General features: G+C 33.4%; 1 protein-coding gene across 1 annotated transcript; it reads left to right on the forward strand.

Annotated features, from left to right (window-relative positions):
• Positions 1-94,851: 94,851 nt before the first annotated feature.
• On the forward strand, positions 94,852-97,293 carry LOC149528126 (uncharacterized). Its single transcript, XM_089809315.1, has 6 exons — positions 94,852-95,363; positions 95,677-95,753; positions 95,876-95,912; positions 96,045-96,138; positions 96,450-96,768; positions 96,973-97,293. Exons 1-6 carry the CDS (start codon positions 95,237-95,239, stop codon positions 97,165-97,167), a joined length of 849 nt encoding a protein of 282 aa, XP_089665441.1. The 5' UTR covers positions 94,852-95,236; the 3' UTR covers positions 97,168-97,293.
• Positions 97,294-144,179: the final 46,886 nt, after the last annotated feature.

A 144,179-nucleotide genomic window follows, 5' to 3' on the forward strand; every position in this document is an offset into this window, starting at 1 on the left:
TAACATCTATACAAAGAAATCTAAGATTAGATCAGCTCTGAAAGGAAAAGATAAATCTAATGATAAGATTGAATCTAGTCAATCTTCTAATAAACATAGAGAAGTTGGACAAGACAAGGAAGTTGAAATTTTGCATGAACCAAAGCAAGTGGAATCTCTTAAGAAAACTAGATATGAATTTGGAGGTAAGTTGTTTTCATGTCATGAAATAGAGAATATGAAAAGAGATTGTACAAATAAGTCATTTAATCATGTTAAGGATTTAAATTGTCATTTTTTGTCATGGTATGGGTTATAAACTAGTTGATTTTAGGAAACCTAAATATGATAATGATGGAAGGAATATTAGAATGTCTAGAAATACTAACCGTATAGATAGAAAAAGATCTAATGAAAGGAAATGAAGAGAAGGAAGACCTTATGAAGATAAAAGAAAGATCATGTGTTATAAGTGTAACAAATTTGAACACATATCTCAAAATTGTCATGCACCTGATGATTAGCAACATCTTAGAATCAAAACACCAATATGTCAATTATGCAACAACTTTGAACATACAAAGTGTTGCAGAACGGGTAGAAACTTTAGAGACAGAAAGAATAATGGAAGAAACTTTGGAAATAGAAGGAATATATGATGGAAGAAACATTAAAAATGACAAGTAGGAACCATGAGAGGAACTCTAGAACTAAAAAAGTCAATGAGGAACAAAGAAATGTATTCAATGAACTTTGAGAAGAACTCAATGAGGCATTTTTAAAAGGATTTGACATCTCAAAAGAAAAGCTAGAAGATGATGAGATAGGAAGCTCAAAGTTAGTTATTGAGTTTGATTCAATTAAGTTGAATTAAGCATGTTTACATCACTATAATTTGAAAAATTTATTCAAATATTGAATTAGAACTAGTGAAGTTTTGAAAAGGTGTATTGAGATAAGTTTAGATGGTATCTAAGCTCACTTCTAATTTGAAGCTTATCTAAACTAGTTATAAAGGAATTAAGAGTTACTAGTATTACAAAAAAAGTTAAATCTATAGTAGAAGATGAAAACTATCTTTTTGCAGATAATTTTGTGGAGTGAAGTTTTGTTGAACATTATCATGATGAAAGGAGGCTATGGTAAACCTTGGGTGGAATCTAAAGATTACACAGATGATCTTGGGTAGTTATTTGATTTCAAATGTAATTGATAGCTTTTTTGTGTTTGCAAAGTATGCAATTTCAAGTTGATGAAATAAATTGAGTATAGACTTGATTACCACTTCATTGCAATTACAAGTGACTTGTCAAGGAAATTTTGAAGCAAACCCTATTTTTCAAAAGAGGTATTTTATCATTTTTTTGCATAATTATTTGATAAAGGTCATGTTTGTTAGAAGCATGGATATGTATATAGTTCATAATTTTGAGAATGAGGACAAACCTAAGTTGAAGATTGTTTCCATGAAACCCATAGAGGGAAACCCTAACTCAACATTATCTATTACTCTGAATAATGTAGTATATTTGGAAGATATAGGAAGTTATCTTGCTAGTAAGTTTGAATATATTGGTAATGAATATATGAACAAGGATATGGAATTATTTTTTGATGACAATATGACTATGAAGCCTGGATTTGAACAGTTGAAGGAACTAGACTTATTCAAATATCATTTCTACCATGAATTGGACACAGATGAGTGGAGATAGATCATACTAAGTAGCATACATGATGGGAAACTATGGATGGAAGATAGTGTAGTTGATATTTCAACTGATCTTATTCATAAGGTAAGTAGTCTTAGTAAACAAAGTAGTGTACCTATAAGTGAGAAAATGGTTAAGAAGAAAGTTGAGAGCTACACTAGAGTAGTATAATATGGAAAGGCCATGATGATTAGCACCATTAAGCAAGATGATGTAAGATTCCTTAGTAGAATCATTACTTGCTCTATATGTGCAAGTTCAACGAGTGATGAATTGTCAACTAGATTCATCTATGCAGCAAAAAAGGAACAAGTTAACCTCAATGAAATTCTAAGAATGTAACTACTTGATAACCTAGAAAAGATAAAAAGGACTAAGAATGGTGTGTTTAGATTTTAGTCATTGATCAATTACATATTTTTTCATGTGCTTAAAAAATTTCCATATTTTTTAGTCAATTTCCATATTTGTTAGTCTTAGAGATTATAAGCAATGATAGATGTACAATAGGGAAGATCATAGAAGTATGCAGAAGACATCCAATAGATAAGATATTGGATAGTGGGAATTTGATAGTGAAGACATTTCAAAGTGAAATGAGATAGAGATTCAGAATTGCACCTACAATTGTAGATAGATTTAAAGATGATATTTGTATTATCGTTGATATAGATTTTACTTATATTCAAATAGTAGAACCTTGGGATACATTTCTTGATCCCTTAGGTTATGAATTGAGTGATGAAATAGTAGTTGAATCTATTGACTTACTATTGAAATTAGAGAAGTAAAAAGTTGAATACATATTTGGAACTTATGATGAGATTACCCAATCAACTCATCAGGCATCCTTGGAGAAGGCATCTCACAAGAAGATTGAAGAAATAATGAAGAAAGCTTTATAAAAGGCCGGTATGAGTGAGAGTGAGCCACAAGAAGTAAGGAAAACCATGAAGCAAGGTATACTGAATGTGAAACCTTTGTCAGTATCTATTGTAGAGACATCTTCATAATAAAGCATTCCCTATGCAATAGTATTAGATGTGAAAACAAGTGAGTTGAAGGGAAAATCTAAGAGATTAATGGAAGCTATGACCACAAAGACTAAAAGGGTCAAGCAATAAGCCACTGGACCAGGTAAGAGACAAAAAAATATTGTTGAAAATTGTTGAGTCTAGTGAAGAAGAACAAGAACAAGAAGCCAAATAGACAGAGAAGGTGACAACATCAAAATAGTTAGCAAGAAAAGCTTGGCAACCCTATAAGCCAAAGATAGAGAAGATAAACTTAGCTATTTCTAATGAAGGAAACTTTATTCAAATGAAAATTTTTGATGATTTTTATAATAACTTTGAGAAAGATCAGATTGATATCTCTACTGTGAGATACATTATTGCCAACAATCTCAGACTGAAGGATATTGAAGGCACACTGAACTAGAAGTTCTATGACAGACTCATAGAAAAGAAGTCCCTAGCTAGAGAAGAAGATTTAGAACTTTGGAATTTTATGCTAAGAAGAATATGCAAGACTTATGACAAAGAAAAATCAACAGATTGTTGAATAATCTAGCACCTTACTTGAGAAATAAGGTAAGACCATTCTTTTTTATGGTGGGTGAGAAAGAAAAGTTAAGAAGTGAAGCTATAGCAATAATAAGTTAGATGTTAATAGTGTCCAATGCAACATCTTCATCTACAACCAAAACCTTGGAAGTATTAGTGAGTGGTGACACAATGCAGATAGATCAAACCAATGTTACCATTAACATTGATGATACAAATCCATTTGAAGGTTCTAAACAAAATGAACCTCATACTAAGGATATTGAAGATAAATTGAGACAAATTGAAGAGGAGAAGAGGTTATTAGAAGAAGAGAAAAGGAAAATAGAAGAGGCCAAGTAGAAATTTCTTGAGGATGAGATGAAAAGAAAAGAAAGAGGAAGAAGAAAGAAGAGTCAAAGAGGAAAATGAGAAGAAACAAAGGGAGGATGACACTAAACCTTCTAATTCCTCTACTTTTCTTTCTCTTGCAAGTTTGGCAATAGATGAAGATGATCAAATGAACTTGATCTCATCTTTGTCAAAAGTCATTCAAAAGAATAGAACAGTGAAGAGCTTCTAGAAAACCTTGATGGAGGTTACTGATAGACTACATCATACTCTAGTAGTGTAGCACATAGAGGTAGATCCAAAACAAAGGGCACATGTAGTGTTAAAGTCATTTGATGAAGAATTCACTAATTTGTTGAGTGTTGCAAAAAAAAAGGCATAGATATCACATAATGCTAACTTGTTTAGCACCATTTGTCAAAATATTAAGAATGATTTGATAAGTCTTGATACTTGTACCAAGGAAATTTGGAAGTGTCAACAAGATGGAAAGATATTATACATTAAGCATACCCTATCATATAAAGTTACTAAGATATTGACAGTTAGATTGGACGAAAGATGAGTGAGCTAGAGGCTACATCCAACTAGTAAGATTGATGATTTTGAAGGACAAGTGGCTAGTATTCACAATGATATCAAGAAAATAGAGCTAAAAAAGGAGAAGGTTTTGAAGAGAGTATTGGATTTCAAAGAGTCTATTTCTCTAAAAGTATCTATTATTGAGAAATAGTTGAATGAATGTGTCAAGGCCAAGGACACTTATTCTAACTTTTTGTATTCAGAGTTTAATGCAGTCAAGATTGCATCATATGTCTTATGTGCAATTCTCACATATGCTAAATCTACCAAGGATATATGGACAAAAGGTATGGGCAGTCTAAAAGAAATTTTTTATGATTGCATGAATATACTATCATCTTAAGTCAAAAGGACAACTTTTTTACAATAGTTTTTTAATATTTTTTTTGACATCTTAAGCTTTGCCACTGATGTCAAAGGGGGAGAAAATCATGAAAAAATTGTAAACCAAGTAAAGAAAATATAGTATTATAAAGTATGAAATCATATTGTAAGGGGGAGCATATGTAAAATGAACAAGTTGTAATAGATATAATGTTATTGTATTATTTTTGTTAATTTTTTTGTCACTTAGCTAATTTTCCCTATTTTGTTGCCATCAACACCAAAGGGGGAGATTCTTGACAATTGGATAATGAAGATATATAATTTTTTTTCAGTTATGGTGAAAAATGGTGTCCATGCTTACAAGAAACCTCATAAATAAAGATACTTAGCCTTTTGGCACTCTGAAAATTGTCCAAGTATGAATTTGGTATATAGCAATGTATTGTTTTGATTGTAACTTGTTGCTAATGTCATATTATGACTATCAAAGTTAGATGGAGATAGTATACATGATGATGATAATGTGTATAACCTCAAAAGTCAGTACAAACTATACAAAAAAAGATATTTGTGTTTTAATGAAACATGACAATGGAATTGAAGGAAAGGAATTATTATGTTAACAAAATAATTACTTGTCCAATTAGGGCTGACATCCTAGATAGTTACTCTAAGTTGGAAAAGTGTATTGTGGTCTAGGCTGACCTAGCAAAAATTTGTGTAAAAAGGAATGGTATTTATGGAAAGGACATATTATGAATTCAAGTGTGCTATGTCAGAGAAATTGTGTTGAGCAATTATATGTGAACTTTTGTGAAAGCAATATATGCAGATTTTTGTAAAAGCTATTTTGTGATTCGAGATTAATTTGAAAATTAGAGATTAGTCAAGGAAGAATTTACAGTACTTACATTCTAGAAGCTTGATTACTTTTTTTGGTAGTGAGCTTTTTTTGTAATTGGAAGTGCAAGTTTGGGCAGTGGGCTCATCTTGCATCTACTGTACCACAACTCCTAATAGGGTTGGAATCTCCTAATAGCGATTCAAAGTCTCCTAACAAGGACTCTTTATATTGAATTTTCTCATTGACTCCTAACATGGTCCATCCTCTAAAAAGGAACTTATATATTAGTATATTGTCTAGTTGGTATCATCCCCACCAAGGTTTTCACTTGACAAGGGTTTCCCTAGTTAACAAAATATGGTGTTATAAGTTATCTGTGTGCATGGTTAATGTTATAGTTCAACATTACTTTATTACTTTGTTATGTATGGTTTAAAGTAACAAATAATATCCAGTTGGTGACTAATGTTTGTAAATTACTAATTCACACCCCCCCCCTTCACCTCCCAATAATTCTTATTTCTAACACTTTCAAGTATGCTTCATCTGATGAAGATTTTTAGGAAAGAATTTAAGATTGAAGAGGTTTTATTGAAACTCGATGACAATTTTGTAGAAACTCGAATGGATATTAGTAATTATTGACAAATACTGAGGCATAAATATGAGGCTTTATATTTTTTACAAGCTTCCCAAGTGATGGAGATTATGAAATTCAAGAGAAAACATCTAGACATTTCTCTAGTTAAAGGGGAAGAAAACCCAGAAGCTAGAAATTCAGTTTTGACCCTTGGGAAAATTTTGGATTTTTTGAGTTACTTCAATGGTGCACTACTCCAAAAGTGCGCTAGAAATTCTGAAAAAGTTAGAGGTGCACTAATAGTTAACTACCAGTTCCAAATTTAGAGCTTTCCATGCACCAAAAATGCATTCTAACAGTAGTTTAACTTCTATAAACATTTAGAGAAGGCCAAACATCTATTTTTAGAGCTTCTAGTGACTCCCAGATCATCTTTCAACTTCCTTGTTCTTATCTACTACTTATTTCTTTTTTTTAAGACATGTAAAGGCTTTTGCACCCATTAATTGATATCAACTAGGTTGGAGTCCTATTTTAGCACCATACATAATTAGATTTGTTTTATTAGTTTTAAGAATATATTTTCATGAAGAGATCTCTCACTCTCAACACAAATTGAGGAGATGATTTCTTATAAATTTAGGAATGTAACATGTATTCTAGGCTATTATTTTGATGCAATAATATATTCTATTGGTGCTCTCATTCTAAGTGTGGTTTTTGATTAGATAAATAGGTTTTACAGGGATCCTGAAACCCAAGAGTTAAAACAAAATAGGTTGAAAATAAGCATTAGAAGCCTAGCCACAAAAGTAACAAGTCTAAAGGCTGATAATATGCACTAGGCCCAGCCAAATAAACAAAGGCCAAAGAAAAGGCCAAATAGAAAAGACAAGACAACCAAAATAGTCAAAAGCCAGAATGAAAAGCCAGCCAAAAAGGAGAAAGACATGAACTAATTCTCAATCTTTCTTTCTAGCTCTTGCATGACCTGGGTAGCCTCCTAGGCCATTTGGTTCTCCTCGGCCTCCTGCTAGTGAGTCCTACATTCTTCTTGGTCTAGAGTAGAAAAATTGATAGCAGTGGTATTATCTTCATTAGATCTAGCTTTACCCCTATCTTTTCCATCAACATCCCCCTTCATGCCTCTATCTTTAAGCCAATCAGTTAAAGATAGAATGTTGTTATTGATCGAGTTGAGTAGTGAGATCATCTGGCTTGACAAATTGTGATTATAATTTTCCAGATTGTGGACCCTCCTTTTCGCTAGGCTATGCCTATCATCATAATCTGTCCCTTTCTCCAGGCCCTTAAGATTCTTGACTCCTTCCATTTGAACCACCTTCTCCTTAACCTCCTCTTGCTCATGAAAAATCCACTTGATTGACCTATAATTGTCAATCATGCTATTGTAGGTGTTGTTCGAGAGGTTCATCCCAAATTCCCTGGCATTATCAGAGATAGCCACAATTGCAGGGCTAATGAGCTCTTCAAGATGCATTTCCTCCTGATTGTCCACTAGGATCTGGGGGTTTGTCACTTCTTTGAAAATACCCATTTTCAAAATCTTCACATTAAAATTTCTCTAGGCTTTCCTCCTATCTTTGGCCAGCACCTCCCCACTCTCAGCTCCAAAACTATCCTTTATCTACTCCTCTAGGTTGTCATTCTAAGTGTAGTTATTCTTGCTAGAGTGTGGTATTTTTTGTGAATTCTTGTTCATGATAATAATGGAGCCAATCATTTTTTTTGTGTTGATTTGATTGTGCGATCTTTTAGTTATGGTGTTTGTTGCATGTTGACAAATTCTATTGATGTACTAAGTTGGATAAAAGATCACCATGCTATTGTTCCTACATAGATTCTTGTCTCACATGAGTGTACTTTTCATGGCCTTGTGATTCAATGAGAAGTTAAACATATTTTGGATTTTACTAAGTTTTTTATTGATGATTATATTAGTAGAATTGAGGAAGCACTGCTCCTATTTTCATCAGTTTCCTACCTAATCTTTTTGATGATTTAACTTGCAGATGTGTTGTTACCATGTTTCATGTCCATTAGGAATTTCTCTTTCATGTTATTTTATTTCATCTCTCTTTACCTTATCTTCATTATGTCCTTTGCTAACCCTTGGTTAAATTAGGAATTCATATAGTTGCATTATTAGATTGTATTTTTATCATAAAAAAGAAAAAATATCAAAAACATATCTCTTTTGTGATTAATTTTGAAACAACAAGAAAATTTATCATCTTATCTAAAATTGGTTTGAACTAGCAAAGGCCTCTTTGTGAACAAACACATTTATCTTCAACTAAGTAGATTCTAGTAGGTTGCAAGATCACCTAGAAATTGGAGTTGATCCTACATCATCTTTTCAAGAGAGAATTTTGATAGGATTCCTACTATTAAGCATCACAAAAAAATGACATCTCAACAAGAAATATGTGCTCTTTCAGCATGACTAGAAGGAGTCAAAACTCTTCTTGCATATTCAGCCTACAAAAAATTTAAGGTATATTTGATGGATGTCAAATCAGAATTTTTGAATGGTATACTTGAGGAAGAAGTACTTGTACATAAAACAACATAAAGGATTTGTGGATCTAGATAAGAATAGTATATTATGTAAACTACACAAAGCTTTATATGGTTTAAAGCAAGCTCCTAGAGCATGGTATGAAAGATTTCATATTTATTTGGTGAAGAGTGGTTTTGAAAGGACAAATAATAATAGTAATCTATATTTGAAGAATGGTAATAATAATGGGGTACTATTATCTAAAATATTTATTGATGACATCATATTTGGAGGAAAATAAGCATTATGCAAAATACTTGTTGATGAAATGAAGAAGCAATTTGAAATGGAAATGTTTGGTGAAATCAAATTCTTTGTTGGTTTGTAAGTATATCAAATAAAGTTTGGTAATTTAATTACCTAGTCTAAATATAACAAGGAGATTGAACACTTCTAGAATGGAAGAATCAATAATAGTGAGCATACCCATGTCTACCGAACATAAGTTATCTAAAAATTATGAATCTTATGATGTGAACCAAACACAATACAATTCAATGATTGGTAAATTGCAATATGTTGTTCATAGTAGACCTGATAGTGCATTAGTTGTTGGGATAGTTGCTATATTTTTAGAAAATCCTAAGGAAAACCATATGATGGCAATGAAAAGGATGTTGAGGTATCTCAAAGGGATAGAAGACTATGGATTGTACTACAAGAAGAGCTATAGATTTGAACTGAAGGTATTTACTAGCTTGATTGGGTATACATATTGATGACAAAAAAGGACTAGTGGAGGTGCATTCTTTCTATGAAAGAGATTGATTTCATGGAAAAGGAAGAAACAAAACTATATTTTCCAATCAATAGCTAAGGATGAGTATGTCGAAGCTATAGTGAACTATTCAAATATCATGTGGATCAAGCAATTATTGACAAGAATAAAGGAAGAAATTATATATCTAGTGGTTATCTATTATGATAAAACAAGTTCTATCAAAATATAAAAGAATCTTGTGGTGTACACAAAAACACATTTAAATTAAGTACCATTACTTGATATTGAGAACTAGCTCAAGACAAAGGAGCGAAGTTAGAATATGTGCACACAAAAGAATGAATTGCTAAAATATTTAGTAATGCCTTACCTAAAGATGCTCATTAATATTTTTAAGGTAAATTGGTGGCGATTCCCCTAAGCAAAGAAGCTTAAGGAAATATGGTGCTATGCATCAAATCTATTGATCAAAATGTCTTACACATTGATGCAAACAATTCTATTTTGGGAGGTTCTTAAGGTACCAAATGGAAGAATAGAATAATAGATCAATCATATGTAGATGACATATGAAGAATTCAGCCCTAACATGTAATTATCTACATAATCAAGATGTATGAAGAAAAGAGATTGTATCTTTGATATTATTTTCAAAGAGGGAGAGAAATAAATATCCAAATAGAGATACAGAAGGAAAAAAAGGCATAGAGAAATGTTGGAAAATATATATAGCTAAAACTTTCAGAAAGGCATAGAAATATATATAGAGGGAGAGAAAGGCATATAAATATCAATTTCATTAAGTCACACCTAATTCATCATTAAAACTATAATTATGAAACATAAAATTCATCACATCAATAACAATTCAACACACAACACAACAATTTGGTTAGCCAGAAACATTTCAAGATGAAGATAAAATTGGGGCAGGGATAAAACCCAAAAATCTTCACTATTGCAACAATAAAATTAACTTGTTAAGGTTAAAAAAATTTATCATAAGATATGATCTACCTTGTGAGAAGTATGTCATGTTAAAGACTAAAATATTATTAGGTCTTTCCTTGTTAGAGGGCTTGACACTTACATTAAAGTAAGGACTCTGTTAGGAGGTCTACGTAGGCCTATTAGGACCACTCTATTAAGAGATTTTCCTATCCCAATTTAAAAATAATTGATTTAGTACCTGACCCTTGGTATGCTTTGCAAGATGATCTTGGGTCTCCTCTTTCCCTTATGTCTAATTTGATTCTCCTAATCTGATAAATACGTTTATTCCTTTATAGCTTTGATTGCTCTCTCTCTCTTGGTTTGTAACTCTTTCATATACATGTATCCTCTCCACATTTTGTTCATCTAACACACATATTTATTCTAGGGTTAGAATCCTCCTTAAATATATTTCATGTGAATCTTCTAGATCTTGATCAATAGTTTAAACTCTATCATGTTTTTTTTATTTATGTCCCTTTTTCTAATTGGTTAAAGTGTTTGCCTAGGGATCATAATCTTATGATAATGACACATAATCAAAATCTGATCTATCTTTATGTATATTAAATCTCATAGAAATGTTGGCCAAAATGATTCTCATATGAGCTGATGGCATTAAAAACTCACATATCAAAACTATACTACTCGACACCTAAATTCTCTGATGCTCGATCATGTATGTTGTTTCTCAACTTCATAAGTCTATGTGTTTGACACTTGGTAACTTCTCAATATTCTTAGTTTTCATTATATTAATTGGCTTATACTATATTCCTTATCTCATATATCTTCTCGCTCTCTATTGAATGCTTGACACTTGTTGTTCTACTCAGTTTAAGTGTTACTTACTTGGCCTTTACTAGATAACTTAGTCATAGTGATAACATTGCAATCTTGCCTAGTAAATGACTTACAAATGACAAAATTTTTGGTCACTAATCAACAATATAGGCTTAGAGATCAACAAGAATGACAGAAAGGAAGAGAAATATAAAAGAGAGAGTATACATGATGTAAGAGGGATAATTTATAGATAAAGGTTGACATAATATCTATGATAGAGGGAGTCAAAACTTAGATGGAGTTTCTAAAATGAGATGATGAGAATTAGAATGAAACTAAGGATATTGGCTACTCATAGAAATTAAATTTCTAGATTGTATGGAAATAAAAAGGGAGATTATTGAAAAATGTTTAAGGTGTTGCCATTAATGCCAAAAAGGGAGATTGTTGGAAACTACAATTAGAACAATTATTATGTTGTCATTGATGTCAAATCTACTAATGAGAAATATTTCTATCTAATCTAAATGTCATATCTATTTGATTGATGGAGAGAATTTGAGAAGTTTCTCATAGAAAAAGCACCTAGAGGAAAGGTTGAGTTATGAAAAGGAAGTTACAATGGACATTGGATTAGTTAGACTTTGACAAGAAAATTTGATTGTTTACATTATGAAGGCATGAGAAGAGATTGAAAAAGTGTATAGGCTTGTCCAATGAATAAAGTAGAAGATTAAGGAACTTAAATTTTATGCTAAGGGATGCTAGTGTCAACCAAGCACTAGAACAGAGCAAGTTGAGTGCTAGTACAAGCCAAGTGAAACCTAGTGTTGACTAAACATTAGTATTGACCAAGTTAGCTATATAAGTGTCGAGCAAGAAGTTTAGTGATGACTAAGTGATCCAGTGATGACCAAGTGTCAAAACCAAGTGTTGATCGAGTGATATTATTTTGAATGTTTGTGAGAAATCATGATTTCTAGTTGACTCAGTTGATTTCTTAGGATATGGAAACCATGTTGAAGATAAGGATTGACGTGTTGGATCATTTAATTTTAAGAGAGGATTAAGTAAATGACCTAATGGATAGATTCCATGAGAAGTTTCTAGAAGATAAGAAGATGAACATATATAATGAATCTATTAGACTAGATCACAAACCATAAGATCTATGGTGATTGAGAGAAATGACAAAGGACAAAAATTACCTATTTAAGGAGGTAAATATACAAACTTTGAACAAAAGTATATGTGGGTAAAATTATGTGTGCATGAAGATGTGAAGAGATACAATAAAAACATAGAAGATATTTGCAAAGGATGATCAAGAGGTGATCAAGGGTATCCAAGTGCAAAGACTATATGCACATTAGAAAGATTTCTAGTGAGTTGGAATAATGTTTTTGAGGTTGATAAAAAAATCTAAGAAGAAGGCTTAAGTTTTTTGTGAAGAGAAAGGTGATTTCTTGAAGGGTTCCCAAGTGAATCAAGGATAGAAATGGGAATAAAGGCTTATAACAGATTCAACACATGAGTATAATAGAGATCTGAAACTACAAAAGTGAGTTGTATTCATATAGATCAAATCCCACGGTTTCTTTCTAATAATTGTAAATAGTATATATTAAAATAATTTAATCAAGATTTACCTAATTGTCATAAGGACATAACAATCTATGTAAATCCTTTAAAATTGGGTGACATTCTCATGGAATGTTGTAAAGTTTTTTGACAAAGCCACTCCTAACATAATCCTTTAATTAGGTCACATTTAACAATGTGTATTGTAACCTTTAATAGGGTTGGCTCCTAATAGGGCTCACTTCACAAGAGTGAAAAAAGTGGTGATATGTTTTAGATGGTTTTTCCCAAATTGGGTTTCCACATTAAATCCTAGTGTCAAACTTGTGTTGAAAGTGGTTATGGTGTTTTACATTTTAATGTTTATATTCTACAAATTTTTTATATTAGAACATTGAACTACTAGTGAATATTATTATTTAGATTATAGTAGACACAAAGCTACATGATAAGAAAATCATAGAAGTGTTTAAGTGTTTGATTGTTCAATTGGTATATATGGACCTTGAATAACTAATTCACTCTCCCTCCCCCTCTTATTTATTCTAAACATTCTAATGTTGTACATCTAGGTTTTTCTCAAAATGATTAAAAATATGAATAATATCATTAAACTCTCTCTGTGTCTATGTCTGTGTGTGTGTGTGTGTGTGTGTGTGTGTGTGTGTGTGTGTGAGAGAGAGAGAGAGAGAGAGAGAGAGAGATAAGTAAGAGGTCGAGGCCAAGATTAATTATTATTATATGTTATGATTTAATTATTTTGATTGTTAGTTAAGTTTGAGTAGATTTGAACCCAAGACCTCCCAATTAAGAGGCTCACAATTTATTGTTGTGTTGTAGGCTCTTGCATATATTAAGATTTTTCATATTTAATCTTTTATTAAAAATTAAATTTTGTTTTGTTAATAGTATTATTATACTTTTAATACATATATATATCGATCAATATGATTAAATTTTTATCTTTTTTTATAAATTTTAAATTAATTAATTACCAAAATTTAAAATTATTACTAAAAAGGAAAATTGCATAATATCCACACAAAAAAAAGTATTAGCTTGATAGAATATTAATTACATCTATTAAACAAATCAATATAGATATTTATATATAAAACACTCTTTTAACTTGGATGGTTTTTTTAATTATTAAAATTTTATTTAATTATTAAAATTTCAAACTGATACATTTAAACATATATCATAACTAAATATAACATAAAATAAAATAAAACATTATTAGATACTTTGATTCACTTCTATAGATAGATAGAGAGAGAGAGAGGGGCTAAAGTCCTTGATTAAATAAATGGAAATTACAACTAAGCTTGTTCAAATAGAGTAATAATTTCAGTTCATTTGGTTAGATATTATTTTTGTCTTATAGCATTTATATATTTAGATTCATAAGATAGTTATTTTAATCGAGATTCTTATTATGAGCTATCCAACCTTTCGGTTCAAGTTAGATTCTATCCACTCTATACTCATTGATCATATTGCATGATAAGTCCTCCAAAACTAAATAAACCTAGACCAAATCCTTGTTAGTGACAAAAATTGAGTCCATATCCAATCGTTAGAAGTTATAAAATGCCATTTATTATTCGAGATAGATAATTTGGAAATACCTCATATTTGTTAAAAACAAGTACCTTCTTATATCTTCCTGATTAATTTATCATACATCTTCCTTGTGCTTAGTTTAGTAGATTGCATAATGTGCTTTGATGTTTGTTTTGTAGTTTTTCAACTTTTTTTGTCTATTTAGAATACACTACTAAAGGTCTATCATTAATCATTATAGATTCATTATTTTATTTTCTAAGTTTATTGAGGATTAAATTATATTTTCTAAGTTTTTTAACGATTAAATTATATTTTCTAAGTTTTGAATAAGTCATTATCCTTTGACTCTAGTTATTTTCCACTTTGAAGTTAGTTGTTGGTTTATATAGTTAATCAAGAATAGCTATAGATGGACTCAAACACTCTAAAAAAAATATGGAAATCTATTCCAAACATTTTGATAGTCACCAAATATTCAAATGATTAAATTAGGACTAAAAATGTCTCTATATTTCTCTTATATTGATTTTTCTAATCTGCCAAATGTGTTGTATTTTAGCCATTATTTCAGTTAGTAATTATCAATTTTTATTTACCATTTAGATCTACTTATTATGGATAAATTAATCCTAAAATTCATAGTTCATTGCTTTGAAATCTCATCCTATATCATTTTTAGTTTCCTTGATTGTACATAAGTTCTCATTCAACTAAGAAGCCCTTTTCCATGCTTAGTATTTGTAGGGTTATGTTGTGCATTGTTTTTAAAGTTACACCTATTGTTTATTTGGAAAGCATCCCTAAATTACTCATTATTCTTTGAATCTAGTCATTATCCTTTGAATAAAAAATTCTTTATAAATTATTGAAATTGATCATTTATTGAAAAATTAGAATGATTATACATAAATCATATTATAATTTCTAAATAAATATATCATATAGATTCAAAATAATTTTACCCACAACATAAACTTGAATCAAAGTAATACATGTTGAATTCATATTTATTTTAATTAAAATAAAAAATCCTCTTTCCATCTATATGATGATGGGTCAGTTCCATAGATGTCAACTAAATTTTAAAACATGAGGTACAATTTACATGGAATAACAATTAGATGGTAAATGTAATAGTTACCAATTAAATGGGTCCCACACCACATAGTGCACTTGAAGTCAATGCTTTGATTGTGTCGATTAAGCTTGAACCTAAATTTTAAGGTAGATAGAGACATAAATGATAAGGAAGATTTTAAATGTAAAATTACAAAATCTAGAAAAAGAATTAGATTAAAAACCATTCATTGTTTGAAAGTTATAAACTTATTTTAAGTTCTCAAAAACTTGTCAAAAAATCATTGAGACAAATTTGAAGCATTAAATGGTCTCATACAAACCCAAAAATAGGGGGTCAATCATAGGATATCCATAGCCTTGTAAGTAACTCAACAAGCTTTCCAACAACAAAATGGGTTCATCAACAAGATTTGCTAATCAAAAGTTATGTCTTCTAGAAGTTGGAACAATTTTTGAGAACTACCCATTTTTGCACATGGTTCAAAGTTGAATTACAATTCATTGTTTTGGCACCCAGCTTTAGAATTAACATATATAAATTACTTTTTGGGTTCTAACTCTAAAAATGGGTTATTTAAGGGTCATCTTCAGGGTGGGAAGTTTATTGTCTAAGAAGGAAGATATTGTAGGAAAAGGAATTTCTAGAACCTTATAATATTGTAGGCTATTAGGTATGTGTGTTATTTGTTGAATGTGATGTTTATGTTATAAGATTCTTTATTCAGATAATATAAAGTCACTTTCTTTTTGTGTCATATTCTTTTGTGTTGTGCCTTCATCAAATTACTTTACAAGTCAAAGTTAAACCTTCAAATATACTTCTTTTCTTCTAGACATTTAATTTGAAGGATAAAAATATCTCAAAGAGAATAAATATATCCATTAATAAAAAATTGATGACCACATCTAGGATTAAAAATAATTAGACTGAATTAAATGCATTCTATTATGAAATAGATAAAATCTTTAAAAAATGATTGAATATAAAAATTAACAAATTCAATATAACATGCCCTTAGAAGGGATGCTCCCTACCTATCGTTAAGGATCTAAGATGATATGATGACATCACTTGGACTATGAACTATTGTTCATGAATGTGAGAGAAGTCATGTTTCCTCTTCTCTCCCTCTTTCTTATGTAGACAAAGAGTAGTTCATATTTGGGATTGGGACCCTTCTTTCTAGTTAATTTCTTGTTTTAATAATTAAAATTTTATTGTTTATATCTCCCTTCAACTCTTATAATATTTTATATTTTGTATTTCAATGACATGTCACTTATAGATTTGTCTCTTTTATTTATTTATATAAAAAATTTAAATCCTAGTATAATTTAATCAATTAGAATAATTAAATATAATAATATGATTGAATATAAACTAATAATTAGATCATAACCAGGAACATAAACCTAACAAGAGCTGAGTATAGTTGGACTCCCTGCCTAAGGTGGTAAGAGATAGGAATAAACATATGGAGTAAATCTAAGATACAAGTACACATACAATTAACTAGTCTTACATGCATAAGACACATTTTTTATGCCAATTTAGTAACTTAGAACAAGATCAATTACAATACTGATATGATTAATTGGAGTTACAATTCTCAAAATTATAATGATAAATATTCACTCAAGCATAGAAATTTGCATATCTTAATGTATAACTTATGGAACCTTCTAGCGATCCAAAACCTTATTTTTTAATTTTTTTTTATTATCTTAACCTAGCTACAAGTTGCATAAGTTACTAGAAAATGGACGATCCTTAGTGTGAGGTTTCAGTCTAAAAATTATTTCAAGTCAAAAATTCTTTCTTATCAAGATACAATTTAACATCCTTCAAATTAGATATTTGTGCAATTAAAAAAGTTGTCATCACTAAATTTTTCTTTCTAAATCCTCAAGGTATCCCTATTCAATTGAAGAAATAAATTGGCATTTTAGTTTTTTCTAAGTGGAAAGAATTTCTATTCATTTATGTCACCACCATACTTATGTATAAATATCATATGAAAATTGTCCATCAATGTAGACACATATTTCTAGAATTATCTATAACAAATTCTATAAGTCTTTTGTTCAAAGTTTCCATCCAATTGAAGATGACTAAGGACTCTTAGACCCTCCCATCAGGATCAGCAAAGAATGGAGTTTGAAAAAAAAAAATTTCAAGTCTCTTATCAAATTCTTCAAATTCAATTGCAAACATTAAAAGGAGCAACACAATCTCCATAGGAAACACCCATCTTGAACTATAATTGAAAAGAACTATAATTTTCCTTTGCTATGAAGAGTATGCTGAGAATTGATAGAAAGAAATTGAAAATTTCTAAGGATTGGGGGAGAAATTGCTAGTGCATAAAACTAGGGAGATAATCTTCCAGCCATGCAGTCGAGCCACAAATGGGTTCCTAGCATACAAATTCATTAAAAATAAAATGAACTGCTTCTTTACTACAATTTGAGTAAGTAGTAAAGTGGAAGATACCAATGCCACCATGAGGTCGAATGCCTTCAATCTTGTAGCATTAAGGGAGTCTTGTATTGTGGATAATTACTACTGAACTTCTTCTTACCACCTTTGGCCTCCATTAAAACATTCACACTCTTTGTATAAGATAATATAAAAAGATGTACATGAGTGCCACGAACAATCCACCCCACTAGAATAAAAACATAGTCTCAACTTGAATGCAATCTCGATCCAAATAATTTTGAATCCTCTATAAAATTCCTCACAACAAAACACTAAAACAACAATCCTCATGAAAATTGAGCAAAAGGAATAAATTTACCTTCTACTTGTTAAATACAAACATTAGATCTATGATATTATTTTAATATATAATCTCAAGTACACCTTTAATTATGGAGAAAATTGAAGGAAAGAAACCCTACTAAACTAATTTGAAACTATGAAATAGAATATAGGGTCACTAACTTGAAATGGTTGGTATGTTTGTACTAATTTCATTTATTACTAATTTTTATTGTTAATTGATTACTTTAAAATACTTCTTAGATATCAAACAAGATGAAATTTGAATCAAGTATTATTCAATCTTTCTTTTCTATGATTACAAACTATGTCATACTATAGTTTGATGACTTATTATAGATACAATTATTATATAAATGATAGACATTTATTGAAGATAACGGTGCTTATCATGTAGAGCTCATGGGCATAGAAAAATATAGCTCAAACATATCAAAATCTCATGTCAAGTACTTGAAATTACCTATGTCATAAATAAGAAGAGATGTTTTAGTTTGAAGATCCTTCCTATGAATGATGATCATCCCTCACATCATGCTACCCACAATCAAAAAGTTGTGTACCAAGTGTACAATATCATAAGGTGTAGATTCCAGTAGAAAGAACATTACATTTTAAATCAATCAATAACATGGGAATATTACTTAAATTCCATTATCAAAATTTTTAATATAATTATTAGAACATGATAAACCTTATTAAAAAAAAAATGATTTCTATAATTCAAAAAAAATTAGTGATTTTCAAAGGGCTCTAGATCCTTTACAATGTACAAGAACAATAAGGACTAGAAAGAACTATAGCAAAGAAAAGTGCCAAACAAACTATAAAATTAAAAGATTGCACACAAAGTAAATGATGACATTCCCACATTTCTGAAATTGATTGTTTTCTCACAATCAAAATCAACAACTATCTAACACCCACAAACTAGCAATCTAAAACAAAGATTGCTTGAAGCTAGCAATGTTCCAACATTTTTTCTTAACCACAAAAAAATCCACTTTTCTTAAATCTCTTTTTCTATAATAGTAAAATATATCACTATCTGATACATAATCAAAAGCTACTTCAACAAGAGCTTACACATTAAATTATTTCTTTGATAGATCATCCATGAAAATATCCTTAAAATCAACATCCATTTAGGCCTTTTTAATCTACTTAAATTGATTTCCTTATTTAATTATTTGCACAACTATTTGTAAAAATAACCAAATTAATTTTTCTCATTATTTGGACTATTTTTGAGCAATGATCACAAATTATCATAGTAGTGTTCAAGCTCTCAAAGAGTTTTGAAGATAATCAAAACTAGCAGAGATGTCCTTAGTAATGAATCTAAGATAGTCAAATTCATAATGAATTAATTACTAAACAAATTAGTAATAAGCATAAGAAACTCCTTCATCTAAGTATTCCAAAGGCAAGCATAAACAAATTGATCAAATCATGGAACATAGTTATGTTCTTCATAAGATGGAATCCTAGGGGCCATTTTTTAATTATAGGAAAAGGTCAATTATTTCCCAAAAACAATGAACATCTAAAAAAGCTCAAGAACAATAAATTTAATTGGAAAAATAAAGTAAGAAAAAGCTATATAACAAAGAGATTACCTAAATTCATTGCACAACTTTCATTTTTCTTAGACCGTTATTTTTCCTATTCATCTTCACCATAACTACATCGATGATCGCCTTATTCTTCATCTGAGTCCTCTCAACCAGCAATCCCTTTAATCTTTCCTGCATTAAGTTTTTGAATAAATTTCAAATTCTTGTTCTATAAATCTAAAATATTTTTGGATATAGTGATTAGTATTACCGCAAAAACAATCCTATTATGTCAAAAGAAAAGAACAACCACAAAATATAGTGGCATGTACAACTATAATTCATATTGATCATATAGAAAAAGAGACATTACAAATCTATCTACTAATATTCTATCACTAAGGGTTTCATCTTGGTTCTATAGTTGGTTCCCCACTAGCCTAAGGATTTTTCTTCTATGCATCCCTTCTACTTTCCTCATTATACGAACCCAAGCAAATGAACTCATCATGGTACCAAACCCCTTACTTTGAGACAGGGATCTTACCTTAGCTATTCTGTTGCAGCACACCTCATGCTGCTACTATGTAGTCATTGTTCCAAAATTTACTTTCCCTTTAACATCTCTACTATTCTCCTATTACATATCTTATCTGCAATGACCTTTTATTCAAATAGAGAAAGAAAAGACTACTACAATTTAGGGTTAAATAATGATGTTTATCTTATATCTCTATTATTGTTAAACCCCATTAAATTAAAAGAGAAGGAATTTTGAGTTTTTTCTATAGTGTCATTTTGTACATGAAAATTAGCCTCTTAATCCAAAAAAGATATGGTAAAGAGGCCAATGACAAATGTTGTAGGAATTTTATTTTCACCACTTTAAAATGCATTTGCTTTCATTTTCGATTGCCTCTTCGACAACTCAATTTTGTTCAAATTTTGCAATTCAAGTTCATTCCCTGTGATTCTTTATTTTATACAAATGTCTACCAGAGCAACTATAAACAATAGTGTTGAGCCAAACACCTCCCTTAGTGATTACCGACACATTGATCAAAAATCATATAATGCAAATGGAATTTGGATACAGTCCTATAGAAAGTTATGAAATAAAAACCAAAAAGGGGAGAAGAGGCTTTTATTCCTTTCCAACCTACCCAAAAAAGAAAGTCACTTAGTAACAAAATAAATCATTCGGTCATACTGTATAGTTGTTCCTTGCTAAAATAATAAAATTCTATCTTTGCTAAAATTGATTAGAGTGCCCAGAGGTTTTATTCATCCCTCTCAACAATAGGAAAGTCTTTTATAGACCATTTCCTAGATTTTACATCGGAGTTGAGTGCATAGGATTATCCACAACAGTGTGGGGACTATGGTGTGTGTATTGATGGGGAGTGCAACTGCTAAAAAGGAGTGAATGGTGAATATGCTTTTGTTCTAGTCTAACTATTAGATAGCCTTAGTAAAGATAGGCATTTTCTTTAAATAAATCAAGTTTCCTATTCCATATATAACCGGGAAAATGACACTACTCTAATTTGGGCACAAGAGAATCTTGTGAAACCTTGTGTCTAAAAAAATTACATTTTTTAGGCATGGGGATTTTGGCAATGTCAATTTACTCTCTTGAAATGAACAAGAATCCAATAAATGATTTCGATAGTTCTATTTCTTACCTCAACATTCAGGTGACATCCAAGGAAAAAAATTAATGCCCAATTGTAATCATCAGTTCTTTGGTTGTAGGTCTAGTGTAATCCTTCTCCTCGCATGGCCATGTACTAGAGAAAATCAAAATGAAGAAGACTCTCTCAAGAGTGCTTCAATTGTGAGATATTCAGTAAAATATTCACAAATTACTATGGACAAACTTAAAACAAAACTGGGAATGAAGGATTCAATTCTATGCTTCATAAAATGAGAAGCTATGCCCAACACGTTGGTAGCTATGTGGCAACCTAGCATCTTCCATAGCAGAGAAATAGACAACAAAGACACCCATCTGTCAAAGCATAGCCTAGACCAGTTGGATGTTTGAGAATGTTTTTTCTAGTATTTGGATGGAAAAGGAAAGAAACTACTAGGAAAAATGCTAATAGTCAATAGGAAAAAAGGGAAAAAAAAAAAAAAATTAACATAAAAAAGACTATAGAATTTGGCAAGACTTTTGTATGTGGCATGATTTTTGAGGAACAAACTAATGCTTAGAAAACTATCAAAAACTATAGTCTCCTTACAATAGGAACTAACAACTTTTAATTATCATTTTCTATCCATCATACATCTCTCAAAAAGGATACTTTCAAATGAGTTCAATAATACAAAATTTCCTTTTCAATTTAACTAAGAGATTAAGAGATGGACATCATAGATAAAACTCAAGTACAAACTTGTAAATTTGTAATGAGACACGTCATATAAGAAAATGAAATACAACGTGGAATTTGTCAATTTGCATTACAAGTCAAAGATTACGAAAACAAAAATCACACACTACTCCAACCACTCACGAGTGTTAATTCCACACATCATGTGCAACATCCAATTCATGAATTTGGTAGCAAGCCACTTTCATCTTTGTCTTTTCATATCTCTTCCTTTGCTTCCTAAACTTTTACTCCCTATTTAGTCTTTGCATTAGCTAACTTTGAGTGTGTTTCCACGAAATTCTTCAAATTCCACTTTTGTCAAGATTCATTTAAATATTAGAGTATGACAAGTATGAGGAGCCTTCCAAGATTTAGGGTATCTTTAAATTCTCAAGTCGTATTATATGGTTTGCATTAATGGATTTTTAAAATAATTTTCTAGGGTTTCAAGTTTTTACACAATACGTCATCCACGCAACATAGCATAGAAGTAATAAGCATTTCAGTATTTTTATTATTGTTTTATAAATTTGATTCGGTGTACGATGAAGAGTTGCTATTTGTTTTTAGTATTATATAATATTGCTCACCTAATATAAGAAATAACAATGGTGAAGATAAAGTCTATTTAAATATTATAGATTTAATTTTCCAAATAGTTTATAGCAATATTATATGTGATCCCCTCAAGAAAAATAAGGCAAATAGTGGTTCTACTTTATTGGTCAGTACCGTTTAAGAGAAGCCAATAGGAGATGCCACCCCTGGTACACTAAATCTCTATCAAATCATACATTCCTTTCAAAGCAAAATCCAAAAGAAATATCCAAGAGAAGAATTTATGAAAATATTAAACGACAAAATGAATTACTTTTCAGTACAAAAAAAACCTAAAGTTGAAAGTGTTTGAGATCGATTTGTGTTAAATGTCTTTCCACTTGTCCACGTGAATGTTTGTTAGACAAATGTGTAGGACAAAAATAAGAAAACTGTTTGAAAGATACACCATTTGACTTGAAGGCCTTTTTGTAAAGTAATTTCTCTTTTGAAGATTTTGATTCTCTATGTTATTTCTTAATGAGAGTGATAGAATATCTGTTCACTTAATTAAAATATTTAATTATACAATTAGTCCGCATATATTATTACTGATTACAATTTATTAGTTCTTGCCGTAAGATAGGAGACTAAAGTTTTCATGTGTCTTTTCTCAATTAATATTTCTTGGAAAACTGTGCTAGAAACCTTTAAGCTATAGTTTTACTCATTATATTATATTTGTCATTTTCTCACTCTATTATTTCGATTTTTTCATTGGTTGATACTATTTTTCCTAGTAGTTCTTTTCTAATAAATTGACAAAATTAATAAAAATTGCATGTGGTCTCCAGCTGTCATTTATAAAATGATTCACCTACATTGTCTATAATTCCACATTTTTCTTACATATAGAAACACATGTGGTAGATGATGGATTGATTTGGAGATAACCACGTCCATTTGGGGATAGCCGGGTAATTGCTTGAAAAAAACATTTGGTTCTTTTTATTCTTTCCTTATGAACATCCACTGCTCTGCAGTAAATTTATTAGAGAATTTAGGGTTTGGAGCATGTGAACTCTACGTTGCTATGTTTGAGGTAATTTAAATTTGCTTAGGCTTAAATTTAATATATTTATATTTTCATAATTGAGAATTTGGAGTTGAAGTGAAAGATGAGGGTTTGTAGCTATGTTTTCTTTTCTTAAAAGATATGTATGTCTTTGTTTCAGATGCACATTTTTCTATTAATGCAATGAGCCTTATGATGGATTTACAATTTACCTCTCCATTTATGAGAAATACAAATAATATTTGTTGCTTTCTGAAAATCTTTTTATAGCTATGCAGAGCCCTTTATGCTAGTAACAAGAGAAAATTTGTGCCAAAACATTGTCAATTACACCTCAAGAACAATCAAACCCTTGATAATTTTTCCATGTCTCTCTGTGTTCTATTGACCTCTCCCTTTTCCATTGACATGTAAAAGTTTTCATTTGTATAAAAGCCTCTTTGAATAGAAACCTTGAGTCAGATTAAAAAATAGATGAAGTTGTAGCATAAATATAATGGTCATGGTGTAGGTTAACAATAACTAATGGTGTTTTTGAAAACATTTTTTGTGGCTGATGGGAAACCCATATTATTTTTGTACATATACTTTCTAAAGCTATAAGTGATGGGGAATTTTCATAGTTATTTTGTGATTCAAGGTCAAAGTCCTCCAACCCAACAATGAGAGGTCAGAACTCCCTGAGCTCTAGAATTTATGTTAAGATATGCGAGTGCTTTCACACTATGTTTCTAGTGTTTAATTTTTCCATGCTTTAGCAGAAGTGGGGTCGAACACATGACCTCCATTTTCAGAGGTCTTATATGCTTGGAGTTATTTCCCACATGAGATGTATGTACATATCTAATTCACAGGATTCGGTGAATCCCAAGCATGAGATTCAGATTTTTTTGAATATTAATTTTTTCTAAAATATTTGATGAAAATCAGCAGTGTTCGCCCACAAAAATTGGAATTTTTTTTTACTTCTGTAAACATTTAGAAACTATTATTCATTTGGCAACATTGTTAGAATTTTTCAAACCATTTTTTCTCTACTATTTGTGGCCCATAAATGTAGACCTACAGAGATAGAGTACCTATGTGTTTGCCTGTGTTTTGTATTTATTTAGCTTAGTGTAAGTTTCTTAATTTATTTTTAAAAATTCAATAGAGTTGCATAGGCAAAATTTCAACTCCCGCAAACTCTCGTCTGCAATTTTTCGCTTTTTTCCTTTGTCATCTCCAACATCTTTCATCAAATGTCTTTGTTAAGTTTATTTCATTATAATGTCTTTGTTAAAATTATTTAACCTAATAATGTATTTATTAGGTTTATTTTATTGTAATATATAAATGAATTATTTGTCTTATTAAATTTATTGAGTACAAATAAAATAATGTTCTTAAGCTTAGGATTATTTCATTGTAATATAGTAATGCATATATTATATTTATTCATTTTAAATGAAGTTTTTGTTTTATTAAATTTATGAAGTATAAATTAAAAGTTTTAGAAGTATTAATATATTATTTTTTAAGTAATTGATTTTTTAGATTTTAAAACTAATCATTCATTTGATATATATTTAATTAATCTATTTAACTTATAGAGCTCTAATGAAAATGAAATTTTATTTTATGGGATATATTACATATATTTAAAAATAATTAATATTATATGAGACAAATTTAATTCAATTTTTTTTTTGAATTTTTATCCTTGCTAAACTTCATTGGAATTTTACTATCGTTAAACTGGAATTCAAATTCAAACCTTGTGACTTAGGTATAGATCATTATGGCTACATCTGTCTCTAGCTTCTTCGTAGAGTGTTTTATTGTTACGAGTTCATAGGAACTTGTCCTACACTAGCAAAACCTGATAATTTTTGTGAACACTTTTGTAGTGCATTTCACAATTCTCCATCTCTTAGGACTTATCTCCATTTCTCTGCCTTTTTCCATCAGTGGCTATGAAATTATTAGATAAATTTGGGATTTTTAGGGATAGGGGCACTGGCCACTCCTTTTCTACCTATAGTCAACACTCAACTATCAGGGACTATCGAGCACATAAATGAGCAGTCAAGCTTTCTGGCATAAATGACCTTGACCCCCACTATGTAAATGTTAACTGTACATGCATAGACTGCATTAATGACCTAGATGGATATAGCGGACCTCTACTATATTTGTTTTTATTTGTTTAGTTTAAGGCAATAGACTTGTTGCACATAGTTTAGTAACATGAGTCTTTGTCAAAATAGAGAATCATAGTCTGGATATTTGAAACAGTTTTTGGCTACAACAATATATATTATCTTTTATCGATACCAAAGTGTTGCATTTGTAATCTATATTTTTGGCCTATATATATATTTGATAAGTAATGTTTAATCAAAATATGAAACCTTGATGGGCATAATATTCTGATTATTAGTGAATGTTTACAATTTATGTTTGTACAATCATATAAAATAGCTTTTCAAATAATAATGATTTAATTTGGTTTTGAATTATTGATGTTTCGCTCTTTTGTGTTTGAAAATTTGATTACTAATTAGTTATTGAACATAAAAGAAAATATGGTTGTGAGTCTTTGACCAAGCAAGGTCTCAACTATCTCCATTTCCAAAGCTAATTTTATGTTTTCCAAAATTCAAATCTCGAGAAGGGATGAATTTTGGCAGCTAGTTTTAAGGCACAACTTATTTGAAAATGATCATTGAAAAAATATAAGCAACAATATATGATAGAGATTTTTTTTTTGATATATACATAACAAAAACTCTTTCTTTGTGTACAAATGTTAGCACCCACGTGTTGCACTCTATGATTTATTTATTTATTTTTGTGATACATGCATATTCCAACACAACTTTTACATTGCCTCTAATACGTTAATTAAGCTTCCTATAAAGAAAAGTTATATATCATTTGACCCTCATATGCATTTAAAAGCAGCTTTGTTGTTGATATAGTATACTTATATTGTAAGTTCTCTTGAAAAATATAATTACCATAAGTCGATTTAGTTGATTGAATTCAGCTTATATGTCATCTATTCTTAAAATCGTTCTCATGACAAAATTTTTATACATGTAGGTCAAAGGTGCACAATTAGCTGGTTGTAAGCCATAGAGAACACATCTTCTTAACAATTTTTTGGTAGTGTTTACAAGGTTGGTTTATGATGTCATACTCATTGAATGATTTTTGATTTTAAATCTTCAAACAACTTATTAAGAAACTCATAATTTTATCTTACTACACAAGTTTATATCATATATGATCTAAGCACTTTAGACTATTATTCAATTACAAGAGAAACACCAAGTGTAAGCACTTAAAAATAATTGTTTACTATTATCATCAATCAAAATTACTTCAAACAAACACAAACACACTACTAACTCATATTCACAAACTATAGGGTACATAGGCAACTAATAATCTTCAAAAGAATTTTGGAATACTTGGACATTAAACATCAAGGTAAAATTAGCATACCATAAAAATAACAACAAATCAATTAGTTGTACATTTCCATTCTTCAATTCTATAGATTATTTGATTATACCCTTCACATTACATTACTTTCTACCTCTAACTAACACCTTCCTACTATGCAGGCAAACCGTGTATAAGAGAAGCTATCAATTCTACCATTTTGAACAATGTTTTTTGTAATTTTTAGAGGACTTCCAACACATTATACAAACTCAAAGCATATGGATTTTTCTTTTGAAAAAGGAACCTACCAAATATGTGGACTGTTAAAATATGCTCCTTGTTTCAAATCTGACTTCTAAATGAGCTTTTCTTTTCACAAAGTAGCATACAAAACATATGACTTGTGTATATATTTTCTACATGTTGATATAGCACAATATAATTTAAATTTGATATCATTACTGTTGGTGTAAATAGGTATTTACTATTTAGACTTAAGTTAACTTAGGTTAGTGCATTATTTTATTATTTTGCATTATTTTATTATTTCTCTTTATGAGACACTTAGGAGTTTATGCATCTTCTACAATTGTCATGTAGACAACATAGAAGTATGCACCTCTATTTATGCACATGGTTTCTACACCACAGGAGTTTGCATCATTCACTGAGTTTTCATGTAGACAACACAGTTTTTCACACTCCTAATTTAGCACATGTTGTCTATAACACTGATATGCATGTTTCACCTTTGTAGGCCTATCCTCTCATCACTACACTTACTTCTGTGCATAATGGAGGATAACCCATATCTGGTGGACATGTGCCTGGTTGTTGGATTTATCATGGTACTGATTCTGAGGCATTCTAGATGCATCTCAGAGGCCTTTATATTGAGGCACTCCTAGTGTACTTGTACAATAGAATTGAACACTATACAGTTATTCTGATCATACTCTAGTCTAATTTGTGCTTGTGTTTTGAGTTCCTTGGTCTTGGGGAAATTTTACCCTAATGTAGATTGTTACAATTACAAGAGTCATAGACTTCTAAAAACTATTCACTTCCTAATTTTTTAAAATAACAAGTTTTTGTATGCTAAATATGCTTCATGTAAATTTCTCTATGTAATTTTTTGTTGTTTACTAGTGGTTGTATTGAAGACTCGACAACTAATCATGAATAGATTTCAAGTTGCAATCCTCTGCAATCTGAAAAACAAAACACCCTTATCTCAATTCAAAAGGTAGGGACTATAGCTCACATAGAGCTCTTCTTTCTTTATGTTTTAGACTTTGAATTCTTGAAATTTTCAAAAAAAAAATTGGTTGTGCCATCATCTTTTGTGTAACAAAAAAATGAGTACTTTAAAGTTCACTAATAATAAAAGTTGGACTAAATTTTCACATATTTCTATAACTTTGGCAGAAGTTTTTTTTTTTTAATATAGATTTGATATTAATTATTTTATATAAAATATTAAAGATAATGTATATTTATAAAAGTGTTTCCATGAAAATTTATAAAAGTGTTTCCATGAAATTTATAAAATTAGACTATTATTAAAATATATGTTTATTATTTATTTAATTATTTAATTATCTTTTTCTTTTCAAAATTTGAGTAAATTATGTTTCTTTAATTAATTCATTTACGTTAGCTTATTTTTCTCTTTATTAAATAAACACTTTTGTTTATTTTATAAATTCATAAAACAAAAATAATACTTTTGTCAATCTTCTTTAATTGCATGGATCAACTCTTAAATTTTATCCTTGTGCCACTTGATTATGTCTTGTCATTTAATTGTACCACTTACCAATGTCTAGCTTCAATGTACCTTGAAATGTTAACACTCTTCTACTTAACCTTTAATCATGGCCATTCATTTTCTAATACCTCTTAACCTTATCCACTCTTTTCAAATCCCTAGCTAACCTTGCATCTGGTACAATCTTCTAGAACCCCTTGGTCTCAACCATTGGTTTTCATGAGGGTTCTATAAAAGACACTTCTCCTCATTTTGACAATTTCCTAGACTATTTTGAGCAATCTTAAGAAACCTTGTGATCTTGAGCTATCTTGCATATTTGTGCACTAGTTATCTTTTAGAGTGCATTATCATCCATTATCGTTTCCATACTTGCATCATCTTAATTATCCATCAATCATCTCTATCTCTATTTTCCATAGCATTTTGCACTTTGTTCTATGAAATTAAGACTAGTATAGATATCTTAAATAAATCTATCTAAAGAAATGTCGATAGATATCCACTATAAAATAATTATAATTTAATTTACTATATTTAGAATTATTTATATTTCATTTATCTCCATTTATTTAGTTTTTTACTAATTTCGGACTTTTATTTTTATTTCTCAAAAAATGGATGACTTATATCTCCAAATGTTATAGTTTAAATGGTATTTATTAAATTATTTTAAAAAGTATATTTTATTTATAATATGATTTAAACTTTTGACATGTAGATGGTTGTCAAATTTAACCTAGAAGAATAAAAGTTAACATTAATATGCTCACACCATCCCACTCCACCCATTCTGCCATTGTAGAATTCCTATAGCCATTAATTAAGTCAATATTTCCATTCAAACAAGATCTTAACACATCAGAGGATAGTAGAATCAAGTCTTTCATGAAGGCATTTGATTTCATTTGATGTTAATCCAACATGGCTTTTGTTTTTTCCTAAAGCAATGTAATGATTAAATGTAGTATGGTTTTCTTGTTATAGTTCAGCTTGAGGAGAACTCATAGATTTGCATATCATTCTCAATCATCATCATTTTGACATGTCCAGTGGGACCCTTGTCCCTTTTCTAATTATTTTTTTCTTGGTAGATTTTATTTTTTGTATTTACAGATCTAAAATCACCAGAGCTCACAAACTTGCATTTGTGTTGTCTATGCCTATGTTTTTAAGACCAAAACTTAAGATTTTTCTAATCTTCAATTTGTAGACCAAATTATGATATTTTGATAATCATATGTTTCTAATTAGTAAGCCTATGTTTTTGTTTCATAGAGTGGCATTTTTTTCTCTGATACTACACTAAATTTGTAATTATGCAAAACTTCATTTTATATTAGCCTGCCTACGCTTTTTATCAACATATCTACATTTTTCATCACAAAGTTGTATTTTTCACTCTTGGCATCCTCTAATCAATCTAAAACTACATAACTAGGTTCTTGCACTACTTACATACACTTTTTCTTTGTATTTTTTTAAAAGATTCGCTGCAGTGTTACAAGCTAGAGTTGTTGTTGCATCGAAAGATCAACCTATTATTGGATATAATTATCTAATTGTGTGTTGTCTTTGATGTTACAAAAATGTCATATCGGCTGTCAGGTAGTGTCTACTAAGCTCACTCAAGCGTCAAAGGAAGAAAGCAGTGTTAACCAAAGTTTCCATGGTTAACAAAGGAACGATTGTCAAAGTTAGTATTAACCAAGTTCATTCGGTTACCAAAGGATTTGTGCAAGTTTACAATGTTAATCGAGCCTTTATTGGTTAACATAGGAAATTGTTTCAGGACCATTGTTTATCGAGCTAGGTTGGCTACCAAAGGAATTTGTTGATCATGGATGTGAAGGTTAATTATTTCAAATATTGGTTTCAGCCGACTATGGCAATGATTATTGATCATTGTAATTTGTATTGAGCTGACTTGACAACCTAAATGATATAAATATTGTTGGAGTTGATGAACGCCAACTCCAAAGATGCTCAAGATCACCTACATGCAAGAACCTGTCAAAGAGAAGCCAAGGAGAGGAAGAGCATGGAGCAAGGGAAAAACCCTAAACGAACATGAGAGAGAAAATATGCAAACACAATAAAATATATATTTACAGTGAGAAGTGATATGTGTTATTGTGAAAATACAATGAGAGAGAGGTGGCTTATAAAGACCTCAAGGAAGCTTGTAGAACAAGCTAGAAGGTGGTAGAAGATAAGGTTGACAACCAAGCACACATCCACAAAAGGTGGAACATGCTAGAAGGGAACAAACTCCCCTGTTTTCAACAACTAACCACTACAAATATTAAATACTAAATATTAAATAAATGCATTAACCTAAGTAAGCTTAAGTAATAGAATAAATAATTAATAATTTACTCTAACACCCCCCCTTAAGTGCAACTTAGGGAAATGCCTTAAGCTCACAAAACTAAGAAATGCAGAATGGGTCCCGGCAATAAGGCCATGTTAGGTACCCAAGTACAATGCAAAAGATGCAACCTCTATAAGTGGGGAAAGAGAGAAAACCATGTGGCAAAAACCTTGCCCCAAAAAGAGGTAACCTAGTGAAGAATTGAAGAAGCCTCCAACTATGGAAAATTGTCTCCTAAAATAGGAACAAGGAATGATCATGAAGAAGCATCACTAAAGCATGAAGAAGCCACAAATCTACCAAACTATTGATCCGAAGAACCTACATGGAAGAAGAAGACACGAACCGAGCATGTCTATATGTTAGATGATCCATCTCACTGAAATGCATAGGTAGCTAGCCACTGTAATCGCCTTGTACATAGGATCAACCACTGAATACATAGTTCACACTATCGAACCATCGAACCACGGATGCATTAAAACAACAACATAACCCCCCCTTAATGTAGATAGGGTGAGATGACAGGCAACTGAGAAGGTGGCCCAAAGTCTCCTACAAAGGAACCAAGAACAACGAAAGAGGGAAAGAGGTACATACACCTATAAAGACATGGTCAAACTGACTCTACATGGGCTAATGTCGTGGAAGGGACACTCACTTGATAAAGGGAGAATGCCTAAACAACAAACAACTATCCCCCCCATGGTGCTTTATGAAAATAGTGCATGTACAACTGACTCAAAACAATGTCCATGACTCCTGGAATGAAAGAGTGGCACTTTATCTTAGTGTGATACATAAAAGTGCTTTAAAATGATAGCTACAATGACCAGAACTGAAAACAAGCTGATACAAAAGAAAGTACAGCTCAAAATAGGAGAAACCATGCCAAGAAAATGATCCTCAGGCTTAAAATACTCAAGATATCTACCAAATAGAAAAAATGCCAAAACTATGATAGAAAGAGCATGGGCCAAAAATTCAAGAAAAGGACCACATTTTTGTAAAGGCGACAGAATCAGCTTTCCATAAATATAAAGTTTTCAAAAAATTGACATGGGACAAAAGATATGCATGCCGGAGTGAAAAATAGGACTTTGGACTTCAACTAAAACAAAGTTATAAAAAAGAATCAAAATGTAAAAATATCTACACAAAAATCTCCGTCTCGAAACTAGCTTTCTAGCACTTCTTTTAGATCAAAAAAAATGTCTGTATGCTCAAGTTATGGTCAAAAAAACCACAAGTAGGTCCAAAATGACCCTAGGAGATGTGCAAGCAAGGGGCTGATGCAGTGCTGATTTCATGCTGACATCAGCATTTCACTGGTTTAAATTTGACGGCCATCTGGCCATCGTCGTAAAAAAATGCCACGTGGCAGTACCATGTGGATGCCACATGGCAGTACAGATGATGTAGCAGGGACCACGTGGCAATGTACCATGTGGCAGGGACCACGTGGCAATGTACCATGTGGCAGACCTACCACGTGTCACGCGGTGAGTGGTAGTGACTGGGTCGTCATACCTGCTGGTGCTAAGTTGGCAGACGGTGCTGATGGAGTAGGGTGGTGGTGGGCCGAGTAGAGCGTGGAGGCAGACGTGACCGCAGTGGCGGCTCTACCGACGGAGCGACGCTGGGGTGTCCCACAAGCAGTAGTCAGGCCGTGACGCTGCTGCGGTGGTGCTACCAGCTACGGTTGCTATGAGCGGCAAGGGTGGTAGCTGTTGGGTGGCATGGCGGTGGCCGCCTGACGACCCTATAATTTTTTTTTAAAATCACAATAAATGCCAAGATCATCCATACGGCAGCATCCAGGGGGCCTAAAAAATTCTCCAAAATGCCCTGTGTCCAAAATTGATGAGCTTTATATGAATCTTGACTACAAATGGCCTTCCAGATCCAATGGTGATGTCTATTTGGCCCCAATGTGCTCCAAAAATTCACTGATTCCCTAATTTGAAGAAAAAATGCACAAACAAACTAGGGTTTGTGACTTCAAATCATGGCTTCAAAAATCTTCAACTAAGCAGCAGTAGGAAGTCTCTAATACCATGTTGGAGTTGATGACAGCCAACTCCGAAGATGCCCAAGATCACCTGCATGTGAAAACTTGTGAAAGAGAAGCCAAAGAGAGGAAGAGCATGGAGCAAGGGAAAAACCCTAAATGGACATGAGAGAGAAAATATGCAAACACAATAAGAAATGTATTTACAATGAGAAGTGATATGTGTTGTTGTGAAAATACAATGAGAGAGAGGTCGCTTATAAAGACCTCAAGAAAGCTTGTAGAACAAGCTAGAAAGTGGTAAAAGATAAGGTTGACAACCAAGCACACATCCACAAAAGGTGGAACATGCTAGAAGGGAACAAACTCCCGTGTTGTCAACAACTAACCACTACAAATATTAAATACTAAATATTAAATAAATGCATTAACCTAAGTAAGCTTAAGTAATAGAATAAATAATAAATAATTAATTAATTATTTACTCTAACAAATATAAGGTCAACTTGTGATTTTTAATTGTATGCAAAATGGATTGATTGAATTAAGAAGGAAAATGTATGAGTGAACTTGAAGGACGAGTAGATATCCTTGTGGAGTAGCAAAGTAATATTCAATTAGAAAGGATGAAGTTTTTATGAGCACAATAGAGATGTGGATTTAGAAATTCAGTTGCATCTCAATAAGGTCATTTCATTGTTACTTTTTAACCATTGTATCAGTGATCTAAAATCCCTTAATAGAGTTGGTTTAATAGCCAGTTGTAAATCCTCTAACAGGGTGACAATTCTATTGAATTGTTTTAAAGACCTCTCATAAGGCCAATCCTAATAGAGTGATTAAATCCTCTAACAAGATCACACCTAACAGTGTGTTTTGTAACCTTTAACCGGGTTGGCTCCTAACAGAGCTCACTTCAGAAAAGTGAAAAACAGTAACTAGTTACATTGGTGGTTTTTCCCATATTGGGTTTCCACATTAAATTTGGTGTCTCTTGTGTACATTTGTTTTCTCTCATGTTTGCAAGGTATTTCTATTGATTTTAAATCTATCAAAGTAAGACATACTTTGCATTAACTAAGTTACAACATTTTCTATATGTTTACCAAGTAACAGTAGTAACTAGTTTTATCAAAAATCTAAGGGATCTATGGATTTACTTTTGTGGTAACTGATTCACCACCCCCCTCTCAGTTACTCCATTTATATTTCCAACAATTGGTGTCAAAGCTTTTGGTGCTTGCAAGAAGATTTCAAGGACCTAAGCTAAAGATCAGGATGTCTTATAAGAGAGAAATCCCAAGGCTTAACATAGATAACTTTTCAGTATGGTAGGGATTCATGAAGCTTCATCTGACTACCATCAGTGATTCAGGATGCAAATACCTTGATGCAGAATACAAAAATCCTACTAGTACATTATCTATTAAAGATCTTGCTAAGAAAAAGAATCATAACATCATGATGATTGATATTGCATCTGCTTTTAGCTATGAAGAATTTGATGAGGTCAAAGATTGTAAAACTGCTTTTGCAATGTGGAACAAACTCAAGGACATATATGGAGGCGATGACAATGTAAGGAGATCCAAAGCAGAACATCTTAGAGGACAATTTGATTAGATGAGAATGAGAGAAGATGAAAAGGTTTCCAAATATGTAGAGAGAGTTAAAGCTAGTGTCAGTGCAATTAGAGTATCTTCTATTCAAGAAGTAAAATGTGATTCAAGTAACAAGATAGGTTTGGATGCCCTAGTAGGAAGACTAACAACTTTTGAGCTAGACAATTTTGACAATTTTGTTCCAACTTCCAAAAATGTTGAGTTTGCTTTTGAGCCCAAACTTTCACTCAAAGAAAAAGGAAAGAAGATAAAGGAAAATTAGTCAAATAGTGAAGAGGAAACTAAGGAAATCTTTGATAGTCATCTTGAAGTCATTGAAGATCTACTTGCAAAAAAATATTCTAGAAGTAGAGGAAAATACAAAGGTAAAATTCCCTTAATCTATTTTTCATGCAAAGAAGTTAGTCATATTGCTACTAGATGCCCAAACAAAGATAGCAAGGATGAAAAGAAGAGTCACAAATACAAAGGCAAAAAGGATTTCAAAGGTCATAAATCACACAACGACAAAGGTAAGAAATTTTTTTTTATGACTAAGGATTTTGATAATAGTGAAGTTGAAATAGTATACATTGTTGTGAAAGATGAATCTGATGATGAAGGAGATAAGATGGCACTTATCTCTCATGTTATAAAAAATGATACATGGATCATAGATAGTGGATGTTCACATCATATGACTAGAGACAAAACAAAATTTGAACATTTTGAACATTATGATGGAGTTAGTGTAAGATTTGGAAATAATGAACCTTTTTGCATCAAAGGAAAGGGTCGTATCTTATTAACCAATGAACTTTTATGTAATAACACTTATTGGGTTGAAGAACTAAAGCATAATCTACTAAGTGTAGCATAGCTTATCAACATTGTATTTAAGGTAGAATTCATGCATGGCAAGGAAAGACTACTGGATGACAAAGGAAAATGGGTTGGATTAGGGAAACAAACAAAAGGTAACCTATTTTATCTTGATCTTGGTGATTGCTCATGTTGAAGAAATTTGGTTGTGGCACAGAAGGTTATGTCATGCAAATTTTGATAACATGGTGAAAATAAGAAAATTTAAGAAAGTAAGAGGTATTCCTAGTTTGAAGAAACCAGATATTCATTTATCTAAGAATTGTCAAATTGGCAAAATGGGAAAAACTAGTTTTAAAAGCATAAACTATCAATCTGAAGATATCTTGGAAATTGTGCATACTGATTTGTGTGGAACCATTGGAGTAGAAAGCTATAGTGGAGAAAAATTCTTTATTATTTTTGTTGATGACTACTCTAGAATGATGACTATTACATATCTAAGAGAGGAGTCAGAAGCATTTGAGAAATTTGAATGGTATTTAGAAAGAGTAGAAAAAGAAATTGGGAAAAGATTAAAATGCTTAAGATTAGACAGAGGTGGTGAATTCATTTCCAATGAATTGAACAATTTTTGCATTGAGAGAGGAATCAAAAGACAAGTATCAACCCTTAGTACTCCTGAGCAGAATGGAATAGCTGAAAGGAGGAATAGATCCATCATGGATTGTGCAAGGACTTTGATGATTTAAAAGAGTGTTTCCATCAAATACTGGAGGGGGAAGATATCAACACTACAATCCATACTTTGAACCAAGTTTAGTTAAAAAAGGATTTAGACAAGACTACCTATGAACTGTGGTATGGCTACAAACTTAATGTAAGTTACCTAAAAGTATTTGGAAGTAAATGTTATATCTTGAAAGATTCTAGAAAAGGAAAGTTTGATGTAAAAGATGATGAAGGTATATTTCTAGGATACTCCAGAAAAAGCAAGGCATATCCATGTTTGAATTTGTCTACTCATAAAATCATAGAAAGTGCACATGTGAGAATTGATGAGTTTGTAGAAAATATTGAAGAAGAAAGCAAGAAAGAACCAGAAGACTACAGAAGATTTGTCTACTATGAATTTGACACTTTTCCAAGTATATTTGATAATAAGGAGACTTCATCTACTAAGCCTAGTATAGTTACCAAGTTGCAAATAGTTCATACCAAGTCACAGGGACCCGAGTTATAATCAGAAGTTACCAAGATAATGCCTATCGAGTCTGAAGCACCCGAGCCACAGATAGAACAACCTAAGTCTCAAGTTGAAAATCAAGAGGAAGACAATGCAATTCATTCAAAAGGCAAGGAACTTATATTAGCCAAATATGTTAGAAGACATCATACACCTGATCAGATTATTGGAGATAAATCAAAAGGTACTATGACAAGAAGGAAGCTAAAAGGTACTTGTTTACTTGTTGAATTTGAACCTAAAAGTGTTAAAGATGTATTGGAAAATGAAAGTTGGATTGAGGCTATGAATGAAGAAATAGAACAAATAGAGAAGAATAAACCCTAGACTCTTGTACCTAGGCCCAAAGGTAAAAATGTGATTGGAACTAAATGGGTATTAAGAAATAAGTTGAATGAAGATGGAAAGGTATCAAGAAACAAAGTTAGATTGGTATGTAAAGGCTACTCTCAAGAAGAAAACATTGATTATGGTGAAGCTTTTTCTCTTGTTGCAAGATTGGAAGGTGCCAAGACCTTACTTGCATATGCAACACATAAAAGATTTAAGGTATATCAGATGGATGTTAAATCTGCATTTATCAATGGTATTCTTGATGAAGAAGTCTACATTGAACAACCAGAAGGTTTTGTTGATCTAGATAAAAGGGACATGGTTTGCAAATTGCACAAAACTTTGTATGGTCTAAAACAAGCTCCTAGAGCATATTATGAAAAATTACACAACTACCTTATACATATTGGTTTTTAGAGAACTAATGATAATAATAGTTTGTTCATCAAAGAAGGACCAGATAACAAGATTATATTGGCAGAAATATTTTTGGATGATACTTTATTTATAGGGAATGATGGTCTATGCAAAGAATTTTTAGAGAAACAAACAAAGAGTTTGAAATGTCTATGTTTGGTGAGATTAAATTCTTTGTTAAATTGTAGATACAAAAAAGAAAGAATGGTATCTACATCACTCAATCTAAGTACATCAAAGAGATACTCAAGAAGTTTGGTATGGAAGATTCAAAACCAGTTGGAACCCCCATGTGTACTGGATTAAATCTTACCAATGATGATGACTCAAAAGAGGTAGGTTAGACCTTGTATAGATCAATGATTGAAAAATTACAGTATGTAATTCATACAAGACCCGATATTGCCCTTGCAGTTAGTATAGTGGCAAGATTCTTGGAAAAACCTAGAGAAAATCATATGATGGCAATCAAAAGAATCTTGAGATATTTTAAAGGCACTGAAGACTATGTTTTATGGTATAAACTTGGAGGAAATCTAGACCTAAAAGTGTTTACTGATGCTGATTGGGTAGGAAATATTGATGACAGAAAAAGCAGAAGTGGTGGAGCATTCTTTCTTGGTAAAAGGTTGGTATCTTGGACAAGCAAGAAGCAAAATTGCACATCCCAATCACAACTAAAACAGAATATGGTGCAACAGTAGTGAATTGTTCTAATATTGTTTGGTTTAAACAATTGTTCCAAGGTATGAAGGTTGAAATCAAGGAACCAGTTATCATGTTTTTTGATAATACAAGTGCAATTAACATATCAAAGAATCCGACGATGCACTCCAAAACCAAACATATTGCTATAAAATATCATTTTGTCAGAGAACTAGTGCATGACATAGAAATCAGATTGCAATATATCCATACAAAAGAATATATTGCAAACATATTTACCAAGTCATTACCTAAGGATATATTCTTGCATCTAAGAGGTAAGTTAGGGGTCATTCCCCTATTTGAAGCTTACTAAGTGAAGTTTTAGTGATGCATCAATAGGAAACTAGTTGAAGATCAATTAGTTGATGTTGCATAGTCAAGAGAACATTGCATATGAATCAGTACTTAAGGTACATTGATACTAATTTGGTATGTGTTGTCTTTAGCATGTGTTGTCAAAGAGGGAGATTTTACTATCATATCTTTCTAAAAAAAAAAATTGTCACTTCATAAGGAAGAAGCTATGTAATTCTTTCACAGAGGGAGATTACTGCATAAAAGAAAAGCTTATGGTATAAAATCTAAGAGGGAGAAACTTTTTGTCAATGAAAGTCTTGTTCTCAAATTTCATTTTTCTATGACATGTTGTGTTTTCATCAATGCCAAAGAGGGAGATTGTTGGATACAATTATCTAATTGTGTGTTGTCTTTGATGTCACACAAATGTCATATCAGTTGTTAGGAAGTGTCTACTGAGCTCACTTAGGCATCAAAGGAAGAAAGCAGTGTTTACCAAAGTTTCCATGGTTAACAAAGGAAAGATTGTCAGAGTTAGTATTAACTAATTTCATTCATTTATCAAAGGATTTGTGCAAGTTCACAGTGTTAACTGAGCCTCTATTTGTTAACATAGGAAATTATCTCAAGACCAATGTTTATAAAGCTGGGTCAGCTACCAAAAGATTTTTTTGATTAGGGATATGAAGCTTAATTATTTCAAATATTGGTTCTAGCCAACTATGACAATAATTATTGGTCATTATAATTTTTATTGAGCTGACTTACCAACCTAAATGATATAAATATAAGGTCAAGTTGTGATTTTCAATGGTATGCAAAATCTATTGATTGAATTAAGAAGGAAAGTGTGTGAGTGAACTTGAAGAATGAGTAGATATCCTTGTGGAGCAGCAAAGTAATGTTCAATCAGGAAGGTCCAAGTTTTTGTGAGTAGAATAGAGATCTAGTTCAACAATTTAGTTGCATCTCAATCAAGTCATTTCATTGTTACTTTCTAACCATTGTAGTAGTGATCTAAAATCTTTTAATAGAGTTGGTTTAATAGCCAGTTGTAAATCCTCTAACAAGGTGATAGTTCCATTGAATTGTTTTAAAGACCTCTCACAAGGCCACTCCTAACAAGGTGATCAAATCATCTAACAAGGTCACACTTAATAGTGTGTTTTGTAACCTTTAACTAGGTAGGCTCCTAACAGAGCTCACTTCAAAAGAGTGAAAAATAGTAACTAGTTACATTGGTAATTTTTCCCATATTGGATTTCCACATTAAATCTAATGTCTCTTGTGTACATTTGTTTTCTCTCATGTTTGCAAGGTATTGCTATTGATGTTAAATTTATCAAAGTAATACATACTCTGCATTAACCAAGTTACAACATTTTCTATATGTTTATTGAGTAACAATATAACTAGTTTTATTAGACATCTAAGGGATCTATGGATTTATTTTTGTGGTAACTGATTCACCCCCCCTCCCCCCCCCCCCTCTCTCACTTACTCCATCTATATTTCCAACACCAATTAATGACCAATACAACCAATAGATTTATAGAACACATGAGGTGGTTAAACTGTGTCATGAATCCTGAAGGGGAATGTTGATGGTTAGTCCAACAATTTCCCCCTAGCTTTACCAAAGGAGATTCAAGCTTGTGACTAAGCTTTGATACCACTTGTTACAAGCTAGAGTTGTCATTGTACCAAAAGATTGACCTATTAATTCCCAATACAACCACTAGACTTATAGAACATAGGAGGTGGTTAAACCATGTCACGAATCTTGAAGGGGAAGGATGGTAGTTAGTCCAAGATATAGTGGCATTTTTTGTTTGTGTTCTTGGTTTTTTTTCAAAGGAAGATCTTAAAACTTGATCATAATCTACTCTTTGAGCTTTTACATTTATATTTTAACTTGAGGTGTCCATCCCATTAGTTATCTTAGACCATATCGATTCTAGTAAGCCTTGCATGTTGTATTTACCCTTCACTAGTCAACTATGCCTTTATCATATCCTCTTTCTTGTCATTAGTCTTAAGTATATCCATCATACAAGTAGTATACCTTGCAAATTTTCTATCATCTTTAGACTTAGAGTTACACTTTCTATAACACCCTGCTAGCTAACCCAAAAGAAATTAGGTCTCTAAAAATATCTGGAGAAAGTTACTCTACAACCACTGCCATTAGGTCTCTAAAAAGATCTGGATAAAATATGGTTTAGGCATGGATTCAAATATAATGAAACCTAATATTTGTTGAAACAGGGCCTTGACAGGAATGGCACCATTAAACAATTCTGACCAAGTAGATGGATAAACTAGGGTGGTGGAGTTTTCTCCTTTATTCACTAAGTTTAGCATTCATTCAAGAGTGGTTGGCATTGATCACAACGATTAGATCACACAAGAAAATTTGATCTCCTTCATTTCTAGCTTAGTAGTCAGCAAAAAATAGCAATCAATAGAACTCTGCCACTAGGATGAGCCACGTGGGCCAATAGTCTTTTATTTTTTTTCCATCTCGCAAGGTCTTCCCAAGTTTGACCACATCTTTATAATTGACTACGCCACCTCCTTAGAACCCTAACTGTGGTGGTCTCCCAATTGTCAGCCTTTAACTGTTAATGCCTTAGCCATACCTGCAAGGACACATGTCATTGAATCACTATCTCGCTATACATAAAAAGTGAGTACCTTTCCATAGCGAGATAGCGACCATCGTAGATTCTCATTGATTGTGTGGAAGAAATTGATACATTACTTAAGAGAAATATGGTGGGTCCCTTGTCACTATGTCACTATTTGTAACCCTTGTGCAACTTGCCATAGTGAGATAGTGATGATCATAGATTCGAGATTGATCTAACAATCAAAATATTTGATATGTTTTATGGAAGGGGCGTGGGTCTAGGTACCGCTATCACTGAGCTAGCTTAACATGTTGGCAATTTCCAATGACGTCATTTTTTCTTGACCCTACCGTGTTTGTCATTTTTAGGCATGTCACTATCTCACTATTGGAAAAAATTATAAACTTCTCGATAGCAATTTAGCGAGCTCTGGCGGGTCATCAAAAATTGGTGCCAAACCTCATCTTTAGTACTACAACAAAATTCCAATGGTTGCTATCTTGCTATGGGAAACAACCTCGCAACTTTTCATAGCAAGTATGCGACATCTATGGATCTTAACAAGATCCAATGGCAGGGAAAGTGATGGGGACACAACCCAAGCACAAAATGGACACAATAGGAAAGGGAAAATTTTATTTACTATGTGAATATGCTAATACATTCAGTACAGAGAAAATAGACTTCCTCACATGCCTTATGGGCTTACAATAGCATAAATTTGGAGATAATTTCTCCTTTTAGTACCTCCTCTCAAACTCCACTTTGAACTGCCTTTTACAATGCTAGAAATGTCCTTAAATAGACCCCAAAGGGTTAAGGATTAGGAATACATTCTAGAAAGTTCTAGTTGGCATCTACCGACCAAATATAAGGCTCCAGAAGTCATGTTAGAAGTTGGCACAGAACTTGAAGAATCCAAAAATGGTAACCAAACTTTTGGGAGGCATAACTTCTGAATCGTAGCTCTGATTGACGAACCGTTTACATTTTTGGAAAGCTCTCGAAGCGCTCTATAGCCCTATGGACTAGCTTCACTCATTTTCCATTTTTCAGCCCTGTATAAGGTCATTTAATGTCCTAAACTTGACTTTGAAGCATTCTTAGGAGGTCTCCAAAAATTTAAAAACTGTAATAACTTTCAAACCGTGGAAACTTTTGACCTGATTCATTTTCTAGAATGCTCTAAATTATAATTACAATCATCTAACCAATTTACACCTTCTAGTTAACCAAAATGATGGCTCAATTACATACTCCTATTTTTTGGCATTTTCACATATCCCAAGGGGCTCAAATACTCTAACCTAGAACATTGATTATGGAACTATGAAGGTTGGAACCTTTATTTGACCCAAATGGGTATCCAGAAATGAAAACACTTGAAACAAAAACTAAGTCTAATTACATTGCTTTTTTTGGTGACACGGGATTGCCCTTATACCTCTGGATGCTCCTACATCAATCACCTAGGGTAGATTGAAAAGTGACCCTGTCACTTTATGGATGGTAGAGGAAATTCCAAACGGGAAACCTCAGCTGCTAATATCCAAGTTGAGTCCTTGATTGGTCGGCCTTTCCACTTAACCAAATACTCTTCATACTGCCTATTTCTGGTACTCCTGGCCACACGATGATCTAGAATGTTTTCTATCTCTTCCTTAGAAGCAGGTTTTGGACATGGCTCTAACATCAGTTCCTCATCTGCACCATCATCATGATACTTTGTTAAGTCTGCAATGTTGAAAATAGGAGAAATATGAATTCCATCTAGTAACTCCACCTCATATGCATTTCCTAAGTCATGTTTCTTCTGAATTTTGCAAGGGCCAAATTTCTTCATCTTCAGCTTGTTGTAAGTACCTACTAGAAATCTATCCTTTCGTAATTGTACCATGACTAGATCCCCTACTTGGAACTCCTTATGTCTTCTCCTTTGATCAGCCTTAGCTTTATACTCTTGATTCATCTTGGTAATGTGTGCCTAGACCTCCTCATGTAGGTGCTTGATATGTTCATCAAACTCTTCTACTTTAGCACTTGTCCTTTCCCCTTGCTCCATCTTCCTCAATTCTAGTGCAGTCCTTGGGCTATTTCCATATACAATTTGGAATGGTGATTTTCTAGTACTCCTATTTATAGAGTTATTGTAAGAAAATTCTACTTGTGGTAGAGTCAAATCCCATCCCTTGGGCTTATCCCCAACTAAACATCTTAGTAAATTTCCCAGACTTCTATTTACCACTTCTGTTTGACTGTCAGTCTGTGAGTGATGTGTGGAACTAAATTTCAAGTCTATTTTCAACTTCTTCCACAATGTCCTCCAGAAATACCTCACAAATTTAGTATCTCTATCAGAAACTATGCTCCTTGGGAGACCATGTAGTCTCACTACCTCTCTAAAAAACAAGTCTACAATATGGACAACATCATGAGTTTTTTGGCATGGAATGAAATGTGCCATTTTGGAGAACCTATCAACCACCACAAATACTAAGTCATTACCCCTTTGTCTCCTTGGTAATCCAAGAACAAAATCCATACTTATGTCCTCTTATGGCTTTGATGGAATAGGCAATGGCTGATATAGTCCAGTATTGTGACTAAATTCCTTGGCCACTTGACAAAATTGACAACTTTGTACAAATTTCTTCACATCATGTGATATCTGAGGCCAAAAATAATGTTCTCTAAGAATGATAATGGTCTTGTCTTGACCAAAATGTCCTGCCATCCCTCCACTGTGCTTCTTCTTAATCAGATTTTCCCTCATGGAACTCCTTTGAATGCATAATTGACTACCCTTGAGCAGCATACCATCTTGAATCAAATATTCTAGCCACTTGGTTCTGTCTACAACAATAGGCTTTTTACAAGCTTTCCATGCTTTAGCAAAATCGGGATCCTCAGGGTACAAATTCTTGAGTTCATCAAACCCAACTACTTCAACCTGCATTATTGTAAGCAACAACTACTGTTGAGATAATGGGTGTTGCACAGATTGCATAATATTGTTATTTTATTATTTTATTTTATTATGTAATGTTGTGCCGAGATGGACGTGCAACATGTAAAGATTCCCATGGAATATTATTGATGAGTTGTATTATAACATTGTGATAATATTTCATGTAATTATTTAATATTGGGGGAAAATAATTAAATGCCGAATATTAAATGTGGGGTCAGTGGGTTAGGTAGCACATGGTTTATGTAATACCACTTGGTGGTTTTGTGGGACTTGCTAATATATAAGCAGCCACAAGGGTAGTTGTTGTAGAGAGTGACAAGGAGAAGACAAAATTCAAGAGTCAAGTGGGACAAGGCTTGACAGGTTAGCCAAGGGAGCATTTGTGAAGGTTGAAAGCATGGCATGGGATGTGTGGATTCATGCTTGTTCACATAGTTTTCTCTGTTGTGGCTATGGCCATGATGGCTTCCATGGTTATATGGCAATCGTATTTTTTGCTAAATAATACATGGTGATGGATGCTTTTGGAGGCTGGGTTTTTCCCTCAATGAGGGTTTCCCAGGGTATATCTTGTGTCACATTTTGTGGGTATGTTGTCTATTCTCTTGCATGTGGATTTTAATTATGTGTTTATTTCAGATCTATTATGGGTTATGTGGAAATGGTTATATTCTTTGTTGCCAAGTTTTCTTACAACTACCTCCTACTTAATGCATCTACAACCCTGTTAGATTTTCCACTTCTATGCTTTAACACAAATGTATAGCTCTGCAAGAACTCTACCCACTTCATATGCCTCTGATTCAATTTACCTTGGCTATTTAGGTACTGTAATTCTTGGTGATCAGTATATAAAACAAATTCCTTTGGCAATAAATAATGTCTCCATTTCTTTAAGGCCTGAACTATTGCATAGAACTCTTGATCATAAACAGAATACTTCTTCTTCACATCATTTAATTTTTTACTAAAATATGCAATAGGCTTACCTTCTTGGCTCAATACAACTCCAATAGCATTGCCACTAGCATTACAATCCACCTGGATTACCTTTATGGAATCTAGAAGTGCCAGCATAGGTTGTTCTTTCACCTTTTTCTTCATCAATTCAAAACTTCTCACAGCTGCTGCAGTCCATTTGAACTCTTTTCTATCCCCTCTTATTGTGTCAGTGAGGGGTGCACATATGCCACTGAAATTCTTAATGAATTTCCTATAGAAACTAACCAGACCATGAAATGATCTTACCTCAGTAGCACACCTTGGAGTAGGCAATTCCAAGATGGATTTTACCTTCTCTGGATCCATTTTAAGACCTTCAGGTGATATAACAAACTCCAAGTAGACTAACTCCCTTTTTGCAAAGATATACTTCTTTAGATTAATTAACAGTTTCTCTTCCCTCAACCTTTCAAGGACACTATGAATATGCAATCAATGTTCTTCCAAAGTCTTGCTGAAGATTAAAATATCATCCAAATAGACAATAACAATTTTTTCCAAAAACTTCTTAAGTACCTCATTCATAAGCCATATAAAGGTGCTTGGTGCATTTGTCAATCCAAAGGGCATGACTAACCACTCATAAAGACCCTCTTTGGTCTTGAAGGTAATTTTCCACTGATCTCCTTCTCGTATCCGTATCTGGTGATAGCCACTTTTGAGATCTATCTTTGTGAAGTGCTGAGCTCCACTCAAACAATCCATAAGATCATCCATCCTTGGAAAAGGAAACTGATACTTGATGGTTATCATGTTTATAGCTCGAGAGTCTATACACATTCTCCACTCTCCATCCTTCTTTGGTGCCAGTACTGTAGGTACTGCACATGGACTTAGGCTCTCCTAAATCAAACCCTTCCTCAATAGCTCCTAAGCCTAACTATTTAGCTCCTCAGTTTTGGTAGCAGTCATCTTGTGAGCAGCCTGTTAGGCAAACTAGCTCTTGGGGTTAAATCTATTTGATGACTAATTTGTCTTACTGGTGGCAATCCTTTTAGAATATTATTAGAGATGACATCTCCAAACTCACCTAATAAATTTGAAAGTTCAAGTGGTATTTCACTACTACCTTCCTTATCTTTTCTAGGAATCAAAGCATAGCACATATGTTGATGTTTCATGCCATCTAAAAACTTCCTTCCATCAACAAGACAAATCCTAGCACTGCTACATACCTTTTTGCCTTCCCTTTTCATGGGCTTTAGTTTGTGGTGAACTCCATCCTTTGTTAGAGAGTATGTGTTTGCTTGACCATCATGTACTACATGCCTATCAAATTGCCACGGTATACCCAACAATAGATGGAAAACATCCATTGGAATAACATCATAGAGAACTTCATCATGGTAAGTTCCAATTTTAAACTTAGCTAAACATTGTTCATTTACTAGGACATTATGATCATCCTTCACCCAAGCGATCCAATAGGGCTGGGGGTGTTTCTCCCTCTTGAGCTTCAACTTAGAGACCATCTCCTCTGATACCAAGTTATCAGTGCTACCACCATCAATGATCACATCGCAACATTTATCTTCACACTTGCACCTAGTATGGAATAGACTCCTCCTTTGTCCTAGTTCAATCTCACCACTTAGTAGGACCCTTTCATTTACTAAATTCTCTCCTCTTTCTACATCCTTTGAATGTGATGACTGTGCATCCTCATCCACATGAGCAACACTAGCTTGTCCTTCACCTCTCCTATCTGTCCTTCTTTGATGTTGAGGGCATTCAAAGGCATGATGACCTTCATTGAAATGAAAACACATACCATAGAAGCCTCCTCTTCCTTGTCCACATCATCTACCTCTTCCTCTCTGATTTTCAAAGTCTTGATCATGGGAGTGGTTGAAACCCTCATTCCTCTGGTTCCTGCTGGTACCCACATCTTCATTTTTCTTTTGGGTCTCATTTTGACATCTAGATGACCTACCACTACCCCTTCCTCCTTGACCATGCCCTCTTTTTCTTCCTTCAAACCTTTTATTTAGTTTCTTTTCAACTCGTAGGGCAAATTAGTATGCTTCTTCAACGCTGATCATTCTTACCAAACTGAATTCCTCCTGGATGCTAGGTCACAACCCACTAACATAACAAGAAACCTTCTCCTTATTTGCTTTTGCATGCCCTGCTCTAATCAAAAGTCAATAAAACTCTTCCATATATTCCTGGACTAATTTTCCTGCTTGTTTTGACCCATGCATCTTCTTAAACAAATCAAGCTCATAGTCAATAGGAATGAACTGTTTCTTTAGTTTGTCCACCATGCAATCCCACCTTGTGATCTTATCCTTTCCTCTTCTATTTCTTTCCAATTGAACCTCTTGCCACTAGATCTTGGCATGGCCTTTTAGTTTGGCCATTGCAAACTTAACCCTATCTAGATCCCTGATATCCTCATATTCAAAGTACTCTTCCAGTTCATTGATCCAGTCGATCAACTCATCTGGTTTCAAATTTCTTTAAAATACACCCACATCAATTGTAGGTCTTTTTCCAATCTTAGTAATGGACCTAACAATCCTTTCCTCTTCCTGATTCAGAACTTCCCCGTCAACTTCCCCTTCTAGTCCAAATTCTTCTTCATTGTCATCCTCACTTTCATCACCTGCAACAACATTTGCTCCCCTACAGAGCTCCTCTTGAAATGCTTGGACTTGCCTTTGGAGGGCTCTAACCTCCTCAAGATTAATAGCTCTGGCCCTTCCACCATGCTCTCTTCGTGGAGGCATCTTCTTAACTCAAACCCACAACTACACAGTCCTAGTGCAAACTGCCTCACAGTCAGTGCTTTATCTATACACTTAGGAAAACCTGCTCTGATACCACTTGATGGGGACACAACCCAAGCATAGAATGAACACAATAGTAAAGGGATAATTTTATTTACTATGTGAATATTCTAATACATTTAGTATAGAGAAAATATACTTCCTCACATGCCCTATGGGCTTACAATAGCATAAATTTAGAGATAATTTCTCCTTTCAGTACCTCCTCTCAAACTCCACTTTGAACTGCCTTTTACAATGCCAGAAATGTCCTTAAATAGACCCCAAAGGGTTAAGGATTAGGAATACATTCTAGAAAGTGCTAGTTGGCATCCACCGACCAAATAGAAGTCTCCAGAAGCCGTGTTAGAAGTTGGCGCAAAACTAGAAGAATCCAAAAATGGTAACCGAACTTCTGGGAGGCATAACTTCTGAACCATACCTCCAATTGATGAACTGTTTACATTTTTGAAAAGCTCTCAAAGCACTCTATAGCCTATGGACTAGCTTCACTCATCCCCCATTTTTGGCCCTGTATGAGGTCATTTAATGCCCTAAACCTAACTTTGAAGCATTCTTAGGAGGTCTCCTGAAATTGAAAAATTGCAATAACTTTCAAACCGTGGAGACTTTTGACCTAATTCTTTTTTTGGAATGCTCTAAGTTACAATTACAATCATCTGATCAATTTACACCTTCTAGTTCACCAAAATGATGGCTCAATTACATACTCCTATTTTTTTGGCATTTTCACGTATCCCAAGAAGCTCAAATACTCTAACCTAGAACATTGATAGTGGAACTGTGACGGTTGGAACCTTTATTTGACCCAAATGGGTATCCAAAAATGAAAACACATGAAACAAAAACTAAGTCTATGTAACTTTTTTTTTTTGGTGACACAGGATTGCCCTTATACCTTTGGATGCTCCTACATCAGAAAGTTGCAGGCCGACAGAAACAAAATAGGAGAGAAAAGAAATACAATAAAGTTTTAATTGTTTTATTTTTTGTATTTCTTGGGCATTAAAATAATATTAAAGATGCAAAGTGGTCATTGGGTGGGTCAAGTATTTGAATTCAAATTTTGGCATGGGGCAAAAATAGGTAATAGTTACTACAGTAGTCTTTTAATACTCTAGACCCCCTAGTGACTTTTTGTGGTACCAATATCTTATTAATTTATTTTAAACCCATTTACTAAAATGTTATCGCTTATTAAAATAAGCTATAATGGGTTACCTGCCAACCTCTTTAGGGCCTTGGCCTCCATTGCAAGCCACTTCCCAACATGACAAATAGATAAACTACCCTAAGCTCAATAAAAAAAAAAGATATCATATGACTATAAACCACACATCAGTTCTTAAACAAGCAATTGAAAATCACTATAATAATACTATTCATAATCATAGATTCCACCAATATGATCGTCCTAACATGACTGATCCAAAATTATGTATACATAAATCAAATCCATGTCATAGCATGACATCACCAAACAAACAAATCATTAATCACCTCAGTCCTATACAAGCAACTGGGAAGTAATCAAGGATAATTGATCAAAGACTCAAAGGTTATATCAGGAAAGACACATCATCCACCTTAGTTCTACACAAGAATTGCAAAGCACATCAAAATATTTGATCAAACTCATCATAGCACACACATGACACATCATCATGGTTGGGTATAAAAGATCATAATCAAAACATCATCATGACATTACAGAACAAAACTTCCAAGCCTTTGGTAACATTCTAACTAGTCAAAGCTAAGTCAACCCCAAAATCCAACATCAGTAAAATCACACAATAGTAAATTTTCATAATACATTAGGTTTTTTGAAAACACACATATTTAATTTTCACTATAGGTTTCCAAGTTTTCATTTCCAAATATTATAGTTCATAACGTTTTCGATCTCAATCAAGGTTTTAATTTCTATTTCTTTAGTTGCTAGATTCACTATGGTTTCCAAGTTCACTAGAATTGTAGACGATTCAACAATTCATATAAAGTTGTTTAAACATTGTTTCATAGTTCAATTTGTTATCAAAACATAAGAGTTTAGTGAACATACACATCACAATTTTTGTCTTTTTAGAGTATGTTAATTACTAAGGTTTTCGAATAAGAAAATTTTCCTAGCAATATAAATCATTTTCATATAAAATTGAATCATCAAGCACAACCCAAGTTTACTAAAGATAACCATTAATTCTCCCAATTACTTTCTTTGATTTTTAATTTACTTTAGAATTTTATTTAAATAATAAAGTAATAAATCAATTTTTAAATAATTAAATTAAAAAATTTAACAATACTTCTTAAAACTATTAATAATTATTATTATCAATTATTACCATAATAATTTTAAATTTCTTAAACTTTGGAAAAACTTTCCCAAAAAGAAAACCTACTAAAAATAGAAACTTTCTCGAAATGGAAACTTGCTAAAAATGAAAAATTTTGTGAAATGGAAACTTTTCAAAAATGAAAACTTACTAAAAATGAAAACTTTCCAAAAATAGAAACTTCTTAAAATGAAAGCTTTCCAAAAATAAGAACTTGCTAAAAATAGAATCTTTCCAAAAAAAGAAACTTAGTAAAAATGTGTTGGTGTAAATAAGTATTTACTATTTACACTTACTTAAGTTTACTTAGGTTAATGCATATACTTTATTATTTATTAGTCACCTAGGAGTATTAGGAGGTGGGATCTCATTTGGAGTTGGAGGTACCATAACAGGAGTGACCAAAGATATAATGTCTTCTAGAAATGGAGGAATATTTGGATCTCCATATGCTTCCCAAAGAGCCATCCAAACATCATGAGAAAAACTTTCTATAAGAAGAGGAGCAAAGGATTCTATACTCATACTATTATACATAAAGCCAAGAAGTTTAGAAAGATATTTGAACGAAGGTGGTATCTTTGAGCAAAGAGAAGGAATCACTTCCTAATGTTCTCTTAGTTGATCAAGCATCAAAGCACTCCATTTCTGATAGTTCCTCAGTGTCAACTTTAGTCTTATACCAGACTGACATATGTGACAAGCCTCCATGAGATCAATAAATATATGTGCCCCCCAAAATATAGAAATAATCAAACAACCCCCCCAATGTATGATTTGGCACTTAGTGCAATAACCACATGCCAATTTAGAGCCTATTTTTTAAAGTAGTATTTTTGTCCAAAAAACCTATAATCTGATTACAAATCTAGAAAGTAGACAAAAAAATGCACTTTCAAAAAAAATAGAACCTGATTTAGAGTCCAAATATGCTCATTCCAAGCATTTGAAGTGGCAAAATTTGGGATTTGTGACTTGCAGAAAAATTTCGGAATAGAGATCTCAAACCACCTGCACCAATTTGTAGATCACAAAATTCTACCCCAAAACAAAAAAAAAAATTGCTCAAAAATAGGAATCCATATGAGGAAGATATCACTATTTGAAAATCGCTACTATTATTATTTTTCCTAAATTGTTGTTGTGCCTCCAAAAATCAAAAGGCTCTAGATTTTGCCTTAGATGCTCGATTAGGATGAAACAAAATCTAATTTGCGAGTTTTTTGACCTTCAGAATATGATGCAAATATTTAATTTGCACCAACAAGCTTCAATCTTCACCTACAAATATCTCTCCTACAGGCCTAATGGCCAATTTTTTTGGAAAAAATAATGCAAATCTAGAAAAAAATTGTAGAGAGGCAGATGAAAAAAATGTATATCTAAAAATTAAATGTATAGATCTGAAATGATCATAACAATTTTGTAAATTGGGTTTTTGGGTTGCCAGTTTGCAAAAACAAAATTGTCTCAATTTTGACTATTGCCCAATATTAGCAAATTTATAGTCAATTCACTAAATCGACATTTTGGATGCAATGGTGAGGTTTGCTTTGGCTCTAGATGCTCCCAATTTCTGCAGATTCTCCGGATTTGGGTCGAGGTGTTGAAGCAACTATAGTCTCAAATAGCTAGTGACAAGAATCTCCCTAAGCTCTGATACCATGTAGAAATTTTTCTTAGAGCAAAATTTATCCAAGATCAAGGAGCACAATCACAAGCACACAGTAGACCAAAGAGTATGATCAGCATGCTTACATGCTTTTGATAATAGAAAGCATTTTCATATTGATCATACTCTTTAGTCTAATGTGTGCTTGTGATTGTGCTCCTTGATCTTGGGTAAATTTTTCTCTAAGGAAAATTCTTACAAAATGGAATCTTTCCAAAAAAGGAAACTTACTAAAAATGGAAACTTTGTAAAAATAGAAATTCACTAAAAATGGAAACTTACTAAAAATGAAAACTTCAAATTAACAACAAGGGTTTCAATTTCTCAAAGCATATAAAAAATATTTCTTGATCAAGGAACAATAACTCGCATACAAGAGTTTTCAAATTCAATTTAATACTAAAAATAGATTTGCAAACACAGAGAAGATAGAAGTTTGAAGAATGAAAACTACTATACAAATAAAACCATGAGATACTACCTAGATCTAATGCTAAAATGACAGACACACAAAGCACACAACAATTCCCCTTTTTCTGAAAAACCTTCCTCTCCAATTGCTCCTTCAAAACCTAATTCTCACAAAATGAGCTCTAGATTTGGGGCTCTAATTCTGCGGTCATGAGAGGGAACTTGTTGATCAATTTCTTTTAATATTTAATTAACTTTTACATTTTCGTGCACAAACTTTTAGATATTTAATTATAAAATATATCTTTATTTAAATAATTAGCTTTCTCTCTTTAATTAATTTACTATATTTTAATTTCATGAATAAGATTTATGTAATTTAATTAAAATAAACTTTATTAAATTTATGTTTTCTCTCTATAGTTAATTACGAAACATTTTAATAATGTATTTATTAATTCAACTAATAATATTATTTAGAGTTTATTATTAAAATAAAAATCCTAAATAATAATTATTAAATTAAATAAATATAAATATGCCTAAATTAAAACTTTAATAAAATCTTTTAAATTTAATTATTTAATTTAATCAATTTTTCAATTAATTAAATATAATTAAATATCAAATTTCTTTATAAAATTTCTATTAAATTAAATCATTAAATTATCTTTTAATTTGATTTCATTAAAATAGATAATCACAATATACCTACAAAACCAAATATGAAAATTCATCATAAAGTATAGAATACCAAAACAAACGCTAGGGTCAAAATCACGAATTCACATACTTTGACAAATTCAGAAAGGTGAAACTAACTCAGACACTTATCCTATTTTCTATGACAATTGATTTAAGTTAGGATTTGGACTCAAGAGTTATCTCCCCACTTATACAATTGAAATATTGTGATAGGGTACGCTCATCTTGGCAATTCAGGAAAGTCAATTCCTGGTATCTGCAATCTACATAAAATCCATGCATGTACAAACACGTATATTCTAAACTAAATAGGCAATTGTGGGAAGTGGTACATCATGTAGATATTGACTAGTAGGTGATTACAACTCCCTCCCTCAACCACATCAGGAACATCAAACATAAAGAAAACATACATGTACACCATATACATGCAAGTATGGGATGCATAACCACAGAACTGCATATAAATCATTCCTCTATCTAACATCATGAAATAACTAAAATCATTGTATGGACATGCATATATCATCACCAAAATAATCATGAACACATGAAATAACTGAAATAACTAACTCATCACATACATCAACTGAGTATGAACTAACATCTAATCTAATATGGTAACCAAGTACCAATAATCATAAACATAAACATAAAATAGGCCTAAACGAATCCAACAATACAATCAAAAAAGTCAAGTAGGGGTAGGCATTACACTGTTGAGCTTCTAATTGGTCCATTATCATAGCAATTATACTAAAAACTATATGCATTTTTAGTTCAAATCACCAAGGTCATAAATTTTCACTTTGTGCTCAAAATTATGAACTTCTTACACTACTGATAAGGTCTCAATGAGCTCTAGTTTTAGTCCCTTAATAGTTCTATTTAACAACATTATTAAGCGACTAGCCAAAGTTTTATAGCCCAATTTTACTCCTAAGACCCCCAATATTGGATTTTACTATCTAATCTAGAAAAATACCCAAATAAAATATAGATTGTATACATCCAACATTTAGATCTACTCAATTTGATCTCACTTGGAGATTACCTTGGCTTCATATCATCTCTTAGATTCATCATATCCCCTCATGGTTTTCACACCTTATCATCATACCATCCTTTTGTTAGATAACTAAGAGGGGGACATGTGGTGGTGAATCAATTGTGTTCAATTATCCTACAACCCCTTCAAAACAATTAGTAGCAAACAAACTTCATAATCATCATGAGCATTCACTTAGTGTACTCATTCAACTTCACAATTAACTCACTCAATTACTTAGCTCCAAAGCGTTCATTCATTGTTCTATTATAACCAACTAAGAGTAATAAAACTTAATTATTACTAACCATTAACTTAGTTGTTATCGAGTTACAGTAAAATGAAAATAATATGTAAACAACTTGCAACATAACAACATTCACACATTTGACACCAAGATTTTTAATGTGAAAATTCTATAAAGGGAAAAACCACCTGGGACTACCAACCCAAAATTTTCACTCTTCTAAAGTGATCTCTAAGAGGAATCAACCTTGTTAAAAATTTATATACACATTGTTAATGTGACCTCGTTAGAGGGTTTACTTCAAAATATCATCTAGACCTTATTAATCCTTGATCTCATCTAAAGAATGGCCTTCTCTAAAGGACTTATAAACACCAATAACTGATCTTAATATATAGGATTTAAAATACTTTCTATTACCACTTAATTAAGATATTTTTCTACTACAACGATTAGAAAGTAACAATATAAATGATCTACTAGGTCTAGGACTACCTTGCTCATTTAGATCTCCTTTCTTCTTCGGCTCTTTATAATCTATATCCTTTGATCTCTTTAATATGTTATGATCTTGACTAGCTAATTCACTCCTCTCTTTGTTCCTTGAACCCTGCTTTGTTCACCTAGCTCAATTTTTTTTCACAACAACTCCACACTTTGATCTTCTTTCTCCAACAATTCCACCAATGATCAACAACATGAGTAGTGACCTTATCAACAATATCAACAACCAAAAAAATCTTTATCTACTCCTTAAATAGTCATCTTTTTTCTTCTTGATTCTTCCAATTAAAATACCTCTTATTCATAATTGTCAATCTTAGATTCATACCAAACAAAATTAAGCTAGAACTTAGAAAATATAACTTTCATAAAACTTTTTGTCCATTCTTATCCTTTTTCAATCTCCATAATTAGATCTTTCTCTTATTTTCCATGTTATTGGTCTTGTAACAAACTTTGATACACACCTTTGAACTTCTTGAACATTCTTGAATTTCATCAAAAGTTGGCCTTAGATTCCATCTTTTCAAATTTGTTCTTCTTACTATTACTATGTAAACTTAAAATTTCACTTGAGTAATAGAGAAATCAGTCAATAAAAAAAGTTACTCAAGCAATATTGAGCTTCCAACTTTACTTTTCTAACTACTTGGTGAACATTATAGTCACTCAACTAATACTAGCTTCCTTCTTTAACCTTGTCACTTGGTTTAGCTTGTATAGGACAATATATTACAATATTCCATGATTGTAGAATAATAAAACCAATATTACATTATCATTATCCAACTCATTTAAATATACATTGAATAACATACTTATCAACTCTGTCTTCAACAAACTTTCTTCAAATCCTCTTCATCAGTAAAATTGATATGGCACTTTACTAAGTTAGCATAATATCTAGCCAACAAGGACTTTGACATTAATGACAAAATAATGACTGATATGACTCTTTTACATACATTCAGAGCATCATCAATTACATTATCAATTGGGGCTAACAATCTCCCTCATTAGTATTGATGGAAACACATAACATATGATTACAAATTTTTAGCTTTTTGTCTTCATTTGAAAGTTCTTTATAATTCAATTTGTATCTATAGTAGAAAAAATATTCATCAACATTTCTCTCCCTTAGGATATGACCTATATCTCAGTTCAACTTCACTTTGATACTTCCATAATTGCTCCCCCTTTGCATAGCATTCTCTTATTCTCACTTATCTCATGTCTCCCTTTGGGTCATCTTCTCCCTCTTTGATATTAGTCTCCCTCTTTGACAATCTTCTCCCCCTTTGAAAATAATGTCAAAGGTCATTATAAATTTCAATATGAAGCTTATAAATCCTTGTAGTTATCCTTGTACCTTACATGTACATTATACATCAGTTTCATCATAGTCTTCTTCACAACTTCATAAATGTTCCTAAAGTGTTGATTCTTGCATCAACTCCACAAAGATATTTATGTTCATCCCTAAATTGATGCAACATGCATCTTCACCTAGTAGATTTGGATAGGGGCAAGACTCCCAATTAACCTCTTTGATACTCAAAAGCATCCTTAGGCAATGGACTAGTAAATATGTCTTCAATTTTCTCTTTGTATTTCACGTCCAAGCCTCACTTATTTCTCTCATACTCGTTCCATTAAATAATGATAATTTGTTGGTATGTGCTTTGTTTTTGCATGCATTGCTAGATTTTTTTGATATATTTATTGCTCTAGTGGGTAAGTGAACAAAGTTGTGGTAGCAAAAGGTGGGTATAAGATGTTGACTTTTTTATGAAATTAGTGATTTTTGAACTTCAACAAGAATTTGAAGATAGTTACACTAAAAATTTCAATATATGACTAAAATAAAGTTGTAGTCCTCCAAATCTAGTTTCTAAACTACTACTTTTTAATGGTGTTGCCTTTTTAGTAAAAATATAACATAGTGTGAAGTGTGGTCTCCCTAAGATCTTAATTTTTTTTTTGGAAATACTTTAGTCACTTTGGTCATAAGTTTGCTAACATCATTTAGTTTATGCCTTATTTTTTGGGTAATGTTTTAATGTATTATTTTTTACAAATTTTTTAATTGAGGACATCCCAAAAATGTGAAATATCTATGTGCTTCTCCTAAAAATCATTGATGTTAGAGAAAAAGGTTAATTTAATTTAATTTATTAAATTACCTTTTCTCCCTTCTTAGGATTTCGCTTTATGCACTTTTGCATTCTCATTTAATAATTATTTAGTAATTATTAAATAACATTTACCTTTTTGGTTCCCCTTTTTGGGTTTCAATCTCCTACAATATGGATAGATCATTTGTAAGTATCTTGTATCTTTTCTTTTTCTAACAATACAATTTGCAGATTTTCAGAGCAATTGCTTGCCTTCTCTTGTCTTTTTCTCCTTTGTGATAGGTTTTGTACATGTAGGTATTTGAGGGCTTCATGGATTTGTGATGTAGGAGCATCCTAGATGTAAAAGCAATCTTGCATCACCCAAAAACATTTTATTTTTAGTCTTTTCTACTTTAATAAGGACTTGTAGACAGGGTGGTTACTATTTATGAGAACTTTCTACTTTTAATAAGTTTTTCATATAAGCTTGGAATGTTCTAATTTTTAACAAGAAGGTTCATTTTAGGGTTATAAGCCTACCATAAAAATTTCATTGCTCTAGCTTAGGTATCAAAGGAGTTAATGTGGATTTTTGATGAAAAAAATTGCAGAAAAATATTCAGGTTCATTGTTGGAGGCCTTAGAGTGCTCGGATGAGGTCCAAAAACTCGATAGAAGGCCACTTGCATGATTCTGAGCCTATAGCTCAAGAGCTATCATTTTTGAAAAGTGGTTATAATGGTCAATTAGAGCAATGGTTTGAGAGTTATGGCCTTTCAAAGTTGAGCTACCAAAATTTCTAAAATAATTCATTAAAGATGTATTTAGCTGACTCTATATATATTGTTAGAGTTTGTTGGCACTAGGAATTAAGATTGAGCATCTAGAACCTTCTCTAGTGGCATTAAACTACCTATTTAAGAAAGGCTCAAACATTGTCTAGGACAACTCTGGGTGATAGTTCACAACATGTCTTAAAAATTATTGTAATGAAGGTGCCCATGTGGGTTAGCATATTGTACTTATGACTTCTATAACTCCACATTTGTGGTAGGAATAAGAAGTCCATATTTTTTCTCGCATTTTTTTATTGTTTCTTTGTTTCTTTGTTTTGACTTTATGGTTTTAAGGGGAGAATCCTTCATCAAGTTGTATCGAAGCTAGAGTTCTTGAGTGTGTGGATAGATTCCCAACTATAAGGCAATTCACACTAGGATTGTGGTTTGGGTTGAGTGTGTAGATAGATTGTCAATTGTGGGGTAGTTTGCACTAGGATTTTAGCGAAAGTGCAAAAATGTTTCCATGAAGAGAGCTTGGAGGAAGACATGTAAGTGTTATACCTAAGGGTTTTAGAGCCCTCTAAAGGAAAATACAAGCATTGGAAGAACAAATGCGTAGAGAAATAAATCTTCCTATAAGAAATGAAAGTGAGGATGAGGATAAAGTAGAAGAAAATGGTAGAGCAAAGGCAGTTCTAAATGAAGAGGAAGAGAACCATTTTAGGGCCATCTCCAAGATTGGAAAAAGACCTAAGTTTAAAGTTCCCACATTTTTGGCAAAATCTTACTCCAGAGGAGTTGATCAATTGGATCAATGAATTGGAGGAGTACTTTGAGTATGAATGTATTGAAGATCTTGATAGGGTCAAGTTTGTGAAGGCAAAACTGAAGGGACATGTGAAGATCTTGTGGCATGAGGTTCAACTGGAGCAAAATAGAAAGGGAAAGGACAAAATCACCGAATGGGAACATATGGTAGCTATACTAAAGTGATAATTCATTCCCATGGATTATGAGCTTGATCTATTGAAGAAAATGCAAGGGTTAAAGCAAGTAGGAAGATCTATTCAAGACTATACCGAAGAGTTCTACCAAGTTCTTATTAGAACCAACCATGCAAAAGCTGATAAGGAGAAAGTGGCACATTATCTTAATGGGTTAAACCAAAGTATTTAGGACAAGTTGAGTTTTTTTTGAATGAACAGTATTGAGGAGGCATACCAATTTTCCTTAAAAGTTGAGGAGAAAATGAGCAAGAAGTTTGACAATAAGAATGGTGGAAGAGGTCACAATGGAAGATCCGGTGGATGATTTTATGGTCATTGTAATAATGATCAAAAGAAAAAGAAAGAGGTTGAAAGTAGTAGTTAGAACCAGAGAGGAAACTATTCTAATCATTTCCATGATTAGAGCAATAGTGATCAAAGAGGAAGAGGTAGAGGACAAGGATTTGGAAGAGGAGGCTTCTGTGAGAAATGTTTTCACTAGGGAGAAGAAAGACATGGAGAATTTTAATGTTCCAAATGCCAAGGAAGGATAGATAAAAGAATAGAAGGCTAGGCTAGAGTTGCATATGTTGATGAAGACATCAGGTCCTCACATTTTGAAGATACTAAAAGAGGAGAAGTCCTAGTTAACAGAAGAGTCTTGATGAGTGGTGAGATGAACCTGATCAAAGAAGGAGCTTATTTCACACAAGGTGCAGATGTGAAGATAAGTGTTGTTATGTGGTCATTAAGGGTGGAAGTAATGAAAATCTAGTGTCAAAAATGATGGTCACCAAGTTGAAGTTGAAGAGGCAGAAACACCTACGTCCATACCGTATTGCTTGGGTGCAAGATGGCCACAAAGTCATGGTCAATGAGTAGTGCTTAGTGAAGTTCAAAATTGGAAGCTACTAGGATGAGGTACTATGTGATATCATACCTATGGACATATGTCATATGTTGTTGGGTAGGTTGTGGCAGTTTGACAGTCATGAAATACATGATGGGCCAGAAAATACCTACACTCTAACTAAGGATGGAGTGAAACATAAGTTGAATTCATTGAAGGATAAAGAAGAAAAGGTATGTAGTGCTTCTAGAATATGTTTTGTTGATGGAAAAGAGTTTCTTAAAGGTATGAAGCATGAGCATATGTTGCTATAATTCCTAAAGATAGTAAAGAAGAAGTAGAGGAGGTACGTGCAAAAGTTGTAGATATGTTGGGAGAGTTTTTTGATATTGTATTAGATAAAATACCTAATAGATTGCCCCTAATGAGGAAGATCAGTCACCAGATGGATTTGGTTATGTTGGTGTTTGAAACTACTAAACAACAAAATGCTCAATACCCAATTGATAATACCGAAATAACCTAAAATTTTTCCAGATTCTATGAACAATTATATGTGTAAATCACTTGAACCCAACTTCAACAAAACCCATGATGGTTTCCTACTCTTTTGGCTCTGCCAGACCAAGGTGGGTGTACCTCGGGATGATCCAATTGTAAAATTGTGTGAAAATCATCTTAGTTTCATTCTAATTCTCATCATTTATCTTCAAATACATGCACACTCTTTCCAATTCTCTTATCTTTTTCAAAATTATACAAATCCCTTTAAGCAAATCTAGTCTCAAATATCCTAAAACTTTCATATATTCCTACTATTAGCAGCTACTTAAAACTCAAGAATATTATGTAAGTGAGTGCTGACCATCATTATGACCTTAAAATAATCTTTGAAACCTTTTTCTTTTTAAAAAGACTTGACATGTAGAAACAGATCAACTCTCAATTACCACTAAATTTTATTACCAGTGCCTTATCCATTGGGCTAAGATTTATATATTGGTGGGAAACCTAATTCAAACAACTTATGAATGAATTTTATCAATAGCAATCATCCATTTCCATTTTTACAGAATATCCTTTTCATAAACATCAATTCTATTGTTCTAGTAAAGCATTTATATAATCCATTGAATTAACAGCAACAAGATAATCAATACACAACCCATCTAGATTGCATTCAATCATATGAACCTAATTCAAATAACCTCAAAATAGACAAATTCATGAAATGGAGACAAAGATTGATGACACATAAACATTGTAAACATCCCTTTGCATTATCCTTTTTCAAATGACTAATACATCAACCAATAAAGTCTTAACCAAACCCATAAAATCACTAGTTATACCATATATCTATATCAACAATTATGTTTGAAAGTATCTAAAAATACTACATGAAAATAAAGACTGACTGTACTATTTCTTGACACTTCAAAAAATAAATCAATTTTTGGACACTCAAAATGCCTTGAAAACTCATTTATATAACATGAGTTGCAACAAGCAAAGGGAAATTGTGATTGACAAGTGTCCTTCCAAACAAGAAACAAAAACACCATAACAAGAGACAAAAATGAGTATAAAAGAGTGCCAAATGCATCAAAAATTTGTTGGGTAGGCCTATTTCTATTACTGTCACAAATCATCAACTTTTGATTCGTCCCCTACTATTCTGGATCTTCAGAATATGTGGCTACCAAACTAGCCAATGAAGGATTATCCTATGGTGCCTCCAAATCAATTTTTCCCATGGATTTTCACTTCTTTCATCTTGAAAAGACAATATTACTTTTTCATCTTCTTCTTCTTTCAGATCTAGTGCTAATGTGTTAATGATCTGCACCTCACCTTTCTATTCTTCATCATCATCTGTACTTCCTTCTTCTAACTGCTCAACAGAAGTAATATCTACCATCTAGGTGTTAAATTGTACATCATTAGGCTAGTTGAATTGTAGGATATCATCTTGTTTCTTTAATATATAGTTAGCCTCATTATCAAAATCAACAAACTGTTGTCTCAAAGAGTATAAAAATAAATGGACTTTAACCAATTCCTCTATCGTGATGGCCCACCAGGCATGCCCCTTTTCATTTACAACTCTATTTATCCTTGTGTAGAATAGTTCATCCAATTCTTTACTCCATTCATCCTTATTTTTCAATTTATTCTTTCTATCCAAGGCACAAGAAAACAAATCAATTTTTTGATTCTTGTACTTGCTTAAATAAGGAACAATTTTCAATTTCAAAGAAATTCTCCTATTATCAAAATCTAACAAGTCATTAGCAACATCATACATTTTTTCAATATGGTCATGGGAAGACCTTATAACTGAATAACATAAAAGGGTGATTTCTTTCTCCCTTTTTCCCCACTTATTAAAAATAGGCTTGAGGGTTTCATCATGGGTTTTTAGATCCTCCCATACACTTGTTACTCTTGCCAACTAATCATAGAACAAGGGCCATTCAATTTTATCTACTAAATACATTAGAGCCTTTCTAATCTTGGTGGACTTCCCCATTAGCTTGTCTTCAAGCTCAATTCTCCTTTTTACCTCATTATTATAGGCCTCAAGAATTGTTTCCTATTTACTCTATAACTCAAAAATAGCCTATTTTTCCTTCCTAGCAATGGCCAAAAGAAATTTGGATGAATCCACATTCTAGTGTGCTGCCTGCACATGTGAGGTATCAGCAACCCTTTTTACAATTATGTTTCCCATCAGTCTAGACTCCTCTAATTATGATGGTGTGACTCTAAATCCTCTTGTTAATGACCAACTGACCAATGCAGCTTGATCCTCAACAAATGTAGTGCCCCTGAAGTCCTTTTTATTATGATCTTGCAAATTCAATTTGTTTGAAACAAAACTGAAAACTAAGGCATCAACAATATCCCAATTTGGTAACAATAAAATGTTATATGCCTTCACCATTTTTCTCCCCTCCTCAAGGCTTATATTCTAAAATTCTTTAATCATTTCTTCTCTCGATCGTTTCTGGATGGAAGCTTCATCCATTTTTGGATGCTCTATTTTTATCTTTTTGCATCTCTCTTCAAAAATATTCATGTTTTCCCTCCATGCAAACTATTGGAAAGCCCTAGATCTCATGAAGCTGTCATTAGCCAAAAATTGATGACTTGCCTATTCTAACATAGGGTCCAATTCCTTGCCTCTATAGTCAGCTATTGTTAGATCCAAACTTGGTAGGGGAGGTTCTAGAGGGTTGTCCTCATCTAATTCCACTTGAGTAATAAAGATACCTCCCTGTGATACCATCTATTCAATCTACTCACCAGTGAGTTGTTCTTCTCCAATCCTCAAAGGGGATTGAGTGGGTGAATATTCCTCAACTTGAGGCCTCTCTTCTTTCATTACCTTCTACCTCTTGGGACTAGGTTCATCAGGCCTCTCCTCTTGGGCTGCACTGGTGGATCCCATTATTTTCTTGCCCTTATCAACAAGAGCCCTTTTATTTTGAATTATAGTGTAACTAGGCTTCTTTTGTACAATTATTTGACTAGCTCCTATATTAGGAGTGAAATCCAACCTCCTCATGACCTCTCTAGCCTTATCAGGATAAGAATCAATAAAAAATTGTTTCTTCTCATTCATAGCTTCCATTATTTCAGGGAAGTTACTCATGAGATTATTTATTTTTTCAACCTCTATATTAGCATTATCAAAAGGATTATATTTCTGATGAAAACAATGAATGAATTCTAGGACTTGGGAATAGACTCTCCATTTTTCTTTTTTAGTTTCCTATTCCTACAATGAGAATTCATTCCTTATAATGTCCTTTGGATAATATGAATCATGTTTGACCTATCCCAGCTTAATTCTATGCCTCAAGGTCTGATTAAAAAATCCCTTAGAATCACAAAAATAGGGATGGGAGACAACCATCATATACTAATTCAAAATTTTATGCAAAAAGAGCCAACCCCCTTTAGTAATCACAAATTGATGGGTCACTATGTAGGTAGGGAAAATTGACCCTAGTTGCCTTTTCAATAGAAATATTTCTTCTATTCCTCCTAATTGCCACAAAACTTCAGTCATTCCTACCTTCAAAGGTACTTGGTAAGGCAAGACATGAGGACTCCCTTTAAAACCATAGATTCTGAAAGCCATAGAAATAGGGTAAGGAATGATATCTCCCCAATTGTGTGAAACTTTCAAGTTATGGGGTTTGTCCATAGGCCTAAGGAGGTTCATTAATACCTTAGGGATCCTGGGATTGCCACTTAATATGAGGCATCTCAATTTAGAAGCAAAATACCTATCAAATTTGACAAAACTGGCATTATTTGTATCCCAGGTCATATCTACACTCCACAACTAGACTGGTGGTGCTTCCCCATTCTCCTCCCTATTCAATTCCATCTTATTACCAAAATATGCCACCCCCTTGAACAAGAACATATGCATCGATAGAGAATAGTGGCCAAAAGTTTTCTCCACTTTGCCCTTTGCAATTCCAACTAAACTAGCATGAATTTCTTTAGCCAAAAAGGAGGCAAAATCAAAGATAACATCTACACTGAAAGAAGCAATTTGAACCATCATATATATAAGGCCAATGGGCATGAAATCCTACTCACCCTCATCAAAAACACGACATAGGGTCCTATATATCTCTATAGCCCAAGAAATGAAAAGACTCTTCTTAAAAGGTTCCCTAGAGGCTAAAATAATTATTGGTAGAGTTCCTATTGTACCAATGTGTGCCCTTAGTGCACCTTCCCTAATCACATCCTTATTTTCTCTGTATTCATTTTCTAGTTCTAGTAGATTAATTGGCACATGGTAATCTGACAATGGTTCTAGGTGAAAAACCTCTCTAATTTCTTTAGGACTAATTGAGATCAAAGGCACACCATCACTTCTTCTCACCACCCTAATAGCTTGGTCATAATGTTTGGAAATGGATTCAAGAAAATCATAATCCATGAAAATAGTTGGAACTACTAGCTTTCCCAAATCATAATTCTAGATGTTAACATGCGGGACAAACAAATTCCTCTCTGAAAACCACATTTTAAACAAGACAAGACCAGTTTGCATAGTTGTTGCATCCCTAACCTAGTTCCCCTTTTCATATAGGCCATCATCAATCTTAAGCCTAGGGTTTAAGGAAATTAACCTTTTAACTTGTGCAAGCTTGGTGGTGGATTCTGGGAGTAATTCTAGCAAATCATCATGGACATTTCTATCCATATAATTAACTTGCCCAGAAAATGCTTTCTTAGGAGGCATCTTGACCATAATAATAGGAATTGGAATACTACAAAGGTTGTATATGAGTACTTACTTGACTTGCCAGACTTGTTCTTCTCTGAACCTCTGCAATTACTCTCGAACAGATGAGGAATTGCTTCATGTCTATGCCAGGCTAAACATAATATGATCAATAGCCTCTTGTGCTTAGAAAATGTGAACTCTTTTTTTACGTGAGACTGGAACTAATGAAATCTCCTATATTATACTCTATTTTTCCCACACACGAAGCTTTCATTCATCATAAATGCACAGAATATAAAAATAGAGTGGTACCACACACACTTTTAAATTTACGTCATTGATCCTCAAAAAATCCTATGATCTAGGAATGAAAACTAGGCTAACTCACTTTTCTTCTTAGCATGTTGGCAGTCAAACCAATAAACTGCTTCTATTTGTATGTTTCCTTTAATGATAGCATTTCAATCTGGGCCCATTGATGACTGGGGACATGTGTCATCAAGTCACTACCTCACTATGCATAACTTTTGAGCATATTACTATAGTGAGATAGTGATAACCACTTATTTTGCTTTGATCATGTGGAAGACATTTGAAACAACTCTTAACAAAAAAATGGTGGGCCCCTTGCTCACTAGTCACTATACGTAATCTTCACACATCTTTTCATAGCGAGTTAGCGAGTATCATTGATCCATGCTTGATCTGATGATCATAATTCTTTGCATATTTTATGCATGGGGAGTGGGTTTAGGTTACCCCTGGAACTGAGTTGGTTTAACATGTAATCACATATATATATTATTTTAAACTTTTAGTGAGATCACACTTCCTCAGCCTTGTCGTGTTTGTTATTTTCAGGTGGGTCACTACATTGCTATTGGCAAAATTACCAACTTTCTAGCTAGCGATATAGCGAGTTTCGAAGAATTCAAAATTTTTGGCTTATAAATGCTCAGTAGGATGCCATAGTTTCATTTGATCTACATAACTCAGCTTTGTCAAGTCACTTTTTTGGGGCTCACCTTTAAAGATTTCCATTACATCACAACCTTTTGATTAGTTGCTACATCGCTATCGGTAAAATTACTAACTTTCTAGCTAGCAATATAGCAATTTTCTGGTAGCCCCTCAAAACTAATGCTAGGAAATAAAACTATGAATGAAAAAGCCTTCACAGAAATAAAAGTAGTGCTTGCACAATATCTTCCTTGGGATCCTCAAAATAATTTCCTATTTTAAAAGAATGTCATCTTTTGTAATGACTAGGCCCTTAATATGTCACTACCAAAAGATTGGTGATTTTCTGGGTAGTGAAGTAGTGACCTCTGACAGATTCACAATTCTGGTGATGGATAACAAAAGATACATTGATTGAAACTTCACTAATTAATATTGGTGTCATAGAAGGTGGTCATGCATATTTATGAGACTACATGGGAATTTTTGCAGTCACATCAACCTTAAAAAGGTTACTACTTTCTTCAAAATTTGGGTACTCGCTATGTCGCTCTGGCAAGTCACATGGATTTTTCGATAGTGACTTAGCAAATCATCAGAGAAACTTGAACTCCAGTGACACCGTTTGCGAGTTTCTCCTCGTGCGTTCTTTCTAATACTGACAAACTTGGGACATAGCACGTGATCAAAATGTCTTCATATTAACACACATTTTTTGGACCCGAACTTCATTTTTTAGTACCACAACATAGTTCTCTAATGGTCGCTACATTGCTATAGGAAACAACCTTGCAACTTTTGATAGCGAGTGTGCAACAACCATGGATTCAAATAAGATCCAACGGTGGGATAAAAATTTTTCAAAAGGACTCAAAAATGGCCTCAAAGTAGGTAGGAAAAGAATATTCTCTTTTTTTTTAAAACTTTTGCACTAGGATAAAATAAAAGGTCAAGACCTAGGGCTTTACACAAATTTTGAAAGATACCAAAAGTATGAGACCAAAATCTAAAACCCTAGGATCTAATAAAAGGACTCACATTTTATTTTTATACCATGATTTTAAGAGAGGTTAGTTATTGAAAAGATCAGACCAATAGGTTCCAAGAGATAGTTTTCCAAAAAAGGTAGTGCACAGAATGACACTAGCAGAAACTAAAGAGTTGAACAGGCAAGTTCATGAGTTCTAGCAGAAGGGGTTGATTCGAGAGAGTCTGAGTCCATGTGTAGTACTAGTTATATTAGCACCAAAGAAGAATGGAGAATGGAGGATGTGCAAAGATTCTTGAGCTATCAACAAGATCATAATCAAGTACAAATTTCCTTTTCCAAAGATGGGTGATATTATGGACTATTTGAGTGAGGCTAAATATTTCACAAAGATATATCTAAAGAGTGGGTACCATCAGAGTCATATTAGTGAAGGTGATGAGGAGAAGACTACTTTCAAGTCAAGGGAAGGACTATATGAGTGGTTATTCATGCCTTTTCAGAAAACCAATGCACTAAGTACTTTCATGAGGCTCGTGAATGAGGTACTAAAGGACTTTCTAGGTAAGCTTTCTATTATTTACCTAGATGACATATTTATCTTTCGTAAGACATTAGAGGAGTATTTGATTAATATTTGCAAGGTGTTTGATAAGTTGAGGGAAGAAAAGTTGTTGATAAACTTGAAGAAGTGCATTTTTGTAAAGAAGGATTTGGTGTACCTAGGATTTGTAGTCTCAGTAGAGGGTCTAAAAATGGACCCAGAGAAAGTGAAGGCTATCCTTGAATGGCCTACTCCAAGGAGTGCAATAGAGGTAAGATCTTTTCATGGACTAGCTAATTTTTATAGAAAGTTCATAAGAGGCTTTAGTAGTATTTGTGGACCCCTAACTAAAACAATGAGAGGGTATAGGAAAGAATTTAAGTGGACTATAGGAGCAAATAAGAGTTTTAATCTATTGAAACAAAAAGTTGCTAAGCAACCTATTTTAGCACTTCTAGATTTTAACATGTTTCAAGTAGACTGTGATTCTAGTGGTACTGCAATAGGATTTTTTTTAAGCCAAGAAGGTAGACCTGTTTCTTATTTTAGTGACAAATTGAATGATGCAAAAATAAAATATTATGTTTATGATTAGGAATTTTATGCTATAGTTCAAGTATTGAAGAAGTGGAGACACTATCTTCTTCTTAAGGAGTTTGTTTTGTATACTGATCATCAAGCTTTGCAATATTTGAATAGTCAAGGAAAATTGAACCAAAGGCATTTGAAGTGGGTTGAGTTTTTGCAGAGTTATACATTTATTTTGAAACACAAGAGTGGGAAGTCTAATAGAGTTGCATATACTCTTAGTAGAAGATAACTTTTGTTGATAGAAATATAGATAGAGGTGGTTGGGTTCAAGGAACTCAAAAATTTGTATCCTGATGATCCTAATTTTGGCAAAGCATTAAAGGTTTGTACATAACCTGTTACACTTGATAGGACAAAGTGGATAGATTTTATGATCTAGGATACTATGTTGTTTAAAGGAAGCTAGTTTTGCATTTCCAGAAGTTCAATGAGAGAGAACCTCATTAAAGAGAAGCATAATGGAGGATTGGTTGGACATTTTGTCAAAGATAAAGTGATAGCTTTAGTTTCTAAGAATTAGTATTGACCATAGTTGCAACAAGATGTGAAGAAGTTTGTACGAAGTTGCAAAGTTTGTTAGATAGTGAAAGGAGTGAAGCAGAATACAGGGTTATATCAACCATTACATGTACCAAAGAAGCCATGGAAGGATGTCAGGATGGATTTTGTTCTTGGATTACTGAGTAGATAGCATGGACATAATTCTATTTTTGTGGTGGTTGACAAGTTTTTAAAGATGGCACATTTTATTCCTTACAAGAAGACTAGTCATGTTGTTCATGTGGCATATTTTTTTTTGAGAGAAGTGGTGAGATTGCATGATCTACCAAAGAATATAGTTTTAGATTGAGATACCAAATTTTTTGGGTATTTCTGGTGTACATTGTGGAAGAAGTTAAAGATAGATTTGAATTTTAGTTCATCACATCATCCATAGACTGATGGATAGGCAAAAATTGTGAATTCCAGTTTGGGAAACTTGTTGAGATACTTGGTTGGAGATGAACCAAAAGGATGGGATATGCTTTACCACAGGTGAAATTTGCGTATAATAATTCTATCAATCAAAGTACTGGTAAATCAACATTCTAGATTGTATATGGGAGTAGTCCTAGAAATGCTTCTGAATTGAGGCAGTTGGATAAAGGTGAGATAAGTAGTGCTAAAGTAGAAGATTTTGTTGAACATTTGAAGAACATCCATGAGGAGGTGAGGAAGCACATCATAAATATGAATACATTGTACAAGGCTAAGGATGATGTTAAAAGGAGGTATAAGGAATTTTAGATTAAAGATGAAATCATGGTTCATTTGAGAAAGGAGCATTTTTTAGTGTGTACATATCATAAGATGAAGAAGAAGTTTGGACCATGCAAGATAGTGAAGAGGCATGATTCTAGAAATGCATATGAAGTGGAGTTGCCTATTGAATTGAATATTTCACCAGTATTTAAAATTTTATATTTAATAGAGTATTATGAAGGAGGTGATGAAGATGAAGTTGTAAAAGTGCAGTGGAGCATTCCAGCAATTAGTTCAGTGACAAAGGAGATTGAGGAGATACTAGACAGTTGTATTGGAAAAAATACTAGAAATAGAACTTGTGAGGAATATGTGATCAAATGGAAAGGGAGGCCAATTGAAGATTCATCATGGCAAGCAAAGGAGGAGGTTAACCATCTTGGTTTTCCTCTAAACCCTTGAGCCTTGATGGGGTCACTTCTCAAATTACCCTGAGTATCTGATGCATGAGCATCCTAGGTGTAAGAGAAATCTTTCATCAACCAAAAAAATTTTATTTTCAGTCTTTTCTATTTTAATAAGGACTAGTAGACAGGGTGGTTAATATTTATGGGAACTTGCTATTTTTAGTAAATTTTCCATATGAGCTTAAAATGTTCTCATTTTCTATAGGAAGGTTCATTTTAGAGTTATAAGACTACCATAAAAATCTCATTGCTCCAACTTAAGTATAAGAGAAGTTATTGCAGATTTTCGGTGGAAAATAGAAATGAGGGGTGCTCCCCTTGGAACCACAAACCAAAAGGATGGGATATGATTTTACCATAGGTAGAGTTTTCATATAATAATTCTATCAATTAGAGTACTGGTAAATCACCATTCTAGATTATATATGTGAGTAGTCCCAAAAATGCTTTTGAATTGAGGTAGTTGGATAAAGGCAGGATAAGTAGTATTGAAGCAAAAGATTTTGTTGAACATTTGAAGAACATCCATAAGGAGGTGAGGAAGCATATCATAAAGATGAATACATAGTACAAGGCTAAGGCTAATTTTAAAAGGAGGTATAAGGAATTCCAAGTTAGAGTTGAAGTCATGGTTCATTTGAGAAAGGAGTGTTTTCTAGTGGGTACGTCTAATAAGCTAAAGATGAAGAAGTTTGGACCATGCAAGATAGTGAAAAGGCATGATTTTGGAAATGCGTATGAAGTAGAGTTGCCTACTAAATTTAATATTTCACTAGTATTTAACATTTCAGATTTAACAAAGTATTATAAAAGAGGTGATGGAGATGAAGTTGTAGAAGTGCAATAGAGCATTCCAATAGCTAGTTCAACTATAAAGGAGATTGAGAAGATACTGGACAGTCGTATTGGAAAAAGTACTAGAAATAGAACTTATGAGAAATATCTGGTCAACTAGAAAGGGAGGCTAGTTTAGGATTCATCATGGCTAGCAAAGGAGGAGGTTAACCATCTTGGTTTTCCTTTGAACACCTAAGACATGACAAGGTCACTTTTCAAATTACCCCAAGTGTCTGATGCAGGAGCATCTTGGGTGTAAGAGAAATCTTGCATCACCCAAAAATATTTTATTTTCAATCTTTTCTATTTTAATAAGGACTAGTGGATATGATGGTTACTATTTATGTGAAATTTCTTATTTTAGTAAGTTTTTCATATGAGCTCAAAATGTTCTCATTTTCTATAGAGTGCAAGACTATAAAGGGACAAGTTATAGAAGATCAACTTGTATAATCTTCTCTCCCAAAAGATCATCCAATTATCAATGACTTTCTAGATAAATTTATAATGAATGTTTCACCTAGTAAATGGAAGATCTATTTTGAAAAATCTTTCATGCATAAAGGTTATAGGGAAGTTTTTTTATTGATACACATTAAGGAGACCTCATTCTAAAGTCTTTCAAACCATCCTCTTATACAAACAACATTACTGAGTAGATAACCTTGTTCATATGAGTTCATCAAGCTATCCCTTAGAAAATCACAAACTTCCATGTCTTTGGTGACTCGTAGTTAGTCATTATCTAAGTGACCAATGAATTTTGTATTAATTATGATAATATACTTACCTATCATAGAATAGTAAAGGATATTAAGTAATATTTTCTAGATATATTCTTTCAACATATTCCATAGACAAACTAAAGAGCTTGATAAAATGGCTACTATTGGCTTTTTTATAGCAGTACCAAAGTACAATCATAAGTGTGAGTATTTTGTTGAGAATATCCTTGTTCCCACCTATGAACAACCAAAACCTAAGCTAGTGTGAGATATTTTTTCCTAAATCCCCCTATTACTTTAAGATTTAGTCTTACCTTTTTCATAAGACCATTCCCATAACTCTTTCACCATATCAATATAAAACCTTCATTCCTTGCACTTTTGATTATATTATCCTTCAAGATACTCTAATCTAAAACCATTATGATAAAACCCTCCTCTAATGTCTTTATCCAAAGGAATCTAAGATAATTTTTTAAGAGGAAAACCAAGGAATATATGGGACCCAATCTAATGGACAAAAATTGGAAAAGAATCTTCTATGAATAGGATACTATTGGCCTTCCATAAACAAGATAGATATTGTTTTGTGAAAAAATTGATTCCTTCTGAACCACATGGTGATTTAACACATGCCCCCACACAATATATTCATCCTACCATTACATATTAGCTCTTTTTCTATTAAGTTTTTGACTTTATTGCCTAGATATATCCAAATTATTCAAATGGTCACAAGTATATTATTACTACCACTAAGTATTTTACAAGGTGGGTTGAGGCTATTCTTCTTACTAATACTACAAAGAAAAAAAATTAAAAGTTAACTTTTAACTACATTATCTATCATAACATTCCCTATGACATATTAACTGACAAAGGATACATTTTCAAGAATAAATATGTTTTCAACTTGTGTAAAACATTCAAAATTATCTAACATTGTCCCTTAGAATACTTCCCCCAAGGGAACTTTCAAGATGATGCTAAAAGTAAGACTACCTTGAAAATCCTCAAAAAGGCAAATCAATGATGTTGGCCATGATTGGTACTAAGGTTTTCCTTCCCATTGAAATGGAGTTCCTTTTCCTCTCTTTGAAGAATCTAATATCTAAAGAAGAATACAAAGTTCCAAATTTGTAAGAGTTGCAACTCTTAAATGATAGGCTACCCAATTCCCTAAACCACCTCCATGTATATCAAAATCATATGTGCATATAATTTCATTAGAAGGTCCTCATGAATTTGAGGTCGGAGATCTAGTTCTACAACACAATATCAATAGTCTATATAGATGAGAAAACAAAGGAATGTTAAAGCCTAATTATCTATGACTATTTATCATTAAAAATAAATTACAATTTGGAGTGTGTTAGGTTTCCATCTTAGAGGGAGATCCACTCCTTGATCTATCAACATCCAAGATCTGAAGTGTATCTTTGTGTAGTTCAATAAATGTTTCATGTACAATCACAATTTACAAAATCTAAAAAGTTATAAAGCTCCAAAAATAGTACAAGTTAATCCTAAAAATTGTATAAAGGGTAGAAAAGTCCTAAACAATCATCACTTTGGCGTAAATCTAGTATAAAGGCTCCTTGGTGATATCAAAAATATTAAAATATCGCAAAAGTAAAATTAAAATCTAAAAAATCAAGAAAAGTAAAAAATAAAGAGAAGTAAATCACCCAATATAATGAAAACTTATCTATCAAATGCTTGGGATAAGTGCCATGGTGAAAAATTATCTTAGGCACCACATGTAAAAAAACTTGGATCTATTATCTATTAGGAACTCTTATTCCACTTGTAAGAATCTTCCTTAGGGTAGAATTCACCCAAGACCAAGGAACTCAAAACACAAGCACAAATTAGACCAGAGTATGATCAGAATAATTGTATAGTATTCAATACAATGTATAAGTACACTAGGAGTGCCTGAATATAAAGGCCTCTGGGATGCATCTAGAATGCATCAAAATCAGCATCATGATAACTCCTACAACTAGGCACATGTCCACTAGATATGGGTTATCCTCCATTAAGCACAGAAGTAAGTGCAATGATGAGAGGATAAGCCTACAATGGTGTGACACACAAAATAGTGTTGTAGACAACATGTGCTAAATTAGGAGTGTGAATAACTGCGTTGTCTACATGACAACTCAGTGAATGATGCAAACTCCTGTGTTGTAGAAACCATGTGCATAATTAGAGTTGCCTACTTTTGTGTTGTCAATATGACAACTCAAGAAGGTGCAAAAACTCCTAAGTGTCTCATAAAAATAAATAATAAAATAATGCACTAACTTAAGTAAACTTAAGTAAAGTGTAAATAGTAAATACCTATTTACACCAACACCCCTCACCCATCTACTTGTGGATTACTCAACTTGACCCATGTTTGTGTAGGAGTCCTTTCTAATCCACCTACATTTGGGATTTTATCTTTTTAAAGACATAGTCTATGAGCATGATCACTCTACAATTATTTCATAATAAGAATTTTTCATCAATCCCATGACACTCATTTTAACCCCACAAAATTGATTTTTTCATATACATAGTGACTGCATGAGTGCTTACCAAAATAAACACTAAGATCATATTTTTGAGCCACTAAAAGTACTACAATTGAATATCCACTTTGAGAAAATTAAAAAATTAAAAAAAAATTCCCTTTGGGATGCATCCTTCCTAAGTTGGACTATTAGATCCACCATTAAAAAATTATTCAAGGAAAGAACTATGGACCGAATGGCATCTTGGTGATGAGGCATTTTTGTTGATATTTTTTTGTGTGCTAGTTGAGACCTTCTCATGATTGCCTCGATCTCCAATATCTTGGTATATTTTGAATGGTGTATATTGACACATTTGTTATTTAATAATCTATTTGATGATAATTTAGTGCATTCTTGTTGATTTCTAGCTATGGTTATGTATATTTTATTAAATTGCATTAGGTTTATTTCATATACATTTCCACCTAGTTACTACATTTAGGTTCAATTCTGTTATCCTAAAATTAATGCATCATTACACATACATATTTTACATTCATTCATAACATTAATTATTAAAAATTACGTATGAATTATATGTCAAATACATCTCATTAATTATTGTTAATCATTAATAAATATCTATTATACTTTTCATAACAAACATATGTAAAAAATGTTATCCCCCCTCCTAGTTAGTTACCTCATACTATCAACTATGATTGGTACCCATCAAAATAAGGTCTCATTTAGAAGTTGCATTTAATTAATTAAATTCTATTTATTACATTAGATTTAGTTACATTTACTCTTTTGACAGTCATTATGTGTATTTCACATTCTTTAGATTTATTTTTTAGATTACATAACTACTATTATTGAATTAAAGTATTAACTTATAACTTGAAGTAAGAATTTTATTATAATAGCTTAATTAATTAAAATACATCAATTTTTTAAAATAAATTTGAGTATTGACTTCAAATTCCATATTACAATTTCATTAAATTGCATGAGTTTGATTTCATATACATTTCCACCTAGTTACTACATTTAGGTTCAATTATATTATCCTATTATTAATACATCATTACACGTACATATTTAAGATTCATTCACCACATTAATTATTAATAATTGCGTATAAATTGCATGAAAAATATATCTAATTAATTGCCTATTTATAATTAATAAATATCTATTATACATTCATGTCAAACATATATATAAATACATTCTCTATACATCATAATCATGCATACTCAAATTTGCATTGTATAGTTTATAATCATCATAAGCAAACCAAAAACATCATGTCATTACATTGCACATACTCCATGTAGTCCCTGCATCACACACACATTAAAATCTTCATATAATATAAACTCATCAAATTACACACATCCTCCATCACCAATGTTAAAAACATAATCATCTAAACATGCACATATGATCAAACTGAAAATTAAACATAATAGTAACACAATTCAACTCATAACATCATTATTTATTAACTAGGGAAATCTTTCCCAAGGAAAAACCCCAGTGGAGATGGTACCCACAAAATGATCCACTAATAAAAAATATCTTGTGAAATATATTGACCCTATTAGGAGTCTATTACATTGGTATAATGTATATGTTCTTGTTAGAGGACTAGGCCTTGTTAGAAGCCTCAAACCTATTAGAAGTTGGTATTACAATTACAAAAGTGGCAAGCTAATCCCACTACTCAAATATGCATACACAATGATACATTCTATACACTAAAGGTTTGGATACAAAAACCTTTTTGATAGTGTTGATATCGTCAATATCCTATTTGTCATTAATATAGTCTGTGTTAATGCTCTAGAAGTATCAATTTTTGATGAACTAGGTAGTGTTGTTGTTGATGAAGGTGTGATCACTTCATTTCCAACCTCTTTAATGTATGCTCTTTTGATGGGTTAACTTAATATCTAATTGAAAATTTATTTAGTATCCCTTGTGACCTCTTCTTTCAAACCTCCCATGAGTCTTATAACTCTCATTAGGTCTCGCAGAAGTTGAGAGATTCTATGCATGATCATTTAATCTATCTACATGGTGTTCTTTACATCATAGATTTTTCTAACAATCTCTTCTCTCAAGGTTTCCTCTTCCTACTTAGTTTTCAATCCAACTTCATTCAATTTTGCATACATTTTTTTTGGAAGTTCTCCATGAATGGTATGTAAAGGCTTCTTAAACTTAATCATGTATAGTTGAAGGGACATCATCCTATCCCAAAGGTAGAAAGATGGTTTGGAAAAATATGAGCATGGACAAAGTGAGGTTGGGGATTGTGAGGGAGAAGATTGACCTAAAAGTTGGTGAGGTGGAGTTGGGTAATGTGGATCTCCAAACACTTATTGATCCTACCTTGATCATTCTCAATGACAAAAATAAGGAGAAGGATATCAATCTTTTGAACAATGCTAGAAATAGTCTCTTGGACAAGTTTAGGTCTCTCAAATGGTAGTTTGACTAGATGATTGACTTGAAGGATAGGATGAGGATGGTGGTAGGGAAGATTGAGAAAGATAACATTCGGGATATTGTAGGGGGAAAAAACTCCTATAGGCTTTCTCATAGACATGGTTACTTTCTATAGTCTCGAGACTCAAATGCTATTGTTGGATAATAGAGTTAAAAGCATTGAAAGCACCCTTATGAGTATAGTGGGTCAAAGCTATAAAATACTTAAAGATTCCAATGAGTTCTCATCAATAAAATTGAAGGAAGTCTATAGGAGAAAGCCATGTTATTTGTCCCTAATGACTAGGGGACCACTACTGATAATGAGGAAGGAACTTGGAGTAGAACTAGGGCTAGGGGAAGGAAAATGTCTATTGAGGCCTCCTTGGATATTAGACAGATCAAAGAAGCAGTTGAAAAGATGGACCAACTGGAGGAGCTGGTTGTTGAGTTGATCAAGAAGATGGGATGTGTCCCTTTTGGTGTCATTTTTCTAGTCCCCTTTGTGTCTTCTGGTTCTATCTTTTGTTTGATTTTATACCATTTTTTAGCTAGCTTTTGGCTATAGGCTTTGTCTCTTTTTTTTATGTTGTTCTGATGGACTTAATGTAATATCTTTGCATCTTTCTTGTATAGGGTTTTGGGGCCCCTTCAAAGCCTGTTTTCCTAATCAAAAGCTCAATAATGTATTGGATTATGGTTATATCCAAATTTATTTTCTCATAGATTGGATATATGTCATAATATTGTAACAATTTCTTAATATTAGCTTCTTTAAAGATAAAATTATTCATGGGCTCTATCTTGGGCTTCTAATTTATTTTATTTTATTTTAGCTTCCCTCTTGTTGTTGTCATCACTGTGATAGTTTTTATTGTACTTGGACTCCCTCTTGGCCAACATGATGACTGACACACCTTTGGCAGCCATAAGAGATTCAAAAATTAAAACTTTTAGTCAATTATCAATATTTTCCACAAGTAAAACCATTAAGAAGAGTAAGGGCATCATGAGGACTTAAGAAACTCTTGAGAAGGTAACTAATAAGTTTTAGAACACCATCTCAATCAAGATCAATGAATCAAACCTAGTGAAGAGATAACAAGAGGTAATGAATGCATTTGACACAATCAATTTACCACTCTTATGGAAATTTCATCAGCTAATGCACATGTCATTCATGATGCAAAATTATTTAGCATAGTACGTGATAATTCATTAGAGGTGATTTAGTAAATCTTGAATCTTGTATCAAAGAGTTAAGAAGATGTCTAACAGAAGGAAAGACTTTATATGGACAACATACTTTTTCACACAATTATATCAGAGACATCACAAAAGAACTAAAGGGAAAACAATAGGAGCTGAAAAATATTATGAATGAGCTACAAACTCTAGATGTGAAGATTGAAGATTTGGAAAATTGAATTGGCAAGGTGAATGATGATATTAGCTTGTTAGAGATAAGAAGGGACAAAAAAAATGAAGAGATTATTGAGGTAGAACCTCACTCTAAAAATTAGTCATACTTAGAAGTGGCTAGATGAATGGCTTAAAGCCAAGCTATCATATCAAAAGTTTTTGTTCTAATCTAAATGTAGTGGAGATAGCTTCTGATGGCCTATGTGCAATAATCAACATATTTGAGCAGTCAAAGATACATGGGAAAATAAGTGCACAAATTGAAGACATTTTTTTTCGATTGCATCACATGCCTATCAAACCAAACAAATTGAAGACAGAAAGGTAGAATTCCAAAAGTTTGGCTTGTAAATAATTTTTGGCACTCACATTTGTCATTGATGTAAAAGGGGTAGTAGTAGCATTGAAAATTGTATAAGGTATGAGTAGTATATATTGTAAAGGGAGACATAAGGTATAATGTAAGGGGGAGCATGTATCCAAAATGTATAAATAGAAATAATCTACATTTTCTCAAATTTTGTATGGCCATGTGAAGAAATTCACATTTATGATATTGCTATCAAGATTTAATTGTGTAGTTTTTTGATCAAACTCATTGACCCATGTTTCATGAGTAGTAATTCATACCAACCCATCTCTCATGAGAATAAATAGAAAACTTAGAACTCATTAAATCTAGGTGATTTTCATAGAGGTGAAGCATCAAGACTTCTCGAGAGGTCACCCATCCTAGTACTACTCTACGTTGAGCGCATTTAAATACAAAGTGTCCTCCATGGTTAAAAAAACTCTTCTTGCAACTGCATTTGCAAAACCTTTATCAAGTTGTGTTGTGTATTATGAACCATTCATTAGAAATTCCCTTGAGCTCATGAATTAATAAGTAGGAGAGAATCACCTAGATCTAATGAGTGCCAAGTGTTCCATTTATTCTCATGAGAGATGGGTTGGTGTGAATCACTACCCATGAAACATGGATCAATGAGTTTAACTCAAAAACTACACAATTAAATCTTGATAGCAATATCATAAATGTGAAGTTCTTCACATCACCATACAAAATTTGACAAAATGTAGATTATTTCTATTTATATATTTTGGATATATGCTCCCCCTTATATTATACCTTATGTCTCGCTTTACAACATAAACTACTCATGCCTTATGTTATACAATTTTCTATGTTAGGGTTAAATGTCTAGAACCTTCTTGAGTGGTGGAAAAATATCTATATAAGGAAGGCTCGTAGGTTATCTAGGCCAATTATTGGTGGTAGCTCATAGCTCTATCTTGTAGATTATTGTAGGGAGGACACCGATTTGGGTTTGCATATTGTATTTCTGAATTTTATAATTCATACTCATGGAGATAATAAGAAGCTCGTATGCTGTTCTTGGGAATTCTTGTTAATTTTTGTAGTTCTATTATGTTTTTTTGCATTAAGGAGAGTACCCTTCATTAGGGAGGGATTTGATGTGATAGTCAAAAGAGTAATTGACAAGGCACATTTTGTCATGAATTCCTAGAGATGGAAATTATGGTCTATTTAATGAAAGAGGAATGTTGTTGTGTATCACTTAGTAGAAGAGAAACTTTTGACATCACTTGTTATTTTGGAGAGAATTATATGAAGCACTTTAGAATGGTGGTTTGGGATTGTTCTCTGGTACATTTTGAAGTGGTGGGAAGTATAACAAGGGTGCTTGAAGCTATGTTTTCAGTTCATATTGATAAGCAATAGAAATGATTCAATGGTCGTACTAGTATGAGATGTGTTAAGGGTTTGTTAATTAATATTAAGAGTGAGAAAATGGATGAAGTTGTGCTCTATATTTTGGTCCCCCAATTCTGCATGCTGGGGGGAGGGGGGGGGGGGGGGGGAGGGTTAAGGAGAGAAAACTTACATGTGATTTCTACATTCATTTCATGGTGGCTGGAGTTGGTTGAGAGTGAGGAAGTTTGGTGCATTTGAGAGGCTCTATTTGAGCATGACATGCTTGGGGTGTTAAAATCCATTTTGGAATGGGTGATTCTTGGCATTGGCTCTGTGAGTATTTTGTAAGTGAGGATGGTGCCAAAAGATATGACCTTGTGCCATTTGTAAAATGGTAGGGGAAGGTAGAAAAAGCTTGATATGTGTAGAACATAATGGGGGCATGGTAGGGAATAACTTGAGACTTCTTACTTCTAAAGTTTAGCCAAACACCAAAACACTAGAGGCCAATGTTGGTGATGGATCTTAGTTTCATTGGGCTTGTATTTCTGGGCATGTTTTTATCTTTAGATATTTTGCACACTTTATCAGTGGAGGATAAACCCCACAGGGGGCCACGGGCATGAACCTTGCGGTCCCTCAACCAGGAAACACCATGATGGGGGGAGGGGTTGGAACTTGAGACTTCTTACCTTTAAAGTTTATCCAAACATTGAAACACTAGAGGCCAGTGTTGGTGATGGACCTTAGTTTCATTGGGCTTGTATTCTTGGGAATGTTTTTAGCTATAGATGTTTTGCACACTTTATCAATAGAGGATAACTCCCAGACATGGGGCCATGAGCATGAACCTTGCAGTCCTTTAACTGGGAAAAATTAGAATGGAGGGAGCAGTTGGAACACAAGAATTCTTCTTTGCAAGAGTGAATTATGCATGGGGAGGCATGGGCACTGGTATTATAATTCATGTAGAGGAGGAGAAATCATCAAACTTTTCAAGGAATTCAAAGGGAAGGGGGCTTGATTGAAGAAAAAAATTGGCTACCCAAAAGGGTTTCTTATCCTTCTTTTTAGATAATGGAAATGCTCACTGGGTGGTTATGGTAGAAAGTTTCAAAAGCTATTTATTGGATGGGAGGTATTATTTGAAGGAATGGAATGGTTGTTAGGATTAGTGTTTGTGGATTTGTGTGGGATGATTGTATGTGTGTTGAGTTGGAGAACTTGATAGTTGTGTTGTTACATGACTGTCTATGACCATTATGAAAACCAACACTTTGAATGCAAATATAGGGGAACAATGCATAGCTTTGAGTGACACTGCAAGCAATAGACTTTCTTTTCTTTATTTGTTTTTATGTAATATACTTATATAGGGAGATTAGTGAAAATATATTTAGCATAGAGGATGGTCATGTATTTGATAGTTTAAGATTATAATAATGATGTAAGGGGATGCATTTAAGAGATGATCCATGTAATGATGGTTTATGTAACCTTTGATGATATTAATAAAATATGACTATTTCTAACCCAAATATATAATGATTAATGATGTGATAATTATTCATTGTATTTTTCAATTGCATATAATATTTCTAGTATAATAATTTATAATACAATAATTATATTATGATGACTTTTATGTCATCTATATCAACCTCAAGGAATCGAACCATAGCTACAAGAAAATCAACACATACTTCTAATTAAATAAAAAAATTACTTAATTCTTGAAAAGAAATAGTAAGAAAAATTAGATGATTTTTACATGTGAATATCCTTCTTAATTTTTTTAAAATATAAATTTTATGATATTAGTCAATTTTTCTTTAATAGCCTCATCCATTTTTTATGTCAAGGTTGTTACACTTAGCAAAACTTGATACTTCGTGGGTTCTTTGAGAGACATTCAACTTGACCAACAAACCAAAGGCCCTTTAATTATTTTTTATTTTTTAGATCCATGATAATTTAATTATTATTATGACGTCAATAATATAAGTTTTTCATTGTCTACTTTTAATTTCTTATAAATTGTAGACAGGTATAATTTGTTATACTTTTCTAATTATATATATATATATATATATATATATATTCAATCCATCTAATAGTAGAAAGTGGTTGATTGATCAAAATGGTATCATTATTTATTAGGTGGAGATCAATATTAACTCATAAGAGATTACACTCTTAATACAAAAGAACATTTACTATTTATTAAAAAATAAATAGACTATTGCAAATATCTATTATAAAGTCAAATAATTATTTTATTTCTACTTTTTCAATCTATAGATTATTTTTTATAATTATAAAATTGTTTCTTCTATCTACATTTAAAAATTATTTCACTTTAAAATATATATATAATTATTTGATATTGAAGAATTCTTTATGAAAAATCTAAATATTTTCTATAACAAAAATAACACTATTTTCAAATAACAATTTATTTTATTGTCAATGGCTCATTATCATTTTAGACTTCATCTCCATTTGGTATCCTACTACTTTTTAATAAGAAGCATGCACAATTCTTCATTACGGAAATTCTAATCATTAAATAATGAGTTGTGTAATCATCACGAAGATACATTAATAAATTAAAATGGAGGCTAGAGATATTTTATTTTATTTTAATGGTCACAAATATATGTTCTCGTAGTTAATTCCATTGTAAATATTTGAAAAGGAAGTGTTTTTTTTTAATCGTTCTCAAATAGGTTTTCTATCTCAATCATTGGAATAAATTGGATGTGTCTACCAATGGAGCGTTAAGAGGATACCTTTAATCTAATTTGCTAATTTGTCTTACCTATGAAGAGACGTTTTCTTTTTTGGTACAAATGAATGTGTTAAAGCCTATTCTCAACCTAGAGTGACCTTATTCCATATATAAGACAACCAAAGTGACCTTATTCCATATATGAGACAACCATGGCATTCTCAATTTACATTGACAGCTAAGATACCAAATTGTGACCAACTAAAATACACCAAGACTTGAGTAATAATGTATTGAATAACTCGACAATTATTGTTGTTGTTATTGTTAACCATGTCAATGTAAATTGTACATTTAAAGGACTTTAACATGCAACAAAAAGATCATAATATAATGATGTTTGAGTAACTTTTTGAAAAAATCTAAAATAATATAAATGTATTTTTTTAATAGAATAATAGTAAATTCATTAGATTTAATTTGTTATTCTAATTCTTTCTTAAATTGAATAATAATAGGATTTCAAGAGATGTTTTTTACTTTGTTATCTTTGGATTGGGGTGCATTATTCTTAAGGTTTGTTTTTGGAATATGTATCAAAATATTAAGGGAGAAGGGGTATTATAGTCTATTGTCAAATCAACCTATATTTGACTTATAATTGACAATGATATCTATTTAATACATTATTGTTAAAATTTATCAAAATTACTTAAAGTCTGAGTAGTATCATAATATACTCCTTTCATGTTTTTTATTAAGTTGCAAATAAAGGAGTTGGCCCTATCCAAAAGCTCAAAGGGAATGAAAATACGGTCTATTAATAGACTACTTATAGAGATACATAAATCATTAGTCACCCATTTATTTCATATGAATAATCCATTAAAAGAAAAATTAAAATGTAAAACTCCTATGAAGGGCCTTTTAGTAGACAAGAAAAGGCTAACACCCTCAAGCAGGGGTTAGAGTTGAATAGGAGAAATAGGAAAATAAAGTTGTGAGCATGTGGAAAGAGGCTCTGCAAAAAGGGCTACAAGACATGAGAGGGCCACATTGGAAGCAAGAGTCTCATCAACATCAAAGAGGGAGGAGTCATCATTTTAGGACAAGTCATTAGAAAAAGAACACAAAGGTTGGATAGTCAGGTGATCATTTCACCAAGTAGTAGGGTGTTTATGATGCAAGAGAGAACAATTTGAAGTCAGGTGGCCAACTGAGAAGCAGTGAAAAATCCCCATAATCATGTGACTAAACCCAAAGCATATCTCAAACCATCAAAATCACACATACATAAAGAGGTTTGGATATGTCAATACTCTTGTTTCATGTTGGTTCAATGATGAATCATTTTAGAAAGAAAATGAGGATCTTCTTGAATGTGTCATTTATTTATTTCTTGTTTAAGATTTTCATGTGGTATTGTTTAAGTACCAAGCTTGGGCTTCTAGTGACTAATTAATAACTTTCATGACTAGTATAAATAAATAAAGACACACCTCAACATAAAACTCTATTTTTTTAAAAATCTTGACTAAAGATGGCATGCATAATTTCAGGGAAGAACATACATGTGCCTCAATAATGGATGAGTTTATCTCTAAATTATAAATCATTTAAATTTATGGTAGAATAGCTATTAGATTGGATATTAGAAAAGACTTCCCTTGTAAAATAATAATGCTTCTTAGGGATAGTTCAAATGACAATCATCTAATATTGAAGAGTAGACTTCTTAGTCTTTTGAGGATGGTAATTGTGGAATCCAAAATATATATAAATCTTTAAGGTTAAAAAAAATTGTGATGACACTTTCTAATATTTTAAATCAATTTTGGATATCCATAATCTTTCTCTAACAAAGATTCTTTAGCAGTTGAAAAGATATCACATTGTCAAGGAGAAGGCTTGAAAGAGCACTCATAATGCTTAAAATATAACATGAATTGATTTGTGAATGAATATTTGGACTGAGAATGTACATTAAAAAAAAAATTTATCACGACAAGTAGATCTTAAATAGAAAATACTTCTGCAATCATTTACTTTAACATCTATGAACAAAACAAGACCAAAAAACTCACCAAAACAACACAAACTACAAAGAAACTCCAAGAAACTTATGATCAAAGTTCTGAAATGTGAAATGTCCAATTTAAACCTGAAATAAAACAAGAATGTAGATTATATTTTTTCATTAAAGTGATAATTAAAATATTAAAAAATGTAGAAATGCATTCTAACACTAATCATACAAATTCTCAACAAAACCTTCACAAACAACTAAAATAAACTAATAAATCAAACTCAAATCTACATGATGAAAAACATTGATTGAGCTTATATCTAGAAGGAGTTAAAGATCCCATTCATGACCTTTTTGGGAACCTCCAAACTCTCATCGGTTGGTTTACTTCTCCATAATTGTTGCAACATTAATGAACAAAAAAATATGAGTGAATGAATTAATATGAAAATCAAACCTTTTGTTTTAATGTGATTGGCATTTAAGAGGTAGATTTGGGCACCCAAAACCCCATGCTGAAAGGGAGATAAACTTGCAAATAGAGATTGGAAACTTATTTTTAAGTATTTAATTCCTCCTTGCATGGAACAATTATAAGTGTGATTTGCCCAATTTGTGATTGGGCCTCAAGAAGGCCAAGTAACTACCATTTTGTGATCCTAAAAAGTCTCAACCATCTTTTAGCCTCTAATTCATTTGAGATTCCATTTACTAATTTGACATTAAATGTGATTTGATCATTTCATCATAGAGGACATTATTTTTCAATTTATCCACAAGACCTAACTTGCTTATTTTGGAAAATATGGCTTACTATATATATTAAGTGTTATTTTTAAAAGGGTACGTAACAAAAGAAATATTTTCTCAACATTATATTAATAAGATTCAACCTTTTATGTGGAATATTTGAAGGGAAGTTATTTATTGATGAATAGTCCCTTTCTATTTATTTAATTATTAAGTTACATATTCACAAGGTCACCCCGCAAGAGTTCAAATGGCCAGAGGTTAGACACTTAACTATTCATAATTTAGAAAAATAGAGAAAGTACCCCTTAGGTTGCAAGAGTAGTGTTGGCCAAGATGTGAGGTTCACAATCATCATGGCTCTATACATCAATGTGGTTTGTGGAAGGTTCACAAGGAGATAACCCATTAGCAGCAACATCATTCTTCTCTTTAAATATATTTCCCTCCAGCCGAGGAGGTGAGATCGCCAAGTCTAGCCAAGGGAAAAACAACTTAGGATCTAGATTGGAGGAAGGCCACGTAGGAGAAAGAGAAATAGGGGGATCCATTAGGGACTAGCTAGAACCATACCTTAGGGGAGGAGAAACTAAGCATTGACGACCTCCAAAACCACCATTGGGCGACCAGCAAGGAGGCTATGACCTAGGGGTGTGGGAGCAACGAGCAGAAGAGCTACGACCCCACTAATAGGCTCAGGGAGGTATAGAATCTCTAGAAATAGTATCATGTGGCACCCTAGCCACCGTATAGGGAGCATTCCCCCAATGAGCTAAAAGCTCCTGTAGGTGGGCCACCTCTAGAGCCACTTTATCAATTTGTACTTGAATTTACATCATGACATTTTTGGGCACTCAAGATTTAGTATGCATTGAAACATTTATATCAAGAGAGTTATAAGAAAACACAACAACATTTATATCCTTCTATATGGTATATAAAATCTCCAATCTAAAAGGATGCCAAATTTGAGAGTACTTATAGGGAAGCTTGGGCGAATCCCACAACAAAATCATATGCCACTAAAAATATTCTAGGTGGAAAGGCTTGGAAAAATCATGAATTCAATGCCAATAATGTTGGGCATATTTGAAAAATCATAATCATCTTAGGTTGTGCACAAAAAGGGCATCTAGGGTTGAGGACACCCAAATATCAGAGCTAAGGGCCCAAAGGAAACTCTTGGAAAAGGAAAAATCAAACAAAGTGCACAATCTCTAGCTTAGTGATGGCTTGCCACATAGTGTTGAACCTATGACTCCAAGTCTACTAAGAAGAATGCAAATGCTAGTGTTGGTTAAGAAGATCCACCATAGACAAGTGAGGAACCAACCAATGATAACCCGATTTGGGTTTATAAGTGGTCATAAGGGAAAAAGGTTCCAACTTCTTTGCCTTCCACCAAGGTTTAATTAATAAAAGACCCATTTTGTCTAATAAATGTCGGGCCCTTGCAGAAACTAGAAGATCAGATCCAGATCTAGATGGGAAAGATAGAATTGCACATGCATATCTTCCCATGAGAAAAGGTTTATGGTGACTCTAGAAAAGAGACAATGAGGATTCATGATGCCATGTTTGAAAAATGTAGCACACTAGCACCCTGGACTTTATCCAAAAGGATCCCTTGAATATAAAATAAGGGAGACTACCACAAAAAAATTTGGTTCATAGAGAGGTCATCTCTGAATCCATTTCTAGCCCAACACTGAACCCATTTCCAGCCAACGAAGCCAAGGCTTAATGATTTCCCAAGCTTTCCAAATAATTTTAGCAACAAAGGTCCCCCAAACTTGAACTAGTTTGGGACTGAACAGAAGGGTTTGAAAACTAATCCCATTCCATGTAGGCTGATTAACTAGAAAAATCTAAAGAGATAGAGTGTTGAAAAAGTATTTTCTTGGATTCATTGCCAGTGAGGGCACAAATGACCCATTTGGCACACAAAGAAATCCCCTACTTCTGGGTGGAAAGTAGACTAAGGCTCCTTGGCTCCTTATGTAGATAAAAAAACTCCATGCCACTCTATGGAACCCATGATGAGAGGCATTCAAAGTCTAGAGAAAATCATGTAACAAGCACTCAAGCTTGAGATATGAGGCCTTCAAAGGCACCCAGCAAGAGGAGTAGTAAACATGAGTTGAAGCCAACACTTTGGAGCATATTTGAAATTTTCCAACCAGCAAAAGCTATTTGGTAATCCAGTACTCCAAATTCTTCTCAATCCTCGCCAAGACAACAATTCAAAGCTCCACCAAGGAAGCTTGGAAGGAAAAAGGTATGCCAAGAAATTGAAAAACTTCACCATGTTGAATCTATTTCCATTGAGACTGGACAAGCCAAGGAGGTCCATGCAAGAAGGATTGTCTGTAACATAGATTCTAGTTCCACTAAATAGCTATGCCAGAGGCAAAGCAAAAAGTATACAAGCACTGTAAGGCATTAGCAATATTTTCCTTCTCCTCAAGGAGAGTGAGAACTAAATCATCAAAAAATAACCCATTCAACAACTACTCAAAGGAGTCAAGGAGATAAATTTCTCACACTTTCCCCATTGATATGACATTAGCAAGCAAGTAATAAAACCCTTCAACGACTAGCAGATATAAGGAAGGTACAAGAGGGCACCCCTATCGAATAGACTTGAAGAGCCCAAAAGCCTAAGATTGATGCCCATTAATGTTGATGCACATAGAGGCATCCCCAAAAAGAATTTGCACTAACTGAAGAAAAATGGGGCCAAACCCAAAATCTTGAAATATATCTAGGATGAAGGACCATTCAATGCGGTCATAAGCTTTGGCAAAGTCAATTTTGAGTAACAATGCCTTCTCTTTGGACTGAAGGTCCCATTCTATGCCTTCCTAGATTGCAACAATATTATCAAAAATATATCTGGACTTAATAAAGCTAGTCTTCTTAGGACTTACAATTTGTGGCAATAGGTGTCGAATCTTAGGGGAGAGGGCCTTGGCAATGATCTTGTAGGAGACATTAAGGAGGATGATAGGCCGCTAGTTATAGATATCCTTGGGGTCTCCAGACTTGAGTATGAATTTAATATTACCTTTGTTAATCATACTCCCAAGATATTGTGACTGAAAGGCTTCAAGATAGAATTTGTGAAGATCAAGGCCAATGGTGTGCTAGAAAGTCTTATAGATTCACAAGAAAGCCATTATGCCAATAAGGATTTTCATTTTCCATAGAGAAGCTAATCTCTTTAAGATCCAAAATCTTAATCATTTTCTCACAAAAATCATGTTGCTCAGCACAATCTTTTTAGGGTTAACTAAAATGTAGGTCTACGAGGCATGGTCACATGAAACAAAATTGCCCTACATAGTCAAAACCTTCTCATAGTGGAACACAAAGGCCTAGACAATATTTAGAATCTCACATGGAGTATGTTGACCTTCCTTGATTCTCTTAATGCATGGAAAGTTCAAAGAGCCTAGAAAACTCCTTTGAAGTCTGATCACCAACCTCCAACTAGTGGAGATGGGCCTTGATCTGAGCTCCATGGGTGGCATAGTTGTATACAACTTGCTTATAGTAATGAAGGGTGCTAGAACTGATTTTCAAATGCATATCAAAAGGATTAATGGAAAGGGATTCAAAGTTAGTATGAAGATCTTTAATGGTGACCTCATAAGATCCCTGGTAGTACCTGGCAAAGTGTCTACTATAAATGTGAAGGAACCTCATAGTGCAGGTGATGACATCATTCAACCATTAAATCCTCCCAACATGTGTATGGGATCAAGGTTTAATAGTCTAGATATGCAAGATATGAGAAGAGGTGGGGGCATGATCCAATAAAGATGTGTTTAGAAAAAATTGTGTCTTGCAAGTATAGGGGTGGTTGTTTGCAAAATGATGGAGAAAGAAATGGGGAAAATGGTCAAATAGAGTCACATTTGTTAGTGGAGTGATAGATAACTCCCTATCTTTAGAGAATGAAAAGAAAGATTGAGTTGTGATCATGACATGATTAGGCCTTTTAAAAACCTTGTCAAAACTAGCTCAAAAGTTGGACTAGGTATGCCAAACCCCACCAAGATGGTGGCGACATGTAAAATGCCCAATTTATTGCACATGTAAAATCGGTTTTCTCTCTCCCTAGCTAGCCATAAAAAAGATAAAAGACTATCTTTGTCAATAGCCAACACAACCATGTTGAAATCCCCAAATAAAACCCAGGTGAAAAGTGGCAGATGATTTGTCATCTAATGCTACGAGTGTGAACGATCAACTATATCATTGGGAGCATAAACATTGGCAATACCAAAATGATGATTCTGAAAAGACATGAAAATCCAAACCATTATCTGCATGGATTCAATGCCATGCAAAATGATTGAGGAAATTAAATGAGGTGAGAGAAGAGTAACAACAACACCTCATCCAACCTCATGGTGGGAAGAAAATAGGCCACTATCTAGCCAACTCACACAAAAGTTTGTGTTGAGAAGAAACCAAACAATTTTGACCTCTTGAATTCAAAGGAAATCTTGGTTACCAAGCCTACAACTAGTATCGCGAACAGAGTATTTTAGAGGGAGGTTTATTAGCCCCTACACATTCCATGATAGAAATTTCATCATGCAAAAGATTGCATGTCATCCTTGTCCGCAAGTGAGGAGAAATTGTTATGAAAAACACATTGGAAGAGTCAAGATAGGGGTCTCCTTGGGAGATGATCCTTATTTTCTCCCTACCATCAGAATTATCACTTTGTCCATCTAAGCAATGAGAATGGTGAAGGGTATATGTAGAAATTATGGAAGTCATTTGTGGTGCATGGACCCAAGTAGCCTGAGGTTATTAACCAGCAGAGCTTTCCATCACCTAAGACTCAGGGTTTGAAACAGATGACAACATAAGAAAAGGAACTGGAGAAACTAGTAGTGCTATGTTAGAGACTGCCCAACCATTATCCTAAGAGGAACTTGCTTTAGAAGAAGTGTTACTTTTACCCTTCCTAGCAACCATAGTCCATTCATCCATTTTTGTAGCCTTAGAAGGCTTATCCTCTTTGGTTAATTTCTTGTTGTACTCGAACAAGGGATAATCCTAATCTTGTACTCAAAAGATTGGCAACAGTAGCATATGTTTGGAAGATTGATTAAAGTACCTTTTGGGTGAAGGTGGTATTACCAATCTAAATATCCATAGTTTCCTTGAGGTCTCGAGAGAGGTCAACCTCCACACAAACTCTATGTTGAGGGAAAGAATTGAAAAAAAAATTAGGTTCAAGGAAAATCACCTTGCTGACAATTTACACAATAGATTACAAAAATGACCAGTGTGGTATTGGGAGAGCTCAACCCAAAAAGGGACCTTAAGCTTGTGGTCGTCAGAGATAGTAAAGTTTTGAGACCAAAGCTGAAAAACCAAAATGGAAGACCTAACATAACAGGGCTCAAAAGTGAATAAATGTTCAACCTGGCTAGGATTTCTAAAATGGAACAAGAAAAAAACCCTTTGTGAGACTTTGAACCCCCTGAAAACAAACCTCTTAAGGGGTTCCAAACCTTGGAAACTAACTCTTGAAGCATACTTTCAAAAGGAGTGTGGCTAACAAAATAGCCTATGAAGGTTTGTTGTTCAAGCCATGTAGAGGTAGTATCAAAAAATTTCACATTAAGTACAACATTAGGGGAGGGATTACCTCATGAAACACCTTGGACAATTTTTTTCTTGGAGTAGCCATTTGAGCCAATAGTAGCAGCTCCAACACCAATAGTAATTGTTGGGCCAAAAAAGACCAAGGCCATTATAACTTAAACAAATCCCAAAGTAAATACGGAATGATAAGTGGCAGAAATGAAATGTTTCAAAAAAAAGTCATACAAACCCTAGCAGAGCAAAAAACCATAATTTCATCTTCCTAAAGAGAAGTTATTCAAAATGATTCATTGGATATTTCATTCCCATTCACAATCTTGTTTGTCTTTATGAGTTTTCTTTTATATTCTACCACATGCTCTGTCCCAGTATTACACAAGCTTTTACATATTAATGTATAATCTATAACAAGTTTCAAAAATATTTTCAAATACAACCACTAAAGAACTACTAGCTCAAAATGAACTTTGTTGGAGATACCAAAAGAAAACTTGAGCTAGTTGGAAAACTTAGGGGGACTTGAATTAATTCTAATTATACAAATTTAAAAAAGCCTTTTTAATTTGTGTAAACCTTTGAAATGAGAGGAATGGGAAAAAGAGTGGAAGACTGGTTCAAGGATTTCTAGTGGTGACAATGAGTTTGGGGAGGCATTGGATGGGGATGGAGAGTCAAATTTATTGATTTTATTTCATGGAAAGCCTAGGATTTTTTGGTGTAGGTCTTTCTTAGGGTTGACAAGTCATGTTATGTTGTTTTTAGACATCCTCCTACTTAGTGACTCATTATGGTCTTTCCCCTTTCATTGTATTGTGAGCTTAGAGGGGCTCTTTATGTTATTTTTTTGTTCCAACTAGGCTTCAAGGATTTTTGCCTTATTCTTTAGGTTCTCATTTGTGGTGTTTTGGCCACCCAAGATGTGGTTTCTGGGGGTATTTTGGCCCCATGTTTGGTTATTCCTACATGCAGGGACCCTCTTCTTCTCAATTTTTTGATCCATCTTTATTTAGTTCTATTTTTTTTGGCTACTTTGTCTAGGTTTGTTTCCAATTTTGTGCTTTTTGTCTAGCTTTTAGCCTTTCCTTGGTTTTGGTCATATTTGATGGTTTTATTCTTCCTTATCTTTTTATTCCTTTAGGTAGGGTTTTATTTTTTGTGTTGGAGGTCTGGGGGTCTAGGTGTGAGGGTGTGAGGGTTTTGGGTTTTTTTCTTTTGTTGATCCATTTCCAGGCCCTCTGTTTTGAGGTTTTTGTTTGGTTTCTCTCTTCTCCTTTCTTACTTATCGTAGGTCTCATGTTTCTCACTTTCTTGTGTGAATTTTTTTTCTATTCCTCTATGTTGTTTCTTGCCTTCTTATTTGTATGGGCGTGTTATTTTGTTCTCTCCTTTTTTTTGGTTGTTTAGTCTAGTGCTAGAAGTTTTAAAGGATTTGGTTTGGTTTTTGGAAACATGTTGTCCCAGAGCTTGGTTTTGGTGGGGTCTTGTTTGTCCCTTCTATTGCCTGATGTTTCACATTTTTTTATCTTTGGTGCGGGCATTTTGTTCTTCAAGTTAGTGGACTCTTCCTCGAATGGATTCAATGGAGAAAATATCCCTTATTAGGTGGGGATTCTATTTGTGTCTTTATCATGGGATTAGGACATGCTGAGATTTTTTTCCTTTCTTGTGTTCCTAATAGAAGCAGTGATGTCTTCTATAGATATGAAGAATGAATGGTGGATTGAAGTTAATTGTCTCTCTACTTAGTTGTCCCATGATTGGGGTTGCTTGGTTTCAAGGGAATTGTTTTGTCAAATCACCCTTATGGATATATTCATCTCTTATGATCATATAGAGGTGGGATCCTTTTCTTTTGTGGTGGATAAGAATATCATTGGAGAAAATTGTCTTCGTGGTTGGGAGTTCCCTTATTGTGTCAACTAGTTGGTTTTGTGTTCTCTTTTTTAATCCCCTTTGAAGGCTTGTGGAACCTTGGTAAAAAATATTCCTTCTCACATTCTTGGTTTGAGAGATTAATTTTTTTTTTGTATTGGTTCTTCATTGCTCAATTTCTTGATGCTAGTTATAATGGTTAAAATCTTGAGCTTTTTAAAACTCTGCAATAGTTTTGGTAGCCATTTAAAACCCAATTTTATTGTAGGAGTCATATATCAAAATCCAATGTGATTTGAAGAGCCCTTTGACACACCATGGATTTAGATAGTTTTTTTATGACCTATATTTTGAGGCAATTTGTGATGATAGCTTTGGAGACATGTTAAAACCCCATCTTAAAGCTTGGGGAACCCTCCAAAACCCTATGGATCTCCTTCTTTGGGAGATTATTTCTTTGATGTGAGGCTTTGGCCTAGGTGTTTTGTTCTTTAGGTTAGTTGGAGCTTCATCTGAGATTTATTTATTAAGATGCTTTATCTTTTTCAACTATTTATCTTAGTGGGGTTTTAGTTCCCTTTTAAAATATGAACATAAATGTTTTCGAGGACCCTTGATAATGTATTTGCACCCCAAGAAAAAATTATTACTTTTAATTATGTGTGAATTAGTAAGGATTCCAAGTATTAAGTAGAAGCTAAGGCCCTTCCACCAAAAGAAGTTCTAAGAAAATGGCAAAAAAAGTTGAACATAGAGAGTGTGTCAAGCTTGATAGTTGACTCACAATATATATCTTGGTTCTCAAATATGGTTACCCCTAGAACCCCTAAGTTGGTGAATACATTTGAAGTGATTGTATTTTAAAATATTAAGAGAGGTCGTACTATAGTTTTATGATTGAGTAAGCTAATCAAGGAGTTGATCTAGATAAGAGATTGTAATTGTTGCATCATGTTTAGAAAATTAGAAATTATGGCTTAGTTTGACAATATGTGTATGTGCAAATATCCGATGAACAATTTCTTGTAAGATAATTAATCATTTCAATATTGATCAATTAGCTGCTATGTTGGAGGTGGTAGTTTTGTTTGTAACCTTTTAAACTTTTGGTGATGATTGAAGTTGATTTAATGAGTTCAATTATTTTCTATTTAATCATATTAATATTTTTAAAATATTATTTATTATTTTTTCAGAACATATTTTTATTTCACTCTATCTTAAAATGATTTAATATTGTCAATTTATTGAAATGTTTTATTTTAGTAATATAATTTATAATTAATGTTATAATATTTTAATTTAAAACAATTATATTTGTAATCTAGAAGATTGTCAATTAGATTATATGGTTCATTTGAAACAAGTTCATAAACTTGACTTAAAATTATTGTAAAGGAAAATTTTATAGTTATACCAATCAAAATTATTGTAAAGGAAAATATTATAGTTATAACAATCAATCAAAAAGATTGAGTATGTACAAGAAGACAATAAGAATATTAAATTAATATAAATATTTTTAAATTGGTTTATGGAGAAAACAATTTCATGAAAATATTTAAATATACCATTTTTCTAAAGTACATTATTGTTTTTATTATTTTTTAATATAAAATGTAGATCTTGGTGTATAGTAACACATTTTGATGAGATTGTGTTTTCATTCTAGATTATTGTCTTATCTAATTTAAGATTTAAAAAATGGAATAGAACATTTCATAGTATGAAATTTGATTGGAATTGTGATTGAGTAGTACTTTAAATTGTATGAACTCTGATTGGTGTTTAAAATATAAGAATTTTGATTGGGCGGAACATTGTATTGTATGAATTTTGATTGGTATTTAAAATGTAAGAATTTTGATTGGATGTTCAGGTTCGATAAAGTCTATTGATTTACACATGATTGTTGATTTTAACAGAAATAATTTTAAAAATTGAAAAAAGTTTAATTTATTCAATTCTAGATGTTGATTATAATGAAATTGTGATTGACGTGATCAAGTTGATGAAATATCTCAGATTTGAGAATCTTGACATGTGAGAATCCCATGTTCTAAAATTCTTTGCTTCTCTACAATTCCAATCTTACTCAACGAAACTTAACTGTAATATAAATTAAATTGTTTGGTATGTGCCGTGCTGTGGACTTTTGGCCTGTCATTCTTTCACAGCACTTTCATCTTTTTGTAAGTATTTGCACATATATCTATAAATTTTGCTTTCATGGGAGCGCTTGATTTGAGAGGTAAGCAGAGAATTGAGTCTGAAATTCAAAGTACTCTCCTCATTGTCAAAAGCGATAGAAGAAAAAGTTAGAAATTATGAAAGTTTTGTTCTCTACATTTCATTTGCTAGCCAGCCTATATATTCTGTTATGGATTCTGACATTTTGATTGGGCAACAACTAAGTGTACTTAAGGACCATAATTAGAATACTAATAATTTAGCCTATCCTAATTGAAATTCTCTTTGCTTCCATTCTAGACTGCATGCTTGCAACAATTCCTTACAAATACTTCCTAATCTCCAATCTTGTTGGCAATGCAAGAACCCAAATATTCTATAGAGAACTTGATTTTGCCCAAGTCCGCCATAGATTATAATTCAATAAATGGACTTTGAAGTTTAAATTTCACATTTTTCTGATTTACTTTGCATTAGATAGCCAAGCTCTCAAATGGGTACTGAAATGGGGCATATTAGTTGCAGAAATCTAGTTATGAGAGTTATGTAAAACATTAAGTTCAATCTAAAGAGTGAACTTTATGTGGATCTGTATATATATTTATAATTTGATAGAAGTTGATACACATTCATCAAAATAATATGGAGAGCTGTGAAAGAGGACTGGCAATAAGACCATACAAACGCTCTATGACTCCTCGCCTTCGCTGGTCTCCTTATCTCCATCAGTGCTTTGAGAATGTAGTGGAAGAGCTTGGAGGCAGAGATAGTAAGCCTTCTAAGTTCTCATATAGGATTCATAAATTACATATTATTCTTATTATACTCCTACGATTCATTTGAAATTTAGATTTTTTTGTGTTTTTTTTGCATCAACTTTTTAGATTGCACTTCATGATCTATTATCAGGATGAGAGAATGCAAGCACCGATCTTGATAACGGATCACAGAATGTAATCCAAAACATTGATGCTAAAAAACACACTATAAAATCTAGACACAAAAATTTAAACTTAATTATTATTCTTCCTAGATTTCTAAGTTTTAGATAGAAGCTGAAAAAATGGTTCATTTAATTGCAGGGGCAACTCCAAAACAAGTCCTTGAAAGGATGAATGTCAAAGGGCTTGCAATCTCCCATGTTAAAAGCCATCTTCAGGTTCATAGATTAGCATTCTTTACTGTTAATTTTTTTTTTTTTTTTGTGTGTGTGTGTGAATATGTGCATAGTGTAGTGTTGAGTTTGTTTGAGTACAATTAACTCGGGGTAATTGGGTCCAGATATACCGGGCTGCCAAGGAGGAGGAAGAAAACAATGGTAATTGTGTGGCATAATGTAGACTATATATTGTTAATAGTTCAATATTGTTGTGCAGTCTTCATTTGTGAATGAGTTTGATTGGCAATCAAGCAAGGAAGTTTAAAATATGTTTGTGTTCATTTAAAGCAGGGTCAAAGCCCAAAAGCTTTACACCTCAGCAGATTCAGAGATGCAAAGAGAGTCATTTCACGCACTACCATGCTTGTCAAAGTTTACCACAAAGGTATAGATTGAAGTCCTATTTTGAATTAAGAAAATCACTTGCCTCAATGCATATATTGTAACCCTTGTATTGATATATCATAAAGGCTGATTAGCCATTTCCTTTTTGTTTATCTTTGTGATTTATTCTTTGAAGAAGCGAGACCATGAACTTATATTCTCTACATAAGAATATTTTACCTTAGATGCTTGTTTTAGATGCCAATTTTTTTGTAAAAATGTTATCTTTGACTCAAGAACATAAACTTGTATTCTTTATTCTCTCTATCAGAATATTTAACCTTATATACTTGTTTTGGATGCCTATTGTAGATTATGGTCAGAAGAATCAGATGCTGTGGTGAATGAAATGTTTAGTGCATCTCCTTCATTGGATATAAATGGTCCGAGTATAACCAGAGATTACAGAGATGCCATACAACATGACAATTTCACAGACAGTTTTGTTGTAAACAAATGTAACATTCCTCTTTCCAAAGGTTATCCAGAAAATGCAATGGACATGTCTAGCGAAGATGTGTGGCACAACAAGAAGAGGAGAGGAATCATGTTAGAAGATCAAAAAACCAAAGGAAAAACTTTTGTGGCCACTTTTTTAGCTTCAAGCTGTGCATCCCAGACCAGTTTGAAGGTGGGGTTCAAAACTACTGGCTCTACAAAAATAATAATAATAATTTTTAAAATTTTAACATCTAATTGATGCATATTTTATCAAGGCTAATTTTTTCTGAAGTGTTTTACGTGAGTCTTTCTTCTTGGCATATGTTAATCAGTATGAATTCTTATAATCCCATTTATGCATGGAATTTAAGTATATTGTGGTTGAGTTTGGCAGGCCAATGAGCTTAAACATCTTGTTCATGTGTTATTAAATCAAAAGCGTGAAAGGGAGATGGAACACCCATTAATGTCAAGGGTCCCTTTGGAGCTGCCACTGATAGAAAGTCTAAGTCAAGATAAAAAAACATCCATTTCTCAAGAAGAGCATTATGAGATAATCGATTGTAATCTCTCTCTCGGCATTGAATGAATACAATTGGAGATTTCAGGATAGGAGTTTTGGTGAACAACTTTTGGGCTTAAGTTCAAAGAGTTGGTATTTGGGGGTCCATTGTAATTAATATGATATAATGAAATTAGTTATTTTATTGGTAAAGTTCTTGACAATCAAGTATGAATAAAGTTCATGAATTATTTTAATTTTCAAATATATTAGAATTTTAGTAATATAAATAATATAATGATTATTTTTTAATCATTATAGAGGGACATTTTTTGAGATTTATGTTGTGTTCTATGTAATAGTAAAGAGGAACATCAATTATTTAATTATATTACAATCAATTTTAAATTAGTCAAGTGTATGTATAATTCAAATACAAACAAAATAAATGACATAAGGGTATATTTGTTATCAAAAAGAAGAAGACTAACTTAAATGAGACAAAGATACAATAACTAGAATCTAATTTTAGATTTGAAAATGAATGATCCAAATGCATGTTTACTATAAAATTGGTAACTATAAAATACAACTAAAAGTAAATTCTTGAACTTGAAATCATAGGCATGATCTTGGAAATCCTATCACTTAATATTTTTGGTGTCTACTATTATGATCATAATTTTGGAATTATAGCTGAAGACCACTAAAATTGGATTGTTGAAAACCAAACAATTAAATTCCACTAGATATAGTTCTTAGAATTTATAGACTCCAACGTTGTGGATGTAATCTTGATCATAAGATTTGTGACTAGATTTTTTAAGATCTTGATAATGTATTCACAAGAGAGTGATGAATTATTGAACCCTGCTCAACTACTAGTATGTAATGACTCTACCACAAAACAAGTGTCAAATCAACAATCTCCATTAAAAAGCAAAAACTAAATCTACAAGAGTAAAGGTTATTGAGTAGTCAATGATATTTATTTTTATTTATTTTAAAAGGAATATATATACAAGTATGAAGAAGAAGATAAAAAGACAAGTCCTAAATTTAGAAAAGGAATATTTTTTCAAGATTTATAAGTCTCATTTGTCAAAGAGACTATTTATTAGATACCAAAATACCAAGATGTTTTGAATCATGATGACCAAGTTGGTAGGAGCTCCAAAACCTTCCAAAGAACATAAAAGGGTGAGAATATTGTAGGAGTGTTTTACCACCCTACCACAAACCTAGTAAGCTTATTTAGAATCTTTCATGTAACCACCCTACCACAAAGCTATTAAGTTTCCTCAAAATCTTTCCTCACATGAAAGATACCCAATCTAGAAACAAGAAAGTCTAAACAAGTAAAACTAAAGGGAGTAATGGAATTGTGTGCAATAAAATATATCTTCTCTCTAATACAAATGAAACTCATTTTCAATCAGTTTGTATCCCAAGAAAATCCATCCTATTTTGCACTCATGTCATAAGACCCAGTTACACAAGGTACATATTAAAGCAACAAAAAGAAACATTCTTCCAGTTCCCAAGAAGTATATCAAGAATCATTTTCTATTTCAACATGTGAAAGCACTAATGACACAAAGGAGAAGTACATTAATCCTAACCACATTTCAATTCAACTAGATAGACATCTAACACTATATGAGTTACAAAGGAAAACTTGTGAATAACTAACTATTATCCTTATTCGTCACATAGCAAAAAGAAAACTTCATTCTTTTTTGTCTAGCATTGAGAACTCAAAAATAATTGCATTCATGCATGAAGACATCAATGACCACCCTTAAGCATCACACATTAAGAAGAAAATTAAGATTGAAAAAAAAAAGTCAATTTTGACTATTTAACACTTTTAGTCTTAGAATGAAACTTAGTGTGTGATGTTTAAGCCATCCCAACATCAACATAAAGATTTATCATTATAGAAAACTGCCAAAATCATATGCTATCATATATTCCCTTATCTTACGGTCTTTACCAACTCAGCTTGATCTCAGGACTCTTCTATTAATTTCAGAGATTATACCATGATAAAATTACAGCCCTCACTCAATAACAATTATTAAAAGTTATACACAATAGGAAGGGATAAGATAAAGTAACATATTTACAGTTTCTCTCTAATCTGTGAATTCATTTACGTTCTACCTGGAAACCCTACAGCAAAAAAAACTATAAATCCCTACCTCAACCTTTGTTGAACCGGCTGACATTATAAATATGCTCAAATAGCTCCCCAACAGCAGAAAACTCCATCTCTATGGCAAGATGTGTGGGAGTTAACACCACCTCCTTGCATCGAACAATATTTGGGTGCCTAAGCATCCAGTGGTTTATAATCTCCCCTATAACGTTCTGGTCTATCTCTGGGCCTAACTCAAAATACTTCATGGCATTTATTTCCAATTGAATGTTTTACAGAATTCAAATTCATAATCTAATACCATTTTGTAAGGAGTTTAGTCGCTGGTCTTATAGACTGTTGTGGTCTCGTCATTAAAATCTTTCATTCATTCATTTGAATCATAAAAGATACAAAGAATTTTGTCAAATGTTATACTTGCGACTGCAACACAACTCAAATAGATGTTGAGGCATGGACTTCAAATAAAGGCTTTAGACAAGCAAATGAAATTTGCAAGGTGCAAGTGTGAGTTCAAACAAGAGAGCATAATGTCTTGTTAAAGATTCAAATCAACTCTTTTACCACTATACTCAATGCATGATTAGATTTAACTTGTCTAAATTTTATAATGATGATTACAAGTTTAAATTAATTTGTTAGTGTCATTATTGATGATTAGATTTAACTTGTCTAAATTTTATAATGATGATTACAAGTTTAAATTAATTTGTTAGTGTCATTATTGATAGCTATTAGTCTTCAGGTTTTGGATTTTTTTTGGTTCTATTTATCAAGTATGTCCTTTGACTCCTTCCTTATATGTTCTGGTTGTTAAAGGTTTTGGATATTTGCCAACAAAATCTATTTTAATGAGGTGGTTAGGGGGAATTTCCCTATCTAAGCCACCTTTATAACTAGTCAATGGTTATTTTGTGGGTGATTTTTTTCTCACCATGATTGAAGATGAGCAAAACATCAAGGATGTCCTTCACTACCTTGATCCCTTTTTTATTGGCCTTTGGGTTTTCCATTCATGGGCATAAAACTCGGTGCTATTAGCAATCCTTTTTGATGTCTCCATTATAGATGCTCCAATATGGGTGGAAGTGGATTGGACATAGAGAAATATTTCATTTTTTAGGAATTTTATTTTCTTTCAAGGGCTTTCCTTTGGATATTTGGAATGTGGTCCTTGCTAGAATCTAGGAAAAGATAGTATATTGGATTACCAATTCACTTTCTCTAGTTAGTAAATTTTAGGTGTGCCCTAAAAGCCTTGTAGTTGCATTTATTCATCTTGTTGAGCTCCCTCAACTGCCTCTTAGTGCTCAAGCTAGAAAAAATAGTAAAAGTTTTTTTTGTGCTTATTATCTTGATCGTCATTATTTTTACAGAGTCACTTGGGGGGTTTTGTCACCTCTTTCTTGACAGTGAGGGCTTGGGGCTTATTTCTACCTAGAAGTGGGGCTTATCCTTGTGTGCTAAGTGGATTGTTCATGTCATTTATGGAAATGAGGCCTGGAAAATCCTTCTCTTGCATTATATTTCTTTAGGATATCTAGTTAACAAACCTGCTTGAAATGGGACCAACTTTCAAACCTTGCTTCTTATGATATATGTTGTTCATATTGAAGGCACTTTTGTGTCCAAGAGTATTCAGAATGCGTGGGAAGTTGTCAAACATTGGCTATAGTGAGTTAGGTCTAGTTTCAAAAAAAACCTTGCATTCAACCCACATAATATTATATGGACTTCCCTCATTTAGGTCTAAGGGCCTCCTTTGGCCTAGCTTCCTATAGCATGTGCTCTACATTTTCACAAGCTTGGAATTCACACACATCGCAACTTTTTATTTTAAAGCCACTATGAATCTTTTTCCTAGGAAAATTTGAATGTTACCCATATAAATGTTTTGTTTTCATTGATGTTATACTTGTTTATTTATTCTCTAGAAGATGGGTATTGTGTCTAAGAGTTGTGTTATACAATGTCCCTATACATTTTTTAGCAATATTTATATGATATCATAGATAAGCAAAGATTGTTGGAAAAGTATGAATGAATTTAATTCCACATGCCCACGGTAGGTAAGTGTTGAGGCGTTTAAAACCAAGAGGACTTGGAGATAAAACAAACCAAGCCACCGGTTATGGAGGAGCTTGTTGAAATTATGTGTTGATGTACGCTGGTGAGGCTAGATTTTGTGTAGAAAGTCGATTGTTTGATGCCACCAAACTATGTGTGCTACGGCCAAAATTTGTAATGTGAATGTTGTCAAATATGTTGAAATATTCCATGATGTGATAGAATATTCCCTGCAGCGGCTGGGATTTGACCACCCAGTTCCTGCAAAAAAAAAAATTCTCTATAGGTCTAATGGCCTAAACAAAATTCAAACAAAATGCTCTAAAAAATATAGAGAAAATAAAATGCAAATCTGAAACAAAATAAATGCATAGATCTAATAGATGATATTAGATTTGCAAATCAGGCCTTCGGGTGCCAATTTGCAAAAAAAAATTTCCTCAAATTTGACTATGGCCCAATATAGGCAAATTTATAGTCAAATTTCACGAAATCCACACTCTGCATGCAATGGTGAGGTCTATTTTGACTCTAGATGCACCCAATAACTATGGATACTTCGGATCTATGTCAAAGTGTCCTCAGAAAGGTGAAGAAGATCAATCTCCGATGGCTATGAAATGATGCCTCTATAGCTCTGATAGCATGTAAAAATTTGGTATAGCTATGATACCATGTAAGAATTTTCATAAAATCACCCAAGACCAAGAAGCTCAATAATTAGCACAAAATAGACCAACAGAGTATGATTAGAATAACAATATGATATTTAATTGATGTTGATTGATATTGATAGATGTAATAGTACACTAGGAGTGCCTATATATAAAAGCCTCTAGAATGCTTCTAGAATGTTTAGGAGTTGGCAATATGATAAGCCTCACAACTAAGCACATGTCCAACAAGAGTGAGTTATCCTCCATTTACTTAAGGGAGGTGTTAGTGAAAAAAAAAATTATTTACACTTTACTTAAGTTTACTTAGGATAAATGCATTATTTTATTATTTTTTAGGTTAGACAATTAGGAGTTTGCGTACTCATATGAGTTGTCATGTTGACAACATAGGAGTAAGTAATTTTAAACTAGCACATGGTGTCTATAACACTAGAGTTTGCATAATCAACTGAGTTTTCATGTTGACAACACAATTGTTCACACTCTTAATTAAGCACATGGTGTCTATAACATAATTTTATGTGACACACCTTTGTAGGCTTATCCTCTCATCATCGCACTAACTGTTATACGTAATGGAGGATAACCCACTCTTGGTGGACATGTGCTTAGTTGTGAGGCTTATCATGTTGCTAACTCCTAGAAATTCTAGAGGCCTTTATATAAAGGCACTCCTTAGTGTACTATTACATCAATCAATATCAATCAACATCAATTGAATGTCATATTGTTATTTTGATCATATTCTATTGGTCTATTTTGCACTAGTTATCGAGCTTCTTGATCTTGGATGATTTTTCCCTAAGGAAAATTCTTACATGGTATTAGAGACATAGAGGCATCATTTCATAGCCATTGGAGACTGATCTTGCTTCACCTCTTTGAGGACACTTCAACACAAATCCAGATTATCCACAACTATTGAGAGCATTTAGAGCCAAAACATACCTCACCATTGAATAGAAACACATAATTTCGGCAAGCTCCTCCATACTTGGCGGCTTGATTTATTTTATCTCCAAGTCCTCTTGGATTTAAATGCCTCAACACTTACCTACCGTGAGCATGTGGGATTAAATCCCACTGAAAAACCCACTAGCTGTCCCTAAGGCTCCCCACTTTGGTGACCTATCCATAAACACACAACATGTAGACCCTACTGACTCAACGCTAGAAAAAGCTTCATGGCCATGTCTACCCTCCACATGGTGATATCTCATCCACTACTTATTCACATAGCCAACCCTCCACGTGGCATGATGGTGGCCCCACACATCAGTTGCCTCCTCAATAGATATACAACTCATCTGCCAACTCAGTGTATAGCAAAGAACTACCACGTGGCTCTGTACATATCTATACCTACCATACAATCTATACACTACTGACATTAGTAGTGACTTCACCTGCCACATCATTAGCGAGGACCAATTTTTTGCTTATAGAAGTATTTCACTAGCTTAACAAGCCAAATTGAACTACTGTGATGGCCATTTGGATGTTAAATTTAACCTCACAGCTTACTAATTAAACCCCTTTCTAGATTCAATTTTGATTTGACAGTCCGACTTTGGGAGGCCATATCTCAGTCATCTGAGCTCCAAATTAGGTGCAATTTTTTTTTTTTTTTTTTGGCAACTTTTTAGTGGTACTATTATTTTTTAGTTTTGATGTACGAATTTGTTAGAAAATTGCAAATTTTTTGTAACTATACTTGTCCAATCCTGCATTTTGCAACTTCAATTGCTCTGTATAGGCTCATCTAGACTCCAAAACAGGTTCCTTTTTTATTAAAGTGAATAATTTTTTGTCTACTTTCCAGATCTGCAATCAGATTATAGGCTTGGGTGGAAAAAAATGTCACTTTTAGAAATAGGTCCTTTCTTTGCATTGTATTGCTTCAAAATTATTATATTTCTAAGCTACATTGTAAAGTTCTAGATTTGAACTACAAGAAGAGGTTGTAAATAACAAAATCAGAGGTTCACTAAGGTCTCAATTAGCAAAGTGCCTATTGTAAATGCACTACCTATAAAGTGCCAAATCATGCATTGGGGGGGTTGATTGATTATTTTTTAATTTTGGGGGGTGCATACATTCATTGATCTCATGGAGTTTTGTCTCACATATCAGTTTGGTGTAAGACCTAGGTTGACAAAGAGGAACTATCAAAAATGGAATGCCTTGATAATTGATCATCTAAGAAGTGAGCATAAGGAAGTATTTCTTTATCTATGTTCCAATGAACTACACTCTTCCATTACTCATCCACCTATCAAAATCATTTTGGATATCATTTATTTTAGTGTCTCTCATTCTTTCTTTGAGGTCATTGACAAGTTCAATCATCCTTATGACATTTGGATAGGTCTTTGGAAAGCATATGGAGATCCCACAGTTCCTCCATTTCTAGAAGACATTCTATCTTCAGCCACTCCAATTATAGTTCCTTCAACTCTAGATGAGATCATAGATCCTGATACTCCTATTGATTCTATTGATCTAGTTCCAACCACATATGCTCTTGATTTAGTGTAGCAGGATATACCATGTCTTCCTACTTCAACTTTATGGGATTACTTCCTTCTAGAAATTATAGGGCTATTCGTGGAGTCTCACATTGAAGATGTGGATGACATCATTGATGACATCAATATTCTCTTTGTTGAGGAGACTTCTTCACTCATTGTGAGGGAACACTCTAACCCTCAACCACTTGAGCCTTCTTTTGAGTCTGACTTGATTGTGGACATTTCTTTACAATAGATGGAGAATGACTCTTGCACTTATGAGGAGTCATATCAGTCTTTAGAGACTGTATTCTAGTTTCCTTAGACATTATTATTTTTGAAAATTCTTCCTATTAGTTGGGGACTATTGTCTACCACACCTATGGCACCATTTAGCTTTCATGGTGCAGCTTCTTCAGTCATCAAGGAGCTTCTAGCATGGGCATGCATTCATTATTGAGGGAAGGTGGAATTGCTTCTTTTCCTACATTTTCTTATCAAGATGCTTCATCATCTTTGGAGTTTGATTTAGCTTCATCCATGGACATGTTACCTTGTTTGCCACCTTATTCTGGGCATTCACTAGATTGGTTCATGGCATCTTTATTCATCAAGGACTTGTCGACATATGAGCAGACTTCAGAGGCAACATTCACCACACACTACATCTGGATTCCTCTTCCATTTTCCTATCCATAGTGGGAAGCATATTTGTACCTATACTTGGTGTATCTTCTTCCTAAAGGGAGAAATGTTGTTTTTCGGCATTGGATTTACTTTTGTCTTCAAACACTCATCATTACAAGATCATTCTCTAAGGGGGGGGGGATTTCATCGAGGAATTCTCCATTGTATATGCATGATGTATGTCATAATGGGGGGTGGGGACTTGATTACTCCATCCATACATGCATATTTCTTTATTGTACTTATCTCTCTTTTTGGGGGAGGGTTTTTTCCATGAGGTTTTTTTTTCTCCATTTTCAGAGAGATTTGCATTGTATGTATAGCATTGCATTTGTACTTGGGTACCTAACATGGTCTAGTAGCTAGGACCCATTATGGATTTTCATCATAGCATTTGTGAGCTTAAGTGCATTCCCCTAAGTTGCACTTAAATGGGGGTGTTAGTTTATGTGATGAACCTCCTTATAGCAATATCGTGAGAATGCTCGAAATAACAGAATACAAAGTGATAGCAGAACTCAGAATGAATCTACTGATCGCAGGCCACTTCGAGGGGGTAACCTCCTTTGAGCAAGCTCAATACAATAAATTTGTCCGTGCCCATCAAGGGCCTCAACCTATTCTTATATATTGAGTATGATCTAGAAAAGTAATACTACCTATGCATGTGGGATAATAAAATATACTCACGGGACGACTTACAAAGCATATGCGTCCAACAACACTACTCTAACAAAATAAACAGAAGGAACACACAGGTTCCTAACATCCCCTCTCCCTTAGAAAAAAGCTTTGTCCTCAAAGCTTAAGGTGTGGAAATTGTTGTTGAATCTGAAGAAGGGGTTCCCAGGTAGCATCCTCTGGTTGCATGCCATGCCACTGAATCAAGACCTCAGAGATGGAGCGAGAGCGAAGCTGGCGAGTGCGCTGGTCAATGATTGCCACCGGCTCTAGGATAATGGATCCTTCCGTATCCATTTCAGGGAGAGTAGTTTGTGCTCTGACAGTGGTACCCAGAACTTTCTTTAGACAAGAAACATGAAAGACTGGATGAATGCGGGAAGAAGGAGGAAGTTCCAGTTTATAAGCAACTGAACCAATCTTCTGCAGAACCTTATAAGGCCCATAAAATTTTGGGGCCAGCTTATGACGCCCTTTCAGCTTTAGGGAGGATTGTTTGTATGGCTGTAGACGAAGAAAAACCATATCCCCAACTTGAAATGAGCGCTCAGAACGGTGTTGATCTGCTTGTTGTTTCATCCTATTACGGGCCATGTGAAGATTATCCTGTAAGGTACGAAGAATCTGATCCCTGCTGCGGAGAACTATGTCAACTGCCTGGACTGGTGAGCTGTTGGGAGTGTAGGGAAGGAGCACTAGAGGTGCCTGACCATAGACTGCTTCATATGGAGTCATTTTAGAGGCAGTGTGGTAAGAGGTATTGTACCACCATTCAGCTAAAGGGAGCCACTTGGCCCACTGATGTTGCTGTTCGGAAGTGAAGCAACGAAGATAAGTTTCCAAGCATTTATTGACAATTTCAGTTTGACCATCAGTTTGTGGGTGATAGCCCGAACTCATCTTCAGTTTGGTGCCAGTTTTCTGAAACAGTTCAGTCCAAAAATGACTGGTAAAAGTTGCATCACGATCAGAGACAATGGAAGAAGGGAGTCCATGAAGACGAAATATCTGGTCCATGAAGATTTGTGCAACAGAGGAGGCAGTATAGGGGTGGCTGAGGGCACAAAAATGACTATATTTCGAGAGACGATCAACCACAACCAAGATCACTGTCTTGCCACCGGATTTAGGAAGCCCTTCAATGAAATCCATAGAAATATCAGTCCAAATCCGTGTAGGGATGGGCAATGGTTCGAGCAAGCCAGGAAGGAGGGTCGTTTCACCCTTGTGGCGTTGGCAAGTATCACATTCAGCCACCATCTGTTGAATCGTCTGTTTCATCCCTTTCCAAAAGAAGTGTCTCCTTGCTCGCTCATAAGTTTTGAGGAAGCCTGAGTGCCCTGCTGAAGGAGAAGCATGGAGTTCATAAAAAATAGCCTGATGTAGAGCTGGGTTCTGAGGAAGCACTAGCCGACCCTTGTATCGAAGAGAAGCACCATCCCAAGAGTAATGTGGTATAGCAGAAGGATTATTGGCTAGCTGGTGAATGATTTGAGATAAAGAAGAGTCACTGTCATAGCCCTGCTGAACAGACGCTAACCAATTGGGAATGGGCATAGAAATAGCGGAAAGGGAAGCTTGATTATCAAATGTGCGAGAAAGAGCATCTGCCACAATATTCTCCTTACCCTTCTTGTAGGTGATCTCATAATCATACCCCATGAGTTTGCTGACCCATTTCTGTTGTGTAGGAGAGGATACCCGTTGTTCCAGGAAGTATTTCAGACTTTGGTGATCGGTTCGGATGCAAAAATGACTCCCTAAGAGGTATGGCCGCCACTTCTGTACAACATGCAAAATAGCCATCATTTCTTTTTCATAAGTAGAGAGGGCTAGATTCTTACCAGAGAGGGCTTTGCTAGTGAACGCAATAGGATGGTCATCTTGCAGGAGAACAGCACCCAATCCATTGCCACAAGCATCACTCTCAATAGTGAAGGGTTTGGAAAATTCTGGCATTGCGAGAACAGGTGTACTGCACATAGCCTGTTTCAGTTGTTCAAATGCAGTCTCAGCAACAGGGGTCCAGGAGAAGGCATCCTTTTTTAACAGAGCTGTCAATGGTGCTGCAATTTTCCCGTAATCTTTGACAAACTTGCGGTAGTAGCCAGTCAACCCCAAAAAACCCCGAAGGCTCTTGAGAGTTTTAGGATGCGGCCAAGTTTTCATGGCATCTATTTTTGTAGGATCCACCTGCACTCCATGGTGTGCAACAATATGCCCGAGATACTCAGAGAGAAGTTGCAAGACAAGCTCCAGATGATGGAGATGCTCAGCCCAAGTTTTGCTATATATGAGGATATCATCAAAGAAGACCAGAATGAATTTCCGGAGGTATGGTCGAAATATGTTATTCATCACTGCCTGAAATGTTGAAGGAGCATTCGTGAGGCCAAAGGGCATGACTAAAAATTCATAGTGACCATCATGTGTGCGGAAGGCAGTTTTAGGTATATCCTCCTCATTAACCCGAATTTGATGATACCCAGAACGAAGATCTAACTTGGAGAAAAAATGAGCCCCATGAAGTTCATCAAGAAGTTCATCAACAACTGGAATGGGAAACTTGTCCTTTATAGTGAGATGATTAAGTGCTCGAAAATCAATGCAGAGTCGCCATGACCCATCTTTTTTGCGAACAAGCAGAACTGGAGAAGAAAAGGAACTGGTACTAGGGCGAATAATACCTTGCTTCAGTAAGTCACGGACAAGTATCTCGATTTCGGTCTTCTGATGAAATGGGTAGCGGTAGGGCCTGATGTTGGGCAGAACACTGCCAGGAAGGAGCTGAATACGGTGGTCCTCTGGACGAGAAGGAGGTAATCCCACAGGTTCAGCAAATACACCAGAATACTTGTCCAAAATGTGTTGGAGATCGGCAGGAGTGCTAGAGACTGCTGATGGCTGCATCTGAATGGAATGGAGCTGAGCGATGACACCATGTGAATTCTTCTTAAGAAGTTTTTCCATACGGTGTGAACTGATGATGCTGAGAGACCCTGGTTGTAAGCCTTTCAAAGTGTGTTGGTGCCCCTCGGCTGAAAACTGCATCCAAAGTTCAGCAAAATCCCAGAGAATGGGGCCAAGAGTGCGTAACCATTGGGCACCCAAAACCACATCACAGCCACCTAAGGGTAAGGCAAACATGTCAGAGCGCATGTTATAATCGCCAATAGAGAGACGCACATTGCGACATTTCCCTTTACAAGGTAAAGTGCCCCCATTGGCAATCATGACTTCAAAGCTAGAGCAGGGATGGATAAAGCAATCAGCCTGTTTGGCTATTCGTGGATCAATGAAGTTATGAGTGCTACCAGAATCAATGAGTATAGTAAGAGGGATCTTCTTGAAGAAACCCTGGACCCGCATGGTTTGTGGAGTAGTGACTCCTGCCAAAGCATGGACAGATATCTCTGGTGGAGCTTCTGGTGAAGGAGGTTCAGGCTGGTGAGGCTCAACCTCATCATCCACTGTTTCCTGAGCATCTACATATTCTTCCAGTTCCGGTGGAGAATCCACATCCAAGAGATAGAGCTTTTGCTGAACACATCTATGGCCCCGAGACCATTTCTCATCACAATTATAACAAAGCCCTTTGTCTCGCCTGACTCGCATCTCTGTTTCAGACAAGTGCTTGATCGGAGTAGTTCTGGGAGCTGGTATGACTGGAGGGTTGTGAGAACCTGTATTTCTGAATGGAACAAAATTAGATCTGGAGTGTTGTAGAGCACTAATCTTGTCTTCCGCTAACTTAGCCAACCCAAGGGCTTCCATCATTGTAGTAGGTCGAAACATTTTGACTTCTGAGCGAAGTGCATCCTTCAGACCACTGACAAAACAACTACGGAAGAATTCATCAGACAAGCCCTCTGTGTGATTAGCTAATTTTTCAAACTCTGTCTGGTATTCTCTTACAGTGCCTGTTTGACGCAGTTTAGTGAGTGCTCCTGTGAAATCATCAAAGGAACTAGGGCCAAAGCGCTCCAAAATGAGGGTGCACAATTCTCTCCATGTTGGGCCTACATTAGCCTTGATGTACCAACGGAACCATTGAAGAGCTTCATGTTCCAAATGAAAAGATGCAAGGGGGACTTTGTGGTTATCCAAAGTATTATGCAAGCTGAAATACTGCTCTGCCCTATAGATCCATCCAGTCGGATCAGAACCATCGAAGCGTGGAAAATCAAGCTTTGGTCCACGGAAATTGCCAAAAGAGGACCTAGTATCTCCTGAATGGTTTCGGCTCATGGCTGACTGCTGAAAGTTAAGACCCAGAATTTTGTCATCCAGATCTTGAAGTTTGGTTTTGAGGGATGCCATTTCTTCTTCCATGATTTTTGCTCCTGTACGCGTAACAACCATAAAGCAAGGTTTTTTTTTTTTTTTTTTTTTTGGAATGGGTAGAAGATGAGAAACAAAAACTTTTTTAGTTACGACAAACTTGGATTTGGGTAAAACTCAGATAGGAAATGGGTGTTCGACGGGTGGTGGGAGACTATCTAGGGACAAGGGAAATAGAAAAATGAGGGTTTCAAGGGTAGGGAGGCGAAATGAGGCGAACAGTCCAAGAGGGATAAGGGAGCAAAATGAGGAATTGAATCTTGTGGCTCAGTTTGGTGGCGATTGGATGAGAGGTGAAAAAGATAGGGCAAACCCTAAAATTAGATAAATGAGGGATTTAGGGCTTTGATATGTAAAATTTGGGGTTGGGTCGCCAAGGAAGGAAGTATGCGAAATGATATTGCAGACGTTCTGCGGAAGTATGAGCAGAAACAGAAAGCAAACAAGGAAGCTACAACTAAAAAACAGAAAAATTTTTACTCTTTTTTTTTTTTTTTTTTTTTTTGAACAGTCGACTTAGAAAAATTCACTCACAGACAGAACAACTGAAAAGAGTTATTGCAATAACAAGAGATATTAGAAGTGAGAGGAACCTGAAGCCCACGACAGAAAAAAAAAAATTTGATGTAATTTCCACCCAGCGAGCCCAAGAGAGTGCTCTAATACCAGATGTGATGAACCTCCTTATAGCAATATCGTGAGAATGCTCGAAATAACAGAATACAAAGTGATAGCAGAACTCAGAATGAATCTACTGATCGCAGGCCACTTCGAGGGGGTAACCTCCTTTGAGCAAGCTCAATACAATAAATTCATCCGTGCCCATCAAGGGCCTCAACCTATTCTTATATACTGAGTACGATCTAGAAAAGTAATACTACCTATGCATGTGAGATAATAAAATATACTCACGGGACGACTTACAAAGCATAAACAGAAGGAACACACAGGTTCCTAATAGTTTAAATAATTATTATTTACACTTTACTTAAGTTTACTTAGGATAAATGCATTATTTTATTATTTCTCAGGTTAGACACTTAGGAGTTTGCATACTCATATGAGTTGTCATGTTGACAACATAGTTGTTTGCACTCTTAATTAAGAACATGGTGTCTACAACATAATTTTACGTGACACACCTTTGTAGGCTTATCCTCTCATCATCGCACTAACTCCTATGCTTAATGGAGGATAACCCACTCTTGGTGGACATGTGTTTAGTTGTGAGGCTTATCATATTGCTAACTCCTAGACATTCTAGAAGCATTCTAGAGGCCTTTATATATAGGCACTCCTAGTGTACTATTACATCAATCAATATCAATCAACATTAATTGAATATCATATTGTTATTCTGATCATACTCGATCTATTTTGTGCTAGTTATTGAACTTCTTGGTCTTGGGTGATTTTACCATAAGGCAAATTCTTACATATCTAGTGTCTTAGGATAGTTTTAGAGTTTTAAAGATTTTTTTTTTACCTACACATAAGTATGCATATTTTAATGAACAATTTATCAAATGGGTTTTGAACTTTTTCATGGCATTTTGGTATGTTGATATATTTTATCTTGTAGTTCAGATATAATGCTGATAGGTGTTTGAAGGTGTTGCATGTTAAATTTCATGTTTTAATTTCTTTGTAATAGAAGCTATAATAGTTTGAACATTAGTTTGACAAAAAAAAAAGTTTGAGGAGAGTTGGTATGTTGGCATCATTTTTTCAAATTGTTATATGAGGATGTCTATATCAATTGTAATCAATATATTAGGGTTTTTTTTATTTGTTCATTTATTTTTTCCTGGGGGGGGGGGGGGTGGGGTGGCCCTATCATAAATAACTGACACATTTATGACAAAGTACCTACTCTTAATTTGTTCAAAAGTATTTGTAGTGTCTTTTTGTTTTAAAATAAATATAGTAGAGTTTTTTATTTCATTGACAATTTTCTTCAATAAATAAATTGATTATGAAATAAAGTTGATTGTTTAAACAAAATAGTTAACATATGAACTAAAAGAAGGTAACATTTTATTCAAACATGTGAGAGATACAAAAGAGAAAAAGTTTCTCAACAAAAAGAGCACTACAAAACTTTATCACTTTTCACAAATTGATCAAACTTGTGTGGCATATTATGAGATACTTGTCCCCCATCCAATATATTCCAAGCCTACATTTAATTTTAACTTCATTTGGCTATACAATATGCAATTTCATTCTACTCTCTATGAATGTATCTAAAAGTCAAAATTCCAAGGAGTTGCACAACTGAAGGATCCACCTAATTGTACCATCTTAAAATTGAACACATATAATTCAAGACTCTTTAGCTCCCTTCCTTTAGTGACCTTATGATGAAGGTTTATCCCCTTAATGTCATGCAAATACATAACAAAAATAGAGAAACAACAACACATTTGAAAGAACAAAGTATAGACTTATTATTTCCAAAAGCATAAAATTAGTTCAATTTTAGAAATACAATATACAAAGACACATGGGTGTCTTCCTTACTATATTCAGAAAGATAGATAGGTGAACCACCACTAGAACTGCTCTAGACAATCCTACAAGCCTTTCTTATATAGGCAATTTTCTACTACCCAAGAAGGTTCTAGATATTTAACCCTAACCTTTGAGGCCAACCAGCCATAGAATTATATTATTTTATTACATAGAATGGCTCAAAATAATTACAAATTATATTTCCAAGGTTTTTGGGTAGCCCAACTTCTAGAGACCATAACATTCAAACAGTTGACTCGATTGACTATGATAATCCTTTTTTAGAAATAGAAGCTCTTGTTATACATTAGATAGTAGTACAAGCATTCATCAAATGAGGTTTGACCTCATTTAAAAAAAATCTAAGGCCTTCAAAATTGAGCTCAAATTTTTATACCAAAAATTTGCAATAACTTGACCAATACATATGATATGGCAATGCTAGTTAGTTGGAATGCTGATATATCTAAGGGGCATATGCACCAAGATGTTGTTCAAAAATGTGGACACTATGAAAAATAAATAAAAGGTACACATAATGTGATTACATTATGTGTACTTTTGATAAAATTTCAAAATGTATCTTGGATTGTTATTGAGCCTAGAATAAAAAATTAAGAATTTTGAACTTCAAAATAATGCAATCACATTATGTTAAAAAAATTTGATCATGATATTAAGAACTAGAAGCATTATTTCTAGTTATCTGTAACCCCATAGAGTTATGAAGAACCAGAATCAATGAGAGTGAAATAAATAGAGGGGGGTTGAAGGAGATGCAAGGGGGGGGGGGGGGGGGGGGGGAAGAGAGAGAGAGAGAGAGAGAGGAATAGTAGAGTTCATGTTGCTCTATGGATACTTCCATAGAAATTTTCACTTCTCTATCTAAAAAAAATGTTTCTAAGTGCATGTACACTTAATACCTTTTGTCAATACTTGAACTACTAGTAGATGGTGAGTATTCAACATCATCATCATCTAATATAGGATCACATGCTTATCTCACTTCTTTCCTTCGTTACTTTCCCCTTTCTATATCTTCAAGTCATTATATGCAACTTCTGTCACTATGGACAATCTCATCAAACAAGGTAACTTGATACCTAATAGACGTATCTTATGTAAATAGAATTGTGAGAGTGTTGATCATTTGTTCTTACTCTACCCTTTCATTATAGCCATCTGGTCTCATCTCCTATCTTTTTTCAACATGTCTTGGTGTTTTCCTTCTAACATCCTGGAGCTCTTTGTTCATTGGAAATTTGGCTTAGAGTTTAACCTCTCCAAGGGGAATCATTAGGAATGAACATGGTAAAGTCATAGTGGTTTTTGCTACTCCCATTGGGAGCCAAACCAATCACTATGTTGGGGCCTTGGCAGCTCACTAGATTATTAAGTTGGATAAAGAAGTGGGAGTTAAATGTCTTTGGTTTGAGGGAGACTCCAAAAAAAATGTAGATTGCCTTAAGGGCAAAAATAAATCTACTTGGACTACGATGAATGTAATTGGGGAAAGCATTAAAGATCTCCAGTCTTTCAAAAAAATACACATGGCACATGAGTACCGCGAGGCCAATATGGTGGTGGATAGGCTAGCACATTGGGGGATAAAACATAATCAGGTCTCCAAGTGGACAGATGGATTTGACATTTCATTAGAAGTAAATTGAGCTATTGAAAAGGATCGTATCCCAAGAAGATTGGGCATTATTAATGATCATAATCAAAATTAGTTGTTCATAGGCCAGGTGTAGTATAAACATGTGTGTTCTTAATAAGGTAATTATTATTTTATTGGGAAGGCACAAAACTATGGAGGAGAAGTATGATTTATCCTATACTTTCCATATCAACAATATCTTCCATCGCAAGCCAAGAAACCAAATTGACAAGGATATTTCCAATGACAAGAAAAATACGGGAGCCAAAAAATTGAAGGCTTTGAAGGTTTCAAGTTTTAGAGGGAAAGGAGAGGAGAACATCATGGTGGGCGAATGATACAGATGGGAGCCAGAGGATGAGGCTCTGAAGTGGCATAAGAGAACCAAAATTTGGGAAATCCTGAAGAAAGGTGAGATCACTAGCTACATTGAGTGCCTTCATGGTTGGAAACTCTTGGTTACCAAATTAATGGTCAAAAATTGGAATGAGGGCATGGTGGAGATTGATGGGGCAGAGTTCTGGATCACAAAAGAAATTATTTCACATGTTACTATTATCTCCATCATTGGTAAAAAATTCTATAGAGATAGTAAAATCTCTAGGCAAGCGGTCACAGAGTTCACCAAAAACTAGGAGGAGAAAAAATGGTTGGTGAAGCAAGGAACCCACTACCTCATGAGGTCTATCAAACCTCTTTGGAGATATGTTCTAAGGGCTATCATCAAATACATCATGCTTGATACCAAGTTCGACTGCATTTGCACCTACCATTTCATGCTACTCAACCATTTTAGGTACAAGGTTAAAATCTCCATCCCCTTTTACCTATATTCTTCTATGAATGAGAACATTAATGAGTTCCAAGATAAGAAAACTAGGAACCCTACCTCCATGAGGGGTTGCTCCTGTTGATTTATGAATATTTTAAGGCTAGAACTATTAGTAAGCACATCAAAGATAGGAAAGAGGGCAAGAAGGTGAAAAGGGACTTTGAAGACTCTAATGAAATGTACTCCCCTTTAGAAATAGAGGAAGGCATGGACTTGTATATGGACTTTGAAGACTCTGAAGTCCCATAGCACAGTTTAGGCAAAATATCCCATAGCAGCAAGGAGTTGGTTGAGCCCCCAAGCCAAGGAAAGATACCTCTTTAGACAAGGGGTACAATGAGCAGGATGATGGTATGGAGATGGGAGGAGATAGCACCGAGTCAGAGAAGAATATTAGGGCTGATGAAGGAAAATAATGAAGGAAAAGCAAAAGACACATTATAATCAAAGTACCCTCCAGCAGAGAAAAGGTTTCCACGGGGTCTATCAAGCGAAAGAGGAATAGTTTGGAAGAAAACAAGGATAAACAAAGGGAGGGAAGCGAGAAGATGGAGGTGAACCCTATGGAAAAGCTAGAGTAGGATCTCGACCAGGGTTATGATGAGGTTGGCACTTCCACCTACAGGTGCTCGATTATTGGGAAGGATAGGAGGGTGGTTTGAAGAAACTTTGATAGCTCCAAAGCCAATTTGGGGATTAAAAGAGAGATTATTTGCACCCAGGTCAAAGAGAATGAAGAAGGTAGGATCCAGCTAGAGGAACTTATTAATCTTACCTTGGTCATCCTTAGTGACATTGCCAAGGAGAATTCGAAGATGGATGTCTTGAATAATCCTAAGAATAGTTGAGCTCAAACATAGACTCAACCTACTGGAAAGGGAGACCTATAGCCTCTAGAATCAGGTTAATGAGGATGAGCTTAGCATGGAGAGGAAATTAGACACTACCAATACTCATTCCCTTGAGACAATGAACACCTTGCAAGGCATTGCCGAGAAAAATATTAACATTCTCAATGATAATGAGAATGTCAAAAGGTTCATCCACTTTAGGGATGATCAAAATATTGGCAAGGAACAGGAACAAGACATCATCCCGAAAGAAATGCCTTTGGATGAAGGTGCAAGGAAAAGAACCAAGTCTAGCACAAGGAAGAAAGATATGCCGACACTTAAGTAGGAGCCTTTGGAGATGAAGGAGGAAGTGGGTAAGCTATCCAAGCTTGAAATCAATGCTGCTAAGATGCTTAGAGATATCGTCTGATGTGTCATGGCCTTTGGCAACTTTTCCTAGGTTTTTGGTGCTTCTCCCTGGCTTTATCATGTTTATTAGTTTAGAAAGTTATTGTTTTGCTTTTAGGCACCCGATTTCCTTTTCTGTTTAAACTGTTGACTGTTTTAACTTTGTATGGGGTTTCAGAGCCCTTTTAAAGCCTATTTTCCTTAATCAAAAACTTTTGCCATGGGTTTGAAAATCTCATCCCACTCTTTTCCATTAACTAGACCTGGTCTTTGTCTCTTAATCTTGAGTAATTGGTTAATAGTTTCATTCTTAACAAAATTCATAACCAAATTATCCTTAGCTAGTTTTCTTCTTGATCACTACAATATTTTCTCCTAAACTGAATATTTTACAATCAATTTATGTACAATCATAGTTTTCTCTTGGCCAATCCTTTAGTCATATGATTGAGCCTGTAGATCCACAAAAGAGTTGAAATCTAGATATAGTAGAAGAATAGTATTAGATCCCCAATTTTAAATCTTCATCACCTAGTACATTTTGTTTGAATGGAGCCATTTGACAGTTTTCATTAGCACCAAGAACTTCTAAAACAATAAACATTTTAAGCTAGGGATCCTACATCATCCTCATAAGATAAAGGCTTGGACTACTTTCTAGTTATTTATCTAATGATTCTAAAGGGAATAACACTATTACTAGCTTAATCTTCAAAGAACTAGGTGAATCTTCTTTCATATTTTCAAATTTTTACACAGGGATGTAAAGCCATGGTAATCTACTATGTCTTATCATCTTCAGTTATTATTGTCAAAGAGTACATGATTGCAAAGGGTTTATTGAAAGCACAAGATATAGACTTCAAAATACCACTAACAATTTGATTCCTTTCATTTATCAATAATTTGAAAGATGGATAGGATAGATATCGAAGGATAATCATTTACAAACATTTTTTGAACAGACTTTCTCGTACTTGAAGCCTATGCAAATAGATGACAATTGAAAAAAACACCTCCCTTTTCTCTACTAATTGTGGTAGTTTTCAAGCTCCAAGAGTCTCATACATTGATAGGCTTTGACAATTCCTGAGATTGTTGAGACTAGGAAGACCTAGTTAACATTTACCTTGGTTGCAATTAACACATGATATGCATATGAGCCTTGATGTTAGATGATGATGAAGAATACTCACCATCTACTAGTAGTTTAAGTAGTGATAGAGTGTCTTTAGTGCACATGTACTTAGTAACAATATTTTTAGGGATCTTATAATGATTCTTGAGATGTTTGAGATTGGGAAGACCTAGTCAACATTCACCTTGGTTGCACTTAACACATGATACCTAGTACCTATGGTAATATATGCAATATGGATTCCAAGGATCACTCAATTTCATAAAAAGAAGAAGAAAATATCCTATCATAGAAGTAGCATACATACCTATCTAGTAATCATATTGTGTTGAATATGGATTTTGATGTTGCTTCAACTAAAGACCATGATGAAAAATTTACTTCATTTTAAACACACATTGTTCTTGAATACACATTTAACCTTTGGGACACACATAGACCATAAACATGTAGGAATTTTATTTTAGATGCATGTAAGCTCATTTCAAAGCTCTAGGACCCCTTATGGCCCCTTTTGACACATTATAGCCATCAAGTGTGCCCTAAATGGATATAATACTATTCTTCTACCAAATCTAGATGTCAACCATTTTGTGGATCTACAGGATCAACAAAATACCTAAAGGATTGGCCAAGAGAAAACTATAATTGTATATCAACTGACTACAAAATGTTCATTTAAGGAGAAAATATTGTAGCGATCAAGAAGAAAATTGGCTATGAAGAATTTAGTTATGAATTTTGTTAAGAAAGGGGAAGGAAGTAAGATATGCATGTGAGCCTATGTCATATGATGATGATGAATACTCACCATCTACTAGTAGCTCAAGTAGTGGAAGAAGGTCTTGTTAGTTTGTGATGACTGATCAAGAAAGTACTATACATACAAAAAAATTGTGGGCCCTATTTTATTAGGATTTTGGGCTGACATGTAATTATTAATAATAAACCTAAAGTGGTAAAAATACTTGTATAAAAATGTTCAGGGTTAGGGATTGTTTTAGTGTTGTGATGCAAAAATTGGTTCTTGTGGCGGTATTGAGCTATAAGGCATTATATATTGTAATCAGGTTGTAATCACTGGATTGTAATAATATCAGACTTTCTATTTAGTGGACATAGCCTAGGGATTGGGTGAACCACATTAAATCTTGGTGTCTTGTGTTCTTTTCTGTGTGATCTATTTTTTTTAATTGTTTATATTTGCATGTAATTATTGTTTCTATTTGTGGTTTAATTCAAATAAGTGGTATCAAAGTGGGGTTGTTCTTTCAGTTATCTTCTATAGGAAAGTCTCATAATTGAGTGGGAGCGATGACAGACAAGGGTAAGCTGAGGGTTGATAGGTTTAATGGGTAGAATTTTTAGTTATGGAAAACGCAAATGGAAGACTATCTTTATCAGAAGGATTTATGGAAAAGGGATCCGTGTCAAATGATGACTGGAATCTTCTGGATAGAAAGGTACTTGGAAGAATTCGATTATGCCTGACACTATTAGTGGTATTTAATATTACAAAAGTGAAGATGACAGAAGAGTTGATGCAAAGCTTAGTGAAACTATATGAAAATCCCTCCACTTCAAACAAGGTATTTCTCATGAAGCATTTATTTAATATGAAAATGACAGAAGGTGGATATGTTGCAAATTATTTAAATTCATTTAATACTAATACTAGTTAGTTATCTTCTATGGGTATCAATTTTGATGAAGAAATTAGGGCTCTCTTGATTTTGTGTTCTTTTCTTGAAAGCTAAAATGGCTTGGTAATGGCTGTGAGTAATTCTATTCATATGGCCAACTTACTAAAAATATTAAGACTCCATAAATAAAAACTTTGGACTGAAACAACCCTTATTGAAAAGATAGAAACAAAAATATATTTTGGGTGATGCAAGGTTGCCCTTACACCAATGATTCTCCTACATCATTGTTGGTAAACAGACTTGTCACTAAAGAAATTGCCCAACGGAGTGTATGTGGCAAATTGTTTACAATAGTTGGATAGGCCCTTGATATCCGGCCTTCCTCTGCATTTAGAGGGGCAGCTCCCTCCTAAGATGAAATTTTAGATTTTTCAATAAAGATAAGAAGAACTTAGAAAATAGCAAGGAAAACCATTGATAGTGAATGCACCACACGCCTTCAATGTTTTCATAAAAATGATGTAAACTATTAATGAGAGCTATCAAGGACTGCGCTTGAGAACTTTCATCAACACAATGCTAATTCAATTATCCACAAATACTCACATCATACCATGAAAGTAATCATAGATGAATCAACACTTTAACAATCCAGATTCCTTGGAGAGAGAATGCTAAATGTACTTTCTCTTATTTCTTGCACCAAGAAAGAAAGAAATAACTAATTACACAAAAACAAAAATTGTACACACTTTCCAAAAATTGCTTTATGATCAGAGAGCATCAGTGTTCCCTGTATCCAAGTCCCCCCCCCCAAAAAAAAGTCCTTTATTACAATGACTTTCAGGAATTTATAGCCAATCTAGAATAACCAACTTCTCGGGTTTGTAACTACCCAAAAAGTTGGAGTTGGGCTACTTGAAGATGATTTGTAACCAACTCTAACCCCTGAAGCTTAACTACGGTTAGAAAAATGAAAACTAGAATTAATTCTAAAGTTGACCTTTTTACAAAATACATCAACAAAATTCTAAGACAACTTTGGACAGAAATACTTCTAACTTTTAATTCTTTGAATTTGCTCCTTGATCACTTTTAATTCTTTGAATTTGCTCCTTGATCTGTAGGTGCTACCAACAACTGAGTCAAGTTTTCCTTGTATGCTCTGAATGATTTGATGACTTGAGCCAAAGTTTTGTTCTTAATGATGATTAAACTCTGCATCTTCAGCTTACACAGCTCATGTCCCTTTCTAATTTCATCCAATTCTATAACACAACCTGACAAGTTTTGAGTACAGGAGTTCAATGCTACTGAGAGATAGCTCAATCTCATCATAACACTAGCATCTGAACTTTGTTTACTGCCGAGTTCGGTGCTAATTTTTGTCTCTATGCATTCCAAAATGGAAGATATGTCTAGATTTGGAGTGTGCTCACTAATAGGAATACCTTCTACAATCATCGGTATATCCCCCAAGGCTTTCTTTTTCAGTAACTTGCATGAGTTTAAGAATTGTTCTCCTTCACTCAATTTTTCATTCATACTATCATTCTTCCACCGGATATTTTCCATCCATATATCAATTTTCTCTTCTTCTCCAGTGCTGATTAACTTTAGTGACTTGACTATATTGCTGTCCATGCCCTTAATTTCTACTAAATTGGCATCAATTTCTTTCCAGAATGTTCGTTGTTCCTTGAGAGTTGTCAGTTCTTTTTTAATGCTTTGTTGTATATGATCCGCTTTGGTAAATATACCTTGAACATCTCGAAATAAGCCTGATGCCTGTTCTTTCATGCTTTGTACCCATGCTTTCACCATCTTACCATAAGTTTGGCATTCTCCTACATTTCGAATGGCTTCTTCATCAAACATCTTCTTCAGATCTTTATAATTTCTATGGATGAACTAGGACCTGGAAAGGAGTCACAAACCATCAATTTGATGCATGAAGAAAGAGCTTGGACTTGACACTTGAGTTGATTCTTAACTTGCTTATCTCTCCTTGATTGTTCTATTAGGACAGCAGCTGACACTTGAAAATGGTGTTCTTTCCCTTCATGGGTAGTCCAGCCTAGATCTACTTTAGTGATGCTAAAGTTAGATTCTTTTGCCTCATTTATGTCCTTTTCTGTGACTGGTTGTGCAATTTCAACAAATAAATTACCTGGGGCTCACTGCTAGTCTGGAATCCATTTTAGTCTTCTTTATCTTTGTACTTCTGTACATCAAGTCAGCTACAACATCTAGATTGGGTGCTTCCAATTGAATCACCCTTTTCTTCTTTCTCTCCAAACTCTGTTGTAACCAAGATGTTGAGATACTAGCAGATGGACCAATTACTGAAGGAAGCTGCAAGACTGTAGATGATAAGTTCAAGTTATGCACATTTTCTACAACTGGCTCCTCTTGGATTGCTTCTATGCTTTCAGGAGACAATGAACGTGTAGGAGATGCTATGGATTGAATCATCTCATCTAAAAATGATGGTAAAGTATTCATCTCAGGAGCTTCATCAATCATTTGTTGAATTGGCTTTAAGGTCTTCTCCTTGGGTTTTGATCTCTTCGTCCTGGTAACCATGTTGAGTTCACATGCTGATGCTAGATCAACTCATTTATCTGGATCTTCACCATCATCTCCCCCTTGTGGGCTATGCAAAGAGCCTGAGGATGTAGGAATAGAAGACGGAATGGTTGAAACTGATGTTCCTTCTTGACGGGTATTATTATTATTTACACTACTTCTTCCTGTTGACTTAGTAGTATTTGCTTCTTGGACTTTATTCTTTAACCAAGTCTCAGTTTGTTGAATCACAAAGAAAGTCCTTTCCTTGAGGTCTTTTAGTTTTGGCAGTGACCAATTGATATATGGCAATTCTAGTAATTGTATCCGCTCAAAGAAGTAAGGATCAATCAAGTCTGACCTGTCTTCCGTTATGCCTGTCACATCCCATCCCATTTTGTAATCAATGATTTGTTGTATTGTAAATCTCATCCAGTCCCTTTTTCTAACTTCAAAATCATTCTCACAATTAGCCCAATAATCTTCCAATGTGGGGAAATGAAGATAGCCAGGTCCAAGTGCCAAGTTATTTTTAACATACTCGCTACTATCAAATGGAAAGCGACTATAGAAAGAGTGTAGAGTTATGTTCACCATGGATCTCTCAATATTTTGAGCATTCAAAGAAGATGAACAACTGTAATGTCCAATGCCAATTGGGAAAGGGATGGATCTTTTGTTCCTGCACTTTTTGTTTACTTGACCAATTTTCCTGCAGACTTCTGAAAGTACCAACTTATCATCTACAAAGCGAGGCAACATGAGAGGAGAATCTTGGAAACCTCCAATGTGGATGTAAGTGAATCGAGGATATTGTATGAAGAAGCTACCATAAATACTAATGAGACTGGTCGCTTCAGGAGAAATTCAAAGTCCTATGTCTCCTTGTAGTTCCCTGGTAGTGAGCATAGAAAAAGCATCATTCACCCTGCGGAAGTGTGTATTGCTTTGTTTCAATTGCAACTGGGGGTAATAGTTATAAATTTGAGTGGTCAAGCTATACTCCCCATAAGGATTTAGACCGGGCCATGACTTCATACTTGCAATTGCGTACATTATATATGAGGACATGTAAAATCCTTGATTTGCATTGAATCCTGTCAACTGGTAATGGAGGGCATCGCTAATCATTTCTCCCCAATCTATAAATTGCTTTCCAGTGGTGATGGTATTAATATACAAAAACATCCAATCTTGAAAATCTTCAGCCGTCTGGTTTCCCACTACTCTATTGAGAAGAACTATCATATCAGAAATGTCTTCATTAAAGATATTCCTGTGTAACATTCTTGGCAACTGTGATTGTCCTCGTCTGGGTTGATCGAGACAACTTTTAGCAATAACATTGAGACATGCCTTCTTATTCTGATGGAAATAAGCCTGGGCACCTTCTTTAGAAATTTTTGTGAACTCCTCTCTTACTGGCAATCTGAAAGTGATGGATATAAATATTGGGTCCAACCTTGCTACGACATTACCTCCTGCAGTCTTGATGTCCCTCGAATTTTGATCATATGCCTTGATACATTCTAAAACCAATTCCACACATTGAACTGCGAGCAGATGTCCTCCTGCATGGGCCAGACCACTTTCCAGCGTTTGACATGCCAAGGGTGATTTATCTTCTTTGTTCATCATCTTCTAGAAGTCTACAATTTCTAAATGCCCCATCTTTGTGTCAGATATTTTGGGGAGCGTGCTTTTTAGTATTACAGGAGGTTCCTTACCTTGAAATTGATACCTCATATTGTCACCTGTCAAGGGCTGTCCTGGAAAATTGTGCGGAGTCGATAGCCACTTTTCTTTATATCAAATTGATGTTATATCTTCTTTAATTAAAACTTCACCAAAATCTTTACTTCACTTTGAGAATCCAACCTTTAGATGTAGCAAAGGCATTTCGTCAAACAATATGAGCACTCCTTTGTCTTGGCATTTTGTCTGAACATTGGAAAAAAAAAAGTTTCATAGGTTTCCACTCCTAATTATAAACCATCAGGCTATGGTCAAGCACAAATTTATAAGGAAAATTGATGATCAATCATAGAGGCTACTTTTAATGTTGCATTAGTAGTGAAGACGATAGTGAAGGCCATCCATCTCAGTGTTGTGGATTCCAATCAGGCTACTCATATCTATGAGGTTGTATTCTTCTTTCATGTTTCCTCTACTGATTGGATTAAGATTGTATATTGTAAAAATACCTTTAGTCAAGCTCCAGATTCCACGAGATCATATTTGCTTGACAAACCCTTTTATACAATATATCTAAGCACTCTACATAATCACCCCCACCAACTGTTCTGTTTTGACCGAATTTATTTGGTGAATACCTCAATCATTACATCTCTCAGATTAGATCCTTAGAGGAGTTCTGTCGAACATATAGCAAGCTTCCTCAATTTTTACATCCTGCGTACAAAGAGTAGATACCACAGATAATGATTGGCTGGCAACTATGATTGTGAAGTGAGTTCTTTCAATAGCCACCTTCAAATATTTGTAGAGCTGAAACTATCTTGCAAGAATGAATTACCAATTTTAAATCTAGTTAACGTGTTTGTAGGCTGAAGAGTTGTCATCATTTGACTGTGCTTTGATGGTATTCAATGTGAATAGCATGGGCTACAAATGAGTTCGTTAATCTCCTTCAAGGCCACAAGTCGCATGAATCTGGCCTTCAATCAAAACAACACACATGTCTCGTCTATGTTCTCACCATGTTTCTTGCATCTGTCATTACTTTGAACAACTCACATACCTTCCATTAGCTATCACAGGTGGAGGAATGTCAATTAATTCACATGCATTATTACTGTTGCTACCATAATTATCACTATGAAACCACAGACATTTCAAAGATTAATCTCCCCATGTTTGATCGTTCCCATGAAGTCATCAGAAGTGGTGTCAAGACAAACATTTTTCATACTTTCCTTTATCTGTGACTATGCCTTCACTCAAATCTCATCTTACTTTGGCATCGAACATGTTTTCTTTGTGGACTCTAGCAACACAAAGTTAGAGAATTTTAGAGTTAAAGTGAAGCTAATCATATGGCCTAAGGACCCCTATAATCTTGAAATAAATTGATACCTTCATATCAAGACGTGGGTGATTGACTTTAAAACATTCAGAGAGTATTAATTTGGGCATTTAATCAAACAGTTTGATACTTCTCTCCATCACCTATGCGCATGTTTCTTTATTTTGTTAGCAGGTAGATAAGTAGTGCATAGATTTTCAAGTGACCAGGGAACTATCGGCAGAAGGCTAAAGGCTAGAGCATTTAGTCAAATGGATTTCATGCGGCTTGTCTGGCTGTGGGTGGCTGGGCATCTGCAACATTTCTTACTATTTCAAATCTCATCCTTCACACCTTCTTTTGTGTCTATTCCTCAACCACTACTTTCTATAACCACTAACTACTCTTGCATATAGAAACGTCTTTGTCTCTAATCAAAAACTTTAATAATGGAATGAATGCCAGGCCACAGGTCATAAAGATAATAGTGCACATGCCTTGTCTATGGTCCCAAGGAATGCCGTGAGTGCTATATTTTTTTTATCAAAGAACTTCAAGTATTGTTTCACACACGTACAGGATAAATTCTCTCCAACATTAGGAAGCTGCCTCTAACTTTCTTCCTCTATAGCTTGCAAGATATTTGACCAATCACCCAAGTGAAAACTTCTATGTTTTTGAGTTTTCATGGAATAACTAACATTGGGGAAGTTCGGGTTAGGATTAGGTTAAAAAGTTGGAGTACGGGGAGAGAGAGTATGTTAGTACGTGGATAGAGAAAAAGTGAAACTCAAACCCAAAACCTTAACCCGTACTTTCCTCTAAAGTTTTAGTACGTGGAGAGAGAAAACTTGGAGGAGAGAGAGTGGAAACTCAAACTTAAAACCTTAACCCGTACTTCTCTCTAAAGTTTTAGTACGTGGAGAGAGAAAAGTATGGGAAGAGAGGAAGTTCAAATTTTCTTGAGTATTTTCTCTGTTCAATTGATTAATATAATTAAACTCTTCGTAAAAATGTTGGGAAAGAAATCATACAACGACATAATTTGAGAAGTGACCATGTCACATATCATATGTTCAGAGGAAAAAAGATGCTTAACCTCCCTTGTTAGCCACAATTAATCTTCTATAGGTCATCATTTCCATTTGACCAAATATTCTTCATATGTCATATTTCTTGTGGTCCTTCATCACAATTTTCCAATATGTCCTCAATTTCCTTTATAGTTGAAGTTGTTACTGGGATACTCCTCTACACTTATATGAACTCATCTTCAACACCTTTATGATAGTTTGTTAGATCTAAACTATTAAATATTGGTAAAATATTTAGTTTAGTGGGAAACTGTACTTCATATGCTTTTCTTGAATATTGCTTCTTTAGTATGTTACATGGCCCTAAATTCTTCATTTTAACCTATTATATATATCTATTTGAAATCACTGCTTCAAATGAAGCATGTCTTCATTACCAACCTAAAATTCCTTATTCTTTCTTTTCTCATCTACCAAGTAGCCTTGTACTATGTATTCATCTAGTTGACGTGCTTCTTCATTTTCTCATGGATGTTCTTTATGTGTTCTATAAAATCCTTAGCCTCAGTATGCTTATCTCTCCTTTATCAAACATCCTCAAATTTGAAGCATCCAGGACTAGTTCCATATATATATTATGGAATGGTGAATTACCATTGGTTATGTTGATAGAATTATAATATGAAAATTCTACATATGGTAAAATTACTCTTGTTAGGATAAAACCACAGACATAAATAACAATTACATGTAAATATAACTAATAACAAAAAATAATAGATCACACGGAAAAGAACACAAGGCACCAAGATTTAACATGGTTCACCCAATCCCTAGGCTATGTCCACCAAACAACAAGTCCAATATTATTACAATCCAGTGATTACAACCTAATTATGATTTCTAATCCCTTACAACTCAATACTGCCACAAGAACCAATTTTTGCATCATCACTATGAAACAATCCCTAACCCTAAGCCCTTTTATACAAGTAGTTTAATGCCACTTTAGGGTTACAACATGTCGGCCATATGTCAGCCATACATCGGCCACAGCATCGACCATGACCCAATTTTTTTTATGAAGTATGTACAGTACTCCCCTAACTAGTCACCACAAACTAATATTTATGTTGATAGAATTATAATATGAAAATTATACATATGGTAAAATTACATCCCATCCCATTGGCTTATATCCAAACAAATATCTCAACAAATTTTCCAAACTCCTATTTACCGCCTATGCTTGTCCATCATTCTATGGATGATGTGATGAGCTGCACTTCAAATCTATCTTCAATTTCTTTCACAACATGCACCATAAATACACAAAAAACTTGGTGTGTCAATCTAAAACTATGTTCTTTGGTAGACCATGCAATCTCACTATTTCTTTGAAAAGAATTATGCCACATGAACAACATCACTAGTCTTCTTCTAGGGAATGGAATGTGTCATTTTAAAAAACATGTCAACCACTACAAAAATTGAGTCATGCCTATATTGAGTCCTTAGTAAATCAAGAACAAAGTCCATGTTGCCATGGTTCCACGACTTATTTGGTATAGGTAATGGCTGATGGAACCCTAAATTTTGTTTTTCTCCTTTTTTCATGTGACATAATTTGCAACTCTATACAAAATTCTTGACATCTTGTTGGAACTATTTCTAGTAATAATTCTCAATAACTAGAAAAATCTTGACTAATATGTCCAAATAGTCATTTTCTATGCTTCTCCTTGATGATATTCTCACTCATAAAACTCCTTGGAATACATAAATGGCTTCCTATAAATAACATTCCACCCTAGATGATGAAATCCAACCACTTTTTATGTCTAGTGTAACATGTTATATACATATTTTCCAAGATTCACTAAAAACAAGATCCTTTGTATACAAACTCTTGAGTTCCTTGAAGTCAACCACTTCAATCTTTATCTTTGTCAGAAAATGTTGTCTCCAACTAATAGTATTTACAACCCTATTAAACTTCCCACTCCTATGTCTCAAAATAAATGTGCAACTCGAAAAAAAAAAAAAACCATTTCAAATGCCTTTGATTCAAATTTCTTTAACTATTAACATGTTATAAAGCTTGATGATCAGTATACAAAATAAACTCCTTAGGAAGAAGATAGTGTGTCATCTTCTTCAAAGCCTAAACTATAGTGTAAAATTTATGATCATAAATAAAATATTTCCTCTTGACATCATGTAACTTCTCACTGAAATAAGAAACATGTCTAGCTTCTTGGCTCAAATAAACTCCTATTGTAGTACCACTAGAATCATAGTCTACTTGAATAAACTTATTAAAATATGGAAGCAATAAAATAGGTTGTTCTATAACTTTCTATTTCAGCAAATTAAAACTCATATCTACTCATGTAGTCCACTTAAACTATTTTCTATGCCTTCTCATTATTTTAGTCAAGGGTTCATAAAAGTTGTTAAACCTTCTTATAAAATTTCTATACAATATAATCAAAACATAAAAATATCTTACCTTAGTAGCACTCCTTGGAGTAGGTCTTTCAAGGATATCCTTCACTTTCTCAAGGTCTATTTTTAGACCTTCTATTGAAACTACAAATGTGAGATACACTAATTTGTTCTTCACAAAACTGTACTTCTTCAAATTAATCATAATTTTAGTTTCTCTCAACTTCTCAAACACCCTATCAATATACATTATATGCTCCTCTAATGTCTTACTAAAGATCAAAATATCATCTAGGAAAATGATGGTAAAATTATCCAAAAACTCTTTCAATATCTCATTCATGAGTTGCTTGAAAATACTCGATGCATTGATTAGCCCAAAAGATACAACTAACCACCCATACAATCCTATATTTTTCTTGAAGGTAGTATTCATTTAATCTCCTTCTCTAATTTTATTCTAATGACATCTTCTCTTCAAATCTATCTTTTTGAAATACACAACTCTACTTAAATAGTCCATAATATCATCCATTTGCAACAATGAAAATCTGTAAATGATTATGATCTTATTGATAGCCCTAGAATCCATACACATTCTCCATTATCCATTCTTCTTTAGTGATAATATTGTTGATACAATACATGGTCTCAAACTCTCTCTAATCAACTTCTTTTGCAATAACTCCTATACTTATTTTTTCAACTCTTTACTTTCTATTGGTGTCATCCTCTATACTTCCTTATTTGGAAAACTAGCTCTTGGAATTAAGTCAATATAATGCTTGATTTTCTTTACCAGTGGTAATCCATCAGGCACATTAATGGATATAATATCCTAAAACTAATTCAATAAATCTATATCTTCTACAAGTACATTTTCTTCTTCTTTATCAACTTTGGAATTATAAAAAAATACATGTGATCATGTCTCATACCTTCTATGAACTTCCTTCCATCCATAAAACTTATTCTAGAATTACTACATACCTTATCTTTTATGTCCTTCGATGGCTTTAGCTTGTCTCTCACTCCATCCTTTGTTAGGGAATAGGTGTTCACATGACCATTTATACAATATACCTATGAAACTTCCATGACCTATCTAACAACATAAGGCATGCATTCTATTAGAATATAGAGCCCACCAATATAACTAAGATGGGGGGGGGGAGGGGGTGAATCATTTATCCAACTATTATCATAATTATCAACCTTATTAATAAGAAACCACAACAAGATACTCATGTATAGTAACACTAGATATGTTAACTAGGGAAACCCTTGGTAAGAGGGAAAACCCTAGTGGGGATGGTACCTATAAGATGATGTACTAATATAAGTATTCCTTGCTAGATGATGGACCTTGTTAAGAGTCTATAAAAACATTTAGTACATATCAATCCCTATTAGGAGACTTTGAATTCATGTTAGGAGATTCCAACCATGTTAGGAGTTATGCCAACCCTGATAGGAGTTGTAGAAGGTAGATGGACTCATTGTCCAAAAAAGTTTAGGGGATAGACCAATGAACTCATTATCCAAATGATCTTTGTAATATTCCTTGTAGAATAATATAATTAAGTTGTACTTCTCCTTCCTATTTACTTATCTAGTCAACCAAACTTCTACTCCTTATGATCTTGATATTTGATCAAAAACTTTACATCCAATAATCCCTTGGATCACTTACTCACATTTACCAAACACTATGTTCTTGTTCGCACTTGCTTGAACATTTCACATCCAATCACACTTTACAATGAATGAAAATACTTTCCTTTATACCAAGTCCTCAAAAAAAATCCTTGAGTTAGCCTTGAGGCTTTCCCAATTAATTATAATAGGACCAAAATTAGATAATTAATTATTTTACAACATAGCACTATCGGCTCATAGTCTATACAACATCACATTTATGACTTCAAGACTTGCATACTCACTGATGTCATCATCAGTCTATGCTCTATCACTATATAACTTCATGTACCCTACTTATATATCTATTAAGAGATAAAATACAATCATTAGAACCTGCTTCTCAAGTACTTTATTTTTGTACTAACTTTTGTAAATCATGTATATCTTCTATATCTCTTCAAATTATGTTACACACACGTAATCTTGTCATCATGACATAGTTTGGAAAATGTCCTCAACCACATATCACTTAACCATCAAGACATTGTCTATATGATCATGATCTCTTTCTTCTACTTTGCTAATCTTCATAGAATTACTACTATGTTGGCATCAATGGCAAACATAGTCATGAATGCAACATGTCAATATTACCACATGCTCTAGAATTCTTAGGATACTCCCCCAAAGGAATACCATTAGAATTTATGCTAACAATATCCCCCTTTGGTAGTGATGGAAATAAAGACGAAAAACATCTAGGTTCTAAGAATACTGAACAATACTCTGCAAACACTTCTCTTTTCTACATCTCTTAGGATTGGCTTCAGTTGTTCACACAATAAACAACTCTTAACTTCTACCCCATACATAACTCTTCATGTTGTATATCTCTCCTATAGAGATGTTCCTTCTCCTAATAAAGTAGAGATGTTTTTCCATGCACACTCTATTCTCCCCCATTCATACTTGGGAGATGTTTTCATGCTTCTCTCCCTCATATTTGTGAGATATAAAGATGTTTTCATAGATTCTCTCCCCTATTGACATCAATGACAAAGGCCTCATTATGTCAATCCTTTGCTCAAAGTCTTTAACCAGCTCAAGTGTCCAATGACACTAGTTAAAACCAATTACCAAGAGTCTTTAATAACTCTTCTAATCACAGATACTCCCCCATATAGGAAGCATCAACACTCAATCTAGTCAAACAATAGTACTTTGTACCACTAGGCTGATGCAATCTCTACATCATCTACTTTGATGTATGTAGGGGCATAACTCCAAGCATACCTCTCAAGTACTCAAATGTATCTTTTGGCAAGGGCATTGTAAAGATATCTACAATCTAATATTTAGTACTGACATACTCCAATCTAGTCTCTTTCTTGGCTACCTTCTCTCTCAATACATGATACTTAATAAATATATTCTTAATATTAATTTTCAATACATGATTCTTAGACATACTTACTATACCTGTGTTGTCACAATTAATGATAAAAACTTCTAAAAAAATTATCTTTATATCCTTCAGCATATGCTTCATCCACATGATTTTATTAAAATTATTTTCTATTGCTACATACTCTACCTTAGTTTCACTTTGTGAGATAAAATCTTGTTTCTTGCTTAGCCAAGAAACCAATCTTCCTCCAAGAAAGAATGCTCACTACCCAGTCCACAACAGTATAAGAACATATAGTGAAATCACTCATTCTGTCATACCATATCCCATAAATAGATGTTTCCTTTAAATATTTGAGTATCCTCTTTACTACTACATAATGATACTCATTAGGATCATCTCGAAATCTAGCAACAATACCAATTGCATTTTCTATATCTAGTCTAGTGTGAGTTAGATATCGCAAACCTCCAATCATGGATTGAAAATTATTTTACTCAATAGTAGGTGTTTCATAAATTATGACTAGCTATCATTGGTGTACTGATAGGCTTATGATTTTTCAATTTAATTCTTTTTAACAAATCTTTTAAATATTTAGCTTGTGAAATGAAAATGCAATCACTATTTTGCACAATCTATAAACCTAGAAATAACTTTACCCCTCCTGATCATACTCATTTCAAAATCATTCTTCATTTCTTCAATAAACTTATCACTGGCTTCATCATTACCTCCAAAAATTATCTCATCAACAAAGATCACTATTATCATCAAACCATTCTCAATTTCTTTCAAGTATAGGTTACTATTTATTGTACCTTTGGCAAATTCAAGCTTTTCCAAATACTTGTCTAACCCTACATATCAAGTTCTAGGTGCTTTCTTTAACCCATATAGAGATTTCTTCAATCTTCGTACCATATATTTATCTTGTGTCTAAGGTAAACCTTTAGGCTGCTCAACATATACTTCTTCAAGTTCTCCATTCAAGAAGGCTGATTTGACATCCATCTAATACACTTTGAACTTCTTATTTTCTATATAAGCTAAGAAAATTCTTACTACATCCATCATTTCTATAGGGGTATATGTTTCCTCATAGTCTATTCCTTCTTGTTGTGAATAATCTTTGCATACCAATCTAGCCTTGTTTCTTACGACTTTGCCTTGCTCATCTTGTTTCTAAATACCCATTTAGTTCGTTTAATATTCTTGTCTTTAGGCCTAGAAACTAATTCCCATGTGTCACTCTTCACACTATGATCTAATTCTTCCTTCATTTCTTGAATCCAATGATCATCTTTATATGCTTCATTTTCACTCTTAGTTTCAACTTGATAAATCAAACATAATTCCTTATTTACTCCATTTCTTCTCACCACTGCTTTGTCTTTTCTTCCAATTATCTGCACTGGAGGGTGATTATTTATTAGATTCCTATTAGAGGTAGGAGTTGCTATTATGAATAATAATCCACCAAAATAACTAGGGGGGGTGTGAATTAGTTATCCAATAATCAAAACATTTATCAACCTTAAACAATCTTATTCATTCAACCAAAGTAAATAGTAACCATAACAAGATGCACATAGACAATTACACTAGACCTGTTAACTAGTGAAACCCTTGATCAGAGGGAAAACCCTAGTGGGAATTATGCCCACAAGATGATGTACTAATATAAATATTCCTTTTTAGAGGATGGACCCTATTAGGAGTCAATTACAAAATTTAGTGCATAAGAGTCCTTGATAGGAGACTTTGGATCCTTGTTAGAAGATTCCAACCCTGTTAGGCTTTGTGCCAACCCTATTAGGAGTTGTAGAAGACAACTAGACCTGATATCCAAATAGCTTTTCGGACAAGACCAAAAAACCCAGTCTCCAACTAATCTCTCAACTATTCCTTGCAGAATAATTGTGTGTACTATACTTCAAACTTCTTTTCTCTGTCCTATCAATTAGACTAGTCACTATTAGACCTTGTAGACCAAGTCATGAACCTTAGATCCAAGTATCCAACTTTGAATCACACAATCAAACCTTGGAAATGAAGTTTCCTTCACTTCCACTTAGCTCTTCTTATCTTCACATTCTGCTCTACTATCATTCACATTCATCCATTCATACCTCATACATGACATCAATGATAAAGGAAAATGCCATTCCTTTATACAAAGTCTATAAAACAATTCCCTAAGTTAGTTGTTATACCTTCTCAATTAATTATAATAGGACCACATTAAGTACACATTACACTTAATGATAACATTAATTTTTCACATTGCAACTCAAATAACTTTTCATACACATAACATTATGATGAGCGAGATTAGCCACATCATCACCAATATGTGTTCTTCACATCTATAACTTTGGCTTCTTAGAATAATAAATCTACTAAGAGATATAACAAGTTACTAGAACATGCCTCTATAAACTCTATCTCATAGCAGTCTTCACTGAAACTTGCATAACTTCTTCCAAAATTAATATCTTATGCTTCCAAGGTTAGCTATGTATACTAGACATATAGTATAATCTTCCTTCAACCTTTCTACTAAAAGTACTCAAGGATCTATTTGTACCAACTTGATCTTTCCATTGTTCTTCTATCAAATACCATAGAAAAATGCTATGTTGACATCAATGACAAATACAGTCATGAATGTAACATATCATCATGATAATGATCTAAACATGTTTGTACAATACTCCCCCATAGGAATATCATTAGCATTCATACTTCCAACAATCTCCCCCTTTGGCATTGATGGCAACATAGATGAAAAACATCTAGTTCCAAGAATACCAACTACAAAAGATTGTTAACCTTTCTTTTCAAATCCTCTTCACCAATCATTCTCCCAAACTGTTTCTTCCAAATTACTAAACTTCTCCCAAACATTAAGCATTAGCATTTAGTCTAGACAAACACTGGTGGTCTATTACATTGGACTAGTGCATTCTTGCATCTTCTACTCTGATGTAGGAAGGGGCATAACCCCTATCATACCTTGCAAATACTCAAAAGTCTCTTTGAGAAGAGGCTTAGTGAAAATATCTACAATATGCTCTTTAGTGCTCACATACTCCAATCTAATATCCTTTTCTACAACTTTCTCTATCAACATGTGATACTTGATAGAAATGTGCTTGGTCTTAGATTGCAACACTAGATTTTTAGAAATATTTACTATTCTTGTATTGTCACAATGTATGACAATATGTTCACTAAATTCTATCATTATATCCTTTAGAATTTTCTTCATCAAAACAATTTGATTACAATTGTTTGCTGCTGAAACATATTCTATTTCTATTGTACTTTGTGAGGTACAATCTTGCTTCTTTCTTAGCCAAGAAATCGATCTTCCTCCAAGAAATAAGGCTCCACCACTAGTGCTCTTTCTGTCATCCACACTACCCACCCAATCAACATAAGTATAAGCACATAGTGTGAAATCATTAGACTTATCATACCTCAATACAAACTCTAGTGTTCCTTTGAGGTATCTAAATATCCTTTTGACTAATACATGATGTGCTTCTTTGGGATTAGCTTGGAATATTGCAATAATTCCAACTACATTTTCTATATCTAACCTTGTGTGATTCAGATATTACAAAATTTCAATCATAGATCTGTACTTCTTCTACTCAATAGTAGGTGTCTCATCCTTTATAGATAAATTGTGTCTAGTTACCATAGGTGTTCCAATAGTTTTACATGTTTCCAAACCAAACCTTTTTAGTAAATCCTTCAAATACTTAGTCTACAGAATAAAGATTCCTTCTTCCTATGAGTAACTTTTACATACCAATCTTTCCTTGTTCCTTACCACTTCACCTTGTTCTTTCATCTTGTTCCTAAATACCCATTTAGTTCCTATCACATTTTTGTTTGTTGGTTTGGGGACCGATTCCCATGTCTCATTCTTTACTATCTGATCCGATTCCTCTTTCACAACTTGTTTCCAATAGTCATCTTTACATGCTGCATATACATTCTTAGGTTCAACTTGAGATATCAAACATAGTTATTCATTGAATCTACTTCTTTTCATCACAACTTTATCTTTTCTTCTAATGATCTACTTAGGTGGATGATTCTTTGTCATATTCTTATCTGAAGTAGGAGTTCTTATCTCAACTCTTGGCTCTACTAAAGGTTTTGAGTTGTGTTCCTACCTTAGCTCTCTTTTATTCTACAAATGATTGTTAGTCTCAAGAAATACTTCATCATTCCTCGATTTAATAGCAATATCATCATCTAAATTTTAATAAACTATCCTTTCTTGTACCCTAAATTTCTCATCAAATCTCACATTTATGCTTTCCATAATAGTTACCAAAGCTATCTTTTCTATTACTTCCTCATCATTAACCAATCTAGGCTCATTATCATATTCATTCAAGAATCTTTCCATAATTTTTTTAAATTCTTCAACTTGATTAGAAAATAAACTCTTTCTTGTTTTCCTTAATCTCTTAGGACATCTAGATAAAAAATTACCAAACTCTCTACATGTCCAACAAATGAAAATTCTCATACCTTCTGACTTTTTTTTCGTAAGTAGATCAATACCTTCTTTTATCTTTAAGACCTCTTTGGAGTTGGACTTATCTTTTCTTGAGCTTCTATTCTTTTGAATGCAATAGAAGAATTCTAGATATGAAAACTCAATGCTCTATTCTTTACATAAATTTGATAAGTCGCCAAGAATTTCCACCATCTGGGTGTCAAAATTTCCTCTACTAGACTTAGGACTATCTTTCCTGAACATGCTTGCCATGGATCTCCCAAAGTAGTTAAATTTTATCTTCAAAAACCTAATGCTCTGATACCAATTGTTAGAAATAATAGTCCACCAAGATAACTAAGATGGAGGGGGAGTGAATTATTTATCCAATAATTAAAAAATTTAAATAATCTTATCCATTCAACCAAACTAAATAGTAACCATAACAAGATGCACATAGCCAATTACACCAAATATGTTAAATAGGAAAATCCTTGATCAGAGGGAAAACCCTAGTGAGAATGATGCCCACAAGATGATGCACTAACATAAATATTCCTTGTTAGAGGATGAACCATGTTAGGAGTCAATTACAACATTTAGTACATAAGAGCCCCTATTAGGAGACTATGAATCCTTGTTAGAAGATTCTAACCCTATTAGGAGTTGTACCAACCCTGTTAGGAGTTGTAGAAGATAGAAGGACCCGTTGTCCAAATAGCTACTGGGGCAAGACCACTGAACTCATTGTCCAACTGATCTCTCAACTATTCCTTGTAAAATAATTGTGTGTGCTATACTTCACACTTCTTTCCTCTATCTTTTCAACCAAACCAATCAATGTCAGACCTTGTAGAGTAGGTCACAAACCTTAGATCCAAGTATCCAGCTTTGGATCACACAATAAAAACTCAACAATGAAGTTTCCTTTACTTCTACTTAGCTTTTCTTATCTTCACATTCCGCTCTTCTATCATTCAAATTCATCCATTCATACTTTTTACATCACATCAATGATAAAGGAAAGTGGCATTTCTTTATATCAAGTCCATAAAATAATTTCCTAAGTCAGCTATTATACCTTCTCAATTAATTATTATAGGACCACATTAAGAACAAATTATAATTAGCAATAATATTAATCTTTCACCTTGCAACTCAAATAAATTTTTGTACATGTAACATTATGATGAGAAATATTTGCCATGTCATTGACAACATGTCTTATGCACATTTGTAACTTTGGCTTCTTAGAAGAATAACTATGCTAAGAGATATAACAAGTTTACCAGAACATGCCTCTATAAACCCTATCTCATAACAATCTTCACTGAAACTTGCATAACTTTTTCTAGACTTAATATCTTATACTTTTGAGGTTAGCTACATATACTAGACATATAGTATTATCTCCCTTTAACCTTGCTATTAAAAGTACTCAATGATTTATCCATATCAACTTGGTCTTTCTGTTCTTCTTCTTTTAGATACCACTGAAAACTGCTATATTGACATTAGTGACAAACACAATCATGAATGTAACATAACATCATGATAATGATCTAATCATATTTCTACAATACTCCCCTATAGGAATATCATCAACATTAATGGTTCCAATAGTTTCTAACTCAACAATTATCTCTTCTCTTGGTTTAGGTATTTGTGTTGAAATCAATTATTCAATTGTATATTTCTATTGATGTTACACAAATGGCACACTCTAAACCGATCACAACTGGTATTAACTGAGCTTAGTCAATTAGTGAAGAAGACTCTACTATCAACCGAGCATAATTCACAAGGAACCAAGTTCAGTTGGTCATCAAAGAGAATAAGTGTAAACTAAGTTAGGTAAGTCAATCAATGGTGTCAGTGTAAATTGAGTTAGATGGGTTACTAAAGGAATTCAGTGTAAATTGAGTCAAGTCAATTACCAAAGGAATTGAGTATGAACTAAGTGATTGATTTTCAGTATTAGCCTACTAACAACATAGTACTTTTGGTAATTAAATGGTCAATGCAAGCCAACCTAGTGGATGTTAATTATTTGTTTGAAAAGATATTCAAACTAACTTGACATTTGGATTCATATATATAAAAGGTCAAGTTGTTGACTAAAATGTGAAAAAGAAAGAATGAAAAAGATGCAAAAATAAGAATGATATCTGATTGAAGACAAAACATCTAAGGAGCTTCAAAGAATATTTTGACCAAGAAGGATTAAGAGGATAAATTGGAACAATGATCTAATATCTACAAAGTTAGTTGCTTCATCAAACAAGTCAATCATTGTTACTCTCTACCAATTGTAGCAATGAAGAAATCTCTTAACAGACTTGGCTTGGTAGTCATTTTGTAAATCCTCTAATAAGGTGACATTTATATATTAAATTGTTTTAAGACCTCTAACAAGGCCACTCCTAATAGGGTGATTTAAATCCTCTAACAAGGTCACACTTAACTATATTTTTTGTAACCTTTAATAGAGTTGGCTCCTAACAAGGCTCACTTCAGAAGAGTTAAAAATTGTAACTAGTTGCATTAGTGGTTTTCCAAAATTGGGTTTCCAGTTAAAAAATTGGTGTCTCATGTTTTCATGTTATTTACTTAATGCTTAGTGTTTATTCAAGTAAGTTACTAAATTTTAATTCACATTAATATCTTAAGACTACTTTGTTAACTGAGTTATAGTGCATATCAATTTCAAACTAAGAAGTGCATAGATTTGGCTTAGTGAGATGTTTGTATTGACATCTAAGGGATTTGGAATTTTTTTTGTGGTAATTGATTCACCCCTCCCCTCGTAGTTACTCCTCTTATATTTGAAACAATTGATATCAAAGGTGTTGGTGCTCACAAGAAAGGTTTCAAAGACCTAAGCTAAAAATCAAGATGTCTTATAGAAGAGAGATCCCTAAGCATAATAGAGATAACTTTTCAACATTGTAGGAACTGATGAAGCTACATCTAAGAACCATTGGAGATATAGATCTGCACTTCTTAGAGAATCAATATGTGGCACCTCCAAGGCCTTTAACTATGTATCAGATGGTAGACATGAAGATTCACAACACAATGATGATGATATTACTTCTTCTCTCAACTATTCTAAATTTGATGAAGTCAAAGATTTGCCTACTATGATATGTAGAATAAGCTAGGAAAGATCTATGGAGGAGAGGATAATGTGAAAAGAGCCAAAGAATAAATTCTAAGAGGTTATTTTGATCAGATGAAGATGAAAGAAGATGAAAACATTGCAAAATACAGCAAAAGAATCAAAGAAAGTGTAAGTGCAATTAGAGCTATAGGAAGAAAAATAGATGATACAATAGTAGTTAGAAAGTTATTAAGAACTCTTCTTCCTATTTATGCAATTAAAGTTTCAGCTATTAAAGAGATGATATGTGATCCCAAAAAAGATATAACTTTGGATGCACTAGTGGGAAGATTAATAGCTTTTGATTTGGATAATTTTGATAACTATCTTCCTAGCTCTCGTAACATAGAATCAACATTCAAATACAAACTAACTCTTGGCAGAAATGGAGGAAACTCGAAAGGAAAATAGATTGACAATGAAGATGATGATGATTCTAAAGATGACCTTGAAGCTATTGAAGCCCTACTTACAAGAAGGTTACCAAAAGGAAAGGGTAAATATAAAGGTAAAATACCATTGATTTGTTTCTCTTGTGAAGAAGTTGGCCACATTCTTGCAAGGTGTCAAAACAAAGAAAACAAAGATGACAACAAATTCAACAAGTTTAAAGGCAAGAAAGATTCCAAAAGCTACAATTACTACAAAGATAAAGGTAAGAAATATCGTTATAATGCTAAAGATTCTGACAGTGATGATAAAGATGAAATGGTATATATTGTTATTAGTGATTAATAAGAGATAATGATAATAAAAAGATGACACTTATTTCTCATGTTAGCAAGAATGACACATGGATAATAGATAGTGGGTGTTCTCATCACATGACTGGTGAAAATACTATGTTTGAACATTTGGAGCACTATGATGGTGGAAGTGTTAGATTTGGAAACAATGAACTATGTTATGTGAAAGGAAAATGATGCATTATGTTAACTAATGGACTTAAATGTGACAATTCTTACTAGGTTCAAGTACTAAGACATAATCTTCTAAGTGTGGCACAATTGAAAAATATTGGATATAGGGTAGAATTCATGAATGAGAAATCTAAGTTGTTGGATGGTAAGGAAACCTAGTTGGGATTGGTAGTTAGACTAAAGGTAATCTATTCTATCTAGATCTTACTAAAACTTTTTTTTTTTTTGGAACAAGTAAAAGAAAGTTGGATATGGCATAAAATAACGTGTCATGTAAAATTTGATAATCTAGCTACCAAAGCAAGAATAAAAGAGTAAGAGTTATACCAAATCTAAAGAAACCTGAAATAGTCATATACAAACAATGTTAGATTGGAACAATGGGAAAAAGTAGTTTCAAAAGTAAGAATAATAATACTAAAGAAGTTTTGGAACTAGTTCATATAGATCCTTGTGGACCAATAGGTACGGATAGTTACAGTGGAGATAAATACTTCATTTTGTTTGTTGATGATTATTTTAGAATGATGATAGTGATGTATTTAAAAGAAAAATATGAAGCTTTTCAAAAGTTCAAATGGTATCTAGCTAGAGCTGAAAAGGAAATAGGAAAGAATTTTAAATGCCCAAGGTTAGATAGAGGACGTAATTCATCTCTAATGAATTCAATGAGTTTGGAAAAAAGAGTGAAGAACAAAGAACCAAAGAACCTGAAGACTACATAAACTTTGTTTACTATGAGCCTGAGACTTTATCCAAGCTTCAAGCAAATGTAGTTGGGCAACAATAGACATCATCACCCTAGCAATCAATGCCACCCAAGATAACTAAGTCTGTAATGCAACCCAAGTTTCAGCTAGTGCAACCTGAGCAATAGTTAGTGAAAGTTGAGTCTTCGATAGAGGAACCCAAGTCATAGCCAAAGGGACTTGTCATAGATAGTGGGAGCTGAACAAAGATAAAAAGTTCATCCTTTGAGAATGGTGGACCAAGTGAAACAAGTCTAGAATCTAGAAGGAAGGAACCCATATTTCCTAGATATGTCAAAAGGAATAATGCACCTAAAGAAATAATTGGCTATTAGACATGAGCCATCCTAAGAAGGAATAAACTAAAAGGTACATGTTTTCTTACTGAATTTGAACCTATAACTATAAAAGATTCTTTGAATAATGAAAGTTGGCTAGAGGCAATGAATAAAGGATTTAGCATATTGAAAGGAACAAAACCTAGACTCTTGTTCCAAGACCCAAGGACAAAAGTGTAAATGGTACAAAGATGGTTTTTAGAGACAAATTGAATGAAATTGGTAAAGCATCAAGTAATACAGCAAGGCTAGTGTGTAAAGGATATGCTCAAGAAGAAGGTATAGACTATGGAGACATTTTCTCCTATTGCTAGTGTATATGAGAAATGTTAGTATGCTAATAGAAACCAAATTTAAATAAAGCTTCTACAAACTAAACAAAATTCATAAACTTCAAGATAGACTAAGATGAGCTCTCAATTGAGAATATGAGCCATTAATGGGCTCTCTCAATGAGAAGCTCTCTTGTTGAGTAGCTTTGTCTAAATAGATAGGATGTATGCTCAAGCTTTATGCTTCAAATGGAGTTGGAATTTGGGTGTGAGTGTATGGTTTTGATGTAAAATGGCTTCTCAAAATGGCATTATGACTTTACTTAATGGATTGTGTTATTTTGCAAAGGGGAAGGATCCAATTTATAGGCAAGAGGCTTGAGGGATTGAGGGCTAAGATGCAAGGATGGAAAAAAGCTCATGGAGGGCTCAAATTGCATGAGAGGAGAGCACATGGATTGTGCTTCCTTATAGCCAATCAAGGAGTGACACATGTCACATGGTGAGAGGATGGAGGAAATGGGAAGGATGAGTCAAAAAAGGAGGCTCAAGGGATAAAATTTTCATAAAGACCCTCATAATGGCTTGTAAGAGCAATAAAAGGGCTTGGACGAGTCATTTATGGCCTAGTGGGCTTCATAAAGTTTTATGGTTGAGATATTTTGAGGGAGATGAGAGAAATTTTGACTTGGACTTGATTAGGAAGGTTTTAAGCTTGCTTAGGATTGTGCAAATGATTAGATGATGGATTAGGATGATTTAGGATTAGCTTAGGGATAGGCAAGTGGATGTCATTTAATGAGGGTGGGTGAAGGAGGAGATATTTATTAACTTTGGCTTGGGTTAGTAAGTCTTAACCCATGTTTAGGGAATGTGACAAGGTTAGGAAGGGATTAGGATTAGTTTTAAAGACATCTTCTAGAAGAGTCTAGACTTTGGATGAGGATAAAGACTTTCTAGAATAGTCTAGAATTTCTTAGGATGAGGATGAAGACTTTCTAGAAGAGTCTAGAACTTCTTAGGATGAGGATAAATTAGATTTTTAGGAAATAAATAAAGTTTTATTTATTTCAAGAGTTTGGGTTGAGGAGATATTTATTAAAACTTTTTTAATAAACATGAGGATTAATATTTAATCTTAATTAAATATTTTGAGTTGGGATTAGGGGTAGGAAATGATGGGATTAGCCTTTAATCAAAATTAAAGAAGGATTAGAAGATTTTGGAAAAGGTTAGTGGTCTTAAGGAAATTGGCCAAGTTTTGGACAAAAAATAAATTTTTTATTTATTTTGGGTTTTTTGGTCAATTTATTAATTAAATAATTAATAAATAAGGAAATAATGTTTAAATAAGATTTAAACATTTTTGGGAGGGATTCCTTAATTAAATATTTTTAATTAAGATAAAGGGATTTAATGGCATAAAAATAAATAAATAAATTATATAATTAATTAATTAATAAATGATGATGTCATCAAAATTTTTTCAGAAAATAAAAATACTTTATTTTCTAAAGGTTTTTAGGTGTCTACAGCTAGACTTGAAGGAGTTAGAACACTACTTCCATATGTTGTACATAAAGGATTCAAAGTGTATCAAATGGATGTAAAATTAGCTTTCTTGAATGGAATTTTGGAAGAAGAATTCTACATTGATCATCCTAAAGGTTTCATTGATCCAAATAAAAGAGACATGGTATGAAAACTACACAAAGCTTTATATGGTTTGAAACAAGCTCATAGAGCATGGTATGAAAGGATACATGGATATCTAGTAAGGATTGGTTTTCAAAGAAGAAATGATAATAGTAGTATTTATAAAAAGAAGGACCACATAATAAGATATTACTAGCAGAAATATTTGTAGATGATATTTTATTCATAGGTCATGGTGACTTTTGTAAATCATTCTCTAAAGAAATGAGGAAATAATTTGAAATGTTAATGTTTGGAGAGATAAAATTCTTTGTTGGTTTACAAGTTTAGCAAATGAAGGAGGGAATCTACATTACTTAGTCAAAATACATCGAGTAAATACTAAAGACTTTTGGAATGGATGATTCCAAACTATTTGGAACACCTATGTCTACTAGACACAAACTATCCAAGAATGATGATTCAAAGGAGCTAAATTAGACTACCTATAGATCCATGATTGGGAAACTTCAATATGTGGTGCACATAAGGCCTAATATTGTATTAGCAGTTGGTATAGCTGCAAGGTTTTCTGCTAATCTTAGAGGAAATCACATAATGACAATCAAATGAATTATGACATATCTAAAAGGCACTCAAGACTATGGTCTATGGTACAAGAAAGGAGGAAGCTTTGAGTTGAAATCATTTAATGATGTTGATTTGGATGGAAGCATTGATGACATGAAAATCAACAGTAGAGGAGAATTCTTTCTTGGAAAGAGGATAGTATCATGGACAAGTAAGAAGAAGAAACGCATATCCTGGTCTATAACAGAGGCAAAATATGGTGTTGCAATAATTAATTGTTCCAACATAATCTAGTTTGAGCAATTGTTATCAAGAATGAAGGAAGAAATGAAGGACCTAGTACTATTGCGATAACACAAGTGCAATCAACATATACAAGAATCAAGTGATACATACTAAGAAAAAACACATTCAAATCAAGTACAATTTTTTGAGAGAATTAGTTCAAGATAAAGAGGTTAGTGTTAGAGTTTTAGGTGACTCTACAACACCCCTAGGATCAAATGAAAGACCGAGATAAATTCCATAAGAGAATGGCAAGAAAATTGAATGATGATGAAATAATGCTATTATTAATAATAGACTTGATTTACATCCAATGGATTGATTTAAAATATACATAATAGG

Source organism: Cupressus sempervirens, chromosome 11 (genome assembly GCF_028749045.1).
Source record: "Cupressus sempervirens isolate cs-2001-9-10 chromosome 11, ASM2874904v1, whole genome shotgun sequence".
NCBI classification, from domain to species: domain Eukaryota; kingdom Viridiplantae; phylum Streptophyta; class Pinopsida; order Cupressales; family Cupressaceae; genus Cupressus; species Cupressus sempervirens.

Coding starts and splice junctions, on each gene's coding strand:
- LOC149528126 (XM_089809315.1), top strand. CDS start 95,237: ATGGAGAGCTGTGAAAGAGGACTGGCAATAAGACCATACAAACGCTCT. Junction 95,364..95,676: donor AGAGCTTGGAGGCAGAGATA/GTAAGCCTTCTA, acceptor ATTTAATTGCAG/GGGCAACTCCAAAACAAGTC. Junction 95,913..96,044: donor GGAGGAGGAAGAAAACAATG/GTAATTGTGTGG, acceptor CATTTAAAGCAG/GGTCAAAGCCCAAAAGCTTT.